The sequence below is a fragment of the Girardinichthys multiradiatus genome, chromosome 9, assembly GCF_021462225.1.
Source record: "Girardinichthys multiradiatus isolate DD_20200921_A chromosome 9, DD_fGirMul_XY1, whole genome shotgun sequence".
NCBI classification, from domain to species: domain Eukaryota; kingdom Metazoa; phylum Chordata; class Actinopteri; order Cyprinodontiformes; family Goodeidae; genus Girardinichthys; species Girardinichthys multiradiatus.
In genome coordinates, this window is record NC_061802.1 from 7,328,282 (window position 1) to 7,435,527 (window position 107,246).

The 107,246-nt window shown below is 38.9% G+C and overlaps 2 protein-coding genes across 5 annotated transcripts; one reads left to right on the plus strand and one right to left on the minus strand.

The window, feature by feature from the left end:
- Positions 1–501: 501 nt before the first annotated feature.
- Positions 502–45,161, plus strand: ap1m3 (adaptor related protein complex 1 subunit mu 3). The gene is made up of 12 exons (XM_047374384.1): positions 502–697; positions 10,093–10,249; positions 10,817–10,884; positions 11,320–11,450; positions 24,776–24,923; positions 27,717–27,843; positions 32,589–32,731; positions 34,089–34,160; positions 35,337–35,495; positions 37,268–37,393; positions 39,506–39,581; positions 43,799–45,161. Exons 1-12 carry the CDS (start codon positions 656–658, stop codon positions 43,819–43,821), a joined length of 1,272 nt encoding a protein of 423 aa, XP_047230340.1. The 5' UTR covers positions 502–655; the 3' UTR covers positions 43,822–45,161.
- A 4,146-nt stretch (positions 45,162–49,307) lies between these two features.
- Positions 49,308–104,577, minus strand: LOC124873626 (transmembrane protein 125). 4 transcript variants are annotated; one of them, XM_047374386.1, is made up of 3 exons: positions 104,470–104,577; positions 65,064–66,284; positions 49,308–53,618 (listed from the first exon to the last, which is right to left on the minus strand). In XM_047374386.1, the coding sequence occupies exon 3, from the start codon at positions 53,210–53,212 to the stop codon at positions 52,514–52,516; it is 699 nt and encodes a 232-aa protein (XP_047230342.1). In that variant the 5' UTR covers positions 53,213–53,618; positions 65,064–66,284; positions 104,470–104,577; the 3' UTR covers positions 49,308–52,513. The 4 variants fall into 4 exon arrangements, with proteins under 4 accessions (XP_047230342.1, XP_047230343.1, XP_047230341.1 ...); XM_047374387.1 differs by lacking the exon at positions 104,470–104,577 and adding an exon at positions 86,927–87,211 and having other exon boundaries at positions 65,458–66,284; XM_047374385.1 differs by lacking the exon at positions 104,470–104,577 and adding an exon at positions 86,927–87,211.
- Positions 104,578–107,246: the final 2,669 nt, after the last annotated feature.

Here is a 107,246-nt window from a genome sequence, read left to right on the forward strand (position 1 = left end):
GCCTCTCTCACTATAAATGTTCCTTTTCAGTCTTCAAGATATTGTTTTGCACTGTTATTCCACAATTGTTTTCAAGCAATTTCACACTCAGTTATCCATTTACTGCTTTGTCATGTGTTTTTTTTTATATATCTTTGCGTTTCAGTCCCAATCTGAGTTTCTCAACAAGGTAACCAGTTATGTGGCTTGTCAACAATTACAGAATCCACAACGTTTTTCAACCTTTTCAGGGAAAATGTACAGAAAATTACAATATTTTTTTAAGAGAGCAAAGCATAGGCTGAACTGATATTTCCGCGAAACGTTGCACTTAAACAGCAACATTAAACGCTGAGCCAGACAAATAAAACTTACTTAGATACTCTGCAACACGGTGCTGAGGTTAAAATGAGTTGATGTTGATGAAAGGAGATTGGTTGAGCTCATTTGACAGCCGGAAATGGTAGTTCCGTAAACACAGTGAGTTTGACGCTCCGGAAAAGCAGCGCGGCAGCGAAACGCGTCAGTCGAGACTGAACAGAGCGCAGCTGAGAGGAGGGAGGAGGGGAATGATGGGAGCGACTTTTTCTCTCGTTTATATGACACATATCCTGCTGTAGACCCAGAAATCATCCAGCCTGGTTCTTATTTTCGAGGGGGTTTTTTTTCCACCAAGATGTCCGCCTCGGCGATATTCATCCTTGACCTGAAGGGAAAGGTAAGTTTTTGGCGACTTGTTTGGTGGGGAAGTTGACATTAACAGCGCGGCACCTGCAATACGAGAAGGACTATTTTGACTAAAGAAACCGTTTCTGCTGAAGTATATGTTTATTTTCGCATGTGTTTGTTTTTGTGTTTAGGAATTCCCTGAACAGTTGTATTTTAGGATAGGAAGTTGATGAATTAAACCTAAATGAGTTGTAACATGGGTATGAAACAGGCAGGAAGAGAAAGCCAACTCGCCAAACTCGTTTTGTCGATGCTGAGCGTACACCGAGGGCTTGTTCTTGTGCAGCGATGCAGCCCTTATTGTATATGATGTGTCCTGTTTTAAAGTTTAAAACTTCTCCCTTTGAGCTATTATTCGTGCAATGTAATGCGTCCTTTTAAAGTCTTTTAACACACATGCAAAATAAAACCCTACAATTATAGTCGCCACCCATCATTTAATAATTCGAAAATTAAAAGCTGAATCTTGTAATTTTTATTTGAATTTAGGAATTTGATCGGTTCTGTTTTCTTTTGTGTTGCTTGTCAAATGTTTGTCTCCAAAATTACTATTTAATGGCTGGTTGGATGTTTCTATAAGCTTTATGGATCTTTTGCTTGTTAATAGTTTCAACAACGTGTGGCTCTTTTTGTGTAGTGTCTGTTTTTATGTCTGACTTGAGAAATGTGGGTGTGGACAGTGAACACGTTGGTGAGCACCACCCTAATGTAGCTTATGTCTCCAATGACTGGTACACCTGTTACAGGTTGTTTATAATAACTTGTTATAATGCTGGGATCGCATTCGACTGTGATGAAGACGCAGATGATGTTGAAACATTGTATGCCCAACTACAGTCCTTCAGTCCTGAAACGTTTAGATTAGTCCCTTTCAAATGGCTTATTACACTAGCCTACCTGGACCTCTGCAGAACTTGAGGACATGCTGAAGGTAATAAACCCATTTCATTCAGGCATGTTGGAACAAGAATTGATCTAAAAGTTACCAGAGTGGCTTTTTGAGGACTGAATTTGGAGACCACTTATTTACATGAAGTCTGCGCAATAAAAGTGAAAACATTCTACATTCTACATTTTGGACTCAGCCCTTAAGTACACCAAAAGGTTTAACAGAACTGCTCTTTCTTTTTGATAATAATGTTTGATTTAAGGTTGTTTTTCTGGTTATTAATTCTTTAATCAACCAAATTCAGAGTAATTATACATAATTCATAGCTATGAACCGACGGGGACGATATTTTTTTGTCAAAGATTAGCGCCAAATAGTCAGCGGATAAATAAAACAACGGGTCAGATCATGAGCTGAAATAAAAAAAGAAGCTTGTTTCAAAGAAATTCAATAAGAAGAGATCTTCTGTTACTTGTGTTTATCTCTCAGCACCAACAAGGATACCAAGTCTGTGTTGGTTTCCTAATGAAATTGTATTTTTTTTTCTTCTCTTCTTGAATATTATAAACCGTACATCTCTGAGTGGAAGGCGGTTGTTTATGCATTGGTGAAAATAGTAGGAATAGGGATGTGTGCTTGTCCGTGAGGTCCAAGTGGCTTTTCCACATTGACAGAGGTATGTCAGGCCCTTATGTGTTGCATTGATTTTTGTCTGTTGATGTTCATTTTGGTATATTGAGTAGATATTTTGTTCATAATAAATGTAGTTCTTGATTTTTTATAACCAGCTCTTGTCGTTGGCAATTTCAGTAAAAGTGCCATGTCCTGAATTGATTTTAATATACTAAAATCTCCTTATGCGTTCTTTTAGTGTAATCTACATAGTCCCCAACAAAACCAAAGTTTTCACTCTTCATATTTAGTTTGATAAGTTATGAGATGGATCATTTTATACTTTTATTTGTATTATGTAGTTTTAGCTTCAATACATATCTTAGACTTGCATTTTTTATTTCCTTTTAATATAAGCATTTTCTTTTATTTATTTCTACAAAGAAAAGTCTGTGAATAGGGCAAACCATGTATCCCCAAGAGTGCCGGCATCCTGCTGGGTTTGTTTGGTCAACACTGCAAACCCAGTACTATTTGCCTTAAAGTCACACTTCCCAAAGAAAACCTTTACTTTGAGTGTACAATAAACTCACTTTTAGTTGTGGCTTCTTTTCCTTCATTTTATATGGATTAATTTATTTAATATTCAAACACCAAAACTGACTGCAGTCATTTTTAAAAAGACTAAAAAGAAACTGGGCATGGGCTGGTTACCTATATCTTCCCATTTTTAAAAAGTTACTGTCTCGAAACCACTAAAATCTTACTTCACTTGCCTTAGTTTGGCTTAGAGCTGAGATGATGACTATGACTTGCGATAAGAAAAATAAATTGCTATATTCAGTATTAATGTATTGCTTCTGTGAACATAGATGCCAGATTGTGTGGCAGGCAGATAGTGGAAAATAATTAAAGACATAATTTTAGTTCCAACATAATTTTACAAATGCTCTGCAGAGGTGTCAAACTCTCTGCTTCAACACACCTGAAGCAAATCAGCACTTAACCGCATGCTGAGGATGTAATTAAACCATTTGATTCAGGTGTGTTGGGCAAGAGCGACATCTAAAAGTTGCAGGATAGTAGCTCTTCAGGATGGAGGTTTTACACCTATGCTCTGGAGCAAACACAGTGCCGCCACTCCCCTGTCCATTGCTGCTAACTGCCTGTCAACTGGCTGAAAGAAAATCACAACATGTTTTCCTTACTTACAAGAAAAACAAATTGTCTGAATGTTTTAGTGATATTTTTTGTCTGGGTCACCCAGGTTAATGAGATTTTTTTCCAGCGGTCTTTCCTGGTTAAATAAAATAAAAATAATGAAAAGTAACCTGTTGGATGCTGACTCATCTGACACATTGACAGACCTCACAATTGATCCAAAACCTAAGTGTCAATTTGACTGACTATTAAACATTCCTGGAGTCACTAGAAGGGCAAGAAAAGGAATTGCTGAATTGCCTTTTCTGCTTGACAACAATACCCATCAGGGAGAAGTATCCATCCTTCATAGCCATGGTGCATGATTGTACAGATTAAAGGTTTTCTCTTTCTCCCTCTTGCAGTCTACTTATCTCTGCCCTCAGGCTATTTAGCAATGCTTCACCTTCCATCCTCACTGTGTGCCTCTAGCAATGTCCTGATTAGACAAGTTCCTCGGTTACACTACTAGTAGACAAAATATGCATTGTAGTTGTAATAAAAGTGTATAATTTGAATACAGAGGTGGGTTAAGATATTGGAAGTGATGCCATTTATTTAAAAACAATCAAAAAATCCGAATTTACATAGTCTTGTAGAACAAACCAAAGACAAGTGGTGTACAAAATGGCCTTTTTAATTTTCACAGACATTCTTTAAAACACACAGTAATGCAGGATGCCAATTTTCACGTCTGCCCTTTATCTCTACACTATCAGGCCAGCCCCCTTTCCATCATACCTCCAGCTTGCACATGGATGACTTCTGGGACCCACTGATGTACCAAAATGTCAAGCTATTAAAATCAGCATGGCATCATTTGTTCCTAGAGGGTTTCAATAGAATTTGTAATAAGGCAGTTTACTTAAGCTGTACTTTAGGGTCATCATAAGAGATGATGTCTTTATCAGAAAAATGTGCTCACAAAGTAAGTTTAACATAATTAAAGGAACCATCAAACTTGCATTCAAATTTATTTTAGCTTAGTGCAACTTTAAGATTAATGGCATCTCTATCTTTGACTTTACATCTTTGTTGTTCAGTGGATCTCTGTTTTGTTTAATGAAATGGTTTTAAAACAAGTACAGCAAATTGTGAAAAGCTAAACTGCAAGTATGTACATGTAATGTTTTCTAAAAGTAAACAGGATCACAAACAGACCACCAATCAGTAAGAAGTTTGAGATATGCTTATTTTTCTGTATCATTTGGATAGGTTATCAGTATTCAGTATGATAACTTTACAAGAGTTAACCGTTTAATTTGATTGCCACAATGGCTGCATGTCAGTTGATTAATTCCTTTTGTTACACCTTAAGTTGCACTGGATCCATAAGTAAGAACATTTTAAATCATTATTTTACATCTGGCCAGAGTTGTTGCTTTACAACTGCATGATTTATTTATAATAACTACTAAACACTGATAAACACACGTACTATTCTTTTATTATCATCAGGTAAACTCATATCAGATAACTACAGAACATGTTTTTAGTAAAAATTGTATTTATTACAATAAAAAAAAAACTGATAATCAGTCCACAATGACAGGGAATTGATGCATTGACTGTCCAATCATAAGCAAATATTTATATAAAGTAGAAGATGTGTAGACACAATGATGAAGAGGATCATTGGGGAAACTGCATCCAAACCTGGAAATGTTGTATCTTCTCTTGCAGAGCAGTCAGCATAAAACTATGAAAAAATATATATATATATATTAAGGAGTACTCCACTAAGTTAGGTTTACATTAAAATATAATCTTAGATTTACATTACAATTGTTTCTTATGTATATTTTATATGTACATGGAAAATTTAAAGTCCTCTGATCATCAGCACTGTATTAAAACATTTTACTTACAGAACTGTGGTTAAACAGTTTATAATTGATGCCAACAGTAAATTAAAATGTCACAAATTTCTAGCGAACATTATTCCATTTTATTTTCTGGTACTTGCGGTTATTCACCACATACCTATTAAATGCTTTATATTAACTTTCAGCTTCAACAAACAGATAACAGGTTGCGGGAAATTCCAGGATGCCTGGCCGAGATCAGGCAGCAGTTAGCAAGGAAGTCCTGGTCCAACCTCCCAGTTTGCTTAGCTTAGTTAATAGCAGCCAGACCAGCCTGTGATAAGAGCTCATCTGCTCCAAAAACTGCGAAAAAAACATTTCAATGTAGGCTGATTCTGGATGAACTGACTTTATAGATGAAGTTTTGAGGTCTACTTTCTCGCTTAAAAACATCATAAAATTACGTTTTGTGACAAATTAATAGTATAAAATCGATTAATTTGTATAGTAACCTCTGCCATTTCTAAAGCTGCTGGTACCATGTCTCGCTGCATACAGCTCCGCCCCTTTAACAAAGCCTAGGGAAAGTAGAAAAGACCATCTCCAGAGTAGGACCATTTACCTATGAAAGTAAAACCCCGGGAAAGTGAAAATACCCAGGTAAATTTATATCGAAACACGATCTGGGCTTTACAAAGCCTGAGGCTCTCAAAAGCCTGAGGCTTTCTACAGGCAATGGAAAAGGGGCCTTTCAGACATTGTTATGAAGATGGTCAAAAACACAGCACAGCAGTCTCTTGCGTATAGGTGTGCAAACCCATCCAATTATCCTGGGCAAAAACATTAGTATGAAAAATCAAAGGATTAAATCTTTAATGCAGGTCAGGTTTAGGCCATACCTGGCTAATGGCTCTGTCACCCAACTCTGTCTCAGGCATGCCACATTCTGTGGGTCCTTACCTGGTCAGCTAAGTCAGCTGGCTGCCTTCTCAGCAGTTAGTAGTGCAACCCTTTTTTTATAAAAAACATATTATTAAGGGTTGCAGTTTTCTGGCCAATCACTGATCTTTAAAAACCCTGACCTGTCGATTCCGATATTGACAGATACTGATTTTCTTTATAACTGACATTGCAGGTGTCATAAGGTCACAACACACCTTCAGTGTTCCAATCTTATGCTGTGAATCATGCACATGCAGACATGACCTGGTGGGCGGGTCTGTCAGTAAGCCCTTTCTCACGGCAGAGCAAAAGGGTACAGTGGGTGATTTTCAGACTTTTGCAGAGGTAAATTGGTGGATAAGATTAGTTTCACATGCAAGTGTCAGCCAGTCACAGATCACCCAAAATTAAGGAACACATCTATATATTATCTTTACTCTATCAAAGGTTATAAACTTATTTCATCAGGACAAAGACTGGTCGCTCCAAACTTGTGTGTTGCCATTTTCCTAAAACAGCGGCGCACAAGTTCACCTTTAAGGGAAGTGACTTTTAGGTCACAGTGACCTTCTTGCCAGCCTGTACATATATTAAATTTTTCCTATTAAAAAATACGAAATGCTGTAATATGGGGAATGTTAGCAACTTTATGTGGTAATTTGTTTGCACTTTTAAAAACAGAGAAGGTTTGAAGAAGCATTGTTGATCACAATACTTTAAAAAGTATGGCTAAAAGTAGTAAAATTTGTATCCAGACAACAATGATGGTAGTTTGCATGTTAACATACTCCCAGGTTCTAGACAATGGAGCTATCAGTGAGTGCACTTTCAGCTGGAACCTCAGATCGGGATGAAAAGGAGGCATTGTGATCATTCGTGATGTTAAATGGTTTCATTGACCAGAGAATTCCGTGGTAGCACTTTTGCGGTTCTTTGTGTTCCTGTATCCTATTCACAAGTTTCACAAGAAAGCTACATTTCTGTCAACAGCTCAATTGCTTCTCTTGCTATAATCAGACTGATATTGGAGTGACTTGGTGAGATTTATTCTGTGAATAATGCCCCAAAGTGTTGATGGGTGATACGAACTGACATTAGCTTTGCTGAAACCTTGTTTCTTGTACAGTTTACCTTTGGGTCAAACACTCCAGTGAGGGTTTTCTGGTCCCTATTTGCCTTTGAGGTCAGCAGTGAGTGGATTGTATTGATTTCACATACTGGGCACAGTCACCCATTGTGTGTGTATCCCAGAACTAGATTCTCTTTAAATGCTGTTGTTTTGCTGTTTTCTTTTATTTTTAGGGCTATCAGTAGTTTTGATTGAACAACAAACATAATTTCATAAAATTCGGTTTTGAGTACAGCTTAGATTTTTTTTCTATTAGTTTTTTTGGAGAATGTAGCTGTGGTATAAATTAAACTATATGAATATATTGTTGTAATATTTAATTATTTTCTGATGCCCATTTCATTGGGTCTCACAATATAATTTCTGGTTAAAGCAAGAGTATAGCAGGTTTATCTTTTGTGATTTAAGCATTTTGTGTTAAATCATTAAATAATTCTTAAATAAGAAAAATGCATTAGATGTAACATTGGTCTCCTAATATTAGCATATTCCCAAATGGGGTGTCATATTAGGTAAATGAAAACTCCACCAGTATAATACCAGTAAACAGGTTGTGTAGTGGCTCAATTTGGGGGGAAAAATCCATGCTGGATTTTCATGAGACCTGGAATATTAACTACTTTGGCTTTGGGGCATGCATTATGCTCTCTGTTTGTGCAGTGATTTGTTTGATGTGCTCTACCTTTGCTGAATACGCAAGACTGCATGATGGTTTCCATTTTAACATAACACACATGAACAGACTTGACAGTGACCTCTTGCTCATCTTAAAGTTACATTGGGGGTGTTTTGTATTTTCTATATTACAGCAGGTTATGTTGTTGCTGGCACAGTTAACATTATGTCACTTTTGTATTCAGTCAACTATGAAAGCGGATGACTAATACAAGAGCATGCAGTTGTTTGGTAAATGACGGTTATGTACTCATTGATTCACGGTGGAGAAATGAGTTATAATGGAAAACTGTCAAAGCTCATTATTAAACCTTGATAGACTTATATGCATTATTAATTAATTTACCTATTTTTAAAAACATGAATTAACTTGACTATGTAACATGGGACCTATAATTATATTATGTAGTGTCATTTTATTAATTTGTTAACCCATTGCAAAGGTTTTAAACCACTCTGAAGGGCATCTATTGACTTATTTCTTCAATCTTTTCTTCAGGGGTTTAGTCTTCAGTCTCTCAATAACTGATGAAAAAACAGCATTTTGTTGCCCTATTTTTTAAGCTCTTTTTTGTTGCAAGAAACACATTTTACCATTGCAACTTTTGATGAAGGATAAGCTTAAGTGCAAGGACTAATAATGATAAAATGTGTAATTACATCAGATGCCATTGACTTTAGTTGGGTCCACCGTGGCTTATTAATTAATGTATAAAATAGAAACTTTACTCAAACTTTGTGGTACAATCACCAGCCACAGCAATAACTGCTAGGGATTGAGCCTGTTGCTTAAAATACTTTAAAAAATGAGTTTTGAAGGTCATGTTTTTCCATTAGTTTTGTTTCAGAACTACAAAGTGAATCTTCACACACTTTTTGTGAAACCATTCAGTATTGCAGCTTTTTTTGCTACAAAAATCTCATTCTCTTTATCCACTGACCTTTGAGCTGCTCACTTTGTGGTTTCCATCATTCTTCACAGTACCTGAGCATCGCCCTGTTCACATCCTCAGATTACTCTGCTGGAATTTCCTTTTTATATCTTATTTCCTCCTTTCTTTTGTTGTATCTGTCCATGTGTGACCCCTGCGCAACAGAAGCCTCTATTAAAGACAGTGTGTGGATGTGTGTGTTTGTGTGTGGGTGTCTATGAGTGTTCTAGCATTTGGTACATTGTAAGGCCCATTTTTACAACAGATTCTATGTTGTGAGCACCTACTGCTTCTTATGGGGCCCAAAGCCTGGGTCCCATAAGGAACAGTGCTGTTTTTTGGGTTAGGGGTTAGGTTAGGAACTACAGTGTGAAATGGGGTCAGCGTTGGGCCAATTAATGGAAAATCCAAAGTCATTGTAGTGATAGAAATATGTTTTTGTGTGTGGGTGTGTGTCTGTGTGTGTGTGTTGAAGAGTTCTAGGAACTATCTCTTAACATCTTTCCGCAGTCTACAAAAGGTTGTTATTTATTATGTGTTGAACATTTTCCACTTTCTCTGAGGCTGGTTAAATAACTTTTTTTAAATCTGTAGACTGCAGTGTAGATTGGTAACAATATCTCTAAATATGATTAAGTACTGTGGGTTGATTTATAAAGCAAATAACTTAAAAGTATGTGGATATTGTTGATTCTTTTTCTTCAGTTGTTGATCTTGAGGAGAAAGATCCAACACCCCTAGTGAGAATTGTAAAGAAGATGCTCATAATACGCACCACACCTTGAGTATGCTGGGCTGTTGCATGCTTGAACGTTCGCCCTCTATTTTCCCCTAGAAATTGCCACAGTGTAGTTTCCTAGAATTATGACCCCGATCATCTTGTGAACTTTGCTGGAGTCTGGTCTGATTCTTCTTTTAAGGACGTCATTCATCTTTCATGTTGAGGTATCCATCAGACCATTAAAGCTGCTAGGAAAATGTTCAGGCATAAAACACTGTTTGCACATTTCCTTGAGAGAGAAACTGGTAGAGAATATTTTTATTTTATTTTTTTTGTTTAAATGTCAGCCAAAGGTTCCTGAAGCATCCTTAGACTTGAGTGCAGGTTTAGTATCTCAGCCAAACCTATGAATCTTTAATGAATGAATGGCTGCTCTATGATATTTCCTCTCCCTCTCTCATCTTGTGTTATCTTTCTAGGTTTTGATTTGCCGTAACTACATGGGGAACATGGACATGAATGAAATTGACCACTTCATGCCCATGCTGATGAAGAGGGAGGAGGATGCTGAGATGGCACCGCTGGTCAGCCATGGCTCATCACACTTCCTTTGGATCAAACACAGCAACCTTTACTGTATCCAATACAAGTTTACTTCTGAGTGCAGAGTTTTGTCTAAAATGAGCTTTCACTGTGGAAGTCTCAATTCACCACTGGGTGTTGTTTCTCATCTCTACCCTCTCTCTGCCAGTCATTTTTATTTATGATGTGGGTATAATTTTATCTTCCCAGAACAGATCCACAGGAGGTCGTGTGCTCAGTGTCTGTTTTTGCACATCGCAAATCGGAGTGAGCAGTGTGCTATTTACTGCACGGAATATCCTCCCCTTTTCTACTGTGAGATTATACAGTCAGCCTTCGTAGCACATTACTAATTCAGCATCATATTGCAGTTGGGAGTAGCTGCTATTCCCAGTGCATTGAATAACATCTTAGCTATTCTTCATCCCTGGATTTTGTGTTTAATTGCTTTTGAAACTGATTCATTCTGCTAACCTTAGATAATGTTGCATGTGCTTTTTAACTTCTGTGCTTATGTGCAGATTGAAAGTCTGCAAGTTTATTTGTTGTTTTTGTTCCAGATAATTTCAGCAGGTGCAAATTGTAGATATAAAGTGTTTTTCTTAACAGTCCCTCCTTTAGTGGTAGCAATGACAAAGAAGAATGCCAACGCTGCTCTTGTGTACTCCTTTCTTTATAGAATAGTTCAGGTGAGTCGTACTTTAACGTTTGCTTTGATATCAGTAAAGTTCTTTAGTGCTGTGCAATCTGCAGGCTTTAGGGAGTTGCTTCTGTGCTTGGTGGCTCGTCCACCCTCGACAACCGTCTCGACTTTTAACCAGACAACTTCTGCCTCTACTACTGTGCAAACATCCAAAAATGTATATGAACATGTGCATATACACAGCCATATTTACTTTTTGTAAATGTTAACTCTTTTTCTCCTTGTTGTCTGAAAGCCTTGCAGTTAATCTTGCTTTTAAATGAATAATTTCAATTATGCAACAGGGATAATATCCTTTTTTCTCCCACTGTTATGGAATAAATCTGCCCCGGGATTTTAATGCAACCTGACCCACCACTGTTTATCTGAGCTGTCGAAACAAGATGTATAAAAAAACAAATTATATGTTTTCTTTTTGAAGGTATTTAAAGAGTATTTTAAGGAGCTGGAGGAGGAAAGTATTCGTGACAACTTTGTGACAGTGTATGAACTGATGGACGAAGTGATGGACTTTGGATTCCCCCAGACAACTGAGAGCAAGATCCTACAAGAGTAAGAAAAGTGACACACAACCTGTGACACTATACAGTACTAAGGATTGACCTGTGTGTTTATTCTTTCAACCTAGGTGACATTTTGAATACAACAGCAAACTCAAGGCATTTTTACAAAGCTTGTGCATAAAAGCATTTTTTTTTTACAAATACAAAAAAAAGTTGACAGAGGCAGTTAAAAAATGTATACTTGCCAATCAATGCTTGCCATAGATGGCAAAAAACCTAAAATACCTAGAATGGGTCGACCAAATATAAAATCTATGCAAAAGAGGTGGAGCTGAGCACTGACACTTCTCATACAATGGAGAGATATCTGGATAAGTAAAATGTAATTTATCCTTAGAATGGTGGATAGTGGCCTATGGATATTATTGTACCGGATTAGATTGACATAAGATTACTGTAGAAAAGTTAATTATTTCATTACCTGACAGGTCAGCTAACGATCTGGAATGAGGAACCAATATTGTTTTAACTCAACTAAGTTATTTAGATGTAAAAGTTATAGAGACACTTTGTGGATGGTATTTATTTCAGTCACCTTCTGGGAGTGAATTGAGTTTAAAACGAATTAAAATTTGAGCAATTAAACTTGCTTGCCAGGCATGTCCGGCCAGATATTGGCACCATGTGTGTGTTTATGCTAGCTGTCTGAAAGGTTTGTTTGGATCTTCCAGGTGAAAAATAAAGGAAAGTTTAGGATCACTCCACTGGGCTTTCACTGACTCCTTTGGGTGGGTTCTGATATCACTAACTTGGCATTGTATTTACTGAGCAAAACGTAAATCTCAAAAATGAACACACCTCTGTTCAAGTGCCATATTTTTAAAAATATTTAAATGAATTATTATTTTTACCTTTTAATTGATTGACAAATACTTTTTTAATCCTCAAGGGGGAAATTCTCATACCCAGTAGCAGCACACAGAAATGCATCCACAGACATAAATAAAGAGAGCCAGTGTAAATTCGAGTGACGCATCAGTTAATTGGCCAGAGAACAGAATTGGCCAATTTCCCTTCATAAGCTCTGATCAGTGATCAACAGGTGAAATGTTAAAAATATTATGTTTTTTGTTTTACTCTATAATACATTTGTCAAAAAACGTGGCACATTTTTTTTTTCTTTTATATTTCAGTCATTATAATAATCAGTCAATTTGAATCTGTCAAAGTTGAAATCAGCAGGTCAGACCATCTCTAGTGCATTTTGACTATCTGGGTTCTGGTGTGGTGAACCTCCAACATCTGTAGTGCTGCATTGATTATTTTTTTTATTGATTGGTTCTTCTTTCTCTCAGTTTAATTTGGCATTCAAAGTGGTTCTGTAATTAAAATATCCTAAACCAATATATGTTTTTGTTGATGTTGGAATATTTCACTTGTTTGGTATGAGAAAAACAAGAGCACGGCCGAATCATTTTGTATAGAAGTTATGATAGTATTGCAGTGCCCTGTATTGGTTCGTGATTAAAATAATGCACTATTGCATCCTGGAACCAAATTTTCAGAGCAGCCCAAATTCACAGCAGAAAAAACAAAGCGCAAGTGTGACTGACTGACTCAGTTCAACATAATTATCAGTTTCTATAACAAGTTTTTGGCAATCATATCTAACAAATGTTTACAGGCAAATGATTTGCTTTAATTCAAACATTAGGCTGATATGTAAGGAAGGTTAAATTTTTAAAGCCCCTAAAATCAAAAACTGTAATTTTTTATAAAATTATGTACATATGTTCATTGATGCTTGTATTTTCCATCAGGGGGAAAGAGACTTTCAGATAACCGTTTTCTGTGTTATGCCAACAAGCAGGAGAGAGGGAAGTAGAACACATAATGAGTTGGTTTTGAGAGCTATTGGCCCTTATTTTTCATTTAACACTTAAAAACTGTACTTAAAATAAAATGCAAAACGTAACCAGTGAGTAAGGCGACTGGAGCTTGTACATTGTTCCTGTTTTGTATTTTAGATGAACACAGGGTTGCTTTGTCCTTAACTAATCTGCTCCCTCCTCAGAAAGGCATTTGTCTCCAGGATAAGACCACACTTATGTTCTGTAACTTACAGTAACTCTCTGACATGGCCTCAGTGTGTACATTATCCTCTTTGATTTTAGTTAAGTGCACATTTGTATAAATAGAGTTTGTATGCAGCTTAATTTTTACTCTCTTTGCCCTTAGACCTGGTTTTGGATAAATGTGCAAATATGTGTACAGTTAGTGTGTTGTTTGCTGATTAATACCAGGCTCCGATTGGCACTCAAACACAATGAACATACTTAAGACTCTTAGAAGGAAAAGTTCTACTCCACTACCCTCCAAGGATACAAACACTTTCTCATCACTGCTGACAGTAGACACAGAAACACTGACTGTCTGTCTCTGGGAGTCACTCCAGTTCTTTAACCTTTTTATGACCCAACGGCAATGAGACCGCTTACAAAATTACACTGCATACCTTGTGAGAGTGTAAATGCCTTGTTGTTTTTGAGGGTAGGAAAAAAAGACAGTGCAAGGTTACCTATGCACAAAATATATGCATGAATTTAGACTGATTTGCAAAAGTATTCCTACTCAGTTCTTTTCATATGTTGCTACGTTGTGTTAACAGTCATAAGATTCAATTTGTTTTATTGAAGTTATGTGATAGACCAAAACAAAATGTTTCATAATTGTGAAGTAGAAGGAAATTGATCAATGGATTTAAAAATATTTTATTAGTATTTTATTAATAATAAATATAAAATCTGACAAGTGTAGCATACATTTGTATTCAGCCTCACTGAGCCTATACAAAAACCAGTGTTGTCTGGAATTGCAGCCGCAGCTTTATAGGATACTTCTCTACCATCTTTGTTCTTTGCAAAATAACTTTGGCTCATTCTGATTGGATAAGGAGAAGCTGAACATCATTTCCCAAGTCTTGCTACAGATTGTCATTTGGATTCAGGTCTTGACTTTAACTGGGCCACTCTACAACATAAATATGGTTTGATCTAAACCATTCTTTTGTCTGTGTGTATATGGTCACTTTACTGCTGGAAGGTGAACATCTGCCTCAGGCTCAAGTCCTCTGCAGTCTTTAAGATGTTTTTATCTTGGATCAGAGTTGATAGGAAGATGGATTGAGCTAAACATTGGCCAATGTTTAGCTCAATCCATCTTCCTCAACTTTGATCAGCTTTCCTGTCCTTACTGAAGAAAACTCCCTGGCATGAGGCAGCCATCACCATATTTTACATAGGGGTTATGTTCAGGGTGATTGTGCAATGTCAGTTTCCAACCCCACATAGTGTCTTGCTTGTTGGCCAAAAGGTTCAGTTTTAGTCTCGCTGGACCAGAGCCCCTTTTTCCACATGTTCGCTGTGTCCCCTGCCTGGTCTTTCACAAAATGTAAACGGAACATCTTATAACTTTTTCTGAACAATGCTTTTTTTTGTCATTCTTTCACAAAGACCAGATCAACAGATTGCCCCACCTGAGCTGTTGATCTCTACAGTTTCCCCAGTTACAATGTGCCTTTAGTCTTCTTCTCTTATTAATGCTCTTGACTAGCCAGTCAGTTTAAGTGGCCATGCCTTGGAAGGTTTTCTAGATGCACCATACTCTTTATATTTTCGAATGACCGAGCTTTGAATTGTTTATAAAGGGGGCTGAATAGATATGCATGCAACATTTGTCATGTATAGTCTATTACATCAAATTTCCAGCAAAATGCATTTTGCAAGACACTGCATGTTAGAAATATAGACTGCTCAAAAAAATAAAGGGAACACTCAAATAACACATCCTAGATCTGAATGAATGAAATATTCTCATTGAATACTTTGTTCTGTACAAAGTTGAATGTGCTGACAACAAAATCACACAAAAATCATCAATGGAAATCAAATTTATTAACCAATGGAGGCCTGGATTTGGAGTCACACACAAACTTAAAGTGGAAAAACAGACTACAGACTGATCCAACTTTGATATAATGTCCTTAAAACAAGTCAAAATGAGGCTCAGTATTGTGTGTGGCCTCCACGTGTCTGTATGACCTCCCTACAACACCTGGGCATGCTCCTGATGAGACGGTGGATGGTCTCCTGAGGGATCTCCTCCCAGACCTCGACTAAAGCATCCGCCAACTCCTGGACACTCTGTGGTGCAACGTGACATTGGTGGATGGAGCGAGACATGATGTCCCAGATGGGCTCAATCGGATTCAGGTCTGCGGAACGGGCGGGTTGGTCCATAGCTTCAATGTCTTCATCTTGCAGAAACTGCTGACACACTCCAGCCCCATTAGGTCTAGTATTGTCCTGCATTAGGAGGAACCCAGGGCCAACTGCACCAGCATATGATCTCACAAGGGGTCTGAGGATCTCATCTCGGTACCTAATGGCAGTCAGGCTACCTCTGGCGAGCACATGGAGGATCGTGCGGCCCTCCAAAGAAATGCCACCCCACACCATTACTGACCCACTGCCAAACCGGTCATTCTGAAGGATGTTGCAGGCAGCAGATCGCTCTCCACGGTGTCTCCAGACTCTGTCGCATCTGTCACATGTGCTCAATGTGAACCTGCTTTCATTTGTGAAGAGCACAGGGCGCCAGTGGCAAAGTTGCCAATCCTAGTGTTCACTGGCAAATGCCAAGCATCCTGCACGGTGTTGGGCTGTGAGCACAACCCCCATTTGTGGACGTCGAGCCCTCATACTATCCTCATGAAGTCGGTTTGTAACCGTTTGTGCAGGTTTCTGGAGGTCATTTTGCAGGGCTCTGGCAGTGCTCCTCCTGTTCCTCCTTGCACAAAGGTGGAGGTAGCAGTCCTGCTGCTGGGTTGTTGTCCTCCTACGGCCTCCTCCACGTCTCCTGGTGTACTGGCCTGTCTCCTGGTAGCGCCTCCAGGCTCTGGACACTACGCTGACAGACAGAGCAAACCTTCCTGCCACAGCTCGCATTGATGTGCCATCCTGGATGAGCTGCACTACCTGAGCCACTTGTGTGGGTTGTAGAGTCCGTCTCATGCTACCACGAGTGTGAAATCACCACCAACATTCAAAGTGACCAAAACATCAGCCAGAAAGCATAGGTACTGAGAAGTGGTCTGTGGTCCCCACCTGCAAAACCACTCCTTTATTGAGTGTGTTGCTAATCACCAAAGATTTCCCCCTGTTGTCTATTTCATTTGAACAACAGCAGTGAAATTGATTGTCAATCAGTGTTGCTTCCTAAGTGGACAGTTTGATTTCACAGACGTTTGATTTACTTGGAGTTATATTGTGTTGTTTAAGTGTTCCCTTTATTTTTTTGAGCAGTGTACTTTCAATGCCGTAACAGTAAATCCCAGGTCATATCAGGCCCCTTTCACATTGTAATGTCAAATATCTGCATTAATACAATACAACATTGACATTATTTACTTGTTTCTCTTATTGTTATGCTAATCTGTCAGTTTAGTGCCAGTCTTTTCTCTAGCAGACCTTCTTGCATATCAAAAGGCATTTAAGACCCATTGGGTGTAAGGAATTGGGACAGAAATCAAGGGAAAATCTCCTGCCTTAATCTGTCAGTCAATTCTTAAACCTGCTTGTTTGTTTGTTTTGTCATTTTTACTGTTGACATATAAAAAGAAGTGCATGTTTGAAGTGAAGACAAGACCGTTAGGATTTGTATTTCCTCTTTAATCAGCAGAATTTGTTTACTTCCTTAGTTCATGAAACTAATAGCATGCTAAAGTGGTCTTTCAGTTTAGAACAGCTGCAGTTGATAATTTTATTACAGCTTTAATTCAAAAGACAGCTTAGAGCAATCATAAAAATTTGCTTTTCAGTTTGGCTTCATGTGTCTTTTCAGTTGGTTGCAGTTCATTGTTCAGCCTGTCTGGCTGCAGCTTTATTGTTTTGTTATGCTTTCAATGTTCAGAGAGGTATTGTGTAGACGAAAGGCACAGCCAAACAGATGTTTCCTTCAGACGTTAGTGGAAATCAAAACAGAGCTTTAAAAGAAAACTGCACTGAAACTTTAACTTCTTACATAAACAGAAATGAAACTCACGAAGAGCCTTTCCTCTGTCCTGTACTGCTCAGCACAGGATATTTATGGTCACTCTGGGATGAACATTTATAAGGTTGAAGAAATTCTGCAATAATGCTACTTATTTAATCTAATTACTTTTTAATATTAATCAATTTTTAGTGAAGGCAGCATGCTTCATTTAGTCTTGACCTTGAAAGTCATCATGAACAAGCTTGTTCCCTATTTATATTAACTTAATATCTTATTTAGCATTTGCCACAATCATAATTTTTAACTTTGTCTCCATATTTATCATTATATGTTGTGATTCTCCAGAGAAGTCACAAGAAAAACTTCTCAGTCAATAAGGGAAAAGTAGGTAACTTCATTGAAATATAAAACATGGCAAATTACATCTACGGTGCCTTCACAATTATTTACACCGCTGATAAAGATGTGCCTTAAATTAAATGTTTCCTTTTGTAGTAAGAAAAGAAATGTATAATTCTTATTTACCACACTTTAGAGAGAGCAATCTTTGATCACATCTTTTGACCCGATCACTCTAGTTGTGGGTTCTTTCTTGTTCAATGTTCTCTTCAGCTCAGCACAAAGCTTTTCTATGGGGTTTAGGTCTGGAAACTGGAGTCACCATAGAAGGTTGACCTTTTGTTTCTTAGCTATTTATATGTGCTGATTTGGCCATATGTCTTTGATACTGGTCCTGCTGCAACCAGTGTAGTACAATTAAATGTAGGATTTTTTCAGAATTTTTCTATGTTTGATTAAATAAAATATACATTTTTATTTTAAGGCTTTTTACACATCTTTACAAGGACTGGCAATACATGTGTCCAGCGCCATATAGTTTCATTCTAAACATATATATATATATATTGCATGTGTAGATGGTATGCTATCTTTTCTATGTAAATAATAATTTTTCTTTTCAACGTCTGACCTGCTCTTGGAGCAAGTTCAGCTTTCAACAATTGTTACCATGGTGATTCACTTCAGAAGTGCACCAGTTTCATGACACGAAAAACCCAGGGTTGAACTTGATGCCTCGCTAAGCCACTAATCTTTCTTTGTAGTGCTGGCAAAGACTGCTGCAACAGCTGCCATTTTGGATCACTTTCTGTCTTCTTGGTGTACGTGTCAGTCTTTAAAATAAATGGAGTTTATTTAAAGGGGTTCAAAAGAGTGAGGTTGCACAACATCTGCATCAAATCCTTTGGCGAATATTAGCCAAGTCCTTACTGTAGGCTCAAGTACAGGTCAGCAGCACCAGTTCAGAATGGTTCTAATGAGCAACTGAAATGCCATTTGTTTTATGGAACGGTCTCCTATGCTTGAGTAATGACATCCTGTTTGCATAAAGTGCCATTAAGTTTAAATACTGTGATTTATTACTCAGTCCCCGCTTTTGAGTTTCAATGTATAGTACAGTGTTGTGAAAAAGTATTTATTCCCATGCAGTTTTCTTCTAGTTTAGATTTTTCTCACACCTGAATATTATCATATTTTATTTGACTGTTTAATGTAAAATAATAGGTGACAATGTCATGTCTGAAGCCTCTGTGTAGCATTTACCTAATTTAGCTGAGACTAAAAAAACTGTTGGTAGGTATGGGGGTAGTTATTTTACACACACAAAATATTTTTATAAATGGGGAAATAAAAAAGCACACTTCTTCTGTTCCAAACAGTGTTGGATTAACAATGTGCGCAACTGTCAATGTGGTGCATTTATGGTGTTATATTCTTTGCACTTGCTGTTTTCCTTTAGTCTTTATGCTTTGCTTATCACATTTTGAGGTCTGTGTTGTGTTATGGGCATAATCGAGGTATGATTATCTGCAAGACTCAAATTAAAAAAATGTCAGGTCATAAATGGCATGCATCTGCAGTAGGAGACTCGTGTTTGCTGCAGCAATATCTCTACAAACAGCCCTGTCCTGGTCAGAGTCTTGCTAAAATTTATCTCCAACATATTTGTAAGACTATTTTAGTTTTGTTTATATTTAATACTTATCACTGACCATGTCGCTTTGGATCCCTATTGGCAAAACAGACATATTCTCCCATTTCAAAATGATGTGCACTGTTGCTCGGAAGTGGTGCAAAAATTAATTTCATATTAGGTTTTTTTTTTTTTGTTCTGCTTATTATTCCTTAATTTGCATAATTGAAACTGTAGCCTATAGTTCAAAGCCTACATGTATTTTCTTTGGCCCATATAACTGTATTTCTGGGGGCTGTATTTCTCCTGTCAGACCTGTTTTGATAAGGGGGTTTTAGGTTATTGTGTCAGAAAGGCGAATTCTATATTTTTTGATATTATACTTACGGTATCTATTTCGCCAATAAATCAACTCAGCAAAGATATCTTGTTTGCTTGGTTAGTCATGCTACCTGCCAGTTGTATGGGCTACAATTAAGGTTGCCATAGGTATGTCCAAATGTTGGACATGACAACATACGGATTGGACAATAAAACTGAAACACCTGGTTTTAGACCACAATAATTTATTAGTATGGTGTAGGGCCTCCTTTTGCGGCCAATACAGGGTCAATTCTTCTTGGGAATGACATATACAAGTCCTGCACAGTGGTCAGAGGGATTTTAAGCCATTCTTCTTGCAGGATAGTGGCCAGGTCACTACGTGATACTGGTGGAGGAAATCGTTTCCTGACTCGCTCCTCCAAAACACCCCAAATTGGCTCAATAATATTTAGATCTGGTGACTGTGCAGGCCATGGGAGATGTTCAACTTCACTTTCATGTTCATCAAACCAATCTTTCACCAGTCTTGCTGTGTGTATTGGTGCATTGTCATCCTGATACACGGCACTCATCAGAGAACAATACATGTTTCACATTGTCCACAGCCCAAGATTTGCGCTCCTTGTACCATTGAAACCGACGTTTGTCATTGGCATGAGTGACCAAAGGTTTGGCTATAGCAGCCCGGCCGTGTATATTGACCCTGTGGAGCTCCCGACGGACAGTTCTGGTGGAAACAGGAGAGTTGAGGTGCACATTTAATTCTGCCGTGATTTGGGCAGCCGTGGTTTTATGTTTTTTGGATACAATCCGGGTTAGCACCCGAACATCCCTTTCAGACAGCTTCCTCTTGCATCCACAGTCAATTCTGTTGGATGTGGTTCGTCCTTCTTGGTGGTTTGCTAACATTACCCTAGATACTGTGGCTCTTGATACATCACAAAGACTTGCTGTCTTGGTCACAGATGCGCCAGCAAGACGTGCACCAACAATTTGTCCTCTTTTGAGCCCATAATGTTGTGTGCATTTCAATATTTTGAGCAAAACTGTGCTCTTACCCTGCTAATTGAACCTTCACACTCTGCTCTTACTGGTGCAATGTGCAATCAATGAAGACTGGCTACCAGGCTGGTCCAATTTAGCCGTGAAACCTCCCTCACTAAAATGACAGGTGTTTCAGTTTCATTGTCCAACCCCTGTAACTCTACATGGTCCTAACTTCGGTATTTTATGTAGCAAAAATCCTGTAATTGTGATGTGAAAGAGAGCCATTCTTGGAAAAGCCATGAAATAAACCAGGGTGTGTTCAATTTGAAAAGGATAAAGAATTTAAACTATGTCAAGTGTCAAATTCAGTCCTTAGCCCCTTTTCCATTGCTTGTAGAAAGCCCCAGGCTTTGAAAAGCCCCAAGCTTCTGAAAGCCCAGGTCGTGTTTCGATACAAATTTATCCGGGTAATTTCACTTTCCCGAGGCTTTACTTTCACGGGTAAATGATCCTACTCTTGAGTAGGTCTTTTCAGCTTTCTCCAGGATTTGTAAAAGGGTGTAGTTCAGCATGGCGAGGTATGGCACCAGCAGCTGCAAAATGGCGGAGGTTAGTCTACATTTTCAAGAATGAGCCTACATTGAAATGTTTTTTCTGGCTGCTAAGTTAAGTTAAGCTAACCAGGCGGCTGGACTGGGACTTCCCCACTAACTGCTGCCGGATATCGGCCCGGCACTCTGTTACGTGTGTGTGACGACTGAAATTGTTGTTATGTGGTGAGTAACTGCAAGTACCAGTTATTGTTGTCATTAATTTTAAACAGTTTCGCCACTGTTTTGTAAGACAAATGTTTTAATGCAGTACCGATGATCAAAGCAATAAAATAATCCATGTACATTAAAAAAAAAATGTGCATTTCTCTAAGATTGTCTTTTCATGTAAACCTAACTTGGTGGAGTATGAAATCTTTAATATTTTTTATTTTTCATAGTTTTATGCAGACAACCGTTCCAGGATTGGATGCTTCCAAAAGCTCCCAGTGATCCGCTTCATCCTCATGTCCTGTCAGCCTTTACTCCACCGTCTAACCATCTTCTACTTTAGATAAATATTTGGTTATGATTTTACAGTCAAGGTATTAATTCCCTGTACTTCTGGACTGATAATCAGCTTTTTATTCTAATAAATACAATTTTCTGTAGTTATCTGATATGGTTTACATGATGATTATAAAAGAAAAATAAATGTGTTCATTTAGTAGTTATTGTAAATGAATCATGCAGTTGTAAAGCAGCAACTCTGACGAGCTGCAGGTTGGTAAAAAAATGTAATGTAAAATAAAGATTTTAACTATTCCTTTTTATGCATCCAGTACAACTTAAGAAATAATGGAAGGAATCAATCAACTGTATAACCCTGAAGCTGCTCATTATTTGTCATTTGAAACAAACAAAAAAAATTAATTAATTAATAGTCTTAATGTGGTAAAAACGTAGTAAAAAAATGTAAATGTAGTAATGCCATATGCTGGAATGAAGGTGTATTGCATTTGTTTCCTTCCCAAAAATGTCATTAGGCTCATTTAAATACATGGTGCGTGGCAATGGAGAAACAAAGCAGAGATTTCCCTGGGATTCTTATTACCCGGGTAAAACAAATCCTGGGGCTTTTGGTGGAAAAGGGGCTCTTGGTTGTTCTAGTAATAAAACTTTGGGGCTTAAGTGAACCCCAGTGAAAGCCATTATTCACGTGGAGAAAACATGAAATAGGGGTGAACCACACCAGCAGTGGCCAGCCTATCTAAAGTAGTGAAATGGCTCATCTACGACGCATCCATGAGGTCACAAAAGAACCCAGAACAACATCTTTAGCGCTGCATACCAGCCAGTTAAAGCCAGTGTTTATGATACAATAGTAAAAATAAAGAGACTAGGAAACAACCACAGCTGATCCGAAGGATCACAAAGACCCATCAAACAATTACCAAAAAACATCTTGATGATTCCCTAGACTTTTGGCACATATTCTCTGGAGTATTGAGACTGTGACACTTTCCAGAAAGTTGCCTTCCCGTTACATGTGGCACAAAACAAACAGTTTTTATTGGTGATGTTCTGGAGCTGCTTTAATGCTTTAGAACTTTGGCGACTTTCTGTAATTGATGGGAATATTATTTCTGAAAACCAGAAAGCTTTGAAAGAGAATGCCCGTCCAAGGTCTGGACTTAAATCCAACATACAACTAGGTATTTTTGTGGGGTAATTCCTTTTTTCACATAGGACCAGGTTGGTTTGGGTAGCAATTTACTTTGCATTTGTCTGCACTCTGAGATAATCACAAGTTTCACATGCTTTACTGTTTTTTTTACTGTTCATTTACTTTCAAACTACCTTTTTAAATGTGTTTGACCCTCAAGCAGCAGTGCATCATACTCCAGAATTAGAAAATGAGATAAACTCCAGACTGCTGTGCAGAGAAAATAAGGCTGGTAAGAAATAAACGGTGGTGGGCAGGTGTTTTTATTACAACAGTCCAGGTCACATGTTGTTTATGTAAGTGGAGCTGCTTTTTTATTCTCATGACATTCATTATTTCTCTCCAGAGTAACAGAGGACCTCTAAAACTAATTAGCTCACTTAGAGATGAGGTAAACCTTTGTGCTGTTGTTCGCCAGATAAATTATGTGATCGTTCATACAAAATTATTCTTTCCAATAATTATGTTTTAATTGATAGAATAGACTTAACTTTTGTTGGAGTTAATTAATTATTATTGAACAGAACATGGTGCTCGTGCAACTGTTCCTAAATGACTTCAAATAATAAAAATAACAGGTCGTGGGAGTTTTCTGCCCCAAATTTTAAAATAAGAAAAGCTCTTTCTGATAAAACATTTGTCTATGCCTACAGAACTTAACCCATGCATGCTCTTTTTTTCTGCATGGTAAATGTGCTGTAGAGTCAACCAGGGTTTTAAGGGACTTTCCGGTCCGTGCTTTTGGAACTTTTTGGAAATTACCATATCAATACGACAGTTCGTTTACTGCTTAAGAGAGAACTACAGTGGTCAATATTTTAAGAACTCCAAGTTTCAGATGATGGAAAAAAAACAAAAAAAAACAGGGAACCAAGGTGAAATTATTGGTGGCTACTTATTTACCTACGAATCAAGGTAAGGTACATTCTGGTTCGGTCGCTAGTCTACCACAGGGCACACAGTGGCAACCATGACAAACTGCCAGGTGCACAAAGGTCATTCCTGAGGCCAATTTAAAGGGTGCATATCATGCAAAATCCACTTCTTTAGCCCTTGAAAAGATTTTTTTGTGTACTTGGAGGCTGTAGGAGAGCAGAAAATTTGAATTTAGTCTCTCCAGGTGCTGCGTAGATATCTTTGTATTCTGTTTGGGTCATATTTTTCAATCCATTCAGTTTTCTCTATTCCCTATTGAGGTGTCTTTAGTTCAGCTGGCTTACTTTGGCAGTACTTATTAGTCAGACAAATGTATGCATCCTATTAATATGGATTTATGGAAATCTCTGTTTTCCAATTAAAAACATTAAAAGGGTTCTTACTAAATAAATACAAAGCTCTTTTAATTCGTTTGCTCTGGAGTAATTTATTTATTAGTACTAATAACAACCTTCTTCAGGAAAGTTCCTACCATTTAGGCTCAAAACAAGGTTTTATTTATTGTTGATCTTTTTCAAAATTCTTTTGACTTTTTTTGCAGATTGAAATCTTTAATAAATAATAATTCAATTCAAATTTAAAAAATATTTGCTTAATCCTAAAGGGAAATGAAATGTTGTTGTAGCTCATATTGTAAAGGTTTCTTCAAATTCATCACTGCATCACAGGTGTTTTGTTTTGTAAACCGCTTAAATACGGCTCTGATCATTATTTTTCACTCTGTGATGAATTTTCTTTCACGGACTTTCAGGTGTCCGGCTCTGCAGGATTGAGGAGTGACATTGGACGCAGCAGGAGCTCTTTTTAATATCTTTTCTCTGTTTTTTTTTTTTTTTCTCTATCAGGTACATCACCCAGCAGGGGCATAAGCTGGAGGTTGGGGCACCTCGACCACCTGCCACTGTCACCAATGCGGTTTCCTGGCGGTCAGAGGGCATCAAGTACAGGAAGAATGAAGTTTTCATGGATGTTATAGAGTCTGTAAATCTTTTGGTGAGGCCATTGCTTAGTTTGATGAAAATCCTTAACCTTAAAATGTCTCTACTTTAACATAAAGATTTACATCCATTTTACATGCTTTCTAACAGTGTAAAAAGTAGAAAGAATCTAAATAAATTAATGGCATTAAAAGGCAGCACGAGCTAATAATTTCTTAAGCGCTACTATATTAAAAAAAGAAAAAGATCATGGTGTTATCACATGGCTAAGAGGGCATTAGAGTTTAAATCTGTTAGATCCCTGGCTTGTTAAGACTCCCTCAGAGTTCTTCTTTCAAATAATTGCAAAGAAAATGTCAATAATCACCCATTCATTCATCATGTTTTATTGTAGTATTGTCTTTTTTTTTATTTTTCTGTGGCTATATTTCAAAGGTCAGTAAGTTGTTTGGCTCTTATAGCCATAACAAAAGCACGGGGAGTCATGGGTGCAACAAAATGATGCTGGGCCCTGGTGGATCCTGCAGGATGATACTTCAGGTGCTCCTCGTAAAAGAATAAGACAATATATTGCCTTATAAGTTAAACAACAAAAAGGAGAAGAACTCACCATAAAACATGTTCGTCCTGCAAATCTGACATTTTCACAGCATGCAGTATTCTGATTGCTTTAAATTTTCGATTAGTCTTTTTTTGTAATGTAACTGTTAAAAAAATTTCTTAAATAATAAATTTTATGGAACCGACATCAGACTATGAAGTTTAAAATTAAACATACAATCTAAGAAAAGTTCCACAGTTATTAGGTTTCCTCTCCTCTGTAGTTCAAAGAGACTAAAATCTGTTGTTACTGGACCTCGCAGCAGGGACAATAACGGGCTAGTTGGTTGTCTTCATGGTTTGAAAGGTCCTCCAAAGAGGACATAAACATGGTGTGTCCTTAAACGTCGGATAAATCCAGCTGTACTTTGAAATGCCGTGTTCTTTTAGGATTTCAGAAACAGCTGCTGGTTTGTACCAGTCGAGATGAAACTATGAGGAAGGTCTTTAACCACAGATACATTTGATACTTCCTCCTTTCTGAAAATGAACTATACAGGTCCTTCTCAAAATATTAGCATATTGTGATAAAGTTCATTATTTTCCATAATGTCATGATGAAAGTTTAACATTCATATATTTTAGATTCATTGCACACTAACTGAAATATTTCAGGTCTTTTATTGTCTTAATACGGATGATTTTGGCATACAGCTCATGAAAACCCAAAATTCCTATCTCACAAAATTAGCATATTTCATCGGACCAATAAAAGAAAAGTGTTTTTAATACAAAAAACGTCAACCTTCAAATAATCATGTACAGTTATGCACTCAATACTTGGTCGGGAATCCTTTTGCAGAAATGACTGCTTCAATGCGGCGTGGCATGGAGGCAATCAGCCTGTGGCACTGCTGAGGTCTTATGGAGGCCCAGGATGCTTCGATAGCGGCCTTTAGCTCATCCAGAGTGTTGGGTCTTGAGTCTCTCAACGTTCTCTTCACAATATCCCACAGATTCTCTATGGGGTTCAGGTCAGGAGAGTTGGCAGGCCAATTGAGCACAGTGATACCATGGTCAGTAAACCATTTACCAGTGGTTTTGGCACTGTGAGCAGGTGCCAGGTCGTGCTGAAAAATGAAATCTTCATCTCCATAAAGCTTTTCAGCAGATGGAAGCATGAAGTGCTCCAAAATCTCCTGATAGCTAGCTGCATTGACCCTGCCCTTGATAAAACACAGTGGACCAACACCAGCAGCTGACACGGCACCCCAGACCATCACTGACTGTGGGTACTTGACACTGGACTTCTGGCATTTTGGCATTTCCTTCTCCCCAGTCTTCCTCCAGACTCTGGCACCTTGATTTCCGAATGACATGCAGAATTTGCTTTCATCCGTAAAAAGTACTTTGGACCACTGAGCAACAGTCCAGTGCTGCTTCTCTGTAGCCCAGGTCAGGCGCTTCTGCCGTTGTTTCTGGTTCAAAAGTGGCTTGACCTGGGGAATGCGGCACCTGTAGCCCATTTCCTGCACACGCCTGTGCACGGTGGCTTTGGATGTTTCTACTCCAGACTCAGTCCACTGCTTCCGCAGGTTCCCCAAGGTCTGGAATCGGCTCTTCTCCGCAATCTTCCTCAGGGTCCGGTCACCTCTTCTCGTTGTGCAGCGTTTTCTGCCACACTTTTTCCTTCCCACAGACTTCCCACTGAGGTGCCTTGATACAGCACTCTGGGAACAGCCTATTCGTTCAGAAATTTCTTTCTGTGTCTTACCCTCTTGCTTGAGGGTGTCAATAGTGTCCTTCTGGACAGCAGTCAGGTCGGCAGTCTTACCCATGATTGGGGTTTTGAGTGATAAACCAGGCTGGGAGTTTTAAAGGCCTCAGGAATCTTTTGCAGGTGTTTAGAGTTAACTCGTTGATTCAGATGATTAGGTTCATAGCTCGTTTAGAGACCCTTTTAATGATGTGCTAATTTTGTGAGATAGGAATTTTGGGTTTTCATGTTAGTGTGCAATGAATCTAAAATATATGAATGTTAAATTTTCATCATTACATTATGGAAAATAATGAACTTTATCACAATATGCTAATATTTTGAGAAGGACCTGTAGATTTAAACAAATGGTTTAAGTTATCATGGACTAACACATATTAATGTCTTTCCTCAAACTGATTTTCAGATTTTTTTTAACCCTTTTTTATATCTCTAAAACATTTGATTCTGAGCACCATTTTTGTTCATAAACGTCCTTACTGTGTGGATAAAAGTAACGTTAACTGACATGATTTTGTGTGCTGTTTGTAGGTGAGTGCCAACGGCAGTGTCCTGCGCAGTGAAATAGTGGGCAGCATCAAGCTCAAAGTCGTCCTGTCAGGAATGCCAGAACTCAGGCTGGGCCTCAATGACAAAGTGTTATTTGAGCTCACTGGCAGTAAGTAGCATTAAGATTCATTGCTCAGAGCCATTTGTGTCTCTAGAAACATTTGTAACAGTGTTACAGCTAGTGGCCAAAAGCAAAATAGTGCATTATTAACATTGAGTCAAAATAGAAGTAGGAAATTCATTTGTTTGGACAGCTAAAGTAGTTTCTGCACTCGTGGCCAAAGGTTCTGAGACTGACAAATCTTACTTTTCTTAAACTTTACTGCTTCAGTTGTTGTCATTAAGGATGAAGCACCTGATATCACTCTGTCGGTCTGATTAAATTAGGAAAGCAGGATGGTTGCCTTAAAAGGCAGAAGATATTAAAATCTTTATGTCAACTATGGTTGAACCTCTTTTGAAAACCTGTGCTATCATCGCTATGCATTACAAGGGCTTCAGAGCCAGGGACATTGCAGCTAGTATGATTGCAACCAAATGGACAGTTTATCAAATCATCAAGAACATAAAGGAGAGATGTCCAACTGCTATGACGAAAGCTTTAGAAAATGCGAAGACTTTTGCCTAAAGATGGTTTAGCTAAGGATTTGTTTTGCCACCATTCAAGAGCCTGCTCAGAAGTGGTACCTGGCAAGTCTGAACCTTCCTGCATGTTCAGTGAAGCAAGATTTCTGGATGCTGGCCAGGTGTCGAGAATGGTAGCAAGGAAGAAAAACCCTTAGGACAGACTGACATTCAGCATAAATTAGCTATCTTCAGTCACAAATAAAGAATGGGATCAAAATATCTTCCAATAGTAACTTTCCTGAATGATCCAGCAGCACCTTGATGATGAAGGTTTTTTTGTTTAAACATTGAAAGTTAATTCCATGGTCAGGAAACTCCTCTGTTCCTTATTGCATCATGAAGCTCGAGTCAATCTAGTCAGGCAGAAGTTGGCCCAGAAGTTCATCTCCATTTTGCCAGGGTGGAACGCAGAAGCCTTAAAACAAAGAACTTTCAATATACAATTGAAACAATCTGATCTGTCAGTCTTAAAACTTTTGGCCACATCTGTAGTTTATATTGTCACAGTAATGGTCTATAACCACATATAAAAACCAAATAGTAATTAACTTTTTTTTAAATCAGCTTTAAATAAAGTACGATCTGGTTTAACTTTATCTCCCCTTTGGTGTCTAAGCTTCTGAATACTTAAATGCCTCAGATTTGGTTATAAAAAATCAAATGCAAAGGCAAGAAGCAGAAAAAGTTGCAGATCATAGTTTTTATAATACTGTTTCTACATTTAAAAATGATTAAATAATAAGCTTTTTGATATACTGAATAAACACAGCTACACTGTTGTGACAGGAGAAAAATTTCCTATACCAATATTTACTATAAATTAAAATATATAAATGGTTTGAAGTTGTACTTTTGAACTTTGGGGATACAAAATATTTGCAAGTTAATAATAACAAAACCATGCTTGGACTCACCTTGAACCCACCTTCATTCCTACCCTCCTTTTCTGTCTTAATCCCATGCATCACTTTTCTTCTCCATCTACCCCCTTCATCTCTCTACATTCATTGTTTCCCACAGCTACATCTCTTTTCCCAATTCCCTGAGCATCCTCCTCTTCCTCTCCTCCTTAGCCTATTTTTCTTTAGCGCACCCTTCTGTTCCTCACTGAGGAGGAAAGACTCCATCTCTGTCTAGCTTCTTTGCTTCAGAGTTAATCCTCACCTCGGGCAGCAGCCCTGCAGATGAAAGGTGAGCGTCTGTGGCTATCCAGTGTCTGCAGCCCACAGCCCCCCCCTGCTGTGTGCTGCAATGTGGGAAATAATATATCCCCTCGGAAATGCTGATCAGGAATAATGATCAAACACACTGGCAGAAATGCATGCAGACTGAGGATTAAAAAAACATCCCAGTCTCTTATCTTTACTACTCACGCTTTTTTGTTTTTTAAATCTAATCTTTTTTAGCCATTTGTAAAAATTGTCTTTAAACCATCTGTACTTTTTTTCTTTCCAGCTGGTTACACATTGGACTTTGTATAAATCATTTATTGCTGCCCTCTACTGGCCAAAGTTAAGAACAGCCACAACACAGAATAAAGAAATATATTTTGATAATGTTCCATTTAACTGCAGTATCTACTGTTTAAATCAGGAAGATATTTATTTTTCTCTTGCTTTTAATTAATAGTGACTAATTCTTTAATTTGCTTAACTAGGAAGGGCCCGCTGTGATTAATAATCTTATTTACAAGGGAGTGCTGGTCAAGATGGTTCTAAATTTAACACACTCTAAGAATTTTACACTTTTTAAATACTGAAGATCACAAAAATATTGAGAAAACTTAGATGAGTCTATTGACACCTACAGCAGTCCAATCAAACAACATAATCAGTCAAAACATGTACATCGAGATGTTTGGGCATTTACAGTGTGTATACTTTCGCTTAAACTCGGTAAAAAGTGAGTGGCAGAATAATTTTTAGCATTATTTAGTACAATCATTTGGCATTGTTGATAGCAACATGTTTTGTTAGTGAACATGATAAGCTCAGGCACTTTATTGAGGATGTAGAATGTTTAATCTAAAAGAAGGCCAAGAGCAGTTTTATAATGTAGATATGCCAGTAGTATAATCCTTTTACCAACAAATCAGACCATCTGACGTAAGAATACAACATGCAGTAAGGGGTCAGTTCAATGGTAGGCTGTGTCAAAAGCATTTAGACAAAGTAAAGATGCATTGCATTACCTTATATCTCCCTGATGGCACAAAGACATACAGTAATTAAATAAATACAGAACACATTATCAGTCCTGTTAGTAAATATATTTCTAAAGGTGCAATTCAGAGAAAATTTGTCAGTACCAATCCATCCAGTCCACACATGCAAAGAAATCAAGTCAAGGATCTCCGTAACTTAAATCATGTGTTATAAAATTGAATGGCACAGGGAGAAAGTATTAAACACACAAAGAAAGGTGGTGAAAAAAGCTTGAAAAAGTATGACACCATCTGAAAACTCTCAGTAATTAAAAGCTAATTCTGCTGTTTAGTGCAAATTAATATCTGCTGCTTCATTCTGAACTGATGGGCTAAAAAAACGGTGTATCATTACCAAGGTGTCTCACAAGAATCATCGACAAGTTATTGTTGCAAAACTTACTGATGGTTACAGAAGAATTTCTAAACTACAGAGGGCTTCAGTGATGTGACTAGGTGACGCCTTAAAAAGTACTCACTTGTTCAAATCATTTTCAAAATGAAATGTGCAAATAGGTTCTTCACACTCGAATAAGACCAAGACTTGCAAAAAAAATCACATTCTAGTTGTGTTAACATTTCCTTTGGCAGGCCAAACATGCAAGATGATTGAAAATCTGCCAAATGTCAGTTCAAACTGTTTTTTGTAAAAGGCAGACCCAATTAGGTTCCAGTTGTCTAGTTCTGTGCACTAAGAGCATGGAACCAGGTTTGAGTGCCGTAAGATGGACTTGGCTGTATCGTCAATCTTTTGCTGACACGAAAACACACATATGTCCTGTCCTCTGGCCCCTAAGGTTTGAGCAATGAAGAGTACAATATGTCCTTTCTATTTTCTCTAGAGCTGATGATGGTGCGTGCAAGGCATAGTATGTGTGTTGCTTACTTAAAAACCACCAGAAGCATTTTCAAAGGGCTTCCCTGCATAGTCTAACCAAGAGAGCTGTGTTCAATTTAGACCTGACCTCATCCAGTCCGGACTTCAGGGAATGCCACACACATACAAGGAAGCAAACACCCACAGAAACCAAAATCAATAGAGAAACAGGCAAGTTTCTCACATCTGCAGACACAGGCGATGCATAAACCTCTGCACGTGCACTGACTCGAGAGGACAATGAAGAAGGTAGCTGCATACGTAAATATGCACACATACTTACATGCTTTCTGTCAGACAGCCCTAAGTGCTAGTCCAGGTTTGCATTTATTGAAGGTAAAGCAGGTTTTGACAGACTGTTGAATGGGAGGATTTAGCCAGGGGCCCACAGTCATTACAGCCGTTTTCCTCCAGTCAGCACCGTCTATTAACCACAGTGGAGGGGAACACCGGGTTTTCTGCATCAGACTACTGATACAGACGCAAAGAGGTCAACTTTTACATTTTACAGCCTCACACTTTTTCACTGCACGTAAGAAAAATATTCTGTGGAAATTTTAGGCTGATAACTTTGCAGTTTTAACATAAGGTTTTAAACATTTTTAGACTAATAATGAAACTAAGATGATAAAAATGATTCAGTTGTGACAATTGTCTAATGTTCAAATATATTACATATCTCTGTCCAAATTCAAATATGAGCCTCATAAAGGAATGCATATCTTAGTTTAGGGAAGGAAATGTATATTTCCATTTCTTTATACAGCTATGTAATGTTGTTGGTATAAATACATAAAAAAGTATAATAGTACAGATTTTAATATTTTAAAGAATAGTAGGTATAGTAGGACAAATAGTGAAAACTGAGGCTAATTTAATTTCATTCTGTGGTTGATAGTTTAGGTGTGACTGTATTTTTTAGTGGGGGAGAAAATGATGGCAGAAGGTATTGAGGGCAAACTGTCTGCATGTTTTTGTGTGGCTGCTAACTATTTGTGTTGTAGGGGACAAGAGGAGGGCAAATGGATGTGAAAGCAAAATACTTGTCTAGTGTGTGTGAGATGGAGTGCATGTTTGTCAGTCTTTACCTTGACCTTAATTGCCCCTAGGACTGCGTTAAATATTGTTGTTTGTGTGTGTACGCCAGGAGAGAAGAGCAAGACAGTGGAGCTGGAAGATGTGAAGTTTCATCAGTGCGTCCGTCTGTCGCGCTTTGAGAATGACCGCACCATCTCTTTCATCCCCCCCGATGGCGAAAGCGAGCTCATGTCGTACCGCCTCAACACAACGGTGAGTGGGGCCTGCAGACAAATCTGCCAAATCTTTTAAAGATCACACATACCAACAACCACCTGCAGATTACCAGAGCCAAAAACACATGAATTATTCAGCACATACAGTACAGAGCCTTGGACACCTGCATGGCTGCCTCTTTTCCAACATTTTCATCTTCTTCTACTTCGCACACACCTGTTATGTTCTGTTTACATGTGTAGTGCTGATTTGCAACAAAGTGTGCACATTCTACACACTTTCTAAACTTGTATTTTGTTGTATTTGTTGTCTTATTGGAAGTCATTTGCAAGGTTAACTGTTTATTTTGGTTGTCAATTTTCTTGCGTATCCTGTTTTTGTTCTCATTTCTGAGCACAATATGTTGCACAATATGTAAAAGCACGCAGGATCTGACTGCAGAGACACACCCACAACTCCAAATCGCACAGACTAGATGCTGTGAGGTCAAAGTACAATGTGAGATTTTCATGTTGCAGTTCAACTGCAAATGTTTCTGTCAACAAGAAGCTCTGAAATTACAGAATATTTTTGGAAGGAGGGAAATAAAAGCATGAACAGCAGTTCATAGGATTCATAATATAATTATGTATTATAGTTAAAATGAGACTCATAGAAAAAGTGCAGGCTTCAGCGTGTCTGGGTGGTCAGCTCACAGTCAACAGAGAGAACCAGATTTAGGATTTTGTGTGCATGATTCCCTCTGGCTGTTTAAATCATTGGCACAATATGCACAAACCATCATAATTCATATGATAGTTTGTCACCAAGTACATTTTTCTGCCTATGTAATTTGCTTAGTTCTTTTTCCATTCTTTTATTGCAACATTCCATTTGTCTTGTAAGATAAGACAAGACAATCTTGTAAGATCTTTATTTATCTTCAAGTAGTTAAACTTTATTGAGCTGCCATGGCCATTTAGAAACATAACAATGGGTTCGGGGGCATGTATTCGATATCTGTGTCCTGATTGGGGGTGGCCCTGTGGGGAGATTCACGTTAGGGTCCATGGGGGGTGGGGGCTCAATGGGTTGAGATTGGAATTAATTGACGGATTGGGACTGTTTCATGTGTCCTTTCCGTGTTTATTGCAATCGAAATAATCCCAAAGCAGTTTCTTTTATAAATATCAAGCGGAACATTATAGCGTTTGCTGTAATGCTCCACCTGTGAAAGTAAATCTGTTGGGCTTCTTCTTGGCACTCAGACAGCAATTCTGAGTGCTACTCTGCCGGACAGGATACGGTAAAAAAAAAAAAAATATATATATATATATATATATAATGTTTTCAGTGTATTGCAGTCTTGCTCTTCTGAGCTTGTTAAATGTGCCTGTTGATCTGTTCCTGACAGGTGAAGCCTCTTATATGGATTGAGAGCGTTATTGAAAAGTTCTCTCATAGCCGTGTGGAGATCAAAGTGAAGGTAAGGACAAGTGACACAAATATACAGTGCCTCAGAAAAGTATTCATATCCCTTGAACCTGTTAGAATCTTCAACCGCAGTATGTTTCTTTAGGATTTTATGTGATACATCAACACAAAGAGGTGCATCAAGTTAAAAGCTTACGGAAAAAGATGCAAGGTTTTTTATTTTTTATTTAAATGGTGTAACATCTATATGTTCACGGCTCTTTGAGGAAACCTTCATAATATGAGCTATAACAACATTTAATTTCCCTTTGGGATTAATAAAGTATTTTTGAATTGAATTGAATTGAATGTATTCAGCCCCCTTTACTCTGAATCCTTCGATTGTTGTCACAAGTTAACTAGTTAGTTAAGTAGATTCCTCTTTTGGGTAACTTAATCTCGATATAACTATAGCTGTTTTGCAATGGCATCAGGGGTTTCTTTTAAACATTAGTAAACAAACAGCATCCACTCAGCAACACCCCAGAGAACTCAGGGATAACATTTTGAAGAAAATATGGTTAGGCTACAGAACAATATACCAAGCTTTGATCGTCTCACAGAACAATGTTCAGTCATCAACAATTGATGTAAATATATATGTATAGCAAAACTGCAAACCTACCAAAACATGGCCATCCACCTAAACTGACAGGGAAGAAAAACATTAATCATAGAAGCAGCAAAATGGCCCATAGTAACTCTGTAGAGGCTGCAGAGATCCATAGGTAGTAGAGTCTGTCAGTTGTGCAGTCCACAAATCTGGCCATTGTTAAAGACAATTGTTTAAGATCTCCATCAATCTGACTTTGCTGGAGCTTTTTTGCAAAAAGAATTTGAATAGGCTAGTTGTCAAGATTATTAAGTATCCATAAGATTTGACGCTGTAATTGCAGTGAAAGGTGGCTCTACAATGTTTGGACTTAGGTGGGCTGAATGCATAGGCATAACATACTTTTCTGATTTTGAAATTGTAAAAAAAGATTTACAATAATGTATCTCTTTCCTGTCACTTCACAGTTATGCACTACTTGTTATTTTTTTGTGAGACATGCATCTCCAGTGATTTGCCATTTGCCATCTGTTTGATGCTTTGAATGCAACTCAAAATTAAAATCTACACAATTGTAGGATGTAATTCATTGAAAAAATCTGTTGGATGACCTTTGAACTCTGTCACCCTCTACAGGCTCGTAGTCAATTCAAGAGCCGCTCCACCGCCAACAATGTGTCCATTATGGTGCCCGTGCCGAGCGATGCTGACTCACCCAAGTTCAAGACCAGCACCGGCAGCGCCAAGTGGGTGCCTGAGAAGAGTGCAGTGCAGTGGAACATCAAATCTTTTCCTGTTAGTGGGACCTGTTTATTATCCTAAATCATTTAAATACACATATGAGCATATCTACAATGCATCTGGAAAGCATTCACAGCACTGCACTTCTTCCACATTTAGTTATAATACTGCCTTTTTCCAAATGGTATCAAATTATTCTCTTTCTTCAAAATTCTGCACATAATACCTCATCATGACAATGTGAAACAAGTTTGTTTGAGATTGTTGCAAAGAGATTGTTGCAGAGATTTATTACAAATAGAAAACTAAGAAATCACATTTACCTAAGTATTCACAGCGTTTGCTTAATGCTTTACATCTATTTTGGCAGCATTTACAGTCTCAAGTCATTTTGAATATGATTCCTCAAGCTTAGCACACCTATCTTCAAGCAGTTTCGCCCATTCTTTGGAGTACATCTCAAGCTCCATCAGGTTGGATGGGAGACGTCTGTGCACAGCCATTTTCAGATCCCTCTGGAATTAATTGGATTCAAGTCTGGATTCTGGCTTGGCCACTCCAGGGCATTCAGAGTGGTTCTGCAGCCATTTCTTTCAGATCTTGCCTGTATGCTTTGGGTTGTTCTGCTGAAAAGTGAACCGTCGCCCCAGTCTGATGTCAAGAGTGCTCTGGAGCAGGTTTTCATCCAATACTGCTTAAGGAGCATCACATTTATATACATTTATACATCAGCACTAGTGACAAAATGATGCTGTGTTCTGATGAACCCTTGACAGGATGCATTATAATACCTCTTCACTCACATTTGATCTTTTTCCTCTATGCTGTTCATTTACATTTTTCTGGGATGCTTTACTTTAAAGTCTGTTTTAATGAATTTCTTTGAGACTTAAAAAAAAACTTGAAACACATTAATTCAGCCAAGATTTCTTTAATCTGTCAAGTTCTGATATCTCCTCTGTATTTTATTACACCTTCGGCCTGTCATGAAAGGTTAGGAATTACTGATGTCATTTTGTTACCCAGCTCATGTGTGACTTGAAGATTTTTCCATGCTCTTATTCACACTGTAAAAATGCATATTCTCTCAGACAGCCACATTTAACAAGAACTTAATGAAGGAGACAGAAGAAACAAACAAAGCAATTGGTGGCTGAAATCACAAGCAGCATCAATCTATAAATGTTACAACCCTGTAAAACCCTGCTTAAAAAATGCTATTTTACCTAAAAGCAATGCAAATCGTGAATGTATGTACATATAGTTGAAATATAATTTTCATCAAGCAATTGACATTTTAAAATATTTAAAAATAGTTTTTTTTTGGCTTGTGTAAAAGCATAAGCTTATAAAAAATCTGCAAACTTATTATCAATATATCAGCCTGCTGTGACAGTTGGGGGGACTGCATGAGTGCACAATTGTCGTGCCAGATTTAAAGTCATTATTTCTTCTGTATGGATGAATATTACAACCTCCAAAGAGATGTACTTAATTTGAAAGGCTTTAAAGTCAGAACTGACAATAACTGAAGTCCAGACAATAAAACCAAAGTACAACGTGACACAGTCAGTGTTCAGATAATGTTCTGAAGAATAATTAACCTGTTTTATGTGTCTCTTGTGGAGCTTTATTTGCCAGACTCTTAAGATTTATAAAATGATTCACCTTGTTACGACTGAGGGAGTTGTCTTGTTTTGCCATAAATACAGTTTATGTTTTTTACTTGTGTAAAATATCTGAAGTTAGACTAGACTCTCATGTATCATCTGGATTTTAATAACCAATCTGTGGTCTTTTCTTTGTCTTCTCTTTTCTGTTTGTAGGGGGGGAAGGAGTATGTGATGCGAGCACACTTTGGGCTGCCCAGTGTAGAGGGCAACGAGTTGGAAGCAAAGAGACCAATCACAGTTGATTTTGAGATCCCTTATTTCACTGTCTCTGGGATTCAGGTAGAACTCTTCAAGAACACAGTCAAGTTTTTTTTTTTTTCTTAATAAACACTTTATAGCTGTGGTCAAATACATTTCTGCATCTAGTGGGTCTTTTTATGGTTAGTTTAAATCACAATAAAGCATGGAATGGTGATTTCCTCATCTCAAAGAATTTACTGAAACAAAAGCCAACAACAGTGGTGGGTGTACCACAACAAAAAATACCAGCGCCTCAGTAACGTGTCATGTGTCCTTAAGGCTTGACAACGACATCTCATGCTGCTCACAGGTCAATTTATTGTGTGCTGAGGCATAGCACGCCACTCTTCTTGAAGGGTGGCCCTCAGGTTATTTAGGCTCTGGAGTACCGAGTTACAAGCCTCTAGACACCGCCTCGGGTGATCCCATTGGGTTTCTAAATGATTTAGGTCTGTAGAAAGTGCAAGCCACAACATTCGAGGTATCCCGGTCTCCAGCAGCCATTACCAAATGAGCTGAAGCATTGTCGTCCATGAGGATGAAATTAGGCATGTGTTGTTAATGTAGGGGCACAATGAATGGATAAATGACGTTATTTAGTGTAGTATGGGCTTGTTACTGTACCCTTCGTAAAGTGTAGGGCAGTTCTGTACTGGCGAGAGACACACCTGTCCACACTGTAACACCACCACCACCAAAGGCTCGTCTGATGACAACAGTGGCTGATGCATAGCTCTCTGTCTTCGACATCTCCAACATTGTTTGCAGCTATCATTTCTGCTCAACGTGGATCAACTTTCATCAGAGAATGGCACTGAGGCCCACTGGTCCCTCATCCAACATAAATGCTCTCTAGCCCATGCAAGACAATGATGCATGAGTCTGGTGGTGTGGGTAGGTACCCTTGCAGATCGTTTAGCACGCAGACCATGGTGATGAAAACAGTTTCATATTGTCTGACGTGACACTTGGGTGCTTCTCACCTCCCTGAAATGTGCCTGGAGTTGACTGGCATTCATCATCTGGTTCCGCAGCTTGGCCACTGTTCTCAATGAACTGGTCATCAGTGTGGAATGTTGCCAAAGGACGTCCACTTCTAAGCCTTTCTTTGACTTTTCCAGTCTCTCTGTATCTCTATTGCAACCTGCTGATGACACGCTGAGCTCAGTGGCCACTTCTGTCTGAGAACATCCTGTTTGAAGCCTCGCATTGACGAAGTACTGTGATCAATTGTTAGGTTTCATATTTGTGATTTAAAGGCAAAATCTGAACAGCATGATAAGGAGGATTGTTTAAATGTCAATTCTGATTGGACCAGAAAATGTATTGGACTATTCATGAATGAAACTCCTGTTTGTAAATTGTTAAGCTCCCTGTTAGAGAACAACAAGTTGTCCAAAAAGTACACAAACGGTGGACATGTGCATTCAAAAGTTTAGAGAAGGTCACATTAAGTTCACCTCTAAAGGTCATTGTACATTTAAGGTTCATCCTGAAATTTCACCCAAAAGCAGAGTATACCTAACATTTTATGAGTAGTCTAAATGCTTGTTTGATTTAAAAGTCTGGTGATGTGTATTCAATTAATTAGGGAGGATGTGGTGAGAGGGAGGTTAACACCTGGACACCACTGAACAAGACACATAGGCTAAAACGGCAAGACTGGGCCCAGAAATATAAATAAAAGACCCTCTTGATTGACCAGGTGGATGGGCCCATGGCTAGATCAGTAACAGCACTATTGAAAACTTGTGGGAGGTTCTTCACAGGATATTTATTAATTTTACACATTAATAGTTGCCCAGTGATTGTGCACACATAGATATTCTCCTAAGAAACTCAGAACTTTCATTTATTCAGGTCTGATATTAATGAACATTTTGGTTTGACTGAGAGCACTGAAGTTGTTTGATAATAAAATGAACGTGCCTAATAATTGTGCACTCATTGTAAATATTTCAGTGCATCATAAAGGTAATAGTTATCAGATTTAAAGATGCTCAAACCTGTTCACATCACCTGGAAACACACTTCTGCAGACACATTATGTAAAGTTAATGGTTAAATAACAACCTTCAAAATGAATATCTTACAAATTGCTTGTTTGTAAATGACTGAAATAATCATAACTAACATGTTTATGTTCCCCAGGTGCGCTACCTAAAGATTATAGAGAAGAGTGGTTACCAGGCTTTGCCGTGGGTGCGCTACATCACACAAAGTGGAGGTGAGGGAATAACCACGGTTAAACATGGCTATAAAAATGCATACACACCCCTTGGTCCTGGATTCTTTAGTAAATATTTATGGGTTAAGAAAAAGTAAGGTAAATATTGTCCGTGGGTTAGTTTTTTTTTTTTTTTTTTAGCAGGAACATTTTCTCTAGAGAATGTTAAAACCCAGCACTTAATTTTGGCTTATTTATGTAACATAAAGGCTTAAATGTCTCAGAAGCAACAGGCTTACCACAACCCCGGAATAAGTATTGCAAAAGAAAATAGAGACTGGAAAAAATAGTGATCATCATATCTATTACCTAGCCATATATCCCCTACAAACTGTGCCATCAGGGGTTGAGAAGAACTCAGCGCTAGTAGAAAAAGCAAGAAACTTTACAAACTGTCATCTTTGTTTGAGCCTGTTGAAATGCTTGAACTTTATTTATGTCAGAACCAATGTTTTACCACAGGGGCTCTTTTGATACCGCCCTAATAACAAATGAATATCGTTAAAAACTGGAGGATGACACCAAGGACAAGATTTAAAGTCAATCAGTTTTGAGCGACATCTGCCCATTGACTTCACACTACATTTAAACATGTAGTGAAATCTTTCCTTTAAACATGTTGAATTTTTGAAAGAATTGCAAAGCAGTCCATAGGATAGGATTAGGGCCATATTAGAATAATGCTTTTTGATATAATCCTCTCTACCACCCAACTGGGGTCATAAAGGGCACAAACAGAAATGATATGAAGACCAAATCCCAATGCTGTACCGCTGCCAGAAATCCTTAAGTTTTAAACCTCCTATCCACAGGGATAAAAACCATCTTCATTGCATCAGTCATATTCATTACGTGGCTTTGTCTGGCACGTGTCTGGAACTGAAGAGTTTGAATGATGCCAGAGAGTGCCAAAGGGCTCCCAGGGTGGGACTCTGTAAATGCCAATGCCCCTCACCCAGCTTGCTGCAACAACAGCGAGGAGGCAAAGGAGAGAAAGGGACAGAAAGGAGGACAAGAGTAAAGATGAAAGTAGAAAGAGTGATGGGAAATATGGTGACTGAAGAGAATGCTATCACCTATCTCACTGTTGCTTCGACAGCACAGGGAGAGAGGAAGACGAGATCTAATTTCACTCACCACTACTTTCATGCTGATTAAATAATGCCCCGATACTGTAGACTGAAGGTACTGACTTATTAATGACCGAGCAGACATTCAGTTGTTGTACTTTAGAGCAATAAGGTAGCATGAAGCAACTGCATACATTAAATGCAGGTTTAAACATGCTGATGCTTTTGCCGTTACTTTGAAAGACAATCAATTATTTAATAAAACATTTTATTAAAAAATGTCATCATATACAGAAAAGTGCTCTTACATTTGCAAAAGTTCCCCAAAAGACATTATCTGGCATGCTGCCAATTTTGAAATGTTAAATATAGTTTTTATCCAGTTTATCTTGTAATGAAATATGACAGGAATACCATGAGTCACTTTTAGGTATTAAGTTTTTTCCAACACAGGTTGTATCCCATTTATTTCAACAAAACAAATAAAATGAACATATCTTAAGTTTGGAACTGCATTCTGTGACTTTTGGCATCTGTTTGACTATATTTTTATGCATGTCATATTTTTGTTTATTTATTTTTAAAAATTGTATTCTAAGGCCAAAAATAAACAAACTTTAAAAATGTTTAGAAGATTTTGATTGGAAAAAAACTCTTTGCATCACAGCTGGTGCCGATACATATGAAGAACATAATATAATTTCATTACGCATGAAGTAAAATATTTCGAGCCTTTATTTCTTGGAATTTTGATGATTATGGTTTACAGATAATGAAACCCCCAAATTATGTGTCTCAGAAAATTTGAATATTACATAAGACCAACAAAGGACACTTAGAACAGAAATATCAGGCTCCTAAAAAGTATGTTCATTTCCACTCATTCTTCTTGGTTGGGGCTCATTTTGCATGAATTCAGTGTCAGAACAACGGGGCATGGAGGCGATCATCCTGTGGCACTGCTGAGGTGTAATGGAAGTCCAGGCCCGTTAAGCTCAGTAGCACCATGGTCATTGAACCAGCTTTTGGTATGTTTGGCTGTTTAAGTGGGTTCATGGTCCTGCTGGAAAATGAAATCAGCATCTCCATAAAGCTCATCAGCAGAAGGAAGCAGGAAGTGCTCTAAAATTTATTGGTACATGGCTGTGTTGACTGTGGACTTCTGAAAACATGACATGGCACCACAAACCATCACTGATTGTGGAAACTTCAGACTACACTTCAAACAACGTGGATTGTGTGTCTCCATTCTTCCTCCAGACTCTGGGGCCTTGATTTCCAAATAAAATGACATTTTTACTTTCATCTGAAAAGAGGACTTTGGACCACAGAGCAACAGTCCAGACGCATCTCATGTTGTCTTCGTATGTTGTCATCTGTGTATGGTGGCTCTTGATGTGATGACTGCACTCCTTGTGAAGCTCCCCCAAATTCTTAATTCTAATAAATTCTTTGTGGGATTAAGAAAGTATTTTTGAATTTGAATTCTTAAATGGATTTCACTTGTCAATTTTCTCAAGGCTGCAGTTATTCCTGTTGCTCGTTTTCCTACCCCGCTTTTTTCTTCCACTTAACGTTTTATTATGTGCTTGGATGCAGCACTCTGTGAACAACCAGCTTTAGCAATTACAGCCTTGTGGGGGGTGTTGACTGTCTTCCAGACATCTGTCAAATCAGCAGTCTTCCCCATTATTTTGTAGGTCATGATATGGCCATTACATAACTTTTAGATATTAATTGTTTTTCTTTAATTTGCTGTTATGTGATATTTAAATTTTCTAAGAAACTGACTTTTGGGTTTTTATCTGTAAACCATAGTCCTCAACGTTACAAAAAATAAAGATACACTCTGTGTAATGAATCTATATGAGTTTCACTTTCTGAAATAAGTTCAATACTTTTCGTCACTTATTTACAATATAAACATATTTTTAGATGTACTATTTATGTAAAATGTTGTAACTGGTGAGCATAAAATATCCTCCACAAAAGTATAACACAACCCCGGTTGGGGGTTTTCCTTGATGGAAAAACCCTGACCGTGGCAAAGTATGTGAACATGTCATAATGATGGACTCCTACAGTACTCAACACAATTATTGACACCCAAGGTCAAGATGTGTATAAAAGTATTAAAATAAATGGTTGATATGCCAATGATGCTCTTCTCGAACTACAGAGTGAGTGTGGCGATTTTATTAAAATGTTTTAGCTATTTTTATCTTTTTTGAAAGTCGTTACTTTGCATGGTAGGAGGATAAATTTAGGACATCAACCAGCCTTGTTAATCAGAGTTTCAGATGTTAAAAAACTTTTTAATTTTTGCTCTGACTGTAGATGTCTGCATGTTTTGGGCAAGTAGCGATTTTCTGGTCACAATTTCCTGAAACAGATCAACAAACACTTACCTGACTTAATTGACATTCTCTCTCATCTTTCGCATTTTGAAGAGTACCTAAAAACAAAAATTATCGCCTATCTTAAATTTTTTTTTAGGAAACAGGGAGTCATGTATTACTAATTAGAGGGTCGTAGATAGTATTTTTAATTTTACAGTTTAAAGATATTTTAGAAAAGTTTCTTATTTTTTTATAGAATTGTTTTGGATTGTGGGATTTATTTTTTATGTGATTCTCCCACACTAAATAAACGTACTCATATTAAAAGTTGAATTTTTAAAAAACATTTTGCGTTTAATAATGCTACGAGTTTGTGAATTTACTTTGAGGCTTTTTAAACATCTTTACCTGGCGCTCCATTAATTTGGAGGAAGCTGAATGTGTCAAAAAGTAAGTAAATAATGCAGAATTAAACGTCGATTTCATTTGTAGTTGAAAATTCGTTTAGTCGATTTACTCATTGCAATGTTGATGCTGAAAAATGATTTACTGGAGGTAAAGATGATCTGCTCTTTTATAATAAATGTGACTTAATGTAATATTTAAATTTTATTTGGGAAACAACCTTCAAAATACTTCATTTAAACTTTACCAGATATTTAGCAATAAAATTTAGTGCAATGCACCTACTCTTTAAAGGGATGCAAATCTTGTTTGTGGATTTAATAGCGTTCTTGATAGCACTGATGCGACTTTGAGAGGTGATGAAGGAACAGCGTTAATGCTCCGCTGTTACATTTCTTGGCAGATTACCAGCTCCGGACGAACTAAAGGGCACAGCTGCTGCTGCTAGACGGATGGGTAGTTTCTCCTTCTGCCTGTCACCATCTTTGTCCCCGTATCTCGAGCTTGGAGTCAGCAGACGACAAGAGCAGGAGGACATCTGAAAATTTGCCCCACAGTAAATGGTAACTGTAAATGTCTTCTGCATTTACAAAACTCAAAAATGGAAGAAGTGTTGCATCACTTCTGATCTGTATTTCCTAGAATGGTTCTTCAGGACTTCAGTAAAACATTTTTATTACATGAATAATAAATTAACAATTCTGGTTCTGGCTACTGCTGCTCCACAGTTAATGTCATTTTCCTCCAACTTAATTTAGGGCACAGTTTTGGTAAAAACTCAAATGTTACTCAAGATACCATCTATATTATGTAATGAGACTATAATGTGATTTGCTCATGTATAACATGTAAATGAACCGATTACATGGTGCAGGAATAGCTCTGAGATAAAGCAGGTTTTTATTTCTAAAATGGACCGAGATGATGAAGATTTGTGACATGATAAATTTAAAAAGGGGCATGTGCTTCCTACCTTTTCTTCTTCAGTGGAGAACATTATATATTGCTCTATGCAGGATCATAACCACACCTTTAAATCGATGGGCTTATGAAACTGTCAAGGTTCCCATTCTCCGTATTTTTGTCATTAATATTTCTATCACCATGAAACATCACTGTGACATTATCTCAGATATATATTCTGCCTGAACTGCAATATAAGTTCAGGGCCCTGGAAATGTCTGCCATCACCACAGGCACTGTGAACACAATCCTCAGTGCACTGAAATTAACACCAGCAACCAGGTCAATCATTAATAAGGCACAATATTGTCAGAGGCATCGACTGTAAGATAAAACCGAAGACTTACTGGGGTTATAACCTTGTCCCTGTTGTTGAAATCAACATTACAGCATTGAGACTCTCCAGGAAGAAGCCTGGGGAGAAAACAAATCGTACTATGTTATCTTTTGTTTAGGCTGCATTACTTAGTCCAGTTTGGATTCAAGCATCAACGAACAAATGGGGTAAAGGACTAACAGTGTGACGGGAAGGGCTAAAGTAGGGTAGTTTTTTTGTTTTTTTTGTACTTAAAATTTTATTAGCATAAACGTGTAACTTTTACCAATACCATTTTGTTTTGTTAAGCTTTTTTAGAATAATGTGTTTTTCGTAAAAGGCCTCTACTGCAATCCTTCTTTATTCTGTATAAACATAAGTGTGGTTGTTTTTTAAGACTGTGCTATTGTGTCTGATTTATTTATCAACTGTTTGTCCATAAGAAACAAAGGGATATATTTGGAAATAAAAACATTTTTGTAACCTGTTTTGGAAATTTGTTTTCTGGCTTTTTACTGGACCACATCTTACTTTCTAAATAGTGTGAGCAAATTGCATGTATTCCAATAATTGTTAGGGAAATCCCATTTATTCATTTCTTTCTCAAAGGCAAATAAACTCTTCTATGGAGCATCTGTGATAAGTTCTATATAAATAGTAAAAAGGTGCAATGTGTATTGTCATTGCAATGCTCGTCGAGAATTGGTTTGAGATTTTGTAAAATGTGCTTATTCTGTTTTTGTGATACTGTTAATTGAAAAAAAACTGATTGTTTGTTTGCTTTACGTTTAGCAAAAAACATGTAAATAAGAAAATGAAAAAAGCCAGCCTGTCTTATAATTTGGGCCAGTAGAATCTGCCTAACAGAGCTCTGAAGATCACCAACTGGCACAAAAACAGTCAAAAGGTTTAGAGTTATTACTTTAAATCTTGCTTGTGGCTATTTTAGTTTTGATCTTTCAACCCTGTAAAATTCCAGTTTAAATGTAAATCAGTCTGTTATTATTGCAAAGCCTTAAGGTGTCAGGAACCTCAGCCTAATTGTCATTAAAGCATTTTACTGCCTTATGCAAAGAACCTGAATAGGTAGTCAAACTGCATTAACTCGATACAGCATTCTTCGAAGATTTACATGCAGTGGCTTTTCAAGGATTGTTACCCCTTGTACATTTTCATATTGTATGCACAAATCTCAGTGCATTTCATTGGGATTTTATGTCATAGACCGACTAAAAGCAGTGGATAATTGTGAAGTTGAATGGAATGACGCAGGGTTATAAATCGGCAAAGTGTGGCATGCAGTGGTATTTAGTCACTTAGGTCAATATTTTGTAGAAAGGGTGAAAGATTTCATTTTTTTTGGTCACTGTTGTATGCTTCATATTGTCAAATTAACTTTAATTTCAACAATAAGCTGAGTAAAAACTCAAAACAGTTTTCTGATAATTTCATTTAATAAAGAAAACTGCTGTCCAAACCAACCTAGCTCTTTGTGAAATGTACATTTCTCCCCTAAACCTAATAACTGGTGATATTGGGCGATAAATGTCAATTAGTCTTTTACATCACTGTGGAGTACTTTTTGGCCCACTCTTCTTCAATGGTGACTGCATTGTCCCCAATGACAAATTGATTTGCTGCATGTCCACTCATGAAACAACTCCTCAACATTGAATTACAAAAAAATAATCATAAACACACACAGAACAGACCACGTTTTATCAGTCAGCATCAACAATTTTCAGTATTATTCACAACCATGTGTGTGGTTTTATGTTTTTAAGCATAACAATAGCAGCAGGTACAATAGAAACACTATGCCTCTTGGTCTTAATTGCAGGCGCTTTTAATCCACAACCTGACCGAGGCAGCAAAAAAATACGTAAACCAGGTTACCAAGTCTGGTTTTCATCAGTTAATCCACCACCATTCAGTGGTGGACTAACTGGTGTACTTGGGATGCAAAACCTATATGCTTGAACTAAAATTTGCAAACTGATGGCCAGGCACTGACCTTTAACACTGCTTTGTAACTCATTCCATACTATGGGGTTCTACAGTTTATTATGGCATAATAAAAACGCACTTTTCTGATTATTATTTGGAAAAGATTTTAAAACTATGCATTAATTACCTTCCACTTTACAGTTTTGGTTGGTATATCACATAAAATGTTTCCAAAAATGTCAATTTGTTGCTGCAAAGTGGTACAGTGTAAAACAGACTCTAAGTAATTATGTTGCAACTTTTTTACATTAATAGGTTTTTCCATAAAAATATAGTAATGTACAATAATGTCTAATACAGAAAGTGATAACATATTTTCTAGAAGACTTTACATCATTCTCTTAATCATTCATCACTTTGTTGAAGGCTGTTTGGCAACAGCTGCAGTTTTGTATCTACCATGCAGGGCAGATTTGCACACCTGGATTTGGCTGTTTATTTCTTTCCATCTGGCAGGGCCTTTTGAGCTCTATCAGAGCGAATAGATGGGCCACTCAAAAACAGCCAGATAATTATTTTCTTTAAGCACCTCTCAGTATATGTGTGCATTCGTCCCTCTGTCAGCTATGAAAATACGAGTTTGTCCTAGACTAGCTCTACCACCGTGATCCTGCACTTTAAGCATGGTTTGGCTAGGTGCCTGGCAGTCCAACAGTAATGTGCAAAACCTTTCGACCAGTCATCATTTTAATGTATTTTGCTTCAAATAATAATTTTCAATCATTTTGAAGAGTAGTTCTCTATCCTTTCAGAAACACTGTCCAAGTACTGAAAACAGACTGGATGTGCCTTTGCACATTTGAATTATGTGTAACAGCACAGAGATATCTGAGTTGCCGAACAGAGGCAGTCACAGCTATTAATTGGCTTGTAAGTGTGGTGTGGGAGGTTGTCCAGACAATGTCCACCTCCTACTGATGATGCTATTGTCTGTCAGCCTGTGCTTCTGTATAAGCACACTGATGCATGGCTGGCGGCCTCTGGTCTGAGGGAATTAGCTCCTGAATAGGCGGTTTAATGGCCTTGAGTTTCTCCTTGTAATTTTTTTCACCCACTAATAGTTTACCGTTTCTGTCTGTATACATTTTAGAGGGTTTTAATGTTTAGTTTCTGACCTGCTTTATGAAAGGACATACATCACCCAATCATTAAAGGCCCCTAAATTACAAAACAATGGGTGAATGTTGGTACATTCGGGAATTTGTACATAACAGCAAATTTTGCAGAAAAAAAGTAAACTGAAACCAAGCAAAAAATGTTAAAAAACTGAAAAAAGGCCTATACACATTAAGTAATATTACACAAGAGCACTTTAAGATTTGACCAGAAAGTCTGGCTCACTGGAAGAAAAATATAACTAAATAAGGTCCTTGTACAATACTGTAGTCCATGGAGCTCTATTGTCTACTGGTTGTGACTAATCAGAACAGACAAACTTTTTCTTTGTGCTTTACGTCCTTTTCTGGTTGGTTGCTCAGTCAAGCCATACATTTGAATCTGCAATGCAACTTTTTCCAATTAGCAATTATCGAAGCCACTGAGCTCCAGGGATTACCAGGTTTCTAAATTCTTTTTTGTTCTTGTCAAGGTCTATACCCTACCACAGTTTTATCACGGGGTATGCAGGGAGTGCCTTAGGCTTTATAGCTTACATATTATTCTGCAATGCAGTTTGAGTTACTGGGTCTTATAAACAGAAGTGTGTGTCCCTAAACTCCATCCAAGTTATTAATGGAAGTACCGGTGGACTCTTTTCAAGTTTATATGCAAGTATGTTTTAAAGCAAAAAGGATGCAACTGACCAATACTTTAGACAAACACTGTCATTTCCTGGACAATATTGCTTTTGAATATTTATTTTGCTTGGTCTTATGAAAAAACAATTCTCGTCATCTGGTGCTGGTAAGCATGGATACACTGACTGACACTGCAGGAGTTTTGAGTCTACAGTAAGTCAAAAATACCTGAATTATACAAGCGAACATCACAGCACCTTTTATTTGTAAAATGCAACATCCGAGAAGGATTGTTTTTCTTTGTGTGTGTCCAGAGGACGAAAGTGGTACTAGCCTATACCAGCCCCTAAAGATCATTGCCTTGTGCATTGTGCTTTCACCCTGTTGTCCGTCATCCTACCAACAATGGTTAACTGTTTGAGCCTTTTTGTCTCGAGGCAGCAAGATGTGTTTGTGTTTGGACACCAATGCGGCATGATATGCATGTACTCATGGATAAAAAACAATGCAACTTTTTAGTTTCTCTGTGATATGATGAATGGTTTTTCAAACTTTGTAAAAACATAAATGAAAAAGTATTCACAGTATATATGCATATAACAATATCCTATAATAGCAGGTCAGAATAAATATAACAAAGCAACAGTGTCTACCTCTGTTATCTAATTCAGTGATAAATGATTAAATACAGTTTCCTTCGTATCCACTTTAATTCTATGACTATTAAAACTAATGCTAAGTATTATTTTTTTTATTTTAGGGTAGGTTTATTTTAGATTTCTTTCCTTTTTTGCTGCATTACAACAAAATTGACTATCCAATAGCAATTCAAGCTGTCGAGACATTGAAAATGACATTTTTTAAACTAAAGTCATGAGGCAGCAATCCTGTTTAAAAGGCTTATGATTTATTGAACATGAACAGTGATGATTTAGAATTTGCATTATTGTTTAATTGACAAGCAATATAATGTAGTACTTTAGCTAGTTTATGAATACTTCTAAAATAGACGTGTTGCTGTTTTTTAAGCTAAGTTTATGGCTGAGTTTAAAAAAGACAATGTAAAAGTAAAATAGTTTTTTTTTTTTATTCAAAATGCTATGCCAGCTGCAAAAACGTCCTATTTATCAAAGCATCTTACCTTCACTCAGGAAAAGAGACACCAAGATACTTAAACTCCTCTGCATGAGGCAATGTATTATCTTCATTATCATTTCTAAAACTCTACTTGCACAGATGTTCCATTAAAGTGCACACAAATCATGAAGGTGTTTGCAATTCTGGTCAAATATTTAGAAGCACACCATATTATTTAGGGTATTTAATGATCTTAACTGTGATTTTCCAAGAATAATTTTACTATCCTTACAACTTCAGTGGCTTTCTGCAATTTCTTTTGTTTGCAACCATAAAGAAGCTTCTGGCATTAATCTGGCTAGATATTTGACCACTTTTATTTTGGCAAACATGGCATGGTAATTTAAATTAGTTGGTTTTCTGGCACATTTAAGCAAATTTTCAAGAGGGTTGAGGTCAAGGCTTTTCAGAGAACTATATCTTGTCAGAGAAATATATCTTGTCTTTAAAAATTTAACTTGCATGCGGTATCAACATTTCAGCCTGGAAGAAGAATTACTCAAATGCACCAATAATAATATCAAAATTGATTTCAAATTCATGCCATTGATTGGTGTATATAATCTTCTAACTGGCACTCCATGGCAAAAGCGTTCTAAAGTAACCTGTAGCTTATCATCTAAATGAGTATTGGACTTGTAGAGGTACATCACATGCCGTTCAAACAGTGATTCTTTCTCTTTAGGCAGCAGTTAAGTTCACATTTAATTAATAAATTATCATGTTTAGTACGGCTCTCTAGCTCCAAATGTATTTGAACTTCACAATGTTAACAAAACCTTAATGCTAAAACATCATTGACAGATGACAGAGGCAACTGTATATATAAAAGAAAATAAACTTTTCGATGGTCTCTTTTCTTTCATTCCACACTAACTGTGATCGTTTCAGGTTATACATCAGAATCTGATACAGTAAGGATATCAATAATAAAACTGGTTTAAAGAACATAAATTGATGTCAAAGTTCAGATTATAATGTACACACACACATGAACATACATTTGAAATGATACATACATTCTACAATGCCTTTTAATGGCTAATTGCCCAATGAGTGTGTTGTCTTGGTATGTAGGAAACATTATGCCCCTTTCAGGTTTTTAGATCTGTGACAAAAAGGATCCACTGAATTCTAACCATTATAAAACCAAGGACAGAAACAGACTTGGAAACACTGAATTTTACCAGTCAATCAAGCCCCACACTGCATAAGCTGAATATTTATATCTGTGAAAATGAACGAGGAGCGATTGGAAAACAATTCATAATGGTACATTTTATTTGCCCATTTGCATTTCAGATTGTGCTTCTAGGCTGAACAATGTAGCAGTTATTGAGCTGATAGTAGTCAGAGGTCAGTCCAGGATCAATGAAAAAGTTTTTGATATGAATTAGCATTATCTTGAATGTACCACCTGCAAAGTAAAGTGAACCCTTTAAATAACCAGATGTTACTTTTAGGACATTTATTAAAATACATTTAACCACTGCTCAACATATCAAGAGCTGGTGCCACAGTTGCAGAGTGCAGAACTGTAACATTTACGTATATCGTCTCTGAACAGTCAGAATCACTTAAAATAACTTTCATCCTTTCATAAAACAGGGCTCTTTAAAGTTTAAGTCGATGCCTTTCTTAACAACACTAACCCCTCATCAATTGCACCACTTTTGGCAAATTCTAAACATAAATAAACATAATTAAAGGCCAGATTTCATACACTTTAAATGTTTTTAAACATTATTAATAAACAGATACATGTATACACAGTTCCAACCAGAATTGTAGCTACTCTGTACAAAAAGACACATAACAATTTTTCTTAATATCTGACATTAAAGCAGACCAATGTTTTCCTAGTCAGGTAGAATCACTGAAATTATTTCCATTTGCTAATTTCCAAAATATTGACAGTCATTTTTTTTTTACTTTCTTCAAAATTCAGAGGTTTACATAGATTTCTCTAGTATTTGGTAGATTTTTCTTTTACAATAAAGCCCTTGGGTCAAACATTTTGGGTGTCCATCAACAAGTTTCTCATGATAGTTTGCGGGAAGTTTGGCCCATAAATCACTTTGTAACTAATTTAGAGGTGCAATAAGGGTCATTGTACATTTGAAAGGCCAGTTTGTGTCCAAGCTTTGATGTTCTTGCTGATAACTTGAATCTTTAATATTTCTACATAATGTTCTTTCCTCATTATAGCATCTGTTTTCTGAAATGCACATGTCCCTCCAGCAGCAAAACAGCCACACGTGATGCCTTCACCCCTGTACATTCCAGATGAGACGGTGTTCTTACAGCATCACCAAACAATTCAATTATCTATTCTCCTTTAGGAACTGTACGATGACTGGACATTTTCATGGTGTTTATAGTTGCATATAATGGTTTGAACAGATGAATCTTGGACCTTCAAGCATTTCAAAAGTATAGTGTGAACCAGAGTTGAACCAGACATGTGGACGTCCACCAATCTCTTTCTGATGTTTTAACAAATTTCTTTTGATTTTCCCATGATGTCACACAAGGTTTTAGGTGTTGCCTTTAAAAACACCCAAACGTCTCATTTTAACTCAAATATTGTGACACTTATAAAGCAATAATATTCAATGTAAACTTCTGACTTTGAAGAAAGTAATAAGCAAAACATGAATAATGTTGGTGAATCTTAGCTGACCTAGAATAGGAACATTTTGCAACGATAAAAAATGGTTATGTCTTTTTATACAGTGTATTTAAATAACTAATTTCTACTGTATTATTCTTAATATTGTCATTATTGTGCTTTACTTTTGTAAAATATCCACGTCCTTCATGTAAATCTCATGCACATTCAAATCAAGTGAGGTATGGATCTTGTAATTTTTAGGAAAATCTTTTAATAGTTCGTTACATTTTGCTCTTAGTAAGTGGAAACAGGAACCATACAACACAGCTTCATTGCAGTCAGATCTCATATAAGGTTGGCCAAGCTGGAGGCAGTCTCTCTGCGAGCGTGGTGGTTCATGTGTCCCGACACAGTAAACACATTCAGAACTCGGTCTACAAGTCTTCGTCCATGCCTTGTCCTCTCAAGCAGGACAGCAACCACAGTGTATATCACGACACCCACGACAGCCACTCCTCCTCCTGCCAGCAAAACCACTCCAGAGATGTACATATCGTTGAGAGCCTGCCCTGGCTTTGGCATGTGGTGAACCAGGGCCAAATGTAGGAGAACCCCTCCACAGATCAACAGTGACAGCCCTGTGATCAAAACCACCAAAATGTCTGACAGGCCGCCACTCTTTAACATGTTTATCTGGTGTCGGCTTCGGACGCAGTTCATGTCCTGCACGGCCGAGCTGAGCAGTTGCTTGAGCAGGACCCCCAAAGCCAACAGGCACAGGGCCGTGCCTGCTCCAAGTCTCCATTCACTTGATACGCTGGTGGTGGTGGAGAGTAGGCCGACGCCTCCGAGTCCACAGCCCAGGATTAGAAGCACAGCAACGCAGTAGCAAAGTACAGATTTCCCAGGATCTCTGAACCACCACAGCTCTACCTGCTCCTCAAGGATGCTGTGCTGAATTTGGGCTGGGTCTACTGGACCATTTAGGCCCAGATCTTGACCTCTGTCTCCATTCAGAGGGGGAAAGTTGTCCAACTCTGGCATCCTGCTGCCAGTCCCAGCCTGCTGAATATGGATGACACCACCACAAAGAAAGCCGAATCCACTGATAACCTTGGTCCTTATCGGATTTCTCGATAACAAGAACAAAAGAAGATTCCAGATTATTTAGGTAAAATACTCCTTATTCTAACTGTGGAAATTTAAAACGTGATAGGAGCTGGTAGGACTCGGTTAAACCCAGTGACTTTGGATTTTATCTGCAGTGGTGTGTACAGAAAGGTCCCCGAAAGTCAGCTTAGGTCTGTTGCCCCTGTGTGAATGAAAATCTTTCTAGCTCACAGCTACTGGATACAAATTGTCCTTTACTGCATCAATATTCCAAGCAAAGAATCTGAGCTGCAGCAGCAGCAGAATTTTTAGCTTGTCCCTCCACAGCAGCAGCAGTCACCTGGAAGATAAGACAGACATATATTAAGTAGCGTGTGGGGTATATTTTCTCATGGGCGCCCTCTCTGCCACTGATTCTGAGATCAGTGGCAAGCACACTGCAATGACTGACTGGGTACATTTATTCTGTTCTTCACCAGACAATAAATCACCGCACAGAAATAGATCCAATGCTCCTCCATCTTTCTTCCCCACCAAGCCCATACAGGGGCACTTTACTAAAATGTCTAAATGTGCACAAAAACTTAAATCCTGTTAGATTCAAAGGATTAAAGCTTTATTGAATAAACAACACTTAGTAAAGGTGTCTGGTCAGCATATGATAAAGAATCTAGTCTTTTTATGCTGAGTAAAGAAGAAATGTTCAGTCTAATTTCTTTGTATATTGTAAAACACCCAAAATATTAAAATGTACTATAAAACAAACAATGAAAAACAAAATATATGTCGACGATCAAACTGTTGTGAGAGTTTCTAAAATGTCTGAGACCTTTTTTTCTTTATCTTTAGTGTCAGATTGGATAGTTGTGTTTGCAGGGACAGCTATCATTAAGTGTAGTTAAATATTCCTTAGCCTAACCACCTATCCTTGTAGATGCATATACCTAAACAAACAATGATAAAATTGTAAAAAAAAAAAAAAAACTTCTCAGCTACACTAACGTAAACTTAACAAACTTCACACCACAAAAAAAAAAAAGAAAACTTAAATATTCTGGAAATCAGAACCCTTTAGAATTTAGATATTAACAGTTATTTACCGTTAAAATCATTAAACACATTTGTCATGATTTTGCAAAATACTGCAGGATTAAAATTGTATATTTGGTTTGTTGCTCTCCACAGTGTTCTCCAAACATATTCAGCATCAAAGAGCTTCCACCATACTTTACAGTGGGCAAAAGACTGATTTCCTTGTATTTATCTATTGTTTATGACATGTGGTGGGTTTGTGGTAGTAAAACAGAAAATGCTTTTTCCTAGCATACTTAGAAACAATCAGCATATAGTTTGTAACTAAATATATTAGTAAACTTTGGAGATTTGGAGACTTATCCCTTAACCTGCTCACTATGCTTGGTGGTAGTATAAACATAGGTCCTCCTCCAGCATTGTTTTTCAGTTTTAAGTTGTTTTGCACTTTTTAACTGATGCTCACAGTTTGTCTCAACACTCAAACTTCCTGTTTAGACTAAGTATAAAAGAAAATAACTTGTGCTGACTCCAGCAACCTTTTCTATTTTCACTATTATCACTATGGTAATGAGCTGCCACTACAGCCGTGGCTTGCTAAAAAGAAGGATCAGCCTCCTACAAAATAAACAATTTGCATTTTAAGACACAAACAACATTCAGGAGCAAACGCACAAGCTATTTTTTGTTTTTTACAATTTTCTTCCAAACTCAAAATACAAGAATATCAGCTGAGTTCTAACATCTTGCGTGCTTTGCAATGGCTTAAGTTTTATAATGCATCATGTGCATAATCATCATTATATGTGGCACAATGTGTTCAATTTCCCCTCCTCTGCTTCTTCAGTTATTTCCCAGACTCTCAGCAAATTCTGCCACAGCAATGTTATTTGTAATGCTATCCCAGACCCTTAACAAAATCATGTTAGCACATAGAGTACACACGGATAGACTAAACATCCACAAGGTAATGGCAGTCAACAGCTTGCCTTTAAAAACCTGTCAGCAACTCTATTTCCATCAAAGTCAGCAGCGCGCAGCATGGGCCTTGGCGCTCCGACGTAAGCTGACAGGAGTTACAGCTTGTCCTCGCCAGTCGGTGATCTTGCAAACAAAAATGCCGCTCCGGCAAACCCAAAACTATGACAGTCTAAGTAAACAAAACATGATCTTGCATTCTGTTTTAAGATTGGAGGTTTTTTTTTTTTACCTTCTCCATCTTTGGAAGCCATATTGAAACCACACACATTTCATTCCTGACTTTTTTTTTTTGCAATTATTTACAAAAACGACCTAAAAAAACTAAGTAACTGAATGCGAGAGTGGACAGGTGTTGCATTGCGCTGACGCAGAGCAGTAGCAACCTGACATGGGGAGATTAAGGTGCATAATCAAGGTGTGAAACGAAGAGTGAGGTAATTACAGCAGAGCATGGGGGGTGGGAGGTGTTTATTGGCAACAAGCTGTCCTGGAAGTTCTTCACATCTTGTGTCTGATGAATAATTAGGCTAAAACACACACATGGTGCATATGTGTGTTTTTAGCTATAATAGTTGTAAATGAATAGTAAATGTTGACAATACGAATGTGACATGTATTTCTATTATTTGTGTGGCGTGACTGTGCTGTTTGTCAAAGAAAGACATAAATGAAGATACATTTGGAGTGTAAGTCGTGTGTGTGTTTGTTTGTGAGTCACTAATTAATCCCAGCTGGTTTGATCTCAGTGTCAGTGACCGGTAAGGCCACAGAAATAGCACCATAATTGAGTTGTGCTGGAAGTGTGTGCTATTTTTTTATAGTGTCTGAAAGGTTGAGCCACCCAAGGTGTAAAGCTGAGAAGAACAATCTTTTACACTGAAGCACCATCTTCAGCTAACTTTTACCAAGGTCTCCTTGATTCATGCCACACCGTTTCGTGAAATATTGTTTTTATTTTCTTCAACAGCCCATAAAAGTAGAGACATAAAAGTAGGAAAACCATGATTAAACCAGAGGCAACCGCATGCGACAAAGATCATAACAAATATAAAATTGAAGACTTAATGACACAACTATATCTTACTTGAGCTTTGTTGGTCGCAGTCTGATCACCACAGACGCACAGAGGCACAACCACTGGACTGTGTCTGCCTTTCTACTTTATCCATTATGTGACCTCTAAATTCTGTCATATCAGCTGTGTCAGGTTAGTATCATAAATATCAGTAAAAAAGCACTGACTCATTGCTTTACTGTTCACTGGCCTCCTTTAAAGAAACACGCAGTTTACTGAGTAGGACAAACAATCATAAACTATAAGATTGAGATTTCCAAACATAACTGTGCTGGGCTTATCTGAACATCACTACAGGCCTTTCTGATTTTTTGTTTACTTCAATCTAGATTTCAGAGCCAATTATGCCCCTTTTCCATTAGTACCTACTCAGCATGGGTTGTCTCGGGTCACTTCTACTCTACACTGTTTGGTTCATTTTCCATTATAAATGAGTACTAGCAAGACGGCCCCAGTAACGCGATGTAGTGACACACAAAAAAAAAAAAAGAACAACAATGCAGGACCTGCTTATTTACAGTTTTTGTCAGCGTCAGAGTAAAATGGCAACTTATAAAAGGCTCAGGAGACAATACGAAGTATTCTGGAATAGTACAGGAGCAAGAGGGAGCCATGGAACCATACACGCTAAAGGACTTGTGAGGGTAAGCTAACGATACCTATTGATCACATACACAATAAGCCAAGTGTACCATGATTTAATGTTTGAAGACATTAGTTAGTTATTGTAATATGTATACTGGGTGACACTGGAAAGCTGGAGAGAGAAGCCGGTATTGACACGCCTCAGAATTGGCCATGGAGGCCTTAACAGTTCTCTTTACCGTATAGGAAAACATCAAACGGGGACATGTAGTTATTGTGATCAGTGACACACAGTTGAACATAATAGAGTGTAACAAGTACACAGATGAATGTAAACATCTAACATCAGTTCTAAGTAGAGAGAAAAATCTATCTATCTATCTATCTATCTATCTATCTATCTATGTATCTATACTGCTCAAACAAATAAAGGAACACTTAAACAACACAATATAACTCCAAGTAAATCAAACTTCTGTGAAATCAAACTGTCCACTTAGGAAGCAACACTGATTGACAATCAATTTCACAGCTGTTGTGCAAATGGAAAAGACAACAGGGGGAAATCTTTGGCGATTAGCAAGACACTCAATAAAGGAGTGGTTCTGCAGGTGGGGACCACAGACCACTTCTCAGTACCTATGCTTTCTGGCTGATGTTTTGGTCACTTTTGAATGTTGGTGGTGCTTTCACACTCGTCGTAGCATGAGACGGACTCTACAACCCACACAAGTGGCTCAGGTAGTGCAGCTCATCCAAGATGGCACATCAATGCCAGCTGTGGCAAGAAGGTTTGCTGTGTCTGTCAGCGTAGTGTCCAGAGCCTTGAGGCGTACCAGGAGACAGGCAAGTACACCAGGAGACATGGAGGAGGCCGTAGGAGGGCAACAACCCAGCAGCAGGACTGCCACAAATGTACATGTGTCTGCACAAACGGTTAGAATCCGACTCCATGAGGATGGTATCAGGGCCCGATGTCCACAAACGGGGGTTGTGCTCACAGCCCAACACTGTGCAGGACGCTTGGCATTTGCCAGAGAACACCAGGATTGGCAAATTCGCCATTGGCGCCCTGTGCTCTTCACAGATGAAAGCAGGTTCACACTGAGCACATGTGACAGAGTCTGGAGACACCGTGGAGAGCAATCTGCTGCCGGCAACATCCTTCAGATTGACCGGTTTGGCATTGGCTCAGTAATGGTGTGGGGTGGCATTTCTTTGGAGGGCCGCATGGCCCTCCATGGGCTCGCCAGAGGTAGCCTGACTGCCATTAGGTACCGAGATGAGATCCTCAGACCCCTTGTGAGACCATATGCTGGTGCGGTTGGCCTTGGGTTCCTCCTAATGCAGGACAGTGCTAGACCTCATGTGGCTGGAGTGTGTCAGCAGTTCCTGCAAGATGAAGACATTGAAGCTATGGACTGGCCCACCCGTTCCCCAGACCTGAATCCGATTGAGCCCATCTGGGACATCATGTCCACCAACTTCACGTTGCACCAGACTGTCCAGGAGTTGGTGGATGCTTTAGTCCAGGTCTGGGAGGAGATCCTTCAGGAGACCATCCCCCGTCTCATCAGGAGCATGCCCAGGTGTTGTAGGGAGGTCATACAGACACGTGGAGGCCACACACAATACTGAGCCTCATTTTGACTTCTTTTAAGGACATTACATCAAAGTTGGATCAGCCTGTAGTGTGTTTTTCCACTTGAATTTTGTGTGTGACTCCAAATCCAGGCCTCCATTGGTTAATAAATTTGATTTCCATTGATGATTTTTGTATGATTTTGTTGTCAGCACATTCAACTTTGTACAGAACAAAGTATTCAATGAGAATATTTCATTCATTCAGATCTAGGATGTGTTAGAGTGTTCCCTTTATTTTTTTGAGCACTGTATATATTTATATATATATATATATATATATATATAAAACCGTAACTAATGGAAAAGTATAAAATGCAAGTAGAGCCACGCCCAACCATGGTGTGTAGGGACTATTGGAAAAGGGCCATTAGAGGAGCTTATTCTTATCCTAGCCACTTCACATTCAACTGTGAACCACATTCAGATGTACTGAACCACGCTGGGTAGGGACTAGTAGAAAAGTGGAATTGAAGATCAGTAATCACCATAACAGACTGGGAACACGTTTGAGACGCATTTAATGGAGAATTAGATAAGAGCTTGCAACAGGGTGTGGAAAATAGTTAAAAAATCTCATGTAAATCAAAATAAACTGCAAAGCAAAGAAAACCAGCAGTAAATAAATTTATATCACAATTTTATGATACGTGTATAATAAGAATTTGCCAAAAAAGTTTTACATATTATCTTCATCCTGTCTACTTTTAGGCCAAGGCTTAAAACTTTCCTTTTTGATCAAATTTAGAGTGGCTTAGGTTATACTGAGCTATCTCTGTAGTTATGCCGCTATAGGCTTAGGCTACTGGAGGACATAATGACCACTTTCCCCCACTCTGCTACATTATCCTACTACTCTCCAATGTTGCAACTATTTGCCGTTAGTTCAACCTTTAACTTTATGTTCTCTTTTTTTCTCTTCATAGAATCTGAATCTGGCCTGGCGTTCTTTTTAGCTGTGATACCTTCCTGCAGGGGGCCATCAGCTGAGCTACAGCTGCCAACAGCAATGTTTTCCTTCTATAGATGATATACCATGCATGGTCTGTCAGTGTTTAATCCTGTCTCTCTCCTACACATTGGATAAGCTTTGCACGGCATAGCTTCTCATTTAGATGAAGCTACTATAGGAGCTACAATAACTTTAACTTGGCTTCAACATAGAAAGTACTCCAGGATCAATACTTCTGTGTTCTTTTTGTGTGCATGTTATGTCTTTTCAAACCCCCAGTCGGGCATGGCAGATGGCTGCTCAGACTGAGCCAGGTTCTGCTAGAGGTTTCTTCCTGTTAAAGGGAAGTTTTCCTTTGCACTGTCGAAACATGCATGCTCAGTTTGAGGGACTGCTGCAAGGTCAATGATACAATGCAAGCAATTGTCCACTGTCGCTACATGTTCATCCAGGAGGACTGAATGCTGCAAGTCAATGACTCGGTGCAATCTGCCGAATTTCTGTCTTCCTGCTTAATCCTTTTGCCATTTCTTGAAGCAGCTTTCCTACATAAGACTATAGTGATATATATAAATATAGATTCTCTAAATGCTCTTCACAAAATTTACCTTGCATGTTCTATGCAGAAAGACACATAACGCTTAACAAATTGAGAACTTTACAACTTTGCAGTGAATTCTTTTTCTCTGTTAAAGTACAGTTTTTCAGCTCTTTAAATGATCTGTTGATGCCAACTAAAAACTAACCAGTAGTCAGTCTATATGGTTAGAGTGAAAATTTCATATTATTTTAGGTTTAAGATTTAAGGTTTATAGTTCTATATTTAAAAATCTCCAAATGAAACAAATAAATTGCAATCTACCTTTTGAATGTTTTTCAAAGCAGATAAAAAAAAAGCACTTTTCTGACAAATATTTGTCTATGAAGCAATATATCTCTAAAACAGAAAGACACTAACTACAATGTATGGATACTGAGCATATTTACCAGCAGAGTAGGACTGCCAATAGTTTTAAAAAGATAATCAATTGTTTTTCCTACGAAAAAGAGCTCCTTAAAGGAAACGTTGAATGGATTTGTGGCAACTTAATGGCAACACGAGCACTTCTACTTTCCCTAAAGATCGTACTACATGGAAAAAGTGAGAAATCCGTGAAAGTAAATATGGGAAGAGAGTGGATTTCTACTCAACTTGCAAAAACTGTCTATTTAAAGCATATTTTAAATAAACAGATAACACTTACGGAGTCTTATACAGAATCTGTAGAATTTCAGCTTAAAGGTAAGGAATAACCCAAGGCTCAGTGACAGGATAGCAATACAAATAATGCCACAACATCAACAGATAGCAGCAACGGTGGGGTGGTCTAGGAATCTGGCCGAATTTATTAGTTCTCCAAAACTCTGACAACCCAGGGTTCAGACCAGGAAGCAGGGTCATAGTTTAACACTCCTCTCTGCAGCTTCTGTACTGCTACCCACCCATTACCCTATTAAGACAGTGTCTCGCCCACGGCCAAAATTGAATAGATTAAAAAATAATCTAAAAGGAGGAAATCAGGAAAATCTCATAAAAATAAACAACTCCGACCGAAAAGAAAAATAAAACAATTAAACGTGGCCTACTGAACATAAGATCTCTCTCTTCAAAGACATTGCTAGTTAGTGACCTGATTTGTGACAATCAGATTGATTTATTTTGCCTTTTATTTAGAAGAGAACAAGAATAATCCTAGGTTTCTCTTTAGTACAGTTGCTAAACTTACACAGAGTCATAGCTCTGTTGAGCCATCCATTCCCTTAGCTCTTAGCAGTCATGACTTTATGGGATTCTTCTTAAATAAAATTGATTCTAATAAAAATAAAATCTTTGACATACTCCCAAATATGATTACTTCATCCTCAGCAAGTGAGACAACACTGGAAATAACTGTAGAATATGATTTGTGTTTGGACTGTTTAGATATTGTGGAGTTTCCTGAGTTATCAGAAATATTAGCTTCATCTAAACCTTCAACTTGTATGTTAGACCCAATCCCAACCAAATTATTTAAGGAACTGTTCCCTCTGATTACCAACCCCATTTTAGATATGATTAATCTATCTTTAGTAAATGGATCAGAACCACAGGCTTTTAAGTTAGCTGTAATTAAACCTTTACTTAAGAAACCTTTGCTTGATCAAGATGATTTCATAAATTATAGACCTATATCCAATCTTTCATTCTTATCTAAAATTCTTGAGAAAATAGTTGCTAATCAAATGTGTGAGCATTTACACAACAATGACCTGTTTGAAGAGTTTCAGTCAGGCTTCAGAGCTCATCACAGCACTGAAACAGCTCTGCTGAAAGTCACTAATGATATTCTTATGGCCTCAGATAATGGACTTGTGTCTGTACTGGTTCTGTTAGATCTCAGTGCTGCATTTGACACAGTCGACCATAATATTCTCTTAAAAAGGCTGGAATATGCTGTAGGGATCAGGGGAACAGCGCTAGGCTGGTTTAAATCTTATCTGTCTGACAGATTCCAGTTTGTTCATGTAAATGACAAATCATCTTTAAACTCCAGGGTTAATTGCGTACTTGGGCCAATTCTCTTTACTATATATATGCTTCCAATAGGTAAAATTATCAGGCAGCATGGGATAAATTTTCACTGTTACGCTGATGATACTCAGCTTTACTTATCCATGAATTCTGATGAACCCAACCAGTTAGATAGACTACAAGCATGTCTTGAAGATATAAAAACTTGGATGACTTTAAATTTTCTGCTTCTAAATTCAGACAAGACAGAAGTTGTCGTCTTTGGACTGGAGTCTTTAAAAAAGAAACTGCTTAGTCAATCACAACCTGGACGGCATTAAATTGACCTCTGGTAATAAAGTAAAAAACCTTGGTGTTATTTTTGACCAGGACATGTAATTTAAATCCTATATTAAACAGGTTTCTAGGGTTTCTTTCTTTCACCTCCGGAACATTGCCAAAATTAGAAATATCCTATCCAGGAGTGACGCTGAAAAACTAGTCCATGCATTTGTTACTTCAAGGCTGGACTATTGTAATTCTTTACTATCAGGATGTCGACAAAATGCAGTTAAAAGACTTCAGCTGATTCAAAATGCTGCAGCAAGAGCTCTGATGAAAATTAAAAAGAGAGATCATATTTCTCCTATTTTAGCTTTCCTTCACTGGCTCCCTGTTAAATCGAGAATAGATTTTAAAATTCTCCTCCTCACATATAAAGCCCTTAATGATTTAGCTCCATCATACATCAGAGATCTGATTGTTCCATATGTTCCTAACAGAGCACTTCGTTCTCAGACTGCATCTTTACTGGTGGTTCCTAGAGTCTCTAGAAGTAGAATGGGAGGCAGATCCTTTAGTTATCAGGCTCCTCTCCTGTGGAACCAGCTCCTGGTTTTGGTCCGTGAGGCAGACACCCTCTCTACTTTTAAGGCTAGGCTTAAAACTTTCCTTTTTGATAAAGCTTATAGTTAAAGTAGCTTAGGTTATCAGGAAGGGAGCCTTCCTCCCTCCCTGTTGGTTGGAGTAAGGGGGAGTCAGGTTTAGCTTAAACCGGCTCAGTTATGGTTGAGGTGCAAACACACCCTCCATTTCTGCTACCTGTATGACCCCTTCTCTTTTCCAATGGTTATAATCAGTCTGACAGAGAGAGGTATCCAAATCCTTGTGGTTTTTAGTATAACAATGACCATCAGTGGGACCCTTTGTGGGGTGCCTTGAGACGACATTGTTGTAAATAAGCGCCGTTTAACTAAATAATCTTAACTGAAACTATCTCTGTAGTTATGCTGCTATAGGCTTAGGCTGCTGGAGGACATAATGACCACTTCCACCCTCTTCGCTACATTCTCACACTACTCTCCAATTTTGCATTATTTGCTGTTATTTCAGCTTTTAACTTTGCTCTTTCTTTTCTCTTCCTAGAAGCTACACCTGGCCTGGTTCTGTGTCTTTCTGGAGAGGGGAATCGTCCGAGCTTCTGCTGGCAACAACTTAATGCTCACCCTCTACCGATGATCCACATAGCCCTGTCTTTTAGTGTTTAACCCCTTCTCTCTCCTAGACATGGCGATTGACTGAGCTTCTACTGTGACTAACTCTATGTGCTCTCTTTCAGACTCTATCCTTGAAAACTGGCTCAGAGTTTATATGTTCTTTCTTTCTAGGTGAAACAACTAAAGGAGCTACATCCATTAACATTTACTTTTCCTTCCCATAGAAAGGACTCCTGGATCAGTGCTTCTTTGTTCTCTTTGTGTCTCTGCTCTGTTCTCTCAAACCCCCAGTCGGTCATTGCAGATGGCCGCTCACAATGAGCCTGGTTCTGCTGGAGGTTTCTTCCTGTTAAAAGGGAGTTTTTCCTCTCCGTTGTCGCTACATGCATGCTCAGTATGAGGGATTGCTGCAAAGTCAACGCCAGTGACTGTCCACTGTCTCTAGATGCTCATCCGGGAGGAGTCAATGCTGCAAGTCACTGACTGGATGCAATCTGCTGGGTTTCCTTAGACAGAAAACCTTTTTATTCAATTTGAATAAATAACTAACTCTGACTGCACTGTTCAATGGTTAGGATTAATTGGAATGTATGTATCTGACTGTTGTGAAGTGCCTTGAGACAACATGTGTTGTGAATTGGGGCTATATAAATAAAACTGAATTGAATGGAATTGAATATAGTGGGTATAACTATTTGTCCACACAAAGTAACACTGCTGGTCAGAATGAGAGTAGAAATTCCAATATCTACCTAGTAGGTACCTGTTCGATCTCAGACATTTCTCCTGACGTCCTTCTCCTCACTCGATAAACCACTGTTTAAATGTTTTAGAGCTGTGATATGACTAGCTTTGTATTGGGTGGTCTATGTGTTATGCATTGATGCTCGGGATCAGTGTTATTTATGCAATGTAAACACCTTTTGGCAGTTTTTCGCTGCATGTGCAGCTGCTTTGTGCTTCAGTTATTTCTTTCATGTTTTTGGGTTTTTTTTCAGTTGTTACTGAAGTTCTGAAATGGAATTTACTATAACTATGTGCGACAAGCTTGAACACAACTTAAAAGAACAGTAGCAAAAATGATCCAATATGCCCTTGAATGAACTCCCACATCCCTTGGCATAACTTACGATCCCAAATTGCTGAATTTCCTTTACTCTTTGAAGTACCTTTCGAAAACCCGTAGAAAGCTGCACAAGTGACAATTATGACAGATCTCAAATATTTGACGACATTGATGACAAATGTACGTCTCTAAGCTGACAGAAATAATGAATGGATTCCAGATGCTCGGCCCTGCAATATAAACTGAAATGGAAAAAGTCAGGTGGATAAATGAAAACTCTTAAAAGACACAGTAACTGTAAACTCTGGACACAAACAATCATTCTGTCTCCTTTTTGCTGTATCTGCTGGCTCTACCTTTTCAGCCTGCTAGGTCATCAGAGGAGCTGTGCCTCAAAGTAAAACACTATATACTGCACTCCAATTACCTGGGAAGCTTTGGGATGCCGGTATTCCCCTCTCTGTTATGTTGGCCAGCTGGATTCATTTCACTGGCTATTAGCACCTCATGTTATTGTTGATCCGTGGTTCTTTTAAAATTGGTTGTCTGGCATATGCTAATCACAGTCCTGATCATCAGCAGAGAAAGTTGAAAAACAGCAACCAACATTGATGGAATAATGCTGCTGTAAAAGTTAATTTCCAAGCAATTAGTGTGTTGCTAGATGTCACGGGTTACAGGAGACAAAGCCACACCCAAGGTGTGTGAAGTCCCACAAGAGTGCCAGCTTCTGGTTTCCTCAGGTGAAACAAACTCATAGAACAATTCTGTCTCAGCTTTTGACTCAATCCTTTTAATCAATTTAAAATTTTGGTGCTCACCTCAATCCAAAATTAATGTTCAGAGTCTGTATGTTATATAATGGGGTTTCGTTCTGTATCTTTGGTTTCCACAAGTATTTTGATGACACCTTGCCCCAGAGAAAAAGCTAGAACAAGATTGTTCTGTCAAATACATAAAGTAAAAACACGCCCAGGGGAAAACATAATCCTTCTCCTCCAGCTGCTGAATTTCCTGCTGTGTATGATTTTATCCAAGAGCATGGGGTACGGCTGACAGGGAGTCCACAGGAGTTACTGTGATATGTTGCCGTGGTGACAATGTGATGTTCTCCTTCTTCAGGCTCACGCTCACACGCACTCCAACCCCCACCCTCTCCTCTAGTCAGGCGTTGAATCTCTTGGCGTCCCCACGGGCGAGGAGAGGGGTCAGGGTTGGCTCCATCTGTCTATGTGATGGGCACTGGTGCCAAGCGCCACAGGGGCTGGAGGGAGAGGAGAGCAGGTTCGTGTGGAGTGGGAGGGTAACGGATGTTTCTGAACAGTCATGTGGGACTTCAAATGGGGGATAAGGCTGGAAAGTGGAAAGAGGCTGAGAGGGAGGTAAAGATGAGAAAAAGGGGCTGAAGATGAAGGAAATTCCTTGGGGCTAGGGATATTGCTGTTCTATGTGGGTTTTGTTGTTGCTGGCCAAGAGAATTGTTGCTGAATAGGTCCTTATGCAGACAAGCTGAATTTTCCTTTTTTTCCTCTCGGCACAATGGACAGAAAAAGAGCTTGGGCTGCCCCACTCTGTCCGGAAACAGTGCAGAGTCAATTGGCAAATCAGTGTCACTGTCCTCTCTCTGTCAGGGATCACAAAGGAAAACCTAAGAGACAAAAAAACAGTATCGTGGGTATAAGAAGTGTACACACCCCAAATAAATGCCAGGTTTTTGTGACTGAGTAGGATAAATAATTTCAGAACGTTGTGTACCTTAATGTAACACCTATTCTGCATTATTTATTTGAAAAAAACAAAAACAAATGAAAAGAAAAGAAAAGAATACAAATTAAATGCAAAACCTGGTTGCATAAGCGTGTACACCCTTAAACTAATAATTTGACAACCAACCTTAAGGGCTAATTCCAGCCTCCAGATCCACAATCAGTTATAGAAAATTTAATTAAATGTAAACAAAGTGTATCTGTCCTGGTAAAAAGTTTTTCACATTTGCAATCTTTACCTAAAGCAACAGTTTGAAGAGTGTTTACAAATGATCAAAATGATCTAATTTTACAAAGGTACCAGTCAGGAGAAGAATAAAAAATCAGCATTAAATAAAAAAGTTCCATATGAATATTAAACATTTATTCCTTCACTCATGGTAAGTAGTTTGGGTGAAGCCATTTATTAAGAAGCAAATGATTGTGTTCTTTTTAAATCCTAATGACAACAGAAACTACCCACGTTAACTTGAAAAACCTAGTTCTGTATACTGTGTATTGGCAAATTTAACATCAATCACAGCTTGAAGTGTTTTGCAGTGGATAAAAGTTTATTTTCTCAGAGGGTAAAGTTGCCCATTCCTCTTGTCAAAACACCTGAAGTTCCTGTAATTCTTGTGCTGATTCATTCGAGATCTCCTCAATGTGGCTTAATCATATTCACGATTAGACTGAGGTGACCACTCCAGAACCTTCTCTTATTTCCTGCTGTAGCCAATGACAGGTCCACTTGGCCTTGTCTTCTGCATTATTGTCATATTGGAACACCCAGGTACATCTCATGCACAGCTTCTACGCTGATGAGGTCAAATTTTCCTCCAGTATTCTCTTCTTATCCCCAAAATGTCAGTGATCCATCTCTGTGTTTCACTGTAGAAATGGTATCATAGGCCTTATTTACTCCTCTCCAAATGCTTACAGTTATGGTCATACTGTTTTGGGGTTTGGTCTCATCACTCGAAATAACTTGGTTCTAAATGTTTTCTGGCATGTCTCTTTGCTTTTTGGTATTTCTTGTGGTTACTTCACAATGTAGCCCATTTTTCTTCAGATGTCTTCTTATTGTGCATCTTGAAACAGCCACATCACTTTTTTTGAAGTCCTACATGTAAAGGCTTCACAAAAAGAAAATGAAAGTTTTGCATTGACCAACCCAGAGCTTAGAATTAAATCTGACACAAAATCTGTGGAGTTGCCTGGAGATGGCTGCAGAATCTAGATCCTCACACTGATAGAATTGTCTTTTATAAGATATAGTGGGCAAAGTCAAGATTGACCACTATATCTGGCAGACAGAAGACTGAATGCTAAATTATAATCAGAATGTGGTTAAGCGAAGCATTACATTTTGTCTCTAACATTTGTTTGCTTTTCAGGTAAATAATATAGGACAAAGGTCAAATTAAAGTTTGAAAATGTTTTGAAATGATCTAAGCTCAATAAATGAAACAGTGTTGTCTCTACACATGGAAGACAAGTGAGCAGTCTGCACAGTCCTTGAAAGACCTTTGGATGACATGGCAAGTTTGAAACTGTTTGACTGTGCCTGTGCCCAGTTGTTTGTTTACTTTACAAGCTATATTATTGGTAGATTTCTCTCCGGGGTCATTTACTCACGGATATATGACCGCCACTCACTACTGACAATCAAGTCCGTAAATGTCAAATTTCAGAGTCATCAAAACCGAGTTGCATTTCCACCACCTTTGGAACCTGGTGTGCCTCCCATTATATCTCCTGTTTTACTGGTGAATCTGCTGCTGTTTTGGACACATTGACAAATGCAACAGGGGAAGAGAGCCGGCTTCCTTGTGTTGCTCTGTCAAATTTGGAGAAAAGAGGCGGTGTCGGGCTGGTCTCCACAATCCTAGGAGTTTATCACACAGCTTGTCACCTGACCCCACTGCGTAGCTTGCCCCGTCATCCTGACCCATTTATGGAATCCTCTACTCATCCCATAAAGGCTTTCTCCACTCAAATGGTGGTAATTAATGAATGCTCTATTGCAAACAAGTCCTTAATTTGAAATTACTTGTTTTGTACTGAGGATCTAGAACTTTTGGTTCAATTCTGAGACATGGCAGAAGGAAAATGAAGTTGTGCATCTTCTACATGGGTGTCACAACCGGGGTGGGTGTTTCAACACCCACACCTTTCCTTGTGAGATGGTTGATCACCCTCACACAGCACTTGCAGTCTCTTTCCTCCATATTGCGATTGCTGTATTTTCCCCCTCCATCCCGTTTCTCTCCCCCTCCCTTTCCTGTTGAAACCTGAGACCGGCTGTTGATTGGCTTTCGCACCTTAAGTCCCACCTGTCTTGTGTTTGTCACATATTCAGTTTGTGCTGAGGATATGTATGTGTGTATCGATACTGATTTCGCTTAATGCGAACATATTGTTTCTCTGGACATGCTAGCATATGTTAGCCAGAAAAAAGCAGTCTCTTGGTCATGTCAGTCAGATTCATGACACTGTCAAGCTTTGTATAATTAAGATGAAGAAAAGAAAAAGGCAAGAGAAGATTGACAACTTTTTCAAGAGAAATCATGTAGGTGATATTACTGTAAAAAGCTAAATGCCTATTTTAATGAAAAAATAAATATATTCTTTTGAATTAAGCTATTTTGTGTCATCTGAGCCATAAAGTATTTAAATCATTCTGAGCCCAATCTTTACCACTACTCCCTTCTGGTTTAGGATTAGCATTTGCTGGAGGCAACTGCTAATCCTGCTAATCCAACTGCTAAGGAGTTTCAGAGAGAGCACATGAAGTGTCAGAGGTCAGTGATTCAATAAATGTAGATTTAAACTATAATATTTTTTTATTACAGTTTGTGAAAGAAGTCAGTTGAAGTAGACAGTGTGTGTGATGCTTATTTTTATCCCAGATATAATTTAATGTTCATAAGCATTTTTTATGAAACTGTAAAAAATATTTTAAAAGGTTGATGAGATATTGTAAAAAACAAAACAAAACATAAAACACAGCCATTAAGAATCTCAATTTATAGCCGATGTTTCCAACAGACAAACAAAATTCCCCACACTTAAAAAGCTTACTACACCACTGATCTTCTGGAACTGTGTCCTGAAGAGTGCCCTTTTTTTATCTGCACCACGGACGAGATGCCCAGGCAATGAGACAACAGTTTACTTTTTCATGTCAAATTATTTCTTCAAGCATTAACTGCTCCTTTAAGATGATCATGATCAAAATTGGCAGAGTAGAGCCCACATATGCCATTTTGATTTTCTCTGACCTTAAGGATTTTTTTTTTATCTTCAACAGTTACACTGAATAGGATCATCACTATTGAGGACTTCAACATTCATGTTGACGATCCGACAACGGTTCTGCAAAAGGACTTCCTTAACAATATCAACTCTTAACTTCCCTCAGCGGGTGTCTGAGCCTACTCACACTGCAACCCACACTTTGGACCTGGTCTTTACATATGGACTCACTCTTAATAACTTGGACATAAAAGAAGTTACTTTTATTGATCACAAGATGATCTCTTTTAATGTTTTTTTAACATGGAAAGCACGGGTACTTTTTACAGTTCTGTAATTGCAAAGTTTTGTTCTCTTTTTACTTTTACAATACCTCCTGATGATAATGTCGAGCGTAATGTCAACTCTTCAAATGAGCATTGTGTTGGTATTCTTAATACAGTTAATACTGCATAAAACCCATTGTGGTCCTGTTGTGCCTTGTATACCACGGTAGAACAATCAAACTTGTGAATTCTTACGCTCTTTTCGGAAAGCAGAGTATCTGTGGATAAGCAGGGGTCTGGTTATCCACCGTGAACTTCTGGATTCTTATAATAAGGAGGTTAATGATGCTAGGTTTTTGTATTTTAGTAATCTCCTTAATCAATATAAAAATAATCCCAAAATATTATTTAATACTGTTAGCAGTTAAATGACTTGCCCTCTTTATTAGGAAAGACTCCACTTTAGGAACACTCCACTTGTTCATTAGAAGTATTACTCTACTCTTTATTTGTTCAGTCTCTAACATGCATTGGTTCATCAGTATTGTCAATAATTAACAACTCTCTGAGGCAAGGTTATTTTCCATCTTACTTCAAAATGGTTCTGGTGTCTCCTGTCCTAAAGAAATTCTTGGTGCCGGCTCAATTTGCAACCTTTGTCCTATTTCCAATGTGTATTTTGTCAGTGAATTATTGGAAAAAAAAATTGTAGAAACTCAGTGGAGTTCCTGATTGTGTTGGTTACAGACCTCTGACCATTCTCAGTCTGGCTTTCTAAAGCACTGAGACTGCTTTAGTAAAAGTTTACGATGATCACTTAATGGCTGCTGATAAAGAAAATTGTTCTGTGTGGGTTCTTCTTGATTTCAGCACTGCCTTTGATACTGTTGTCCACACAACTTTGTTAAATGGGCTGAAGGTCATCGCTGGTGTTTCTTCGCTTTGAATTGGACTTGTTATCCTCTTGTCTGTCTAATAGGACATTCTGCATCATGACAGACAAGTTTTCCTCAGATTCTTCTCCTCTCATGCATTTGTGTCATCGCTGTAATGCTCTTTTTACTTGTCTTGACAGATAATCAATTTCACATCTGCAAGCTATTCTCAATGCAGCAGCCAGACTTCTAACTAAATCTACTAAACACTCTCATATCAACTCATGCTATACACTGGCTCACAGTGGATTTAGAAATCAGTTTAAAGTACTTGTTCTCACTTACAGGGCTCTAAATGGCTCCTGATTATTTGTCTCTTTTAACCAAACACTCTGCTGCTTGCGGCCTTTGATCCCAAGCCCAGAATCTCCTGATTGTTCTAACAAGGCTAACAACTAAGGGGGCTTTCATGTTGTGGCTCCTAAACTGTGGAATTGTTTTTATATTTTGTATAGTTTATGTGATTTATGTTGTACAGCGCTTTGTGACTGTCTGTGAAAGGCGTTTTTTAAATATACTTTGCTTACCTTTGCATATTAACATTGTAAGGATTATGATTATAGATCAATTCATATTTCTCAAAAATTATAATTAAAAAAAATCATAATTCAGGAAAATAATTTCTTAACAAAAAATTATTACTTACAAATAGAAATCATAGATGTCCTCTGGTGTTGTGGTTATGGACTCAAAGTTCTTAATAATTACAATTAGTTATTCATCACTAATGATTGATAAATTATTAACCAAAACCACTAAATGTCACTGTTTATTCAACCGCTTCACTGAAGGTGGGGCAACTTTGACCTTGTTTTGACAGATAAATCACTCTTGCACGAAATAAACACGAACACTTCTCTTAATTATATATATGAAGATTTATTGAAACCATATAATTCTGATATACCATTATTCTGGTCCAAAAAAACTTCATCTAACTAACAAGCACCATTCTACCCAAGGGGATAAAAATTACTAGCTAGCAATTATAATAAAAGAAAATATATGCGCATTGAGTGTATGAAGATCAAACCAGCAGTTTTATGGACAAAGTGTGCAATTTGGGTTAACTTGGAATGAAGCCCTCCTGGTGTGCTGACGTTTTGATTGCGACAATCAGCTGATAAAACGGTGGGGCTGCACCCCTTTAGCCACTAGCAGCTAATTGCCCCAAATGTCAAACAAAGAGTCATAAATCTCGGGGGCGGGAACTCAGTGGAAAAACTCCAGTAATAAAACTGAAACATAGGAGTGGTCAGGCGAGGCCCAGTCCGCTGTTGCTTTGAATAAAAAACTTTAAAAGTCCAACTTCTAACTCCTGGCTGATTTGGGATCAGCCGGACAAAAACATGAACGTACACCTTGCACAGCAAATAAAACACTCAGCATAAAACACTTCAATCAGTATTGCATGCAACAAGTTGATACCTTGGATTAACTACTGGTGATTCTAAATCACCTTAACTATGCCTCATACTGTCCAGACTTCTAAAGGGACCTATTTAATATCAAAGAAAAGAACGAAATTACTTTGACGTTGATTTCTTCTCTCCACCGGTTGAGGATGGGTCAGGTCTGAAGGAAAACGAGGGGAGTGGGGATCACACATCCGTGATCAACTCACAAGAAAAATGGTAAACTTCTCATCTGTTCAGAAGGAAATACACTGTTCAAAAAAATAAAGGGAACACTTAAACAACACAATATAACTCAGAGTTAGTCAAACTTCTGTGAAATCAAACTGTCTACTTAGGAAGCAACACTGATTGACAATCAATTTCACAGCTGTTGTGGAAATGGAATAGACAACAGGGGGAAATCTTTGGCAATTAGCAAGACACACTCAATAGAGGAATGGTTCTGCAGGTGGGGACCACAGACCACTTCTCAGTACCTATGCTTTCTGGCTGATGTTTTAGTCACTTTTGAATGTTGGTGGTGCTTTCACACTCATCGTAGCATGAGACGGACTCTACAACCCACACAAATGGCTTTGGTAGTGCAGCTCATCCAGGATGGCACATCAATGCAAGCTGTGGCAAGAAGGTTTGCTGAGTCTGTCAGCGTAGTGTCCAGAACCTGGAGGCGCTACCAGGAGACAGGCCAGTACACCAGGAGATGTGGAGGAGACCGTAGGAAGGCAACAACCCAGCAGCAGGACCGCTACCTCCGCCTTTGTGCAAGGAGGAACAGGAAGAGCACTGCCAGAGCCCTGCAAAATGACCTCCAGCAGGCCACAAATGTGCATGTGTCTGCACAAACGGTTACAAACCGACTCCATGAGGATGGTATGAGGTCCCGACGTCCACAAATGGGGGTTGTGCTCACAGCCCAACCGCAGGACGGTTGGCATTTGCCAGAGAACACCAGGATTGGCAAATTCGCCACTGGGGCCCTGTGCTCTTCACAGATGAAAGCAGGTTCACACTGAGCACATGTGACAGACGTGACAGAGTCTGGAGACACCGTGGAGAGCAATCTGCTGCCGGCAACATCCTTCAGATTGACCGGTTTGGCAGTGGCTCAGGAATGGTGTGGGGTGGCATTTCTTTGGAGGGCCGTACGGCCCTACATGTGCTCGCCAGAGGTAGCCAGGCTGCCATTAGGTACCGAGATGAGATCCTCAGACCCTTGCGAGACCATATGCTGGTGCGGTTGGCCCTGGGTTCCTCCTAATACAGGACAATGATAGACCTCATGGGGCTGGAGTGTGTCAGCAGTTCCTGCAAGATGAAGACATTGAAGCTATGGACTCGCCCGCCCATTCCCCAGACCTGAATCCGATTGAGCCCATCTGGGACATCATGTCTCGCTCCATCCACCAACGTCATGTTGCACCACAGACTGTCCAGGAGTTGGTGGATGCTTTAGTCCAGGTCTGGGAGGAGATCCCTCAGGAGACCATCTGCTGTCTCATCAGGAGCATGCCCAGGCGTTGTAGGGAGGTCATACAGGCACGTGGAGGCCACACACAATACTGAGCCTCATTTTGACTTGTTTTAAAGACATTACATCAAAGTTGGATCAGCCTGTAGTGTGTTGTTCCCCTTTAATTTTGTGTGTGACTCCAAATCCAGGCCTCTATTGGTTAATAAATTTGATTTCCATTGATGATTTTTGTGTGATTTTGTGGTCAGCCCGTTCAACTTTGTACAGAACAAAGTATTCAATGAGAATATTTCTTTCTTTCAGATCTAGGATGCGTTATTTGAGTGTTCCCTTTATTTTTTTGAGCAGTGTATGAAGAACCATTTTGTTGACTGAATCACAAGGAGGAAAACTCATCTTCTTGGAAATAAAAGCTCTGTGGGTTTTTCACCTGCGCCGGTGAATCTATGAATCTTCTGACCTTGCATCAGACAGATTTCCAGCTTTCAAGCCCTTCCGGGAATGGCCCTGTGGAGAAAAGTTTCGCCTACGAGCTTTTGTCTCTCCAGACATCCGCCTCCGTTGCGTCATCCCGTGAGACATGCTGGACATCGCAACGAAAGTTTATTTTCCACGGGTTTTATAATCCCGGGTGATGTCAGAGCTGCAACGTCTGTTGAGCTGCGCATGTTCAACTGTGCGACCAAAATGGATGACTCCAACAACATTTGATAATGTTATTGAACAAAGTCTGTCTAGCGAAGCACCATCTAGTTCCTGTATCAGTTAAACTATTAAACCCATGGAAATGCTTCAACTGTGACATCCTTATGTAGCCATGTTCAATACTTTTATTTTAAATTAGGAAAGGATGTTGTTCTTGAGTTACACTGTTGTTTTGACTATGACTAATAGGCTTCCCATCACACTTGCCAGCAATGTGATGTCTTTGGCTAAATTTTTTATTTCTACATCAAATTAGATTTAAAACATTACTCGCTACTATCTCCCCAACTCTAAACACTTCTGGACTCCAAAGGACCAAAATGACATTGGTTGAAAACACTAAAGCTTAGAAGAGGCACATCACAAACCAATTAGTATTATGACTCAATTATCCAATAGACTCTATGGAAAAATATCTTAAATTTTGAGATGAATGCTTTGAAAGTTGTGATCCTGCAGGTGTGCAGCTCCCAAGAAGGAGTGATACTTTAAATCATCATACTGCACTTTCAGTTTAAATGTTCTTTTTTGTTTAACAGCTGATATCTACATGTATGTGCATCACTCTCAGCTGCACTTTAAAGTCAATTATCTGACTTTCATAAAATCATCACCATCTCTTGTTTCATTGAACGATTTAACAGTTATTCGTGTGATTATAGACTTTTGGGCAATTTAAGTAGATTTGAAACTTCCCATTTCACATAATCTTCCCAGTCAGTATAGTAAGCAATTTTCTGTCTGAGATATTTTCTCACTTTATTGTAAAATACAGCCCCAGAGCAGCCCAAAAAGCTAACAAATTTTCCTCCTGGCATGCTATCCACATGCAAACATGGATACACACTAATCTACAACTTTTCTCCCCTATACACTAGTTTTATGCACCTTTCTACCACCTTGCTCATCTGCTCCTCTGTCTTACAACCAGGCAACCTCTCTGTGGCTACATCATATCTCTCCTTTGTGCTGTCGGCTGGTGTTTTGGTGCTGCAGACAGGATGAGTAGAAGAGAAAGGTAAGACTCGCAGTGGCTCGCTATTGCCACAGATCTTCATCTGGATCCAGGTACAGGATTGTAACATGTACACCTGTTTTCCAGTGTCAACATAATCTACTCTACCTCACTAATCTCTTACAGAAATGGATGTTACCAGTAAAAGCCTAGATGTTCTAAAACCATCAGTTTAACATAAGACAACCTTTAATGCTGTAGCTTAAATTCAGTTAAAATTGCTGTTGAAAATGATAAAAAGTAACACTATATGGTTCAATACAGTACTTGTTGGAGGTCATGTCATACCTTCTGTGTACAGTCATTCTTTTTTCAGGGGCAAAGAGGCTGTCATCAGGCATAAGGTAAAGTGCATCAAGGATGGACCTCCAGTCAATCACAAAGCCAATCACAGACGCAGACACTCATAAACACCCTCACCTGACAATCTTAAACTGGCCAAACAGATGTTTTGGGGCAGTATAAGGAAATCACTGTAAACACACCATGGCTCTGCTCCCGCTTTACTTTGAACAATGAAAGGGGTCTGTTAAGTGCAGAAAAAATATTTCGATTCCCTGCTAAAACAATAGAAGCAGTTCTTTACATGCTCAACTACTTTGACCCTTTCATAACATTACATTGTGCCTATTAAGAGTTAAAAGCAAAGCAGTGGCCTTTTTCTTTGATTTTATATCAGGCTATTAACATTTCATCCTATCTTATTTCAGTTTTGTACTTGTAAACAAGTCATTGCGAACCTATAAACATGACATAATTCTCATGGTTCACATACCCCGATTTCCTAGCACTATCCTGTGAGCAGATTATTAAAAAGCACTTAATATCACAGATGGTTAAAATAGACATGGGACGTCTTTAAGGCTGCTACAAATTGGTGCATTGTTGGTAAAAAAGACCCTTGGAGGGTGCCTCCTTTTAGGTCTCCGAAACAAAAACAAAAAATAAAACTGTAAAAGTACAATGTGGCAAATTAAATAGAATAAATGCACTTAAATTACTGATAAACATGAAGTTGGAAGTTTTGCTCTATGATATTTGAACTGAAAAGCTGCAAGTTGAAACATTGATGATCTAACTGACAAATAATTACACCATCTCCCTAAATACAAACTTTTTAAACTGACTGTAAAGAAACAGAATTATACAAAACATTCAGCAGCGTATGAACCCAATGGATGTCTGAAATGAAGGAGTGATTCTTAATTTAAAACAAAAAGTCTAAAAGATAAAAACTCTGGCCAGCCAGTTGCTCCCTGTGGTTGTGCACATCTGTGAATATTAGAACACTAATCAAATCACCAATTAACATGCAGGTCTCCTTCTCCCATATTGCTGCCGATTATAGGGGAAAAGTCTACTTTTTTACAAATAACACCTGGCGTTGCTTTTTAAAACCCATCTCTGTATGCTTAAAGATTTCACGATGCTGTGCAGCAAATTGTAGTTTGAAATTAGTTGTCTGATTATTAGTATTTTACATACCAGCTTGTGTTCACCATGAAAAACCTTTCAAAAAAACAACTTAACACACTGAAATCTAGCACTCTGTTTAAACGATAGATAATAAAATATTAAATACAGAGCTGGCCCAACCTTTCTTCTAGTGCTCCTATTAACACTGCCACTGTGATTTTTCACTCTTAATATTATGCTTTTTTTGGTGATACATATTATATTTAAAAGTAGTTTATAGTGCTGGGCGATAAGACAATACATATCGTGGGGACGATAGAAAAGTGTCTATTGTGCAACTTCTCTTCTATTGTTTCTAACATGATTTTATCAATTATTCAAGCAAATATTTCATAAAGTTGGCTACGACAAATGTATTAGTGTTGTCACTTTGCATACAGTCAGTTTATAAGTGATAAACAAGAATAAAAAATACGTTTTTCGCAAAAAGCTCCGTCTTGTGGTTTTGTGACATGACGCTGCCTTACGTTATGTGACTCACAAGCCGGTTTGCGACATGCTTTACGTTATTTAACTCATGAGTGCTGAAAGATGGAGACGACAGTGGCTGAAGTCTCACACCCCGTGTTGCAACAAACAGAGACAAGTATGCAGGCAGCCCAAGATGAAGCTCTTTTACCAAAAAGAGGGGGTACATCTGTGATTTGGATACATTTTGGGTTCAAGAAGTCCGACACGGAGCAGAAAACGGTCATTTGCAAAGTATGCTACAAGACTGTTCCCTCGCCTGACGCCAACACAACAAACCTCGTCGATCACCTAAAGAAGAACCATGAAAAAGAATACATGAGAATCCAAAAACTGCGAGGTAAAGCAAGTTGTGAAACAGCCAGGGCAAGATGCAAAAAGAAAAACTATGGCCAGCCGAAGATAACGCAATCTTTAGCACAAGGCACGCCGTATGAGAAAACGTCGCTGGGAGAAAACGTCCCAGCGACATAAACAAATCACAGCTGCCATCTTGCATTACATATGTAAAAGCATGACCCCTGTGTATGCAGTTGAAAAGGACAACTTCCGAGACCTCGTCAAAATCCTTGACCCGAGGTACATTATGCCTTGTCGCAAGCACTTCAATCAAGTCAAGTTGCCTTGCTTATATGACACATGCCGGGCCAAAGTAGAAAAGGAGGTTCGTGGTGTGGTGCATTATGCCTTGACAACTGACCTGTGGACAAGCAGAGTGATGCAGCCCTACATGAGCGTAACCATCCATTTTATCAGTGAAGACTGGACCATCTGTGCTCGCTGTTTACAGACTGCCTACTTTCCAGATGACCACACAGGAGCCATGTTGGCCCAAGGTACGTTACTTGTGCAATAATATAATAATAGTATAATTTCTGCTATTGCTACGTATTTATTCTCTTTATAATTACTTTACTAACGTATATATATATATATATATATATATATATATCTGTGAAGGGCTGTTATGCAGCGTTGGCTTGGCTGGTCTTGTATTGTGCTTTTTATTATACTGTTCTGTCATTTTTACTGTATTAATTCCAAGAGAGACCGCTAATTAATAAAGTATTCATCTATCTAGGTCTGAGAGATACACTGGAGTCGTGGGGACTGCAAGAATGCCACCTAGTTTGTGTCACCACGGATAATGCCACTAACAACATCTCTGCCATGCAACTGAATGAGTGGGAACGGCTACAATGCTTTGGTCACCGTCTACAGCTAGCTATTGGTGAGTATAAACCAATCTTAAAATGGCCTAGTGTAATATTGCAATGAGGATATTATACTAACAACAAAGATATTAGTGAATTGTAATTTGTTTGGTTATCCTGTGTTATGTATGATCAACCTACGTACAAGACATTATTACTGAACAAGTTATACTCTCCTTTCATTTTATAACTACCTGTTATGACAAAGACTAAATTGTGATGCTAGCTGCCATCAGATCTAGTTGTATCATCATAAATTTTATTATAAAATTAATCCATACATTGTTTAAGATATACATGATAAAATAAAAATTGCTATCGAAACATGTGATTACATTACATACTTTTTCATTTTATATTTCATCTAAACAGAGAACGCTCTGAAAGCTCCCACACCAGCATCTACAAAGCAGGCTGTGGAACGTGCAGTTGGAGTCTGTAAAATGGTGGTAGTGCCTTCTCCAATTCATGGAAGAGAAAACCCAGGACTGCTTGGCCAAGGCTCAAGCAGTCCTGGGTTTGCCTCCCCATAAGCTCATCACAGAAACCCCCACAAGGTGGGGTTCACGGCAGCAGATGATTGAGAGGTTCTTGGAGCAGGAGAAAGCTCTGTTGCAGGTCCTCCTTGCAGACAAGATGAGACATGGACACTGGACATTACACACTGATTGTTTTTATTGTGGATTCTGATTATGTTTGCAGCCCTAGATTCACCTTCTAATCAAAGTAACCTATTTCCTTTGCTATTTGACTTAGGCAAGAAATCTTGGGTCCACTGTTCGAGTTTATTGATGCTCTGTAGGGCGAGAAGTACATCACTGTATCTTTTCTGAAACCAGTACTGCACCTCTTAAACAACAAAATCCTCAGCCAGAAGGATGGGGACACAGAGCTCACAAAAGCAATCAAAGAGGGTATCCTCATGTACCTCAAAGAAAAGTATGATGACCATACCCCCAACAACCTTCTAGACATGGCGACATTTGTTGATTCACGGTTTAAGACAGCCTACATGAATGAAGAGAGGGTGGAGTTCATAAAGATGAAAAGTGCAGCAAAGCTGGTGGACTGTTTCTCATGAGCTACGCAGGGGAGAGCGCAAACATGTGAAAGAAAGTGTTCTAGTCTGATGGGACCAAAATGAAACTTCCTGGCCCACAAGCAAAATTTGTTCGGGGAAAAAAATCAATTTGAACACACCACCCTCATAATGAAACATGATGGTGGTACCATCATGATGCGGTTATGCTTTTCACCAACAGGTAATGGAAGCTGGTCAGAGTTGATGGGAGGATGGATAGAACTAAAAATTTTCCTTAAAATTGAAATTATGCGTTACTTTCTTGGTCTATCATAAAAAATCCCAATAAAATAGTTTTATCTCGTGACAAAACTGACTGAATGTGACTGATGAACAAATCGATTCAGTACTGTACTGTGATTCCAAAGAAACTTTGAGTTGTTTATGTTCTTTGATCCGAAAGATACATTTACAAAATAATTGACTATGCCAAAAATTAAGGTGTGACTTTATTTGTCCAAGCAAGTAATCTTGTGCTATAATTCGTTTCTTTGGTTGTTTAAAGTAACAAAATATTAATGCATCATTGAAGCAATGTTAGAACAAATTTAGGAGAAAATCTTTATGAGAAATAAATCATTGTAGTTTTTTGCATGGATTGTGTTGTTGGGACCCACAGCCATGTGAAAGTCCGGTACGAACTTTTCTGGAACTTTCAAAAATAAATCACAGCAACCTACTTCCAGCCAGACAGCGTACTTCCCGTGAGGTCACTGTCCGTATAAACCCCCCCCCCTATCCAACGAACTGACCTCTTCCACACTGATCTCGAGAGGATCTGGATAGGAGAGACTAATGTCTCTTTGCTGGCAAACAGACATAACTCTTCAAACTGGATCCAAGATGTCATACGATCAGGTGATCATATGCACTAAGTTAAGTACGAATGAACTGCTGTTTTTGCATCCGGCATTCATTCATGAACGGGGGTCATTAAGGTACCAGCGTTGCTTGACTTTCTCTCTGAGGTCTACAGAAGCAAACTGTGTTCCAGAGAGTCCCCAGCAGAGACCTTGTCTCTACGACGGCGAGTGGAGCGGTTTTCCTGGTCTGATGGAGGGACAACGGGACCGCGGCATTGTGGTTGCAGCTGTAGCGTGCAGTTCGGCCGGCCGACAGAGCGAGCCGCCCCTCCACCCACAGCTACGGACGTTAGCTGGAAGCTAAACCTTTTGTTCACTGTAGAAGCTTTCTTCAAACTTCATCGTCTGGACAACTTCTCCTCAGCATGGTTCAACTGAGAGGTTAGGTTTGGGCAGAGAGAAATAATTTAGGATGAAATAATCTAAACATATTTTTTTTATTTTATGACGTTTGGTTTTGTTGGTGTTGAAACTCAGCTATCTTAGTGCTAGCAGATTATCTGCTCAGCACACGCCCTCAGTTTGTGTGTTCTGTGTTTGTTTTAAAGTTAAGAAAAACTTTATTTAAAAGGGTTATTTTAAACTCAGACGATCGGCCATAACGCGCCGTCCATGCTTATGTGTTTTAACCCTTTTATTTGCGGTATTTTAAAAGATATGTGTTTGATTCTGATGATAAGCTACAAGTTTCTTTTGTTAGCTTAAACTGCCAACAGCTAAGAAGACGTGCTTGCCTGCTAAAGATCATTTACCCAAAAAGGTTGTTGGTTTTCAATCTAGTAAAATATTTCCCTAAACATTATTTTACTAAACTTGATAAGTAAGTAAACACCATTAAGCCCCATTTCTCCAGAAAGATTTGGTTCTTTTTCAAATAAAAATAAATAAAGTAAATCTTCTTAATAATAATATTTCCTTAAATATTATTTTACTATTTCCTTAATAATCGTTCGTTCGTTCGTCGTCTTCCGCTTAGCCAGGACCGGGTCGCGGGGGCAGCAGACTCAGCAGAGACGCCCAGACGTCCCTCTCTCCAGACACCTCCTCCAGCTCCTCCAGGGGGAGCCCAAGGCGTTCCCAGGTCAGCCGAGAGACATAGTCCCTCCAGCGTGTCCTGGGCCGTCCCCTGGGCCTCCTCCCGGTGGGATGTGCCTGGAACACCTCCCGAGGAAGGCGTCCAGGAGGCATCCGGTATAGATGCCCGAGCCACCTCAACTGGCTCCTCTCGATGTGGAGGAGCAGCGGCTCTACTCCGAGCTCCTCCCGGATGGCCGAGCTCCTCACCCTATCTCTAAGGGAGTGCCCGGCCACCCTACGGAGGAAGCTCATTTCAGCCGCTTGTATCCGTGATCTCGTTCTTTCGGTCATGACCCAAAGTTCATGGCCATAGGTGAGGGTAGGAACGTAGACCGACCAGTAAATTGAGAGCTTTGCTTTTCGGCTCAGCTCTCTCTTCACCACAATGGACCGGCACAGCGCCCCCATTGCTGTGGCAGCCGCACCGATCCGTCTGTCGATCTCCCGCTGCATTCTTCCCTCACTCGTGAACAAGACCCCGAGATACTTAAACTCCTCCACTTGAGGCAGGAACTCCCCTCCAACCTGAAGAGGACAAGCCACCCTTTTCCGGTTGAGTACCATGGCCTCGGACTTGGAGGAGCTGATCCTCATCCCAGCCGCTTCACACTCGGCTGCGAACCGCCACAGCGCATGCTGTAGGTCTTGGCTAGAGGGGGCCAGCAGGACCACGTCATCCGCAAAAAGAAGAGACGAAATCCACTGGTCCCCAAACCAGACCCCCTCCGGCCCTTGGCTGCGTCTAGAAATCCTGTCCATAAAAGTTATGAACAGGACCGGCGACAAAGGGCAGCCCTGCTGGAGTCCAACATGCACTGGGAACAGGTCCGACTTAGTGCTGGCAATGCGGACCAAACTCCTGCTCCGCTCGTACAGGGACCGGATGGCCCCTAATAAAGGGCCCCCGATTCCATACTCCTGGAGCACCCCCCACAGGGCATCACGAGGGACACAGTCGAATGCCTTCTCCAGGTCCACAAAACACATGTGAACCGGTTGGGCAAACTCCCATGAACCCTTGAGCACCCTGTAGAGGGTATAGAGCTGGTCCAGTGTTCCACGGCTGGGACGAAAACCACACTGTTCCTCCTGAAGCCGAGGTACGACTATTGGTCGGACTCTCCTCTCCAATACCCTGGCGTAGGCCTTACCAGGGAGGCTGAGGAGTGCGATCCCCCTGTAGTTGGAACACACCCTCCGGTCCCCCTTCTTATAAAGGGGGACCGGAGGGTGTGCCAGTCCAGAGGCACTGTCCCCGACCGCCACGCAATGTTGAAGAGGCGTGTCAATCATGACAGCCCTACAACATCCAGACACTTGAGGTACTCAGGGCGGATCTCATCCACCCCCGAAGCCTTGCCACCGCGGAGCTTTTTAACCACCTCGGTGACTTCAGCCTGGGTGATGAAAGAGTCCAACCCCGAGTCCCCAGCCTCTGTTTCCACCACGGAATGCGTGATGGCAGGATTGAGGAGATCCTCGAAGTACTCCTTCCACCGCCCGATAATGTCCTCAGTCGAGGTCAGCAGTCTCCCGCCCCCACTATAAACAGTGTTGGCCTGCTTCCCCCTCCTGAGGCGCCGGACGGTTTGCCAGAATCGCTTCGAGGCCAACCGGTAGTCCTTCTCCATGGCCTCACCGAACTCTTCCCAGGCCCGAGTTTTTGCCTCTGCCACAGCCCGGGCCGCAGCACGCTTGGCCTCACGGTACCCTGTCAGCCGCCTCAGGAGTCCCACAAGCCAACCACAGCCGATAGGACTCCTTCTTCAGCTTAACAGCATCCCTTACTGCCGGTGTCCACCACCGGGTTCTGGGATTGCCGCCACGACAGGCACCGCAGACCTTACGGCCACAGCTATGGGCAGCAGCATCGACAATAGATGCAGAGAACATGGTCCACTCGGACTCTATGTCTCCAACATCCCCCGGGATCTGGTCGAAGCTCTCCCGGAGGTGGGAGTTGAATACATCCCTGGCCGAGGGCTCCGCCAGGCGTTCCCAGCAGACCCTCACTATGCGCTTGGGCCTGCCAAGTCTGTCTGGCTTTCTCCTCCTCCAGCGGATCCAACTCACCACCAGGTGATGATCAGTGGACAGCTCAGCCCCTCTCTTCACCCAAGTGTCCAAAACATGTGGCAGAAGGTCTGATGATACGACAAAAAAGTCGATCATCGACCTCCTGCCTAGGGTGTCCTGGTGCCAAGTGCACTGATGGACACCCTTATGTTTGAACATGGTGTTCGTTATGGACAATCCGTGACTAGCACAGAAGTCCAATAACAAAACACCACTCGGATTCAGATCGGGGAGGCCATTCCTCCCGATCACGCCTCTCCAGGTGTCACTGTCGTTCCCCACGTGGGCGTTGAAGTCCCCCAGCAGAATAATGGAGTCCCCGGGAGGGGCACTATCCAGCACCCCCGACAGGGACGCCAAGAAGGCAGGGTACTCTGCACTACCACTCGGCCCGTAGGCTGAAATGATAGTCAGAGACCTCTCCCCAACCCGAAGGCGCAGGGATACAACCCTCTCATCCACTGGGGTAAACCCCAACACGAGACGGCTGAGCTGGGGGGGCAACAAGCAAACCCACACCAGCCCGCCGCCTCTCCCCGTGGGCCACTCCAGAGTAGAAGAGAGTCCAACCCCTCTCAAGGAGATGGGTTCCAGAGCCCACGCTGTGCGTGGAGGCGAGCCCGACTATTTCTAGTCGACATCTCTCGACCTCCCGCACAAGCTCAGGCTCCTTCCCCCCCAGCGAGGTGACATTCCACGTCCCTAGAGCCAGCCTAAGCATCCGGGGATCGGGCCGCTGAGGTCTCCACCTTCGTCCGCCACCCAATCCTCTTTGCACCGGTCCCTCATGGTTCCCCCTGCAGGTGGTGGGCCCACTGGGGGATGGCCTCGCGTCTCTCGTTCGGACTTGGCCCGGCCGGGTCCCGCGAGGAGCAACCCGGCCACCAGGCGCTCTCCGACGAGTCCCGACCCCAGGCCTGGCTCCAGGGTGGGACCCCGGCTCCGCCGTGCCGGGCGACGTCACGTGCCTCGATATTTTGTTCTTCATGAGGGGTTCTTGAACCATTCTTTGTCTGACCCATCACCTAGAGCCTGTTTGCCATGGGAGACCCTACCAGGGGCATTTAGGCCCCAGACAACATAGCCTCTAGGATCATTTGAGCACTCAAACCCCTCCACCACGTTAAGGTGACGGTTCAAAGAGGGGCTTCCTTAATAATATTTCTTTAAATATTATTTTAATGAATAAAAGCAGCTAATTAAACACTGTTGAGAATTGGTCATTCAGAAGGTTGGTTTTATTCAGCAAATCATTATTAAAATATTATTTTATTAAAATAATAGTTTATCTGATCTTGCATTGTGAATGGTTGTCTAAAGGTATGCCAATTATTACCTAAGTTAGTTCCAAGACTAACTTCGCTTCATTTCCAGATTCTTCAATAATAAGATAATTCTTGGTTCTCAAACATAAATATTACATGGTAATGTTGTATCACTCTTTCGGTCAGGGTTTTCAACCATCTTTGATCAGCTTGTTTATATTGTACATAGCCCATTAGTCTTCCTTATTCTTTAATTCTGCTTGGTAGTTTAGTTGGATTGTTTTAGCATAGTAAAGAGTTTGTTGATTGAAATATGTTTGACTTTGAGTTGACTTATTTTTGTTAATAAATTCTTGTATTTTAAGAAATTGTGTGAATTCATTCCATGTGTGTGCAGAGTTTTGCTGTTCAATAATGTCAGAGCTTGGCTCATCCCTTTCGATTTTGTCCTAATATCACCGCCTTATTGGGCTGTTATTCACAGGACAACCCTTAACAGACAGAAATATTATTCAATAAAATATTAAAATATTAACATTAAATATTAAATAATATATTCATATTCATAATTACAACAGTGTGGTTCTGATTATACTTATTAGAGAGACTGTTTTGTTCCCAGGGACAGATATGAGCACAATCAATACAACTGCTATTGCCGACACTATACACATCTCACAGTGTGCATGTACACAAATTCTCTGGAGAATATTTCATATTATGATGTTCCCTATACTTCCACTGTGTGTGTGATGTCCATCTCTTACACACACACACACACACACTAGTCTCATAACTCCACTACAGACTCATTTACTGACTCACTTTGTTTTTCTCCTCTTCTTTCATCTCGCTCCCGTTATTGACTTCAGGCTCTTTCTTAACGAGGTCTATCACATGTTGTTTTTGCCTGACTTGTGTTTTAAGGGTGAGACGTCATCTTAAAAACACTGAGAAGTGTTTTTGGAAAACTGAGATCGACAGCACGTAAAACTACTTCATATGCCCTGTCATGATTAATCCGCTGTCAACATTATGACCGATCTATAAGAGCAGCCCATCGGGGGTCATGCCCGTGCACCGTGTATCGACCTGTTCCAATTGCAATATTGAATACAGCTTCAATAACACTTCCTTTATGTGTGTTTTATGGATTTTCCACAATGCAGCAAAACTGATTTGACTGTAGCCTTGTGAACTGATGACAGTGTATTTCAGCCTTACAGTCAGTATTTTGAGACTGGACTTCCTGCCAGTGCAAAGGTTAGGGTGTGTTACAGTATTAACAGGTTTTACTTCCTTTTGTTTGATGGAACAGAAATAGACTGTTTATTTTTGACAAAACAGGCCTCAACACAGCTGGAAAAGGAGCACCATGCAGATTAGTATGATTTTCATTCAAATCGTTGAAGTTTGTAGTGTGTAAATGTATTCACGTTCCTTCAAATCTAAATTATTGTCAGATAGAGTTCACAGAGTAAAAACATATTTGACAATGTTAAATAAACATTTAAACCCATTAAGAGCTGATGAGTGATTGAAGAGCCTCCTGTCATAACGGGCTATGGCAGAGGTTTTTTTATCACACCGCCAAGCATGTTGGAGCACTTTAAAGATCAGATAAGAAGCTATAACAATATCCTATTGTAAAAGAGAGCGAGTTTCTTTCAAACTCTTTCAAAGATAAAAACAAAAAAAAGCGAAACAGATAAATGGTAACACACAGAATATAAGCAAGACAACATGGCTGGCAGGTTTATTGTGTAAATAAGTAGGTAACCAATCAAGCATCCACACAAAATTAAAAGAATTCAAATAAATAATTTATGTTATTATACAAAAACTTGAATTAAAGTTTAAATGACCGAATTAAATGCATCTGATTTAGAAAATAAAAAGTTATACCCTGACAGGGCAACTCTTTTCTTTAGGGATGTTGGATTATTAAACGTCTTACCTAAGCTCGGGTTGTCTGCCTGATGTCTTCTTTTCTGCACCTGCAGTTCGGTTGTTTTTTTTTTTATTAATTTCCAGCCATGTGTGGGTTGCGTAAAGCCCCACAGCTGTCTCTCGCAGAACACCTTCAGTGCCTTTTGGATCAGGAGGTTCCGATCCTCGCGACTGCAGCGGCTGTAGGTGCTCGTCTCGCTGCCTCCGTCGGCTGTCCGTCCACAGACTCGGTGTCTCTGTGCTGCCAGCTCACCGCACCGACGGACTTCCCCCGTTTAATGCAGGTGTGGCCGGGCACGGCGGCAGGGGACGCTGCTGGGTGGAGACAGAGACAAAGACGCGGCCAATCAACGGCTGCACAGCCGCGGGTCTTAGCGGGGAGTCCAACACGTGACATGAGGCATTAATAAATAAAAGCCCGAGGGGGTGACAGATTTTCTGAGCAGAAGTTGTTTTCACCAGTCCCGACCGTGTTTGATTCATGGGTCTGCTAATCAGCAGTAGAATAGGTAAAATCTTTAAAAGTGGATGGCAAATTTACAAAGACTCGCATGCCCTCCAGACCCTAGTACTTTTTCTGACCCATGAAATATAATGGCTTCTCTCCCAGCAACCTGTGCCTTGGAACGGTATACTTGGTGGTTCAAATGAATATGGCACAGTACAGTGGTTAATCAGCCACGTTCATTACTTAACCTTAGAAAAACAACAACAACACCCTAATGTCAGTGAATAGCATGTTCACCATTGTAACTGCTACTAAATATTTTTTTACAGCTTTCACAGTAATACTATTATTTTTTACTATTTCTTGGACCTCTGCCAATAGTGTGTGACATCAGCTGATCTTGAACTATTTGTGTGAATAATGTAGGTCTACTGAAGACGTTACAGTCACATAAAAGTTGTAGTGCAAACAATGAACATGTTTTGTTTAGAAAATATGCTTATTTTTTTAACTTCCCCTTTTTTGTCCCTACTGTGGTTCTGTTATTTTGAAAAGCCTGTTTTACGTAATTTGAGTTAAATTTCTGTCTGAAATCCAATTGAAACAAGAAGTATATAAATAGTTATTCCTATTGCCTCTTTTCCACTAGTCCCTACTTCGGTTTGGTATAGCTCTACTTGCTTTTTAGGCATTAGTTACTGTTACTTCTCAGTGTCACTATTTTTAGTGCCAGCTTGCAGTTCCAACCATGCCAAGTTGTGCTGAGAACATGATCACTGAAAACTGCCGATCACTGATTGGGTAGGTAGCAGTGTCACTGTTTACAGCATTTTTCGATATCTAATCTCTTCAACTGTTAAATCATTGTTCATTGGTCTTCTTGTATATATGACTACTATAGCAAGTTAGCATGAGGTAGCATTAGCTTACCCTCATGTCATTAGCTTGTACAGGTCCATGGCTTCCCTCTGTGTCCTGTACTTTTCCAGAGTATTTCTTCTTGCCGCTCAGCCTTCTCTGGCTCTTTTTTCACTCTGCTAAACGCTATACCAACGACCAAGCAGCAGGTCCTCCATTGTTGTTGTGCTTGAGTCACTACAAATCACATCACGTTACTTCTTCAGACTTTGAGGCCGCATCACTATTGACCATCACACCATCATTAAAACAAACAGAACCGTGTAGAGTAGAACTGACCTGAGACGAACCTCACTGAGTAGGTATTAATGAAAAAGGGGCACATGACTATATTGACAGTCAGAGCAAATGTCTTATTTCTTATGACTGAAGCCTATAACAATGTGATTAATAGATAGAAGCAAGTCAGGATGTAAACTAGCCCACATTTCATGCATAAAAAGAACATTCCTAAATGGCATTTACCAAAACAGTCCTTGAATCGAGCAATTAAAGGCTTTCACACACATGAAAACTATCAGGATGTAAGGAGGAATCTTTTTATGCCCACTTAAGATGTTCCCTTTTGATTAAGGTTAACCTTATTTGGACAATGATAACATTTTCTACTACAGATGTTCTCTGTGTGGGATTTGTCTATCTTAATTAATTCAGATTTCATGGCTTGAATTATTGTCAAAAGAATCAGAAAAACTATTTTGAAAGTCATAGAAAAAAAAAATAAGTTGGCAATGTTCTTTAGTCTAGTTTCTAATTCTTCCAATATGCAGCAAAATCACCCTCACTTACTGTCTCTTTTAAAGCTTACAGTCTAATCACACATAAATTATATTTCTAATTCTCTTTTAATTATTAAACCATAACCTATAATACGTGATCATAGAATAACGTTTGGAAAGTAGAAGGAAATAGGAAACACAAACGATACTGGCTCGGAAAGCATGCATTTCTGTGAACTGTGTTCAGCCCCCCACTGAATATGTGGCATTATCTTGTGCCTCTTCATCAGTACAACGGTAAGAGTCTGAACTATATTCAGCATTTCAGCAGCTTACTTTCTCACAGTGCTTGTCCTTCAGTTTTGATATTTTCATCCTCATCAGGGCCGCGATCCAAAATTAGATCAAGTCCCTCATTCATGGATTGTCACTTACATATTGTGGTGCTATCACAGAATTGTCCTGTGCAGGCAGAAAAGTGTTATTAATAGATTAAAGCTGTAGCTGATTAGTGCACTTGAGTTGGTTACAAAATTGTGATTTTAAAAGAGAATATGAGTGTAAAGTGGGACTGTATTTGGATGCAGAAATACTTTTTTAGTTTTGTTTGTTAATCACATGTATATCAGAGCACCAGTATGTGTGGCAGCATCCCCTCAGCATTTCATTTCTTAGAAAGAAAATGCCATCAAAGTCAATTAGTTGGGCTGATAAATAACCTTGGAGTGATATAACACATTGATCAAGGTGTCTCTAAATCATAGACTGATTGATTGCTTCTCTTTGGATATGCTGTTACCCAGTGACGTGCCATAACTGGAATTGTATAAAAACACAATTCTTCAGAGATAAAAAAAACTACAGTAAATGTTATAACGGTTCATATCAATTGTCACTTAGCTTTTTTGCAAGAGTTTGCTAGTGTTAATTGTTGCAGACTATGCTCACACTCCGAGTTTATTCTATAGTGTTTGAAGGAATCCTATGACAGATTTACAAACCTCGGATTCAGGAAGAACTGTGTAACTTCTGTCCACGTTGTGAAACACTGAACCAAATGTCCACCCTCGTAGAGCTGTCACAAAAATGTGATTGTCCATTTCGCATGTGTTTTATGTATCATGAGAAAGTTTACAACCGTGTCTGTCCTTTCCCCCCGAAGGAGATGTTGCAGGAGTATCGGGTGCCAGGGATACATACAAGAGCTATTTGGCCCTTGTATATCCAAATCAAAAGCTGTGTTCACCTTCTTGTTGAGGCTCTACCCAGTGTGTGCTGGACTGTATCCAGGGTCCAGGTAAACATGCCTAATGAAGACCACAAATAGGCTCAGTGACAAGGGGCAGCCCAGACAGACTCCAACCCACACAGAGAACAGATCAACTTTGTGCCAAGAATAACCACAAAATTCTCAATTTGGGTTTACAAGGGCAAGATAGTCTTTATAAACAACCCAGGCATCCTGTAGTCTAGCAGGACCTTACATAACACCTTGATTGACTCAGTAGAAAATCATCTACAGACCCACAAGGCAAATTTGAACAGGACAACTAAACTCAATGGTCAAGACTTGATAATGTTTGAAAGAAACTTGACTGTTATATGTGTTTTCTTTCTTAGTAAAATAATGGCAGTATTAGTCAAGTTCATTCAGGAAAATGAGATTATTTTTTATGTATTTTACTTGTATTGGCTTTAATACCCTGCGCCCATGTGGTCACAACTTCTTAAAAGTTAGTCCTTCACAGTTTAAGTAGGAAATACTGAGATAGTTTCAAAGCAAAAACTTGCAAAGATAAAACAAGTTGTGGAATTGGACTACCAGCATGGTCTTTTTCTCTGATACCTGCACACTGCTTAAAGGTTGACAGCCTCTGAGACTCAATTAGTTGTTTTCCTTCAGTTGCTCTATGTGGCAGAAAGACTCAATCTGTGTGTATTATGTCTAGTGCTCAACCTGGAAGGCTTTTCATGAACAGAACTTTGACTGCTTGTCAGCAGTGGTGACAATAGCATAAGAAAATATCACATTTCCTCCTAGAAGAGTCCTGTCTGTATAATCAAGCTGCAACTTTCTAAGAAAATAGCTTGGCAGTATTTTAAGACTATGTAAATCACAGCTCCACCTAGTAATCTAGAACATCAATAATTTTGAAAACAACATTAAAATAAAAATGTAAAAAAAAATTATCTTAGGACATGGAACATCTTGAAGCAACAAGGGCAGAAAGTAAGACATTACCTGAGACATTGCTACTGATAAATGGAAGCAGCTAGGAAAATTAAGAAGAAGCTCCAGAGCGAAATTCCAAGAGATTTCCCCAACAAAATCCACAAACACTGGCCTTTCTTGGTAAAGACAAGGATATTAATATGATTTGTGTCAATGTAAACACAATGTAAACACAATTCCTGACAATGTGGTCATTGTACACCTAGTCATACTTTAAATTAAACAAAACCCCAAAACCTGGTGTTGGCAATCAAACAACCCAGCATGATGTCAAAATCTCTTCACTTAAAGATAAACAACTATCAAACTATAACTAGTGAAATGGCTGCAACACAAGATGCACATAAATCCATAAAGGACTTATTGGGCCTCTGATCCTTGATCTAAAAGGACCAATATCTCATTTTCATTTTAATTAAGGCCACCTTAGCTGGCAGGTTGACATTGCAACTGTCATCAATGAAAAGAAACTTTGCTTCTAACCAATAAAAGTTCCAGTGTAATCTCCTGATCAATACCAGATATAGACTTTGTTAAGTCCAATGACAAAAAATGCAATTTTGCCTTTTAAGATAAAAATCAGAATCAGAATCAGAATCAGAAAAGCTTTATTGCCAAGTACGTTTTTGGACATACAAGGAATTTGTTTTGGCGTAGTCAGTGCAATACAATACAAATTAAACAGTATAAACATATCTACAATATAATATAAATATATGTGCACAGTTTTAAGTGAGTGAGAGTAAATATAGAGCAGTATAAGATGCAAGAGCAATACAACAGTGCAGATGATCAGTGTGCAAGTATGGCAGTGCAAGTAAAGCAGGAGTCCAAGCTGAGCGTTAATGTAACGCATAGAGTTACAAAAGCCCCCTTAGCGACTCTGTCTATAATATCTTGCTATGTGTAAAGAAAATAGATGTAAAAAAAAAAAGGTTTAATCAAACTTAGATGATTTTGAGGTGTTTGGGTGGACCACACATTGTCAGTCACATTTTATTGGGGCACATGCACCAGAATATATTTTCTTTTCCCCAGTAAAATTCCTAATCAGCATTCGAAAAAAAGTGACTACACTTAAACAACTAAGTGACAGTTAAGTCTGACGACCTGCAAATGAGATTTCTTTGTGGAGCCAATTAAAAATGCACAGTTTAGAACATGCTGTGCATATATATAGAAAAAAAGACTTGAAACCATAGTTTTGTTAAAATGTGTATTACTACTCTAAATGGGAAGATCCACTACAAGTTTGAGAACTATTAGTTTTAATACCATCAAAAACTTCATTTATAAAACTTTTATCTGTATATCTCCTTTAAACAAAGCTTCAGCACATTTTATCCATAAACCTATCAGATTTTTTTCTGTTAGCTGACAAGAACACAAGAAGGAACCTTCCAGGGTTTACATCAAATTATGAGCAAATTATTTTGCTAAAAACAATTTTTTAAGAAGCATTGTGTGATTAAACTGTTAGGATGAAATAAGTTTTGACTAATTAATCAGAGTTTTGCTTTTAGCTGTAGCAGATTAATGACGTTTTCTGTGCATAAAGCCAGTAAGTAATTAATCAGAAAGAACCTTGTTACCTTTTTTACTTGGTTTGTAAGAGAATGCATTAACTGAAAATGAATTAGATGCCCCACAACAAATGCCGTCAAAACGCTGTATTTTTTTTATTTTAACCTAGTTTGATCTTTTTTATGTGATTTTCTTGTGGTTTTAGATGTGGGTTCAGGTTTTTTTTCCTCTTACGTCTCACTAAACCATGAAACCTCAAGCATATTTTACCTCCGTCAAACACAAAGTTCTCCCAACAATGAGAATAAGAAACAGGAACTATCATTCCAAAAGTGTGCTTCTGTTATAGTCGAAATGTTTGGAGTCTAATACAGGTCCTTCTCAAAATATTAGCATATTGTGATAAAGTTCATTATTTTCCATAATGTAATGATGAAAATTTAACATTCATATATTTTAGATTCATTGCACACTAACTGAAATATTTTAGGTCTTTTATTGTCTTAATACGGATGATTTTGGCATACAGCTCATGAAAACCAAAACTTCCTATCTCACAAAATTAGCATATTTCATCCGACCAATAAAAGAAAAGTGTTTTTAATACAAAAAACGTCAACCTTCAAATAATCATGTACAGTTATGCACTCAATACTTGGTCGGGGATCCTTTTGTAGAAATGACTGCTTCAATGCGGCATGGCATGGAGGCAATCAGCCTGTGGCACTGCTGAGGTCTTATGGAGGCCCAGGATGCTTCGATAGCGGCCTTTAGCTCATCCAGAGTGTTGGGTCTTGAGTCTCTCAACGTTCTCTTCACAATATCCCACAGATTCTCTATGGGGTTCAGGTCAGGAGAGTTGGCAGGCCAATTGAGCACAGTGATACCATGGTCAGTAAACCATTTACCAGTGGTTTTGGCACTGTGAGCAGGTGCCAGGTCGTGCTGAAAAATGAAATCTTCATCTCCATAAAGCTTTTCAGCAGATGGAAGCATGAAGTGCTCCAAAATCTCCTGATAGCTAGCTGCATTGACCCTGCCCTTGATAAAACACAGTGGACCAACACCAGCAACTGACACGGCACCCCAGACCATCACTGACTGTGGGTACTTGACACTGGACCTCTGGCATTTTGGTATTTCCTTCTCCCCAGTCTTCCTCCAGACTCTGGCACCTTGATTTCCGAATGACATGCAGAATTTGCTTTCATCCAAACAAAGTACTTTGGACCACTGAGCAACAGTCCAGTGCTGCTTCTCTGTAGCCCAGGTCAGGCGCTTCTGCCGTTGTTTCTGGTTCAAAAGTGGCTTGACCTGGGGAATGCGGCACCTGTAGCCCATTTCCTGCACACGCCTGTGCACGGTGGCTCTGGATGTTTCTACTCCAGACTCAGTCCACTGCTTCCGCAGGTCCCCCAAGGTCTGGAATCGGCCCTTCTCCACAATCTTCCTCAGGGTCCGGTCACCTCTTCTCGTTGTGCAGCGTTTTCTGCCACACGTTTTCCTTCCCACAGACTTCCCACTGAGGTGCCTTGATACAGCACTCTGGGAACAGCCTATTCGTTCAGAAATTTCTTTCTGTGTCTTACCCTCTTGCTTGAGGGTGTCAATAGTGGCCTTCTGGACAGCAGTCAGGTCGGCAGTCTTACCCATGATTGGGGTTTTGAGTGATGAACCAGGCTGGGAGTTTTAAAGGCCTCAGGAATCTTTTGCAGGTGTTTAGAGTTAACTCATTGATTCAGATGATTAGGTTCATAGCTCATTTAGAGACCCTTTTAATAATATGCTAATTTTGTGAGATAGGAATTTTGGGTTTTCATGAGCTGTATGCCAAAATCATCCGTATTAAGACAATAAAAGACCTGAAATATTTCAGTTAGTGTGCAATGCATCTAAAATATATGAATGTTAAATTTTCATCATTACATTATGGAAAATAATGAACTTTATCACAATATGCTAATATTTTGAGAAGGACCTGTATTTCTTAGCAAGACTTATTTCAAAAGCTCTAAATCCAATGATATTGCATAATGTATAATCTACTTGATGTTTAAAATGTAAGCAGCTAGTGAGCGTAGACTTCACAGATTGTTCAAAACACAATTAAATAGACAATTAAATAGACACAGAACTAACAGCAACAACGACGATGAAGCCCATTTTCACCAGGCACAACTAAGACATTTGTCAATAAAGTAGTCAAAATAAAAAAAAAACAGAAACGTGTTTACGAAAGAAAAAAAAACGTAAAGTAACTTACTGGCTTTTATAGTTAATGAATGAATGTATTTAAATATATAAAAAAACAGAAAAGAGCTGGAGTAGAAGACTTTTGTTGATCTAAGATCTTATGATCGTATGTATATGTTTAATTTCTCAGCCATTTCTCTCTGCCACTGTAATTTCAGCCTGGGGAGAACCACCAACCAGCTCAGCTGCATTGTCTCCAAATGGAGACTGAAAAGGATGTAGGGTCCTCATTCCTTGTCCTGACATGATTTGTAGGACTTTGGGTTCAGTTTTGGCACAGTTGTTTGTGTTAGGTATTTTCAAAATTTTGCATTGTCAATCCTTCTTAGTTTTTGCTTTGTGTGGATTCCTGTGATTATGCCTTGTTTAGTTGGTATTTATCTGTGTTTACGTTGTGTTTATTTTGTTCAGTCATTCCCCTGCCTAGTTTTCCCCAGTAGCCGCAGGTTCTTGGTTTTCTCTCGGCTGATTCCGCCTGCTTCCTCCACATGGGACCTCACCAAACATTAAAACAGGACACCTCTCTTACTGAAAAGATGTAAGGATAAAATAGTTACAATTTCAGATATAAAGTGGTTTAAATTTCTTTTTCCTTTTACTTCCATTTTTAAATAATTATATTTGTGCTCGGGCATCATTCTCATGTAGTGAATGCCCCAATTGTCAACCAATCCGCCTACCCTGGCACTCCATGAAGATCTGTGGGTGTAACATTGGGTGCCACCTCCTTGGCATTATCCTTATTATGATTAATAAATGTGGCTTCTTAAAGGGAAGCAGTACAACAGACAAAAAACAAAATGGTCCACAGAGTCTTTGTTGACCTCTAGAATTCAAGTTTCCTCATCCCTTCAACCCTTTGTGGAACTAACAACTAAATGCTCCCTATGTGTTGTGGTTTTATGACCTCCAAGCAGTTTGGCAGCTGCTTATATATATATATATATATATATATATAGATATACACACTGTATATCTATATATATATATATATATATATATATATATATATATATATATATATATACATAGATATATACAGGGGTTGGACAATGAAAGTGAAACACCTGGTTTTAGACCACAATAATTTATTAGTATGGTGTAGGGCCTCCTTTTGCGGCCAATACAATGTCAATTCGTCTTGGGAATGACATATACAAGTCCTGCACAGTGGTCAGAGGGATTTTAAGCCATTCTTCTTGCAGAATAGTGGCCAGGTCACTACGTGATACTGGTGGAGGAAAACGTTTCCTGACTCGCTCCTCCAAAACACCCCAAAGTGGCTCAATAATATTTAGATCTGGTGACTGTGCAGGCCATGGGAGATGTTCAACTTCACTTTCATGTTCATCAAACCAATCTTTCACCAGTCTTGCTTTGTGTATTGGTGCATTGTCATCCTGATACACGGCACCGCCTTCAGGATACAATGTTTGAACCATTGGATGCACATGGTCCTCAAGAATGGTTCGGTAGTCCTTGGCAGTGACGCGCCCATCCAGCACAAGCATTGGGCCAAGGGAATGCCATGATATGGCAGCCCAAACCATCACTGATCCACCCCATGCTTCACTCTGGGCATGCAACAGTCTGGGTGGTACGCTTCTTTGGGGCTTCTCCACACCGTAACTCTCCCGGATGTGGGGAAAACAGTAAAGGTGGACTCATCAGAGAACAATACATGTTTCACATTTTCCACATCCCAAGATTTGTCCTCCTTGCCCCATTGAAACCGACGTTTAGCATTGGCATGAGTGACCAAAGGTTTGGCTATAGCAGCCCGGCCGTGTATATTGACCCTGTGGAGCTCCCGACGGACAGTTCTGGTGGAAACAGGAGAGTTGAGGTGCACATTTAATTCTGCCGTGATTTGGGCAGCCGTGGGTTTATGTTTTTTGGATACAATCCGGGTTAGCACCCGAACATCCCTTTCAGACAGCTTCCTCTTGCGTCCACAGTTAATCCTGTTGGATGTGGTTCGTCCTTCTTGGTGGTATGCTGACATTACCCTGGATACCGTGGCTCTTGATACATCACAAAGACTTGCTGTCTTGGTCACAGATGCACCAGCAAGACACGTGCCAACAATTTGTCCTCTTTTGAACACTGGTATGTCACCCATAATGTTGTGTGCATTTCAATATTTTGAGCACAACTCTGCTTTTACCCTGCTAATTGAACCTTCACACTCTGCTCTTACTGGTGCAATGTGCAATCAATGAAGACTGGCTACCAGGCTGGTCCAATTTAGTCATGAAACTTCCCACACTAAAATGACAAGTGTTTCAGTTTCATTGTCCAACCCCTGTATATATATATAGGCAGCTGCCAAACTGCTTGGAGGTCATAAAACCACAACACATAGGGAGCATTTAGTTGTTGGTTCCACAAAGGGTTGAAGGGATGAGGAAACCTGAATTCTAGAGGGGTAATCCGAAAGATGTAGGGAGACAGAAGATAAATGAGAAGAGAATGAGTCAGTGAGAAAGGCAATTATGTACTGGGAGAAACATACTGAAAGCAGGACAGAGCAGGCAGTGAGGCGGACAGACAGAGATAAAGAGAGGTGAAAAGAGACTTAAAACAAAAAAGAAAGGACAGGATGAAGTAAAGTATAAGTACAAAATAGGAGCAAAAAGTTAAGAAAGAGATGCCACATGAATATAAATTCAAACACCTAACACAGACACACACACTTGCAAATCATTTAAAAGTACTTAAGCATGGCATCAGGTAGCCCTATGAGCTAAAACTGCACCAGAACATGACTTGAACGTATTTTTAACCTAAATAAAAACAATCTATTTCCTTGCTGTGAGAGAGTTAGCTGAACACAGACGGCCTGAGCACAGCCAGATGGACGAAGTGACCGGCTGGCAGGAAGTAACAGCCTGTACGCTTCTTTTTGATTGGCTCTAATTATGATCCAGTGCTGTGCCTCCCAGAGAATTGCTGACTGGCTGATGTGTGTTGTGCATAATTGTGAGTATGAGCATTTCTGCGAGAATCCAGAGTTTTTCAACTAGAAAAAAAGTGATGGTTTAACTGAGGAACCGAGCGACTAAAAAGCAGTTTATATTGATGTAGGGCGATATTATTGCGCAAGAATTTGGAGTGACTCAGCAGAAAAAAAAATAAAGCTGCAGGATTTGTTGCAGCTTTCACATTCCACATGTTCCTTTTGTTGCGAAGTAAATTAGAGAAGCACTTGGTTACTTTACTCCATCTTAATGTAGTGCTAAACATTTTGTTATCCTGTAAAAACTTCACTGTGAGAATATAGTTTCTTGTTAATAATCTTCAATTGTTTGCACTAGATATGATGATGTCATCAGTATACAGTGCTTGTCAGAGGTTAACATGCACTTATCATCAGAAGAATGTCATAATTTTAGGCTTTTAGCTTTTGCATTTGAACTACTCTTTTGGATGTTAAATGTTTCTTGCCAAGTTAAAAAGAAGCCCCCCATATTTGCCATTCCAAAGGTCCAAGCCAGATATTTGAACTCTCTTCCTATCATAAATGTGTGGACCCTTTTTTAAACATATACCATATAGTTCAAGAAAATTGAGTTTGGAACTATTGAAGCTGCTTGAAGTTGTTCTGGTTTATTTGTCCCAAAAGCAGCTTTACTTTGTGTTTGGAGTCCTTCTCCTGTTGAAACATCGAACTGTGTCCATGTTTCAACTACAGTGATTAAAGTAAGTAGTTATCAATATAATACTCAGTGTAAGTACATTAATTGGTGCCACTGACATCAGTTAACAACAGAGATCTACAACTACCCGAATAATCCCCACTAATCTACGCCTCTCACCCGTGACCCACTACGGAATAAGCATTATAGAAGATGAATGAATGAATGAATATATATATATATATATATATATATATATATATATATATATATATATATATATATATATATATATATATATATATATATATGTATATATATATATATATGTATATATATGTATATATATATATACATATATATATATATACATATATATATATATATATATATATATATATATATATATATATATATATATATATATATATATATATATATATATGTATGTGTGTGTGTGTTTACACACCACCAACTTCAAAGTATAACTTTTAGAACTGTTTTGTAAATTTTCACATCTTTTACTTAAGAAAATCTTTTTACAATATTCTTAGTGGACTGACAAAAAAAATTACACACATTTTTGTTTTGCACTTTTCGAAGCTGCTTCTCTATGTCAGGTTCTTCTTTTTTGTCTTACTTTCTAAAATTGTTTGTTTTTCCCTTTGGGTTTTAGCCACCCTTCGCCACTTCTTTCTTTCTCATCCCCCTTTCCCTTTTATCTCCTTCTTCTTCCTCTCATCTCACCTTCCTGTCCTGTGTCATACATAACTTAGCTGCTCCACATGCCAGGCTTCTCCCCTTGCCTTTTCCTCTTATTTAACCTGCAATCAGATCAATTCACTATTCCATTCACAGCCTAATAATAGGGTGATTATGCATGAAACACACACACAGACACCGCCTCCCTCAACATGCACGCACGCACGCACGCACACACACACACACACACACACATATCCCGCCCCTTTTTCTATGATGGAAGCTGACGTTGCATCTTCACAAAAAATTCTGCTAATGTCCTCTATAAGAGAAAACTGGCAACCTGGTGCTCCCAGATTAATTTGTCTCTTCTTTTCTAATCAGTGTCAGAATTCAGTAAGAACCCAGAGATGGAGGATTGAGGGGGTAAGAGGTGGGGGGGGAGGCCAGAAGTAATGAAAGCAAACAAGTAGGCAAGGAAAGTCCCTCTAAGTGTTTGATTAGAGACCACTGCCAGACCTCTTGAATGAACCCCAGAAATTGAATTTACAGATTAATAAACAGAAATGAACAGTCTCAATAGATTCTTTTCACTCTGGACCTCACACTGTTTATGTATAAACCTGCAAGATCTGCACCTTTAATGAATGCACGTGGCTTAGTAGGTTGCTTTGCAGTGCTTGTTATTTTACCTCTAAAAAGTCACCAAAGTAGTTACTCTGTGCCTAATTTTAGCATGAAAGCACAAAATAATCTGTTCGAAAACAACTAAATGCAAGAGGTTTCTATTTGTTGTCTGGATCTGGTATAAATTAGGGTAAAATATCCATAATTCAAACTTGCCAAGTTTAAACTACGACGTCCTACATCGGAGAGGACTGCACGGTGGCGCAGTAGCACTGTTGCCTTGCAGCAAGAAGGTCCTGGGTTCGACTCCCGGCCGAGGGTCTTTCTTGATGGAGTTTGCATGTTCTGCCCGTGCATACGTGGGTTCTCTCCGGGTACTCCGGCTTCCTCCCACAGTTCAAAGACATGTCTGTTAGGTTAATTGGTCTCTCTAAATTGCCCTTAGGTGTGTGAATGAGTATGTACATGGTTGTTTGTGTGTTGCCCTGCGATGGACTGGTGACCTGTCCCGGAAGACCTGTCCCAGGTGACTTGTCCCGGATGACCTGTCCCGGGTGACTGCTGGAGATAGGCACCAGCTTCCCCGCACCACTAAGGAAGAAGCGGTATAGAAAATGACTGACTGACCCCCTCGGAGATTGTCATTCTATACTCAGCTGAAAAAAAAGTAAACATGGTTTCTTACATTTTTTTTTCAAATAAAATTCTGAAAAGGATCAGTATTCATTTGTTTTTTAGTCTCCTTTACTATCATATTCCTAAATACAAACCATTGCAACAAACTGTATTCAGAATTCCCATAATCTCTAAACAGAGTCCATTTGTGTCTAATTTAATCACAGTATTAAGACAGCTTAGCAAACTGTATCACGAAGCACCAGGAACAAACCATTCCAGTCAGGGATAAAGTTGTGGAAGTTTAAAACAGGCTTCTGTTGTAAAATATTTCAAGGTTTGAACATTTCACAAAGCACAACTGGAAACCATGTAAAAGATGGAAGTCCATTTAAAGTGACAGAACCAGGCAGGTAGAACATTATTCAGAGAAACAGCCAAAAGGTCCATGGTAACTCAGGAGGAACTGCAGAGATCCATGGCACAGATGGGAGACTTTATCCAGAGGACAGTTTGTTGTGGATTCCCCAAATAAACTACCGGTCTAAAGTTTTAGAACGCCTTTTTCACTTACTGGGTCTCTTTATTTTCATGACTATACAAATTGTAGATTCTCACCACAGACAACAAACCTAAATGAAAACACATGGAATTATGTGGTAAACAAAAAGTGTAAAATAACTAAACATTTTTATACTTTAGATTTTTACAAAGTATCCACACTTTGCTTTCATGATGCTTTGCTCTCTTGGTATTCTCTCCAAGAACTTCATGAGGTGTTCACCTGAAATGGATTTGCAAAGCTAAACTTGCCAGACGTTCAGTGAGAGACGGCTAAAAGTTAATATTTTAGTCATTGTAGCAAAGGGCAGCTACTTTAGGGATTCTAAAATATAACATATTTAAAGTAATTGTACAATTTTTTGTTTGCTACATAATTGCATATGTGTTCATTCACTGTTCTGATGCCTTCATTGAGAATCTAAGTACAATGTAAATAGTCATTAATATAAAGAAAACCATTAAATGAGAAAGGTGTTCTAAAACTTTTGACCGGTAAAATATATATCAATTTCCACACAAAGGTTGTGATCTACAAAAAACAAACCTGATGAGAGAATGTGTGGTTCATCACGCAAACTCCCACCCATGCGTACGCTCGTTTTAGAGACTGGAAACTGGAGATACAGATGGAGAGGTGGGAATTGAAGCCACACTGCATCATGATTCCTCTCAGGCATTCAATTTCACTCCATATCAAACAATTAATTAACACATAAATTGTGACAAGGTGTGAGGCAATAGCACTGATTGCTTTAAACATTTAAATACTGTGGTGAAACCCGTGTGAAATGTGGCACGATGGAGGCATTGGCACTGCTGTAGGACCTTGCAAATGGAAAAATATGGAGGGAAAACATTTTCAGGGATCTCCAAGGCCGGCCCAACCAGCGCTAAGCGCAATAATACCTGACATCCAGATGGCATTGTCAATATGACCAGTCAATACATCAGATTTCCCTACACTGTGGGAGAACAGGTCAATATTAAATGGCGGTTTGCAGTACCGTCCGGTTTCCCAAATGTAATCACCGTATATGACTGCACTCATATGTAAACACATTTATATGTGTATGTGAATATGTGTATGTAAATAGAAAGTCAGTTGCATTCCACTAATGTGCAAGTCATAGTACCTGACCAATTCAGTGGCACGATGGCCTGTTCAACACATGACTCCTTCAACCTGGCACAAAGCAGTGTAGGAAATAGACTGCAAGCAGGCACTATACGTGATGGCTGGCTTCTTGGTAAGTCAATGAAAAACTTATTTTGGAAACTCTAACCATTTGGGCCTGATGTACTGATGCAATCTTCCGCTATGGTCTGCAGGGGCTACCCCCCTTTCCACAGCCCCAACGCACAGAGCAGGCACGCTTTAACACCGCTCACACTCATGCACGTTCAACTCTGGAGCGTGCCATTGGCCTTCTAAAATGCTGGTAGCAGGGTCTGGATGCATTGGAGGGAAAACTCTGATAAAATTGGAGGAAGGTGTGCAAAATCGTCAAGACGTGTGGTGTGCTGCAATATCAGGTGCTGGGGCATGGCATTTATCTCCGTCCTGGCCTCCCTCCTTTTCAGAATGACAGCCCATTTTTAACAGGATTTAGTGGGCTTGATTTTAGTTATTTACCTGAACACTGTACACCCAGTAAGCAGTTTTTTGTTTGGTTTTTTTTACACAAAGAGAGGGGATGAGTTAAGAAAAACGTAGAAGGCAATTATCATGTTAGACAATAAAAATAAGCACAAGGGACTACACACACTAATTGGTTTGAGAGTTGAACACTCCCATGATAGCAAACCAAGCAGTCCGAGGCTTCACACCAGCTTTTAGGTACATTATAGGTCAATTAGATAAACATATTAAGCAGTTGTTTGAACAAAATAGAGGCTACTGAAATATTTTTCAGTGTTTACGTACAATGTTCATAAAAGTGGAATTAATTCAAGAAAGGAAAAATATATACATGACAATACCTGTACTATTTTTTTTTTTTTTTTTTACAAATTCCCTTTATATGCATTGACACTGACAAGAGCATCTAATAAACAACACATTTTAAAATAAAATAAATAGTTTGTACCTCTCTTCTGCTTTGTCCAATAGTGACCAGTTGGCAGCAGAAGATGTGCTGCAGATAAAGTGTTATTGATTGCCCTTAAAAGTGAATAATCCATAGTTAAATTGAAGTGTTTTGTTGAGCTATCCTTCTAATCACACATCCTTAAGGTACTAAGATGTTTTTCTGGGTCAACATACTATTCTCTCACAGAGAAAAAGAAGAAACACAAAGCGCAAGTAAAGTAAGCGTAGCATATTCACAGTTCTTCAGGGTCGTTTGCTAATTCAGTTTCAACATAAAAAAACAACAGGACCTTTTACCTGCATGGTGAAGTCCCACAAAAGAATGAAAAACAGAAAAGGCAAAGCAAGCTTTAGACACCATTTTTTGGTTTTCTGCTCCTATTAATGTGCATATATTTTACTTTATATATTTTAAACCAACATATAGATCTGATTTATGTGGAACATAAAATCTGACATTGCTTCCTCTCAATGAGAAAACATTAGTGTCCATTTCTGCCATACTATCCTCCTCCTTGGTACTATTTTGTGGGCAAAAAGCACTCGGTATGCAGTTCATTCTCTATAGCGTCAAGCAAAAACCACTTTGTTACTTGCAAAATGTGTATAGTTACAATTTTGTCATTTATACACTTACTGCTTCTTTACTCTGAACCACACTTCTGAGCTCTCCCAATGTAAAGTTGGACCACGTCAGCAGTTTTATTTAAACTGACAATCAGAGCTCAGGATCATGTTTAAAATGTGTAGTTTTTTAGTCTGCTGGTGTAAACAAAATTTGAATCTTTTCTTTTTTACAGTCTTTAATGAAAATATTGCCCTGAAAATGTTGTTTGGGAAAAAGCCCATCACTCAGCGTAGACTACTAGTTGCGCTCAAGTAGACAAGTGGAATAATTCTTTAATACAAGTATGTGTTTAACACTAAGAATCCCAGTGAATAAGAAAATCCTGCTGCAAGTTCCAATTGTGAGAACAAGAAACTTGAGATAAATTGACCCTTATTTCATCTGCAAAAACATCTCAGTTTTTTCAGGAAGAAAATATAATAATAGGTTACAGAAAATGTAACTTTGAAGAGTTCATTGAAATGTTTAACAGATGCACAGTGAATTTGCAGTCAACTTCTACAAAAGTTCAAAAGTATTTATAATTTCAGAGTTGGTAAAAGCAACTACTGTCATGCCTGGCCTGCGTCTGTGTTGTGTTTTTGTTATTTACCTGGTCTGGTCTTTTGTTGACCTCTGTGTACTGCAGCCTTGCCCCACCTGTTCCTTGTTTCCCCTAATTACCTGGTCTCGTTGTTTATTGGTTCCCCTTGCTGTTCTGTTTTGTATTTAGGCCTCTTCATTTCTATTGTTCCCTGCTGGTTCCTTGTGTTCTATGTCATTCTGTCGTGTTTGGTCTGGAGTCCTGGTTGTTGTAAACCTGCTGTCTGGATTCCGTGTGGACAAGAATTAAAACCCGACTTACCTTCATTCCACTGGCTCCTGGTATTCTCTGCACTTTGGTCCTACCTCAAACCCCACATCATGACAAATATTCCCTTTTGAGTTATAGCTACCTTTTATATGACTAATTACATTAACACTGTACAGGTCCTTCTCAAAATATTAGCATATTGTGATAAAGTTCATTATTTTCCATAATGTCATGATGAAAATTTAACATTGATATATTTTAGATTCATTGCACACTAACTGAAATATTTCAGGTCTTTTATTGTCTTAATACGGATGATTTTGGCATACAGCTCATGAAAACCCAAAATTCTTATCTCACAAAATTAGCATATTTCATCCGACCAATAAAAGAAAAGTGTTTTTAATACAAAAAACGTCAACCTTCAAATAATCCATGTATGGAGGCCCAGGATGCTTCGATAGCGGCCTTTAGCTCATCCAGAGTGTTGGGTCTTGAGTCTCTCAACGTTCTCTTCACAATATCCCACAGATTCTCTATGGGGTTCAGGTCAGGAGAGTTGGCAGGCCAATTGAGCACAATGATACCATGGTCAGTAAACCATTTACCAGTGGTTTTGGCACTGTGAGCAGGTGCCAGGTCGTGCTGAAAAATGAAATCTTCATCTCCATAAAGCTTTTCAGCAGATGGAAGCATGAAGTGCTCCAAAATCTCCTGATAGCTAGCTGCATTGACCCTGCCCTTGATAAAACACAGTGGACCAACACCAGCAGCTGACACGGCACCCCAGACCATCACTGACTGTGGGTACTTGACACTGGACTTCTGGCATTTTGGCATTTCCTTCTCCCCAGTCTTCCTCCAGACTCTGGCACCTTGATTTCCAAATGACATGCAGAATTTGCTTTCATCCGAAAAAAGTACTTTGGACGACTGAGCAACAGTCCAGTGCTGCTTCTCTGTAGCCCAGGTCAGGCGCTTCTGCTGCTGTTTCTGGTTCAAAAGTGGCTTGACCTGGGGAATGCGGCACCTGTAGCCCATTTCCTGCACACGCCTGTGCACGGTGGCTCTGGATGTTTCTACTCCAGACTCAGTCCACTGCTTCCGCAGGTCCCCCAAGGTCTGGAATCGGCCCTTCTCCACAATCTTCCTCAGGGTCCGGTCACCTCTTCTCATTGTGCAGCGTTTTCTGCCACACTTTTTCCTTCCCACAGACTTTCCACTGAGGTGCCTTGATACAGCACTCTGGGAACAGCCTATTCGTTCAGAAATTTCTTTCTGTGTCTTACCCTCTTGCTTGAGGGTGTCAATAGTGGCCTTCTGGACAGCAGTCAGGTCGGCAGTCTTACCCATGATTGGGGTTTTGAGTGATGAACCAGGCTGGGAGTTTTAAAGGCCTCAGGAATCTTTTGCAGGTGTTTAGAGTTAACTCGTTGATTCAGATGATTAGGTTCATAGCTCGTTTAGAGACCCTTTTAATGATATGCTAATTTTGTGAGATAGGAATTTTGGGTTTTCATGAGCTGTATGCCAAAATCATCCGTATTAAGACAATAAAAGACCTGAAATATTTCAGTTAGTGTGCAATGAATCTAAAATATATCAATGTTAAATTTTCATCATGACATTATGGAAAATAATGAACTTTATCACAATATGCTAATATTTTGAGAAGGACCTGTATATGCTGTACATTTTAACAGAACTGGTATTAGTAATGAAAAATAAGCCCACACCAGTGTTCAGTAATTTTGTTGTTTTCTTATTATAGACAAGAACAATGAAAGAAAAGCCAGTCACAATTGTTGGTTTAGCTAAAGTCACTTATGTGCCTAACTCTTATATGTGTCATACTGTACACATTACATTCAATAACTACTGGAAATGTTTTGTCCTGGACACACGTTTTTTAAAGAAATAGGACAATTTGGTGAAAATATAAGTGTGTATTTTAAAATTAGAATAGAAACAGGTCAAAAATAGGTACACATTTACATTACATTTACATTTTTTTGTAAATGACAACTGGTTCTCAGATATTTTACCTGAAAGAATTAAATAAATAAATAAACATTAGAAATTGGCATGGGTGTCAGAAAGTGGGGCTTTTAATAATAGTGGAATAATAATAATGGAATAATTATACATCAGACAACTTCAGTCAATTATAATATATATATATATATATGTATATATATATATATACTTACATTGTTACTGTGTGAATTAGAGAAGATCCACAGTTCAAACTTGTGTAGAAATGTTACAAAAACAGAAATCCAACTGTTTTTCTGAAATCAATAAACCTGATGGCTGGCACAAATGTATGTAAAAACCTGAAAAACCAACCTTGGGGAAATAAGAATAATATGAGCCCTGAAAAACTGTACATTTGCAGGTAAGGCAGCCTCAAATCAGAAACGTTTCGTGTTTTAAACCTGCCAATAATCAGTACACTGTTCAACCAAACAGTTTTAAGCCACAAAGTCCATTAGTACAGACTCTAAAAGGCTTTAGCCTTGCTGTCACTTATTTTTATGTCCAAGGGCCATCAGGAATACACAAAATGCCTTGAT

Coding starts and splice junctions, on each gene's coding strand:
- LOC124873626 (XM_047374386.1), bottom strand. CDS start 53,212: ATGCCAGAGTTGGACAACTTTCCCCCTCTGAATGGAGACAGAGGTCAA.
- ap1m3 (XM_047374384.1), top strand. CDS start 656: ATGTCCGCCTCGGCGATATTCATCCTTGACCTGAAGGGAAAG. Junction 698..10,092: donor TCCTTGACCTGAAGGGAAAG/GTAAGTTTTTGG, acceptor TTATCTTTCTAG/GTTTTGATTTGCCGTAACTA. Junction 34,161..35,336: donor GTGTGGAGATCAAAGTGAAG/GTAAGGACAAGT, acceptor CACCCTCTACAG/GCTCGTAGTCAATTCAAGAG.